We start from the raw sequence: 125,259 nt of genomic DNA on the forward strand, positions 1-125,259 counted from the left end.
TGGAAATCAGTATGGAGATACCTCAAAGAACTAGGGCTAGAGGTCCTATTTGACCCAGCTATTCTGCTGCTGGGTATCTTCCTCAAAGAATGAAAAGAATCATACCACAGTGATATATGTGCACCCATGTTCATAGCAGCACAGTTTGTAATAGCTAAAACTTGGAAACAGCCCAAATGCCCATCAACTGGAGACTGGATAAAGAAAATGTGGTTTTTTAAAAAAATAGAGTACTACTCAGCCATAAAGAACGAGAAACTAGAGACATTTATAGCTAAATGGATGCACATTGAAGACATACTCTTCAGTGAAATAAATAGGACACATGTGTAAATACCGAATAGTTTCTCTAGTGTGAGAAACTGAAAGTGTAAATAAGGACTAAAAGGTATAATAGATAATGTGAAACAGGAAGAAAAGGGGCAAAGGGGAAGTGGAAGGGGTAGGGGAAAGGAAAGAAGGGAATGGAATTAATATGAGAAAATGAAAAAATGGAAACAAAGTCTTTGTAAATAGGGAGGGATGGAGGGGGTGAAGGGAGGGCAGGGGAAGGGGAAAAATAAGAACCAAGAGAGATTATGTAAAGGTGCTAATTTCCAATGATGAATGTCATTATATTGTATACCTGAAATGTACCAATAAAATAAAATTTTAAAAAATATATTGATTGAAGTCCTACTGTAAACCAAATACTGGGGACATAAGAATGATCAAGATAGATGGAGTTTTCTTCTCCTTCTCCTCGTCCTTCTTCTTCCTGAGATAGGGTCTCACTATGTACTCCCAGCTGGCCTCAATCTCTCAGTGATCTTACTGCCTCAGCCTCCTGAATGCTGGGATTACAGGAATGCACCACCATGCCTGGCTGAAAAAATGAGGGTTTTGCCTTTATGATACCTATATTTGATCTCAAGACAGTAAATATGCAAACAAACAGATAAGGAAACGTCACACTGAGACAAATGTTTTGAAGAAAATAAGCAAGAGTAATGAGCAACTAAAAGAGGTGACTTTAAAAAAAAAAAAAAAAGAGGTGACTTTAGGTAAGCTGATTGATTTACATCCATAACTTAATTTTTTTTTTTTTGAGACAGGGTCTCGCTGAGTAATTCAGGCTGGTATTGAACTAATTATGTAGCCCAGGCTGGTCTCAAACTCTCAGTGATCCTCCTGTCTCAGCCTCCCAAGTGCTGGGATTACAAGCGTGCACCACCACACCGGGCTATTCACATCTTAATGTATTCAGGTGACTGAGTGACAACATGGAGAGAGGTTAAAACCACCGAAAAAGGTATCTGTTACATGAGAGAAGGGGATGTGCCACACCATGTAGCACCACATGGGGAATCATCACGTTTAGTCAGGAGGCAGTACCAGCAGCAAGGGGGAAGCCTATTCCAGAGCCTTTCACTGTGTTTTCTGTGTGTGCGAGAATAATGTTGGCAAGGCCCTGGGCTGTAGGGGCATCTCTAGTTGTGAGTACCTGACCCTGGGCTGGTTTAAGGCATGAAAATATTGGCCTGGTATATGAAAGTTAGATAAAGGAAGTGGTTGGGGTATGGGTTTGAGATTAGTTGGAGGGTTTGAAACATGATTTTTTTGTGCATCTTTGAAAATGGACTACAAAAGAGCTATAAATAATTTTGGCCATTCATTTGGCCCTGTGGTGAATGGATGCCAAAATGATAAATAAACAATATAAGAAATACAGTCGGAAAAAAAAAAGAAGAAGAAAATCAGTTGGAAAAATGTTCAGGGAAGGCCTTTTTGAGAAGCAACATTTAAGCTGAGACCTAGAAGCTTTGATGAACCAGCCGTGCAAAGAGGCTGGGGAAAGAGTTCAGCAATTGCAGAAACCCTGGGTAGAAAAAACTAGGAAGAAGTTAGAATGGAGCCAGGGAGGTAGGCAGAGCCAGATTACTCAAGGCCTTATGGGCTCCCCACTGCAGTGATGGTGACTTTTACCAAGGGAGACACATATATATAGAGAGAGATATCTAGATCTAGATCTAGATCTAGATCTAGATGTGTACCGGGAATTGAACTCAGGACCTTGTGCTTGCCAGGCAGGTTTGGTGCCACTGAGCTAAATCTCCAGCCTCAGGGTTTTTGATATATGTATATTTTGTGGGGGAGGGTACTGGGCATCCAACTCGGGACCTTGAGCTTATGAGGCAGGCAGCGGAACCACTGAGCTAAATCCCCAGCCCTCCAAGGGTTATATTTTTGAAGTATCATAGCCTACTTAGGCTGATGTGAGAAATGAATGGAGGAGGGGTTGGTAGATAAGACAGGGACGCTAAGACAGGGAAGCTGGATATCAATCAAGAGTGCTGCAGTTCATAAGGGGCTGATTCTCTCATGTCACATCAAAATGTATGGTTTGAAAGGTTTTTACAGGCAGTGGTCACAGATGTGCATTGATAATTCACATCTATCATATCATGTTTGGCATCAGCAAATGTGTGTTCACTTAACATCTTTGGTTCTGTCTCTCACTAGGTGAATCCTTCCCTTCAAGCTTAAAAATGCAATAAAGGCATCTATTCAATATAACAAATATTTTTGAGCACCTAATATGTATAAGGCACTTTGTTAACATTTGGATACTTCAGGCTGGTTATATAGCTCAATGGTAGAGCACTTGCCAACCATGTGCAAAGCCCTGCCTTTGATCCACAGTGCAGGCACACACACACACACACACACACACACACACACACACACGCGAGCGCGCGCGCTTGATTAAATTACATGTGATGGGGTAAGGGGAAAGTTGAGGAGAAAATGATTAATAAAGTAGATAAGAGAAGGGAAAAGGCAATTGTATCACTACAGAAAGATTTAATATTATATGTATATACGGACTTAGAGGTAGGCTTACAGTGGCCGCCTACAGAGTCAGGTGTGGAAGAGCACAGAAGGCCTGGCCACACAGTAGAAATCTGAAAGCCTGGAGCTTACTGCAGAGTCCTGTGGGAGTCCGTATCAGGAGGCCAAAGGGTCTGTGCTGGAAGCCAGGAGATGAAGGAAATAGACATTCAATAAAAAGGCGAAGACTGGAGCGCCTCTGAAGAAACAAAAGCAAGACTTCCTTCTTGTGTCCCTTTTTATTCTATTCAGGCTACACGACTATTGGTTGGTACCACTCATATCCAGCGTGGGTCTTCTGTTTTCAGTAAATCTGTTCAATCACACCCAGAACTATGCTAAACCAGTCAGTTGGATGTTTCTTCCTCAAGCTGACAGGCAGTCAACTATCACAGCAATGAGCTCAGTGGTAGAGCATTTCCTTGCACATGCAAGGCCCTGGGTTCAATCCTATGAAAGAAGGCAGGGAAGGAGGGAAGGGGAAGGTGGGGAGCAGATGAAAGGGGAGAAGGGTTTGGAGAAAGGGGAGAGGAAGGAGAGAAAGAAAAGGAAGGGAAGGGAAGAAGAGAAAGACAAATCTGAAAGTGTGATGGCACAGTCTTTCTCAATCATCCTGCAAGTGATGCAGCATTGGTACCTTCCAGCTGGGAGCTATGGACATTTCCTACCACTGCTGAGGGCTTCAGCTCTCTGGCTACAAACCCTGGAAAGTGACGGCAGAAAGGAGGCACCTGCCAGGATTCACAGAGTGTTCCCACACTCCTAGCTGCCCTCTCTGGTGGCAATTTTATTTTATTTTATTTATTTTTATTTATTTATTTATTTTTGTATATCCTTTTATTGATACATTTTAGGTGTACAATGTAATGACATTCATCATTGGAGATATGCACCTTTACATATTCTCTTGGTTATTTTATTTTATTTTTTTATTTTGTTGTTGTTATTGTTTTTTTGGTATCAGGGATCGAACCCAGGACCTCGAGTTTGTGAGGCAGGCATGGTGCCACTGAGCTAAATCCCTGGCCCTGGTGGCAATTTTAAAAATGAAAGATGATCAACCAGAAGAATAATTTAAAGACATACAGGACAATTGTAAAAATAAGAAGATGAAGGATATAGGATTCACTTGTCAAATGAGGGTGGGACAACCTTAAATGATCTAGGACATTTATAAAAATATAGCATAGTGCTTAAAACTCTAGGACTAAAAAAGAAGAAAAAAACTCTAGGACTAAGCCAGGCATGGTGGAGTGCACCTATCATTCCAGCACTTAAGAGGCTGAGGCAGGAGTATCTTCATGAGTTCAAAGCCAGCCTGTGCTACAGAGCGAGTTCAAGGCCAGCCTGAACTACATAGCAAGAACCTGTCTTCAAAAAAATTTAAAAAACAAAAACAAAAACAAAAAAACAACAAGCAAACAAAAAACCCTCTAGGGAGCCTGGGATATAGCTCAGCGGTGCTGTGCCTACCAGGTAAGCACAAGGTCCTCAGTTCAATACCTGGTACAAAAAAAACCCCTCTAGGACTAGGACTAGTCTTTATAAACTCAAAGAGGGCATCAGCATATTGTAAATTAAATTTCCTGAAAGACCATCTGGAATTCAACTACTACCCAGCATGTGTGAACTCCATGCAGAGGCCATGGCCTTCATTATAGAACAATAACATGAATCCAAAAGTTTTTTCTATAATCAAGACATAGTTCTTGGGAGTAGGGCTCCAAATTGTATCAACCCTGAACTCCCTCCAATCCACACTAATCTTTAAAAAAACTGTTACAAATACTACTTAACAGTGTATAAGAAAATGACCATCACTCAGGGGAAAATGTATAAAGAAAATACGCATTTTACCAAAGAAATACAGAAGGCCAAAAAAGATGTACTTTAAAAAACATTCCTAGGGCTGGGGATTTAGCTCAGTGGCACCACACCTGCGTCACAAGTGCAAGGTCCTGAGTTCAATACCTGGTACCAAATGCAGCCAAACTTGGTGGCTCAGGCCTATAATCCCAGCACTCAGAAGTCTGAGGCAGGAGCATTGCTACAAATTCAAGGCCAGCCTGGGCTACATAGTGAGACCTTGTCTCAAAAAAACAAATTAAAAGCAAAACCAAAAACAAACAAATAGTAATATCCAGTGTTAGTATAAGTGTGACAAATGAATGTATATACTTGATATGTCAAGAAAGAACATAAATTAATGGGATAAAATAAAATTTATTTTAAGAAGACCATAAATTGATTCCCTTTTTTTTTTTTTTTCTGGTACCGGGGATCAAACTCTGTGATTCCATTTTCTAAAGTGTAATTTAGCAATTCACATTGAAAAAGACTTTAAAGTTATGCATACTCTTTGAGAAATTCTAGGGCATTTATGATTAAACTTAGGTCCTCACACATGTCAGACAAATGCTCTACCACTAAGCCACATCCTCAGCCCCACCAGGCATTTATCTTTTTTTTTTTTATGGTGACAAAGTTTGTTTGAAAAAGCAAAAGTGAAGAATGAGGAAGAAACTGGCTCTGCAGAATGAGATTGGGCCGAGTAAAAGAGGAAAAAGCAAGATAAAAGTACACCCTGGAGGAAGCAGGGCACACTTTCGGAGGAAAGCCACGATAGCAAAGGTATTTAGCTTAAGAAAATAATTATTGATATCTCAAAAGATTTTGCCACAAAGATTATTTATAAAATGGAAAAATTAGAAACAGCCTATAAATTTCCACAACTGGCTAGTTAAACCAAGGTATATCCAATACATAGAGTACTGTGCAACCATTAGAAATGATATAAAGGAAGAAAAATTTTAGGACAAGAAAAAATATTTTCATTATATTAAGAAAAAGTAAGTTGTAAAAAGAGTAACATCATATTTTTTTAAAAAAGCTTACTTGTAAACCAAGCATGGTAGCATTCACCTGTAATCACTTGGGAGGCTGAGGCAGGAGGATCACCATGAGTTCAAGGCCAGCCTGAACTACATAGAGAGACCTTGTCTCAAAAAGCAAAACAAAAATTCCATTCATACTAAACTGTAATCAGAAACCAAAAGTCATTTGTACATCTGAGGAAAGATATTCTTTGGATTTTCCAGAGAAATGATTGAAGGACTCAATTCCTCAAAACTGAAATTGTTAACCTCCAGTCTAGAAAGTTTTGTTTCACGTATATTATGGGCATTGTTTTGTTTTGCAGGGCACACATAGCTCTAATTATAGGGAAACAGTTCACCAAGGAACCACATGGCAATCATCATGCAATCGGAGAGTAATTACCAGCTTCATTCTGTTGTTTAAACCACAGCCGTGCAATAAAATATTTAAATTGTAAATAATATACTAATAAATTTTGTTAACTCTTCTAGCAGTGTTTTACTAGATGTGTATGCCTTGGGAGAAGAAAACGTGTAATCATATAATTTTTAATTTCTCCAAACAAAAGGACTTCAAAATAAAAGAAAAAATTCTAAAAAACCTTACATAGCATCTACCTAAAACAGCTGAATTGCTTAGTTTTGTCTTTGGGAAACCTGTAAAGTATTAGAAACCCAGCTTTGGGGACAATGGAGCCAGAATGTTAGTAAACTTTTTTTTTTTTTGAGACAAGGTCTTGCTTTTTGTTCAGGCTGGCCCTGGATTCACTTTGTAGCCCAGGCTGGCCTCAAACTCCTGGCAATCCTCCTGCCTCTGCCTTCTGAGTGCTAGGATTACAGGCATACACCACCATGCCCGGCTAAACCTTATTAATTTTGTTAATTCATCCAAAATAAGAAGGACCCCAACCTGTGAAATCCAATGAGTCAAAACTGATTTGAGGGGGAAAAAAATTGATTTGAGAATTGATTACTGCTTAAGCCTACCTCAGGAGCTTTCTCTCTAAACTACTCTCACATTTTTCCCAGCTAGGTATTTGTTATTCAACAAATATTCGTATATTAAGGGCCTACAAAGTGTCGGGTAGAGATTCCTAGAGAATTTCTTTGTTCCTTCCAACCGTCTGGTCACAGTCCTGAGTGGAGTCCAACAGAGCCTGAAATGGGTCTAAGTGTTCTAAGGTCAGAGTATTCTAAGGTTGCTGCATAAGTTTCCTGCCAGCTCTCTCAGCCAATGGTTATATTAAGCAGTTTGTACTCTCAGAGTGCCTACCCTGGCCAAGTGCTGTGGATCGATGGAGCCAATCAAGCTGGCAGGAAGCTGCTTCGGATGTGGAGGTAGAACCCAGACTTCTCTGTCAAAGCCAGCCCTGAGTTTGGCGTACATGCATTTACAGGACACCAAACAACAGAAAGACTGGCTCCATGCATTCTCATGAGAGTCAAGGACTAAACAATACAATTCCAATGTCATGAGAGTTTACAGGCAAGCTAGGGATGAGGAATTTTGGTGGAGAAGGATTTTGTGGATAAAGAGATCAAAGCTCTAGAGGATTTTAAAGTCTCACACTCTCAGGGCAGGCAATTACTATGCACCTCCCCCACCTGCCCCTGCCAACCAGAGAGGCCTTGCTTATACCACCAAGGCTGCAGAAATGTTTGTTAGGGTTTTAAATAAATAATTCCACATTATTACTTATGCTAATTTCTTTGTTTTTTGAGACAAGGTCTCACTGTGTATTCCAGGCTGGTCTCAAACTCACCACGATACTTCCGAGGGCTGGGATTACAGCCACAGGCGTGTGCCACCACACCTAGCTCAATTTATGCAAATTTCAAATGACATAAAAAGGCATAAAATAAAATGTCCCCACTTGTCCGTGATCCCCAGGCAGCCAATTCCTCACTCCAGAAGCAACCCAGTGTTACAACTTTCTTACATATAATTGTAGAGATGTGTGTGGAGAGAAAGAGACATACAGAGGATCGTTGACTTACGAACTCGATCAGTTCCCAAGGGCTGGTTGTAATCAAGTTGGTTGTAAGTCAGTACAGCTGAGATCTAGATGTTTACCTGGGTACACACTATAGATAACAAGAGGCAGATGAATCTTCATTAGCCTAATTAACCCAAGCTGTGCCTATATCAGGCCGGTCATAACTGGAGGGTCCACTGTATATAAAATCTGCTCCTTGATTTCTTTCAATTCTATTTTTTGTATATTCTAATTTATATTTGGTGGGGGTTTGGGGCTGAGAATGAATTGTTTCTCATTCATGTCCCCAGTAACCAGTTCCTAACACACCCCAAGAACTAAACTTTATTTTTTCTTATGTAAACTGCCAAAGTTTATAGAAATTGCTATGCTTATAATCAATCTTTTTTTTTTTTGGTACCAGGGATCGAACTCCAGTCCTTGAGCTTGCGAGGCAGACAGCAGAACCACTGAGCTAAATCCCGGCTCTATAAGCAATTTTTTTAAGGTACTGGGGAGTGAACCCAGGGTCTTCCCATTGAGCACATTCCCAGTCTTTTTTTCAAATTGGTTGTTTTTTTGGTTTTGTTTTGCTTTGTTTTGTTTTATTTGAGAGCGTCTCACTATGTAGTCTGGTCTGGTCTTGAATTCACTACGTAGCTTAGGCTGGCCTCAAACTTGTGTCAATCCTCCTGCCTCAGCCTGAGTGCTGGGATTACTGGTGTGTGCCACCACTCCCAGCTCAAAATAAAAAATAAAGAAGGCTGGGGATGTAGCTCAGTGTGAAGACCCTGGGTTCAATCCTTAGTACCAAAAATAGGGGAGAAAAAAAGGGCAGAATATTACATGTGCTCTTCTACTCTTTTCTCTTTCATTTAACAAAATACTTTGTAGAAACTTTGTATTTCAGGTTGTATCTAGACAATGGCTTTATTCTTTTATAACTGTGCAGTAGTATTCTGTTGCATGCTGTACTACAATTTATTTGCTCTTACAAGTAATGATGCAGTAAGTAACTTATAATTACCTACATGTGCTAGTATTTGGAGACTAAATTCCCAGAAGGAAGGCTGATATATTCATAGATACTTGTGTTCGTAATTTTGATTGATAGTGTCAAACTGCATACCAATTTTTGCTACCACCAGCAATGTATAAGGCCTTGTTTCCCTACCCTATAGAAATACATACAAGGTTTTTCTTGATGGTTTTGTTTGTTTTGGTTTTTTGCGTTACTAGGGATAGAACCCAGGGGAAATCTACCACTGAGCTACATCCCCAACCATTTTTATATTTTATTTTGAGACAAGATCTCACTATGTTGCCTGGGCCAACTATGAACTTGTGATCTTCCTGCCTCAGGCTCCCAACTAGCTGGGATTACAGCCGTGTGTACCACTCCACCTGGCTAGGTTTTTGGTGTTTGGATGTTGTTGTTGTTGGGGTTTTTATTTTGTTTTGTTTACTTTTATAGCACAACATTTATTGGTACATTTTAGGCATACATAATGATAGCACTCATCATAGGGAATTTGAACCTGTATATGGATGATGGATTTTTGAAAGTTTTACATATTAGAGAAACTAGCCTCCATAAAATGCATTACACTCCCAGTGCTAGTCACTGGCTCTCCTTACAGTTAAATTTTATGCAGCATATTTCTTGTGTTCACATTGCCATGTGTTATGTTTTTTAGAGATTCTGTTTTATGCTAAATACCTCATATATTCTCTTCTGCTACTTTTTTTGTGTGTGTGAACTGAGCCCAGGGCCTTCATACTGAACTATATCTCCAGCCCACTCCCCCTGCCCCACCTTTTTTTTATTCTGAGACAGGTCAGATGCATTCTCTACCACTGAACTACATCCTCTGTTTCCCTACATGTAGGTATTAAAAGCAGATCCTAAACGTATTCTTTTATTTTTTTCTAAATATATTCTTGTAGGAGGATTTATTGTTTATTCTTTTTTGGGTTTTTGAGACAGGGTCTTGCTTTGTAGTTCCGGCTGGCCTCGAACTTATGATGATTCTCTTGCCTCAGCTTCCCCAGTGCTGGGATTATAGGTGTGTCCCACCACACCTGACATGAAGATTTTTCAAAAATCAAAATAAACTTTGTAAATCAGGCAGGGTGCTACACATCAGTAATCCTAGCCCAGACAGGCAGATCTCAAATTCAAGGCTGCCTGAGCTACAAGTAAGACCTTCCCACAAAAATAAAGGAAGAGGGCCAGGGATTTAGTTCAGTGGTTCTCCCACCTGCCTCGTAAGCACAAGGTCCCCAGTTCGATCTCTGGTACCAAAAAGCAAAACAAAACAAACAAAATGCTGGAAGGAAAAAGAAAAAACACACACTTATTTCTTTGCAATTTTCATAATACTTTTTAGGATTAGACATCCTGGATGAGACATCCTCGAATACTTTGGCAATGATGTCACATTACTCCAGAGGTATAATATAGTAGAAATTAGAGATTATTGACCCACATGTCCTGTTGTCCTAAATACTTAGACATCATTTATAATTGCACCACAAAAAAGATAAAATTCCTAGGAATAAACTGAGCAAGAACTGTAAGAGGCCCTTTGCATAAAACCTAAAGGCACTATTGAGGGAATCAAAGACTTTACAGAAAGGCCTGCCATGTTCTCCAAAAGAAAAACTCAACATCATAGAGGTAACAATTCTCACTATGTGATTCTAAAAATGGTTAACATAATCCTAGTAAAAATACTAAGAAAATTATTTTTCTAGGAATTGGGCAAGCTGGTTCTAAAGTACATGCAGAAATAAGCAAGAACAGTCAGGGAAATTCGGAAGGAAAAATATCAAGGGGAGCTTCTTCCTCCTAGATATAACACCAAACTAGAAAAATGCAGAAATTTAAAACTATGGCACTGATGCCTCTACAAACATGGATAATAAATAGAAAATAGATGCTAAGCATGATGGCACATGCCTGTAATCCCAGTACTTGGGAGGCTGAGGCAGGAGGATTGCAGTTTGAGGCCAGCCTGGGCTACATAGTGAGTTTAAGGCCAATCTGAACTACATAGAAAGACCCTGTCTCAAAAAAAGAAAAGAGAATGGATAAAAATAGAAAATATAAGCCCAGGCATAGTGGCACACACCTGTAATGCTAGCACTCTGGGAGGCTGAGGCAGGAGGAGTGAAAATTTAAGCCCAGCCTGGGTAATGTAGCAAGACCCTGGCTCAAAATTTTAAAAATGAAGAAAGGGCTGGGGATGTATCTCAATGCAAAGCCACTGGGCTAAATCCCCAAGCTATTATATCATAAAAGTAACATCTTTACATTGGAGAAAATATGGATTATTTAATAATGGCTTTGGGATCACTGGTTAATTATAGGGGAAAAAGTAAAGCCTGATTCCAATTTAGCTTTTGTATATCACAGTAAGATCCAGTTGGATCAATTTTGTTTGTTTTGTTTTTGTTGGTTGGTTGGTTAATTGGTACTGGAAATTGAATCTAGGGCCTTCAGCCTACATCCCAACCCCCCCCCCTTTAAAAAATTTTTTTAATTTGATACAGGTCTCTACCAAATCACTAAATTGCCCAGGCTGGGCCTGAATTTTTGATCCTCCTTCCTCCTGGGATTACAGGCATGCAGCTCATCGCCAGCTCATGATTTTCTTTCCCTCTTTTTCTTTCTTTCTTTCTCTTTTTTTTTTGCGGTGCAGGGTATTGGACCCCAGCCTTGTGCCTGCTAGACAGGTATCTACTAGCACGGAGCTACATTTCCAAACCCATGGTTTTATTTTTCATATTTAAATCTTTGATCCAGAGGGGTGTGGTGGCGTGTGTCTCTAATCCTTGCATTCTGGGAGACTGAGGTAGAAGAATCACCAAATTCTAGTTCAGCCAGGGCAATTTAGTGACTTAGTGAGACTTTATCTCAAAACAAAAAGTAAAGAAGATTTGGAGATGTAGCTCAGCATGAAGTCCCTTGGTTCAGTCCCCAGTACTGGAAAAAAAATTTATCCACCTTTTTTCTTCCTACAATACAATGGAGTCGAAAAAAAAAGAGCCACGTTTCACATCAGGAAACAGGACACTTGAATCTTACCTCCACCATTTATCAGCTGAGTGGCTTTTCACTCATATATTCATTCATTCCTTCAACAAATATTTGTCGAATCTACTCTGAGCCAGGCACTGTGCTATACACAGGATACAGTGAGCAAAACAGACGGAAGTCTACTGTCGTAGAATGTAGATCCTGTTGGGAAGAGACTGCCAAGTAACAAAATGAATAAGTAAAATATAGATCCTCTTAAATGGTGATAAGTGCTATGGAGAAAAACAGAAACACCAGGATAGAAAGTGTGCAGGCAGGGGTTACAACTTTCAGTGGAATCAACAACATCTTTTCTAACAAGGCCATACTGAGAAGGTGATGACTGAGTCAAAATCCTAAGGGTGCAAGGCCATGAATCCTGTGGGTTTCTGGAGTGGAGAGAACAACTCGAAGCTCAAAGGCCTGAAGAGGTGAGCAAGCTTGAAAGGAAACAGCTGGGAGCTGGTGTGGCTGAAGGGCAGGGACTGGGACAGAGGAGCAGAAGGGTCCAGAAAGGCCAGGGGTTCTGCCAAGGCTGAGGCTGTGAGGGGCTGGCAGTGACCTCTTACTGGATTAATTCATTTTTTTTATTAATTCATTTCTTCCATTGTAACAATACCCCCTTTTCAGGGTTGCTATGAGGTTGAATTAAAGTAATGAACATGAGAAATGCCTGGCAAAGATTAGAACCTCAGCAGACAGAAATGAGTTTAATTCTTGGCAAGTCTCTGAAATTGTATTTCATGTAAGGGAATTGTTTTTTCCTAATGATATTCTCTGAGTAATTAGAGATATCTCTCTCTTCCAAACCATCTTCACAGAAACACAGTAACATGTGGCTGATGTCAATTAAGGTGTCAGCCCAAACACCAGAATTGATTTTTTTCCTGGTACTGATCCCCAGCCCCTTTTATTTATCTATTTTATTTTTATTTTATTTCTATTTTTATTTTTTTGAGACAAGGTCTCACTTAAGTTGTCCAGGCCATGTTCAATCCTTCTGCCTCAGTCCCCTAGAGTGCTGGGATTGCAGGAATGTGCCACCACATCCTGATTGATTTTTTATTGAAAAGAGATCCTTGAGCTAGGCACTGTGGCACACCTATACTCCCAGATGCTAAAACAGAAGGATTGTGAATTCAAGCCCATCCTGTGCAATTGAGCAAGATCCTATCTCAAGATAAGAAGGGATAGGGATGTAGCTCAGTGTTCCCTGGGCTCAATCCAGTACTACAAAACAAGAAAGGAGAAAGGAGAGAAAAGAAGGAGAAGGGGATAGGAGGGGAGGGGTAGGGGAAGGGGAAGCGGGGGAGGAGAAGAAGGAAGAAAGAGAAGAAGGAGACGGAGGAGAAAATGAAGAAGGATGAGAAGAAGGGGAAGGAAAGAAAAAGGGGAAAAGGGAGAAAGTAAACAAAGAAATCCGTGGATTACAAACTGGCCCATCTGTAGTTCAGAGAATGCTGCCAGGAGCTCTTCCTTTAGCAGAAACCAAAGGCAAAAAGGTGAGAGAGGATCAGTAGCCCCAGGTCACTGGGCAATGGTACAGACCAATGTAGTCAGTTCTGCAAAAATTCAGTCAGTACATAAATCTGATAGACTGATTATTTTGTGATGTATACTCAACATCATGTCTAAGACCAACATTTTCAAATGACAGTATTGCCTAGCCAAAATGTTTTTTGTTTGTTTGGTGAAGACCCTTTCTCTCTCTCTCTCTCTCTCTCTCTCTCTCTCTCTCTCTCTCTCTCTCTCGGTACCGGAGATGGAACTCGGGTCCTCGCCCTTGCGCAGCAGGCAACAAAACCACTGAGCTAAATCCTCAGCCCTTGGCCAAAATGTTTTTTTCTTCCTATTTATTTTCTGGGAGCTCAAGATTTTAAAGATAAGGGATAGAGGCAACCTGACCCATCAGCAGCCAATTGAGAGACATTTAGGTGACAGAAAACCAATGGAGCCAACTCCATTTCTAGATCTAGAAAATCACTTTCATTTGTTTCTTCCCAGAAGCCCTTCCTTCCTGGCCTGTAGGACAGTTTCACTGTTCTATCAACAGACAGACACCTAGGCAGAGTAAATTAATGTTGCTATCTTCGATCCATCAATCACAGGCCTGTTAAATATTAATGTATCAGGCCAAGATGACCTCAGGTTCTCTAAGAGGTATCTAGGTAACACAGTTCAACTACACTGGCAACTGGAACTAGGCTAAACACACAAACACACCCACAGCTACATGGACAGAGGATTAGTTTATTAGGGCAATAAGATTATTCTATCTTATTTTTCAAATACTGCTTATCAAATTTTTAAAAATACAGATTACCTATAAATTTTTTGTGATTGATTTATGTATTAAAACTCCATGAAGAAGAAACAACCTATTCTACCATGGGGAGCAGGGAGGGATCGGAGGGGAAGGGGACAAAAAAGAGAATTAAGATGTGTTGTTCACATGTACAAACTCCCCATGATATGCAATCATTATGTACTAATAAAAAATTTTAAAAAGAAATTATAGGTGGTTCTAATTTTCTTTATTGTGTTCATCTATATTTTCAGAATTTTCCACAATAAAGCTGGGCATGCTGGCACCCACCTGTAATCCCAGCACTCAGGAGGCTAGCCTTAACTTCACAGTGAGACCCTGTGTCAAAAAAAAAATCCACAATAGATATGTATTACTTTTGCTATGAGAAAAATTGTTCAATTTTGTGTTAAATAAAATTCAGCTGATATTTCTAAAAATCAAATTAACTTTCTAACTGGAAACACAAAGCAATTCAGCTATCTACTTTCTCCCCTCCAGAAAATAGCTTAAGAAAAGCACATAGACATGAAGGGTTTTATCTCTAAAACTTAATAATGTTGAATACTTTATTTTATTTTATTTTTTGGTTTTTGAGACAGGACCTCTCTGTGTAGTTCAGGCTGGCCTTGAACTGGCAGCAATCCTCCTGCCTCAGCCTCCTGAGTGCTGGGATTACAGTTGCATGCCACCACAACTGGCCTGAACACTTTTAGAGATGAGGAAACTGAGGAGCAGATGGGGTAAGTAAATCACCCAACATCTACAGGGTTGGTAGGACACACAGACCCAGGTGGTTCTAAAGCCAGTGCCCTCAGCTCCATCAGGTGCTCAGAAGCTATCAGAGAGGCCATAGCTGAAGGCAGCCCTGGTTACCTCCTCAGCTACTGCTTCCAACAGCTGGGGTGAGCTCAGCCCTCTCCTCAAAACCCCTGCTTGTTCCCACTTTTCCTTGTACTCTTTTCAGCTGACCAGATTTCAAAGCAAAAGAGAATTTTTTCAGTCTCCTCATCCTTCCCTACTTTCATCTCTTCTCCCTTAAAGTACTCCCATTTGTCATTAATTCCTCAGAGAACAGAGTCGTGTCCTCATTAGCCCCCCCACTACACTACCCGCACTATCCTTTTTTATTAGTGCATGTTAGTCATAAAGACTATTGGAAGGCCAGGAGTGGTAGCCTTGAGCTCACTATGTAGTCCAGGCTGGCCTCAGATTCATGGCATCCTCCTGCCTCAGCCTCCTCCTCACTTACAGGCACGTGCAACCACACCTAGCTACCAAAATAATTTTAATTCCTCATCCCCCTCCAGCTACCAATCACCCAGGCAGGAGATACCCATCATGCCTACCATGCCACCCCTCCTCCCAAGGAAAACTGGATGATGACAAAACCGAATCCACTGCTGCCCTGACAGCCCTGTTTGGTCCAGCATGATCCAGCCTCTTTCTCTCCCCACCCCCAGACAGCAGACTGGAGGCTGGCCTAGGGGTCACTGCAGCCCCACCCTGCACCCTGAGCCTGCCTACTGGCCTGCCAAAGTCCAGCTGCCCCCTCAGCTAGAGCAGCATCAGTGGACTAGGAGACCCCGGCTCTCAGGACATTCAGCACCCAGCATCCTTGGTTACCTTGGGAAGTAAATGCAGACTGGGCCTGACTGTGTCAGCACTTCGCCTGCCATTCACAGCCCCAGGGCAAAGGAGACTTCTTGGGGCTGGGGGCACAGCTCAATGGCTCAGCTGGTAGAGCTCTTAAAGGAAGCTAGTCCTGCCATTGTCAGTGAAGTAGGGAATGTAACCCCTCCAGAAGAGAAGGGCATGGTAGATACTCCCAGAATTCTGGGGTTTGTCCCAATCATATACCTGGATTATACTGTGTTTCCACATCTGTCTCTCCTAGATTACATATCCCTTGAAAGCGAGAGCTATAATTTTTATGTCCACATGCTGTGAATGAACATATGACCTGAATGGTTTTATCATGAATGAATCAATGAATGAACCAACTGAAAAAATGGCTGCAATAAGGGAAAATTAAACTATGGCATTGCCGGACACTGCAATCCCAGCACTCTGAGATACTGAGCCAGTAGGATTGTGAGTTCAAGCCCACCCTGAGCAATTTAGTGACTTAGAGAGACCCTGACTCAAAATAAAAATTAAAAAAATTTAAAAAGACTGGGGATGTAGCTCAGTGCGAAGGCTTTGGGTTCAATCCCCAATACCAAGCAAAACAAAACAAAAACAAAAAGTAAACTGTGGCATCTTTGCCATATGAGATACTACATACTTAAAATTTTTAAAACAGTGATACATGAAAATGTGTACGTGAAATCAATTAAATTCAGAAGATAGACTATCAAATCACTTGTATCCTGACTATAACTGTAGTAAAATCTAAGCACAGATCAATCGAGAATGGCAGAGAATTTGGAGTCATAAATGATTTAGATACTAGTACTCAGTAGAATATTTTTCTGTAAATTTGCTCAATTTTTAAATAAATATCTCCACACAGCTGGAAATCCAAAATCCATATGGCTTCTAAAGCACTGGGAGGTGGGGGGAGGGGGGACCATGAACCTCAGAATTTGAGCTCCTATTAAAATTGGCTCAAGTTATGAGACCATAATGTTAAGTGAAATAAATCAGACACAGAAGCTTAAGTTATCGCATGGTTTCTCTTATATGATAAACCATATAAATAAAGACTAAAATAAAAGATAGATAACAGGAAGTAGGGAGATAGATCTTTCTCAAGGGGAAGGGGATCGAGAGATGGAGAGAAGGGGAGGGGAGGGGATGAAAAAGGAGTCACATGTATTATGTACATGTACAGCTCCACACAAATATTATGCACTACAAACATGTACTAATAAATCAGATTGACTCAAACAAAAATTATCTTTTGCAGAGAGCACTATGTACTCCCATGCTCCTCATACTCTATGGCAGAAGCAATATTGGTTCAACACGAATTGTAAGGAACATCTAGCTATGATATTTTCATTCCACCAGATAATTCCTATTGTCTTTTTCTTGGTTTCAGCACTGAGGCTCCAAACCAGGGCCTCATGCATATTAGGCACACTTTCTACTGTTGACCTCCATGCCTAGCCCTATTTTCTTGTATTTTATGTCTGAATTCAAACTGTATTTAAGTGCAGGCCTAGCCTATAGAACTATAAACCCACAGATCTATGTGACTCTCTCCCAAAACTATGTTTTCATCATGACCCTTCCTTAAAACCTTTGGTGGCTCCTACTTACTTAATGCAAATTCCTCAGCCCCACAGATTCCCATAGCAGCTGATCCCAGTCTGCCTTTATAATTTCATCTTTCACTAATCTCTTCTTTAACTGAAATTGTCTCTGCTCTTCTACTCATACCAGTGCCTGAAACAAGCCCTAATTTTCTTGAAAACTCCTCAGGACAGAGAAGAGAAGAAGAGTTTGGGGTCAGAGAAGAGTTTGGGGTCTCCTCCACATTTCTCTGACTAGCATTTATTTTTTCCATGTTTCTTTGGCCTTAACTATTTTTTTTAGCTTGTACTGTTTATATCCCTTATGTGTGTTCATTGAGTCTTTCCAAGTAGAAAATACCATCACTGAAGGTGGAATGAACCAGCAAGCTGATTTTTGAAAGAAGGGACAATATAAACTGGGCATGGAGGTGCAGGCCTGTCATCCTAGCACTTGGGAGGCAGCAAGTTCGAGGCCAGCCTGGGTTACACAGTGAGTTCAAGGCCACTCTAAACTACATAAAAAAACCCTGTCTTGGAAAAAAAACAGAGAGAGAGAATGGAGGAAGGCTGTGCATGTTTGGGGTCTGGAGTATATGGGGAACTCTATTTTCTGCTCAATTTTGTTGAGAGCCTAAAATTGTTTATTTAAAAGTTTATTTAAAAACAAAGAATGGGGGACATTGCTAAGAGCCATCTCATACAAGATAATGCTAGGTAGCCAGGCATAGTGGCACATACCTGTAATCCCAGCACTAGGCAGGCTGAGGCAGGAGGATTGCTGCAAGTTCAAGGTCAGCCTAGGGTACAAGTTCAAGGCCAGCCTGAACTACATAATGAGACCCTGTCTCAAAAGAAAAAAAAAAAAGATAGTGTTAGGTAAATAAAGAAAGTTCACATAATGCTTTCTTTAGGATATGACTTTCTAGTGCTTTTTTGGGAGAAGAAGAAAGGTGAGGAGAGGCAAGAGAAAGAGAAATAAATGGATATTCTTCTTTGTGTGTGTGTTGGGATTCAAGGTGTGGCCACCATGCAAAGCCTAAATAGGTATTCTTAAATATGCCTAGAACATCAATGGAAGTGACATAGGCTATTAGGGCATGACAAGGCTGGCTGGAAAAGTAAGTCTGACCTATTAATTACAAGATCCTGGAATACATGCTCAGAAATGTTCCCAAACCCCTGTAGGTGGACTTCGGTCCAGAACTGGAGCAGGTTTGCAATAGGATGTCCTAGACCTGATGTCAGGCTCAGGCGTGGGGTCCCAGCACTGCCTCTCAGGACCCGGATGTAGAAGTTCTCACAGGTTTCCTCAAGATTTGGACAGCATAAAAGGACACAGAAGCCAAGAAGAGCTTGCTATCCTGGCTTTCCTCATGCTAGCCTGCCCTGCATCCTCAAGGGTGTTTTTGGTTTTGTTTTTTTTTCCCTTAAATTCTTTTATTGGTACATTTTAGGTATATAATACATTTACATTTATCATTGGGTGCTTGTACCTGTACATGATGTATCTTGGTTCTTATATTTTCCCCATTCCCCTGCTCTCCCTTCACCCCCTCCACCCTTCCCTATTTAAATAGACTTTGTTTCCATTTTTTTTCTATTCTCATAATTTTTCCTTTCCCTTCTTTCATTTCCCCTTCCCCTCCCACCAACCCTACACCTTTGGATCTTTTCCTATCTCAAATTATCAATTATTAGTTTTAATCATTTTCATCCTTATTTACACTTTCAGTTTCTCACACTAGAGAAACTATTTGGTATTTACACATGTGTCTTACTTATTTCACTTAAGAGTATGGCCTCAATATGCATCTATTTAGCTATAAATGTCTCTAGTTTCTTGTTCTTTATGGCTGAGTAGTACTCTATTTTATAAAAAAAAAACCCACATCTTCTTTATGCAGTTTCTACTTGATGGGCACTTGGGCTGTTTCCAAGTTTTAGCTATTACAAACCATGCCACTATAAACATGGATGCACATATATCGCTGTGGTATGATTCTTGTAATTCTTTGGGGAAGATACCCAGCAGCAGAATAGCTGGGTCAAATAGGACCTCTAGCCCTAGTTCTTTGAGGTATCTCCATACTGATTTCCACAGTGGTTGCACCAGTCTGCACTCCCACCAACAATGGAGAAGGGTTCCTTTCTCCCCACAATTCCACCAGCATTTGTTATTGGTTGATTTCTTGATAGCAGCCATTCTTTCTGGGGTGAGGTGGAATCTCATTGTTGTCTTCATCTGCATCTCTCGAATGACCAGTGATGTTGAACATGTTTTCATATATTTATTTGCTGCTTTTACTTCTTTGTCTGAGAAATGTCTGTTCATTTCAAATGCCCATTTTTGAATTGGGTCTTTAAATTTGGGGGATCTGATTTTTTTCAGTTCTTTATATATTCTAGATAATAGTCCTTTGTCTAAAGTACAGCTGCCAAAATTTTTTTCCCACATTGTAGGTTGTCTCTTAGCTCTTTTGGTGGTTTCTCTTGCAGTGGAGAAGCTTTTTAATAAGATGAGATCCCAGTTGTTGATACTTTGTGCTAGTTCCCATGCTACTGAGGTTTTGTTCATAAAGTCTTTTCCTATGCCAATGTCTTCAAGAGTTCTATCTATCTATCAAGTTTAGTGTTTCTGTCTTAATATTTATATCTTTAATCCACTTCGATCTTAGTGCATGGTGATAGGTATGAGTCTGGTTTTAATCTTTGGGAGGTTGAAATCCAGTTTTTCCAACACTATTTATTAAATAGGCTAGCTTTCTTCCAATGAGGGTGGTTGGCTCCTTTGTCAAAGATGAGGTCGCTGAGTATGTCTGAAGTTGTTTCTGCATCTTCTAATCTATTCCACTGATCCTCGGGTCTGTTTCTCTGCCAGTACCATGCAGTTTTTATCACAGTAGCTTTGTAGTATCGTTTCAAGTTGGGGATTGTGGTACCCCCTGCCACGTCTCTGTTGCCTAGAATTGCTTTTGCTGTTCTAGATCTCTTCTGGTTCCAAATGAATTTTTGGATTGTTTTCTCTAGTTCTGTGAAATATATTGTTGGAATTTCAATTGGCATTGCATTAAATCTATATAGTAGTTTGGGAAGTATGGCCATTTTCACTATACGGTTCTTCCTACCCAGGAACAAGGGATGTATTTCCATTTTCTTATATCCTCCTTGATCTCCTTTTTCAGAGCACTGTAGTTTTCAGTGTAGAGGTCTTTTGCTTCTTTTGTTAGATTGATTCCTAGATATTCCATTTTTTTGGATACTATTGTAAAAGGAATTGTTTCCCTAATTTCTCTCTCAGTGAACCTGTTATTTTTGTATATGAAGGCTATTGTTTTTTGAGTGTTGACCTTATATCCAGCTACTCTACTGAATCTGTTAATTAAGTCTAGAACTCTTTTGGCCAAGTTTTTTGGGGCTTCTATGTAAAGTACCATATCATCAGCCAATAAGGACAGTTTAACTTCTTCCTTTCCTATCTTTATTCCTTTTATTTCTTTCTCTTTTCTAATTGCTGTGGCTAATATTTCCAGAACTATATTGAACAGGAGTGGTGATAGTGGGCATAGTTGTCTTGTTCCTGATTTTAGTGTGAAAGTTTTCAGTTTTTGACCATTTAGTATGATGTTGGCTGTTGGTTTTTCATAGATAGCCTTAATCAGGTTGAGATAAAGACCTTCTATTCCAAACTTCTGTAGGGTTTTTATCCTGAATGGGTGTTGGATTTTGTGGAATGCCTTTTCTGCATCTATTGAGATGATTATATGGGTTTTGTCCTTGGCTCTGTTAATATAGTGTATTACAGTTATTGATTTATGTATGTCAAACCATCCTTGCATCCCTGGGATAAATCCAACTTCATCAGGGTGTATCATCTTCTTGATGACTCTCTGTATTCTGTTTTCCAGTATCTTATTGAGGATTTTTGCATCTATGTTCATTAGGGAGATTGGCCTGTAATTCTCTTTTTTGGTTGGGTCTTTCCCTGGTTTTGGAATCAAAGTAACACTTGCTTCCAGGAATGAATTTGGAAGCCTTGCCTCCCTTTCAATTTCATTGATGAGTTTAAAGAGTAATGGCTATAGTTCTTTAAATGTTTTGTAGAATTCAGCAGTGAAGCCATCAGGACCTGGGCTTTTCTTTGTTGGTAAATTTTTTATTACATTTTCAATTTCACTCATTGTAATTGGAGTGTTTAGAATTTCTATATCTTCTTCATTTAACTTTGGCAATTCATATGTATCTAGGAATCTGTCCATTTCTTCTGTGCTTTCCAATTTATTAGTGTACAGGTTCTTGAAGTAGATATTGATGATCCTCTGGATTTCTGCTGGGTCTGTTGTGACTTCACATTTTTGTTCTTAATTGCATTGATTTGAGCCTTTTCTTTCCTTTTTTTGATAAAGTTGGCTAAAAGTTTATCAATTTTATTTATTCTTTTGAAAAACCAACTCTTCGATTCATTGATTTATTTTTGTATCATTCTCTTCGTCTCCATTGCATTGATTTCTGCACTGGTCTTTATAATTTCCTTCCTTGTATGTGCTTTGGGTTTGTTATGCTCTTCTTTTTCTAGGAGCTTGAGGTTCAGCATTAGGTTTTTTATTTGAGCTCCGTCTGTTTTCCTAATATGGGCAGTCACTGCTATGAATTTCCCTTGTAGAACTGCTTTCATTATCTCCCTTAGATTTCTGTATGTTGTACTGGCATTATCATTTACTTGTAGAAACTGTCTAATTTCTTCTTTAATTTCCTCTGTGACCCATTGCTTGTTCAGGAGGGTGTTATTCAATTCCCATGTGTTTGTGGGGGGTTTGCAGTTTCTTATGTTATTGATCTCCAATTTTATTGCACTATGGTCTGATAATATACAGAAAGTAACTTCACTTCTTTTACATTTACTTAGACATGTCCTATGAGCTAGCATGTGGTCTATTTTGGAGAATGACCCATGTGCAGCCGAAAAGAATGTGTTGATTTTGTGGGGTGGAACACTCTGTAAACATCTATTAAGTCTGTTTGTTCAATAGTTTGGTTCAGTTCTAGAATTTTGTTAATTTTTTGTCTAGATGATCTGTCTATTTGCGATAGAGGGGTGTTGAGGTGCCCACTACAATTATGTTATTGTTCATTTGGTTTGTCATGTCCATTAATATTTGTTTTGTATAGTTGGGGGCATTCATATTTGGTACATATATATTTAGGATTGTCATCTCTTCCTCTTGGATTGTTCCCTTCACAAGGATGTAGTGACCATTTGGTTTGAAAACTACTTTGTCTGCAAATAAGATTGCTACCCCTGCTTTCTTCTGGGTTCCTGTCGCATGGAGAACTGTTTTCCATCCTTTTACTTTCAGTCTATAAATTTCTTTTTGAGTTAGGTTGTAGGGAACAGGGAAAGGGGATGTTACTAGAACCTCTGCAGTAAGTCCTAGTCTCCTGCGAGCCACGGCAGCACAAGGCGAATTACAGGAAAGGTAGAAAAATGAGACTTTGAGAAGAAGCTGAGCTTTGGGTCTGATCAGTGCTGCTCTGGGCGGCAAAGACAAAAGTCCTCAGCTTACCACACCTTTTATTCAGTACATCGGGAGAAACAAATATAATAAATGACTTGCAGAGAGTTCAGTACATCCTGCATAAATAAGATGTAACGATCCAAGAACGAGAAACTGAGTAGATGTTTGTTCCTCCCAGGATGTTTTCAGCTCCCAGGATGTTTCTCGTCCTGGAGAATCACAGCATCACCGGATCATTGAGGTCTCAGTTGTGACCAGGGGCCAAAATGGAATTATGTCTCGGAATTCCATAGCTGGGCTGTAGGCAGGAGAACTAGGCTAACCAAATGATTTTTCCCTAAAATTATGTACAATTGCTCCTGACATTAGGTGTGTTTCTTGTATACAGCATATTGCTGGATTTTGCTTCTTAATACATTCTGCCAGTCTATTTCTTTTGATTGGTGAATTGAGGCCATTAACATTGATGGTTATAATTGATAGATATTGAGTCATCCTTGTTTTACGGCTTTTAGCTCTTTTGTTTCTTATTTTTCGCCCTTTCCCTTTAGTTTCTTACCTTGCCTGGTGGCTTCCCTCTGTTGGGCCTCATGGAGTTGTGACCTTCATTGTCTTTTTCTAGGATATTGCTTAGAATTGTTTGAAGTGCTGGTTTGGTGGTAATGAAATTTCTCAGGTGTTCTTTGTCATGGAAGTATCTAATTTCCCCATCAATTTTGAAAGATAATTTTGCAGGATACAACAGTCTAGGTTGGAAGTTATTTTCTTTTAGGGCTTGAAATACTTCACTCCAGGCTCTCCTTGATTTGAGGGTTTGTGCTGAGAAGTCTGCTGTGATTCTGATGGGCTTTCCTTTGTAGATGATTTGTTTCTTTTCTCTAACTGCTTGTAGGATTTTCTTCTTCTATTGGGTTTCTGGGATCTTGACTATTGTATGTCTAGGTATAGATGTTGTTTTTCTTTTATCATGGCTAGTTGGAGCTCTATATGCCTCACTTATCTGTATGTCCAATTCTCTACCTCTGTCTGGGAAGTTTCCTACTACTTACTTTGTGAACAATTTTTTTTACGTCAATTGTACTTTCTCCTGTTTTTTCATGGACTTTTATCAGTCTTATGTTATTCTTCTTTGCATCATCTAGCAGCTGCTGGATTGATTTCTCACGGTCCCTTACTATTTTTAAGAATTCTCCGTTTTCATGGTCCTTAACTGCAATCCTGTCTTATGTATCTGATATTCTATCTTCAGATTCCCTTAATCTGCTCTGCATGCTTCCAATGGAGTTTTTAATCTCCTGAATATCTGTTTGAATCTGTTTCATGGTTCCCATTTCTTTCTTATGCTGGGCATTCATAGCTTCCAGCATGTTTCTGAGCTCATCTATTTTTTTATCTGTTTCTGTTCTAGAGCCTCTAATCATGTCTTTCACTCTGCTCACCATCTCTGTAGTTATCTGGGAGATTATTTCTGCTTTGAATTTTTCTAGACCCTCATTGATCTGTTTTGTTATTTCCTGTGCTATCAGTTCAGGGTATCCAGGTGGTTGATTATCAGACTTTTCCACTTCGTTTCTCCCATAATTTGCCTTTTGTGGGGTGGAAGTCTGTGTTTGTACCTTCCTTAAATGTCTTCTCAATTTTGTTTTTGGTACTGTCCTTGGTTTAGTTCCTGGGTTGATACTTTGAAATTGCTTATTGTAAGTATCTTTGTTGATGTATTTAGAACCCTTATGGAATGATTGCTTCTCAGAGGTGTCTTCCAGATACAGCTGGTCTTTAGGTTTTGAGTCTCTAATGACTCTGAGGCTGTCTCATTTTCATTATACCAGGAAGGACAACTGATTAGATCAATCACAACACTGTAGCCCAAGTGATACAATCAGCAACACAATAGCATCAAGTATCTCTTAGAAAATGACAATTTGTGGTAGATATTAATCTATCACTTTTAACTGTATGAATTAAACCAAAATCAGAGACCAAACCAACATATGTTTATAGTGAATAAACTCTTCAATATAGCAACTTTAGCCTTAGGGATGGGGAGTTAGAAGCAGTTGGGGAAGGAGGAATAGGTAGGTAGAAGGATAGGGGAAGGTTAGCAGTGAGGCCAGAGGGCACAGGCAAGAGAAGGAAAGAGAAGAAAAGAAAAATAAAGAAGAAATACGAATTAGGGTCAGAACAGGAACACAAAGGGAGATGAAGAACAATGTGGGACACCAAGGGAGTGAGGCAACGAGAGAGAGACAGAAAAAAAAAGAGAAAGAAAAAAGAGAAAAATAAAAATTTTAAAAGAGTAGAAAAGAAGAAAAAAATTAAAAATAAGAGTAAAGAAAATAGTGGTAATTTTTCAAATAACAAATATAAGTTAAAAATGAAGGGCCTCCTTCAGGGTATGTCTCTGTCACAATAGACAAAAAGAGCAGCAGTGGGCAGTTATAAGTCAACGAGTCTCAATAAGTCATTCACAGACCCGTGAGATTCAGGCAGATTTCTGGCTGCAAGTCCCAAGTTGAGCTCCCTGTCCTCCTGCAGGGTTGAACTCTGCAAGGTTCTATTGCAGGTTCCAGGTGTCTTTCCCCTGAAAATAGTCCAGGTTCCAATGGGAGGTGATGATCCCTCCAACTTACCAGATAAGTGGTCTGATGTGCCTTTATTGCAGAGATTCTCTTCACTATTCCAGTGGTCAGTTTTCATCAGGGAGCCTGAGAGAGGGCCTCTCTCTGTTGTTCACTTCTGCAGCTCAGGACAATGGCTTTTATGTCCCCCTGTGCCTCTGTAGTGTGAAACCGAGTAGCATCTCCTGCTCGCAAGTGGGTGGAGTGAGCCGGACGGAGCAGGGCAGAGTCAGCCCGCAACCGCTCTGCCTGCTTGGCTAAACTGGCCTCAAGGGTGTTTTTTTATCTTGCTTTTTTCTCTTTTATTCAGCTAAGATTGATCTGTCCAGCCAGTTTCTCCCTCACTCTTCACTTTTACTTTTTCAAATAAACTTTGCCACTTTTTCCTCGTTTTGTTCAATTCTTTGTTCGCAATGAGAAGAACCTGGAATTCAACTCCTGAAGGAGAGCCGAGCAAACCAGAACCCAGTAATGTTTATTTCTCGAGCCACTTTTAGAAGGAGCTACCCCGTAACAGAATGATCTAAAGAATTTGCTAACAGACACTTCTGGGGAGTGGGCTAGGGAATTGGGAATGGGGAATTGGGAGTGGGGAATTTTTACTTCCTTTGGTATATAGGTTAAAATTTTGATATGCAGTTTTTCTGGTTTTTCCAAGATTACTTGACTTTAATTAATTTATTCTACCTCCCTTCCCACACCCCTTCCTCACTTGACTCTAATTATTTAATAAATTAATATTTTTTTACAAATTATTCTTAAAAAACAGACAAACAAACCAACCAAAATATCCTAACAATTCAGATAAAATAAAGGTGCCCTCTACCTCCCTCAACCAACCCAACCCTGTTCAAGGACAAAACCAGTGCAGGCAGTTTGTATCATTCTTTTAACCTTTTTTTGTCTTCAGTGCTGATGATTGAACTCAGGACCTTCCCACTGAGCTATATCCCTAGCACTTTTTTTTTTTTTTTGGTACGGGGGATCAAACTCAGGACCTTGTGCTTGTGTGGCAAGCAGCGGCACCACTGAGCTACATCCCCGGCCCCCAACTTTTTAATTTTTTTATTTTAACTGGGTTTTGCTAGGTTCCCATTGCCCAGGTTGGATTTGAACTTGCATCCTCCTGCCTCAGCCTCCCAGAGTGCTGGGATTACAGGCATGCACCATCACACCTGGCTTCATTCTCCAAAACTGTGTAAATACCTTTGAGCCACTTGCATCACTGTGTTTATTATTAGTTGTAAGAGTCCCCAGTGACCACAAAAATGTTGCTTTTGGGGAAAGGGAAGTTTTAAAATAGAGGAACAACGATATCTATCATAAACTGGGCAGACAGCAGGGAAAACCCCAGGCCTTTTTTAGCTAAGACCAGGAGGAGGATAGTTAAGGTATTGGCCCAGAAGCTGGGAGTGGACAAAGATAGGAAGCCCAGAACAATAGGGTTGCTCTGCTCTTTAGGAGGTGGGGCAGAATTGGCTTACATCAATGTAATTTAGGAATTAAGACGTCACCAGAGTGAAACTTTCAAATCTTCGCATTGTAGAAAAGGCTGTGTGGAGAAGAACAGCGCAGCCGTAAACATCAGAAACTCCTTTAAGCCTAGATTTTCTAACCACTGGAGTGAAGAATGGGCACTGAAGTTATTTCAGCACCTTACAATTTCTATAGGGATTAACATAGGTGGATGTCATTGAATCTTTTCATTAAGAAAGTGGCTTTCGCTGGGGTGCAGTGGTGGATGCCTAAAATCCCACTTTACTCAGGAGGCTGAGGCAGGAGGATTTCAAATTCAAGGCCAACCTGGCAACTTAGTGAGACCATGTCTCAAAATAAAAAACAGGTGGGGGTGCTGGGGATTTAGCTCAGTGGTTCTGGTGCCTGCCTTGAAAAGCTTAAGGACCAGAGTTCGATCCCCAGTACAAAAAAAAAAAAAAACAGCTGGGGATATAGCTCAGTGGTAAAGCTTGAATACCAGGCCTAAAACCCAGGGTTCAACCCCAGTACTGCCTCCCGAAAAAAAGAAAAGAAAGAAAGTTGTTCTCTGTGTGATTTTTGGGTTACCAAGCTATTTTCACAAAATATTAATTGATTCCTTTGATCATCATCATCATCACAAGAAAAAGAAGTCTGCATTTTTACCCAGTTCAGGCCAGAAAATGTATCTAAGAAGTCAAGAAATTCCTAATCTGGGCTTCTGATTTACTAGGAAAATCCTGAGAGTAAGAGTCTCATCCTGCCCCTAACCATTGTGTTACTTAATTGCGTGATGCTTCTTTTGTCTCATTTGTAAAAGGACAGTGTTGGTACAAATGATTTCTCTGGTCCTAGGGCTCAAAAATCTATTAGTTGAGCCAGGGATTTAGCTCAGTGGTTCAGCCACCTGTCTCCTGCCTCAAAAGCACAAGGTCCCAAGTTGGATCTCTGTTACCAAAAAAAAAAAAAAAATCTTATTAGTTGAACCTACAAGTTAATGTAAGACTGTTAGACTGAATCATGTACTCAAAATAAAGTGGAGAGGGCTGGGATTTAGCTTAGTGGTGCTGCCGCCTGCCTTGAAAGCTCAAGGTCCCAAGTTCAATCCCCGGTACCAAGAAAACCCCCACACATTCAAAAAACCAAAAACCAAAAACCAAACAACAACCAAAAACCACCTATGGTTTATCTGGGGACAACCCCACCCCCACCCCAGTACCAGGGATTGGCCCTGTCTGAGGATCCCTTTTGGGGCTCTGAGCTGGGTATAGTGACGCACACCTGTGATCCCAGAACTGAGGCAGGAGGATTGTAGTGAGTTGGAGTCTGGAGTGAGTCTCAAGATTTTTTTTTTTATCAGTGCTGTGGATTGAACTTGGGGTCTCATACATACTGTACAAATGCTTATGCTCTATCACTGAGATACATCCTGAGCCCCAGATAATGCAGGGGCAGGGGTTGTTTTTGGTTTTTTGTTTGTTGATCCTCCTGCCTCAGCCTCTCAGGTGCTAAGATTACAAGTGTGCACCACCACACCTGGTGTTTTTTTAATTAATATAATTTTTTATCAGTACATGTTTTCAGTACATAATGATTACATTCATTGTGGGGGGTTGGTGCACATACATAACACATATCCTCCTTTTTTTTCCCCCTATTAAGTTTATTGGTACATTTTAGGTTTAAAATACAGTTACATTCATCATTGGGATCTTGTACCATTACATGAGTATCTTGGTTCTTATTTTTTTCCCCTTCCCCTGCCCTCCCTTCACCCTCTCCATCCTTCCCTATTTACAAAGACTTTGTCTCCATTTTTTTCCTTTTCTCATATTTTTCTTTTCCCTTCTTTCCTTTCCCCTACCCCTCCCATTTCCCCTACTCCTTTAGACCTTTCCTTCCTATTACACAATATCAATTATATATTTTTAAAATTACAATATGAATATCTAGAAGAAATTACCACAGATTTTACAGAATTTAAAAGGATATAGAAAGCATATTACAAAAATCTTTTTTGAAATAAATTTAACAACTTCTAAGAAGTACCTTGGAAGACAAATAATGAAACTGAATTTGCAGGAAATATAAAGTTTGAATAGCACCTATTCAAGAAAGTATATTCCTAGCTTGAAAACCTACCTATATGACAACAACAGGCTCATATACATTTTAACTGATGAACTATATCAAATGTTTAAAGCAGAAAGAAAAAGCCATATGATCCTGTCAGTAGTTGGAGAAAAAGTATTGGACTAAATTCTACAGCTGTTCATGGTAAAAGCTATCAGGAGACAAGAAGTAGAATAGAACCTTCTCAACAGATCAAAGACATGTACTCCATACTTCCAGGAAAAATGCCTTATATGAATGGAGAAGATACAATGCTTTCTCCCTAAGGTGGGGAACAAGGGCAGATATGCCTACTCTTCATCTGTCTATTAAACTTTGAAACATAGGCCCAAACCAAAATAGCCTGGCAATAATTAGGATAACACAATTAGGATAAGATTGGCAAGGTAGAAGTAAAATCTTTATATGTAGTTGAAATGATCACCTACAGAGAAAATACTAAGAAATCTCTAGGAGCCCCTAGAACTTGTATTTGAATTTAGCAGGATTAGAAAACACAAGGTATATTTACAAATTCAGGTCTATGTGTACTTGCTATAAATGAAGAATTGGATATTGAAATTTAAAAGTTATGTAGGCGTACAAAGGACCTACAAAAGTAAAAAGAAAAAGAAAACAGTGTTGGAAGACATTTAGTACCTAATTTTAAGACTTCTTCTAAAGCTACAGTAATCAAGGCAGTGTTGGTGTAAGGAAAGACATATATATCATTGGAATAAAACAGAGAATCAAGAAATAGAGCCACACATACATGGTCCACTGAGTTTTGAAAGATTATTTAACATTAACATTTTATAGAACATAAACTCAATTTAAGAGCAGAGGAAAAGATAGTGTTTTCAGCAAATGGAACTAGAACACCTGGTATCCGTATATAAAAAATGAACCTCAACTCTTTATTTCCGTACATAAAAATAACTTGAAAGGATCTATGAACCTAAATATGAAAGACTAAAACTATAAAACTTTAAGAAGAAATTATAAGGGAAAATGTTTATGAATTTAGGGTAGGCAAGAATTTCCTAGGATATGAAAAACATGATGTATAAAAGAAAAAAATTGATAAATGAGATTCCATCAAAATTTAGAACTTTAAAAGACATCATTAAGAAAATGAAGGGCCAGGGATTTAGCTCAGTGGTTTCACCGCCTGCTGCGCAAGCCCAAGGACCTGAGTTCGATCCCTGGTACCTAAAAAAAAAAAAAAAAAATACTTTTAAGGGGCCTGGGATTTAGCTCAGTGGCACTGTGCCTGCCTTGTAAGCACAAGGTCCTGAGTTCAATGCCTGGTACCAAAAAAACACAAAAACAAAAAACCAAAAAAAAAGGGTAGGGCTGGGGATTTAGCTCAGTGGTTTCGCTGCCTGCTGCACAAGCACAAGGACCCGAGTTCGATCCCCAGTACCAGAAAAAAAAAAAAAGAAAATGAAAAGTAGTCCTTAAACAGACCATATTTATAATGCATATAACCTATGATCAGAATATATAAAGAACTCTTACAGCTCATTAATAAACAACCCAATTAAAAAGTAGACACAAGAAGAGGATAAATAGCCAGTACAGCACAAGGAAAGGCGTGCAACACTAGAATCAGAAAAATATTAATCAGTACAATAACAAGATTGAATTATACACTCATCAGGGAGATGAAGTTCATGACTTTTTCTTTTTGTTGGATTCTCCCCCTTTACATTTAATTTCTTGTCGCATCCAATGGATTCATTCTGCTGTGCTTCATAGGGCTGTGATCCTCATTGTCTGTTCCTAGGATATTATCTTTTTTTTTCCCCCTAGGATATTATCTAAAATTTTTTAAAGTGTTGATTTGGTATTCATGAAGTTCCTGAGGTGCTCTTTATCATCAAAGTATCTTATTTCTCCATCCATTTTGAAAGGTAGTTTTGCAGGATACATCAATCTGGGTTGGAGGCTGTTTTCCCTTAGGGCTTGGAATACATCACTCCAAGGTCTTCTTACCTTAAGGGTTTGTGTTGAGAAGTCTGTGGTGATTCTGATGGGCTTTCCTTTGTATGTGATTTGTTTCTTTTCTCTAACTGCTTGTAGAACTTTGTTCTTCTGTTGGGTTTCTGAAATTTTAACAATTATATGCCTATGTGTAGATTTTTTTTGATCAAGGCTAGCTGGAGTCCTATATGCCTCACTGATCTGTATGTCAAGTTCTTTTCCCCTGCTTGGGAAGTTTTCTGCCATCACTTCTGTGAACAGTTGTTTTTATGTCATCTGTACTCTCTCCTGTTTCTTCATTGACTCCAGTCTTATGTTATTTTTCTTTGCATTGTCTAGCAGCTGCTGGATTGATTTCTCGTGGTCCCTTACTATTTTAAAGCAATTTTTCTTTTCCTGGTCACTAATTGCAATCTTATCTTCTATATCTGAAATTCTGTCCTCACATTGGCTCATTCTCCTGTGTAGACTTTCAGTGGAGTTTTTCATCTCCTGGAAATCTGTTTGTATCTGTTTTATGGATTCCATTTGTTTCCTATGTTGGGATTCCATCGTGTTCCTCAGTTCCTCTATTTTTTTTATCTGTGTCCTCTCTAGATTTATTAATCATGTCTTGTACTATGGGCACAATCTCTGCTGTTATCAGAGAAATTATTTCTGATTTCATTTTTTCCAGATCCTCTTTTGTTGCCAGTTCAGGGAGTCCAGGTGGTTGAGTATCAGAGTGTTCCATCACATTTCCCTTTGGAGTTGCTGTAGGTGTTCTGGAAGTCTGGTTTTGAGGCTTGTTTACGTGTCTCCTCATTTCAACTCGAGGGGGGGGGGGTTGCTGTTGGCGCCCACGCAGCTCACCTCCTCTGGGCTGGAAGTGGTGGAACGGCAGCCCGGAAGCCCCTTCCTCTGGGCTGGGAGCAGTGGAACAGCAGCCCGGAAGCCCCCCACATATTCTCCTTCTGATGTCCTCCTTTCTCCTTCCCTCCATTTTTTTTTTTTTTGTACCAGGGATCGAACTTCGGTCTTTGTGCTTTCAAGGCAGGCAGTGAAATCACTGAGCTAAATCCCTGGCCCTATCCTCCCTCCTTTTTTTTTTTTTTTTTTTGGTACCAGGGGTTGAACTCGGGTCCTTGCGCTTGCACAGCAGGCGGCGGAACAACTGAGCTAAATCCCCGTATGTATTTCATGCTGTCCACAAACTCACTATGTAGCCCAGGCTGGCCTGGAACTCACTGGGATCCTCCTGCCTCAGCCTCCTGAGTGCTGGGATTACAGGCATGCACCACCACACTCGGCTCTCTCCATTTTTAACAAGCTCCTAGTTGCTGGTGGTCTGTGTTCTATACCTAAAGTAACAAGGGGCTAAACTATTAGCCCCTGACAGGTATGGTGGCACACACCTGTAATCATTCTGCCTCCAGGCTAAGGCAGAATGATTGCTACAAATTTAAGACCAGCCTGGGCTACATAGTGAGACTCTGTCTCAACAGCAGAAAATTTAAAAATAAACCATTAGCCCCTTATTGCCTTTTGTAATGCTCATCTTCAAATACATGTATTTGAAAAAGAAAGTTATCTTTCTTTATGAAAGGTAACTGACTCTAACTGCTTTCAGATAGTTTTTATGAAATAAAGCCAGAATTAAGGTTATTCCTAAAATAAATGTGTTGGCTGTGGATGCATAACACTTTGCTAATAGTGTTAGGAAATTTAGAAGTATTTTTTTTTCTTTAAATCTATAGATAGGTGCTTTATACACTAGCAAATGTTAATTAACATATATAAATCCTTTGTTCCAAAAAAGGATTCAAAGAAGTAAATAGTGAAGAGTAATGAAATAACCTAGACAAAAACCCCTAACCCTTACAAAATGCTTAATGAAAAGACATATGTAACCAAGTAAGACAAAATATATAAAGAAATGTTTCATAGAAAGGAAATCTTTAATGGTTAATAAACAAAGAAAGAGAGAGAGAAAAAAGAAAGAAAGAAAGAAAGAAAAAGAAAGAAAGAGAGAAAGAAAAAAAGAAAGAGAGAGAGAAAGAAAGAAAGAAAGAATCACTATTTTTGGAATATTTTCATCAATTCTTTATCCAAAATCATGGTGGGGGCTTTTCTTTCAATTCCTTTGAGCTTGTATTTTAAAATAATTATAATCATAGCCTGTGTACTTTTCAGTATCTTCCTTTTTTTTCTCTTATTATCCATGTTGCTATGGTCTTCATAATCATAGTTTAATAGTTACATAATAATCTATTATATCATACCAAGTACATAATTTACTTAGCTGTTTTTATATTATTAGACAATTAGATTGCTTTCTTTTTTATTTTTCTGCTTCTCAGTTTTCCCCCTCGGATAATTTCCATATGAAAAACTTGTGGTAGAAGAATTATAAAATCAAAGGTTTTGAGCATTTGTGTAACTCTTCAAGCATGAATAAGAAAATTCCTTCAGCCAGAAGTGTATCACCATTCAGATATACTCCCATCACTTCAAAGTCAGACTTTCTAAAATGGAACTTATTGTCTCCCCACCCCCCAGTACTGGGGATCAAACTCAGGACCTTGTGCTTGTGAGGGAGACAGCAGAACCACTGAGCTAAATCCCTGGCTGGAACTTATTGTCATCCTTTCTAAAGTGTCCTCCTTCTCCCATTTCCGATATTATAAGCAATTGACACACCATGATACCATTCAATTTGTTCCAAATACATGTTTAAACACGGAAAGTTTGAGAACTGAACATATTTTTCCCATAAGAAATAATGGAAAACCAAATAATTGGTTCTGGGGCCAAAAATTATATTTATAAATTCATTTTTCCAAGACTTTAACAAATTTCATAATGATTTCTTTCTCAAACTCTATCAAGGTTCTCAGAGTTTTCCCTAGCTTTGGTGCTGGTATCACCAAATTTCTTTGGCCATGGTTATGATATTTCCCTGGCCCCCCAAAAAAGCCCACTGCTGATTTACGCATAAAAAAAAAAGCTCACTGCTGAATGTCTGAATGCACTGACACAAGCACTGCAGCTGTCTGGGCGAGAGCGGAGCTTGAACAGAAGGTCCCCCTGATGGACACGTGGCTTACTCTGGGACTGTACAGGTTTTTTAAAATCAGATTTTCAGTTCCACTAAGCAGAGTTACAAAAACCAAGCAGATTTTTTTTGACTTTGCTGTTTGAGTAGTGGAAAGTTTGAGCTTGGAGCCATTCAACAACCAAGGTATCACTGTTAGGAACAAGGCCTGGCCAAACTCCTGCTCCTAGTTCCTAAAAATGCACTCCCAGAAGAGAGGCTGCCCCAAGAGGAGACAAGGAGACAGGATCTCCCCCACGGCCTAGCTGCTCTGTGAAATACTTTACAGACCACTAATACAGTATTTTTAAGAATTTGTAGGGCTTTGGTGATTGTATTAGGGGAAAAGTATATATATAGTATATGGAGAGATCTGTATATACTTTTTTTTTTTTGGTGCCGGGTATCTAACTCGGGTCCTTGTGCTTCCGCAGCAGGTGGCGAAACCACTGAGCTAAATCCCTGGTCCCTCTATATACTATCTATAGATCTCTCTATATCTATAGATCTCTATCTCTATATCTATCTACACACACACACACACACACACACACACATCATACATATCTCATACTGGCCCCTACAAAAAAAACACTATAATCCCATGCCCAAAGAAAACTATTGTATGGCCAGGGATTTAGCTCAGTGACACCTCACCTGCCTTGCAACTGCAAGGTCCTGAGTTCGATTTCTGGTACTAAAAATATAAAAGAAAGAAAACGATTGTAAACACTATAATATATATATGGGTTCTTTTCTTTCTTTCTTTTTTTTGGGGGGGGGTTCTTTTCTTTTACTTAAATGGGACCATACTTTAAAGACTCTCACTTGAAGTCAACTACATCAGTTAATTCTTTTTTTTTTTTTTTTTGGTACCAGGGATCGAACTTGGGACCTTGCGCTTGCAAGAGCATGCTCTGCACTCCAGGCTCCATTCTATGCATGTGCATTAGCTCATGCAATCCTTCTCACAGATGCCTCGACAGGTGGGTAGGAAGGTGGGATTATCGTCATCTCCATCTTGTAGATGAGAAGATGAAGCAAACACTGAGCAACAACCTCCCCAAGGCCATGTGGCGGTAAAGAGAAGAGCTGGAGCTGACCCAGGCAGTTTGCCTCCCATGGCCAGGGTTCTGATGCCCCACGGAACCTGACCTAACCCAGAGAAAAATTGTTGGATTTGTTTTTTAAGTAAGAAATATTTATTGAGAGAAAGATACCTTCCATCTAAGAGAGACAGAAGGGGTCCTGAGTGGGTGGCCTAGGAGCCTGCTTCTCAAGGGAGTCTTACAGAGGAGCAAAACCATCCAGCAAAGTGGGAATAAGGTGGGACAAAGTTATAGTCAACCAATAAAATTACAAGTATAGTCGCTTAGGTAATGTTGATTAAATGAGGAAGCAAGTCATATAGCAAGTTTATATGGATCAAACAAGGATTTTTCCTGGCAGGAATGGGCTAGGGAGGTTTTGGTCCCCCATCCAAAGTGATGGATGCCTATTTAGAATATCAGTCACTGCTGTTCATCCCTACTTTTTGAGAAGTATGTAGGTGTAATCGTTTCTCTTTGTCTTGAAGCCTAACCTTCAACAAATACGACTCCATGGGCCAGGGATTTGCCTCAGTGGTTCTGCCACCTGCCTCACAAGTGCAAGGTCCTGAGTTTGATTCCCGGTACCAAAAAAACCAAATACGCCTCCAGCCACAGTTGTCTTCTGCACTGACTTTCTCCTAGGGCCTAGCCCTGTCTGACTCCCTATATTTCTAAATAATTTAGCTGTCTGTAATATCTCCCCCAATTGTTGAATTGTTGATTTTTCTCTAATACTAGGGACTGAACACAGGGTCTTTGCTCTGAACTACACCCTCAACTCTTTTTATTATTTTTATTTTCAGACAGAGTCTCCCTAAATTGCTCACTGTGTTAGTTACTTTTCTCATTGCTGAGACAAAATACCTGACACCCAAAGTTAAAGGGGAAAGGCTTTATTTAGCTCACAGTTTGTAGAGGTTTCAGTCCATAATCAGCTGGCTCCAAGACAGAGTGGCACATGGCAGAGGGATGTCGCAGAGGAGAAACAGTTCATGGCACCTATATGGTACCAAAAGCAATAGGGCCAGGGATTTAGCTCAGTGGTGCTGGCATCTGCTTTGCAAGCACAAGGTCCTGAGTTCCATCCCCGGTATCAAAAACAAAAAAAACAAACAAACAAACAAACCCTCAAAACAACAAGGGATCCTAACAGTGTCTTTTTGACCCTTTTATATTATCTAGATTATGGGATTAGGATGGTGCCAAACCAACCCAATGTACAGATTTAGTAATCACATGCCCTTAATCCCAGCATCACACACTCTAGATTCAGCCACCTCTGAAAAAGCCCTATCTAAAACTATGAACTGAGGCATGAGGAGAGCCATGAGTTCAAGGCCACCCTGGGCTCCATAGTGAGTTCAATGCTGGCCTGAATTACACAGCCAGACCCTGTCTCAAAAAAAAGCCTGGTGTGGTGGCGCTGGTTTACAATCCCTGCTACTCCAGAGGCTGAGGCAGGAAGATCAGAAATTCAAAGCCAGGGCTGGGGATTTAGCTCAGTGGTTTCACTGCCTGCTGCACAAGCACAAGGACCCAAGTTCAATCCCCGGTACCAACGAAAAAAAAGAAATTCAAAGCCAGCCTGAACAATTTAGTAACTTAGTGGGACCCCCCCCCTCCCATCTCAAAATTAAAAAAAAAAAATGCTAGGCTTGGTGGTACATTCTGTAATCCCAGCACTCAGAAGGCTGAGGCAGGAGGATCACTGTGTGTTTGAGGCCAGCCTAAGCTACATAGAGTTCAAGACCAGTCTAAACTACATATCAAGACACTGTCTCAAGAAAAAAAAGAAAAATATATATTAAAAATTTTAAAATAATGAAAAAGAAAAAGAAAAAGAAATGGGGATGTTCCTCAATGCCATAGCACTTACCTAGTAGCAAGTACAGCACACACACACAGCACATACACAAGAAAAAAAATCTATGCATATTCAATAGAGATTCCATTTTTCAAAGAGGACATTTCAAAGGAGTCCCTTATTAGAGTCTAGGGTTATGATTTTTTTATAATGTGTTTAATGTACATCAGTGCAAACTTCTTGTGTAGAAAGGACGGGACAGGGCAGAGGTATAATGAAATCAGATTGTCTGGGAAATTGGTCCAATGCACTTATCTTTCTGTGACTTATGCCTGTTCTAAAAAGAAAATGATTGTTTTGTCACGAGCTGCTGTAAGTTTGTTAATGTTTGCGTTGCTGGATTTGTGGTTAAATGTAACAGCTGGAATGTGAACTTTTTGAATTTTCACATTGTTCTGAATTTCTCTTTGAAAACTTTAGGCCCCGGTTCATTGTGTTAAATCCATTGTGATACTGTTATTTAAAGTTGTATTATAATTGCAGCCTCCACTAATTATTCAGTCCTGTAGCAGCAAAGTATTATTTATAAGAAATCGGTTATTTTTGCTCTTAATATTCACTTGAAATCTGGAGTTCCAGTCAGTAAAATTATGTAATAAATTTTTTTTAAATAGAAAAAAAATAAGACTGCATGAGGCTTTAGGGGGACATCTAGACACAAGCATAACGCTCACACAGAACTCAAACTTTCCATCCTCCTGACTCACCCTCCCGAGAGCTGGGATTACAGGCAAGTGTCCCCAGGCCTGGCTCACATCTGTCATTTATTTTGGGGGTTTGTTTTGATTGTTTGTTTTTACTTCTTATTTATCTGCATATTGAAGACAACAAATACCATGTTAAAGTTATTATCCTTATCTACCTGTCTGTATCTCTCTGGATCATTCTACTGGACACTTTCCATCATTTTTACTCCAACTCCACCCATATCCTATCAGTTTCTTGAACTATCTGTCTCAGTTAATGGCACCATTAGTCTTTGTCACCCTAACCTGACCATGAATCACAGGTCACCTTTGATTCCTCATCCCCACTTCCACTACCATGTATTTTATCAAGTTCTTTCGTCCAAATATTTCTCAGACCTCTACCTCCATCATCAGCCTCATTGCTGCAAATACATTGGGTACCTGATCTGAATACTGGACTCACCTGCTAATTATTCTCTCATCTCTTATCTCTCTCCATTCTTGTACTCAATTCTCCTCTGCAGCCAATCATCTTTCTCCAAAGAAATACAGTCATGGGGTCGGGGATTTAGCTTAGTGGTTCAAGTGCCTGCCTCACAAGCGCAAGGTCCCGAGTTCGATCCCTGATAGCAAAAAAAAAAAAAAATACAGTCATGTTCTTTCCCTTGAAATCTGGGCTGCCTGTCAGGATAAAAAAAGGACAACTTTTTTTTCCATTTTTTGCTTTTGTGTGTGTGTGTGTGTGTGTGTGTGTGCATGTGCATGCTAAGGATTTGAATGCAAGCCCTCAAGTATGTTAAGCAAGAGCTGTACTACTGAGCTACATTCCTAGCCCTAAAGCACACCTTTTTTTCCATAGAAGAAGGCATTTTAATGTCTGAAGAATCATTATTAATAACATTGAGTTGGTACTCACCACACCATTCAAGATGTTTTACATTTATTAATTTGTCCTCACAACAAAGCTATAAAGCTACATTATTTCGATTATCCACTTGGCCTATAGTAAGTGCTCAAAGAATTATCATTGAAATAGTGCCTCCATCTTTTACAGATGGGGAAACAAGTTTTAGGATATTAAATTACCTGAGATTTCAGAGCTAGTAAGTGGTAAAGAAGTTACACAGGACAGTGTGAATACAGGGACAGTGAACGTTACACATTATGTCCCAAGGCTCCTTAAGGCCTCAACTGAGTCCTTCTTAGTGTTTATGTTCTTTCTCAGTGACACTTCTCCAAATTTACCAAGCTACTTCATATTTGCCTCTTTTTTTTTTGGTAGTGTCAGTGGTTGAACCCAGGGTCTCTCCCTGGTCAGGGTCTTACCACTGAGCTCTACCCCTAGTACATATTTGCCCATCTTTATCCAGTGTCTGGGTCCTGGGGTGACCTTTTCTTTTGCCCTCTTGGTCAAGTGAGCTCTTTTCACTTATCAGTACCCACAGTTCTCAAGCCCACCTGTGGGAAATCCTCCTTCACCTTGGGACAGAATTACTGACTCTACTTTTTGTTCCCATAGCACTGTTTTCATGCTATAATTACAAACACTCTAACACTATATTATGATTTATTTACATGCCTCTATCTCATCAGGTTGTGTTCTCCTTCAGAGCAGGGACTGGATTTCATTCATGTTTGTATCCATAAATTGGCATGTAATCAAGATCCAATAAATATTTGTTAAATCAATGAATAAAAGAATTGATTTGACTGTGAAAAATACAGGAAATATTTCTTTGAAAGGACATTTCTTATAATCACCTTTGTATAGAAGATAAAGACATAAGACTAAATCTTAACAAAGGCCTTTGTCAGAAAATTGTTTCAATATCAACAAGTTATCTTGCTTTCTGACGTTACTTAATACAAGGGTGTCAAGGAATAGCTACAAAGACACATATTAAGCGCTCTTAAATGAAAGAGGCTGAACAAATAAATATAAATGGTTTGTTGATAATAGCAACCTAGAGAATGACTCCTAGTGGACTTAAAGGTCAAAAAAGCCTCAAATATTTTCATTTATCTTTTAAATTTTAGACAAAGAAATTGAGAATAGAGGGGGGAAATTACCAGGCACTTGTTCTATTTCAATTTCTAGTTTAAATATCTCCTCAAAGACATTAAAGAATATACATGTAATCATTCCCCAACATGACTGTAAACTACATGAACTGAAAACATGTACAAAAAGGTTTTTTTAAAGAAACATTAAAGACATCCAGGCTCTTAACATAGATGATGTGCCATTTTTCCTTTGTCTATGAGATGTTGATATCAGCAAGTGCAGTCCTTGAGACCAGTCCTTTGGTAGGTTATTTGGATCCATGAATCTTTGGAAATTGTTAATTTCTGCCAACCTGTCTTACTAACTACTAGCTTCAAGAGAGATGCATCTGACTCATCGTTGAATCCAGAAGTTAGGCCCTCCTCTTCATTGTTAGCCCGGTGTAATCCTTGACACATATTCCAATATTATTTTCAGTAACTTGCTTAAGCCTACCTTTTCCCAACCCATCTTTCTGTACATGACCAAAAATAGTTGAAAAACTCTCAACAAATTTCTCTGAATTCCATTCCACAAATATGACCCAAAGTCCAACTCCATGGTGATAAAACTTGAACAAACTCTATGTGTAGGGGCTGGTAGTGATTTGTCATTGTTGAGTTACAACTGTTTAAGACTAGTGAGCACAAGAGATTCCAAATTGAGAGAGAAGATGATTAATAGCACAAAACTCAAGAAAACAAGAGAGGGGTGTGTGATCCACAGCATAGATGGAAATGAATAGCCTTAACAGGTGAAAGGAAGGGTGCTATTTTGGAGACAGGAAGTTGTGGGGGTTCCTATTAAAGGTTTCTGTTTTCTCTGAAGTTGGAGGTGAGGTCATTCTTGGAGGAAGAAGCAAGAGGGTCAGAGGTCTGTGAAAGTTTGAAATGGCTCTTGTGGATAATGGGAAGCGAAGCCTGGCAGCCAGAGCCTCCTGAATGGTGGCACTATGGAAAGGCAAAGGGAGAGCACTCAGAATGAAGGGCTGAGAGCCATAGCTAGAGGAGGAAGGACTGAAGGCAGAAGGAACATGACCCAAAGGGAAAAGGGGTCACAGAATCCTAGCCCCAGGAACAACTGAGGAAAGCGAAACAGCAGCGTGGGAGAAAAGTTTGGTCAGAGTGGGGGGTCTAAACCATTATCATTTTAAGTTTAATAAATAGTATTATCTTAAAACAAATTAAATATACTGCAATTAATTCAACTCTGAATTTGAGCAGTGGTTTTATTTACAGACTCTATTTTTCAAACTTTTAATATTTTTATCTATTTATTTTGTTAAAAAGAAGCATGGGGAAAAAATTTAAAAAAAAAAAAAAGAAGCATGGGTCTGGGGATGTTGATATACACTTGTAATCCCATTTTCCCAAGTTTAAACTATTAAAAAAATTTTTGAGACAGGGTTTCAAAAAAAAAAAAATATATATATATATATATATTTTTTTTTTTAATTTCAGGGTGAATTTGAACTCACTATGTAGCCCAGGCTAGCCTCGAACTATCAGGGATCCTCCTGCCTCAGCCTCCCAAGTGTTGGGACTACAGGTGTGTACCACCATGCCATGCAAAAATGAAATTTTATAAAGATCTACCTAGTTGGATCCAGGATAGGTGATCTGGAGCCCCATTCACCTTCTACCTGCTCCAAACCCCCAATTCAGTAAACCACTGGGTCCTTCCACTGTACACCAGTATTCCTCAGAACATAGTTTAAATATCATTGCTATTCAAGTTTTTATTAAATTTTTATTGGTATATGTTTGAGATACATAATGAATACATTCCTCATGGGGCGTTGGTATGTGTATATATCGCATCTTTTTTTTTTTTTGGTACCAGGGATCGAACTTGGGTCCTTGCACTTGTGCAGCAGGCAGCAGAACAACAGAGCTAAATGCCTGGCCAAATAAGCAAGACCTTTTTTTTTTTTTTTTTGATACCGGAGATCAAACTTGGGTCCTTGAGCTTGCGCAGCAGGTGGCGAAACCACTGAGCTAAATCCCCGGCCCTAAGTGTATATATCGCATCTTAATGCCATCCAAGTTTCAAGACTCAAAAAAAATTGATAAGATGCTGGGTCGTATTTACTGTGAATTCCTGATACCATTTTTTTTAACTCCTGATATCATTTTAAGAGCATATTTCTATATTTTTCACAGCATTACATTCGTAATGAATTCTAGCTGGAGTTAAAAATATATAGTCAGGTTAGGAATGTAGCTCCAAGGTACAGTGCTCTTCTAGCATGCCCAGGGACCTGGGTTCAATACCCAGCATGAAAGAGAGAGAGACAGAGACAGACAGAGACAGAGACACATAGAGAGATAATATTTGATTCTGGGTCAGTTTAATAATGCATAAAGCCAACAAAAGAGCAGCACTTGGGAAATTCCCAAAACAGTCTCTACAACTGTAGGAAAGAAGCAGGTAGAGTTAAATTTTGGTGTCATTAGAGCTAAAATATGCTTTCTGACACAGAAAATAAAACTAAACCTAGCTCAGTATCATAGCACACACCTGTACTCCCAGCTACATGGGAGTCTGAGGCAGGAGGTCAGCTTGGGCAACTTAGTGAGACTTGTCTCAAATGAAAAATAAAAGGTCTGGGGATGTAGCTCAGGGGTACAGTGCTTCCCATGCATGTTTGACGATCTGGCTCAATCCCCAGGACTGCAAATAATAGTAATAATAATTTTAACACATTCCATTGGATTTAACGTGACTAGAGGGTATCATGGACACACAGAAGAGGAGAAATAAAGCCAGCCTGGTCAGTCAGGAAAGTAAAGTCTTATTAAAGTTTGAGGCAAACCTTTATACAAGTGCCTCTCAGTACAGGTTGGCTTGACACCACCGTGCAGATCTTTGAGGACACATGAGGTTCTGCTGGCTGCTTGAGGTTCCAAAACTCCAAGGCCAGCAAGGTGTCCCATGCTGTGGACAGAGCTCTGGGTGAGCAAGGCGGCTGACAGCGTGCAGCCTGTCACAGCACATGCTGCGGGTGTGTGGAGGAGCACCCACTAGCACGTAGCCTTGCTGGCTGAGCTCTCAAAGTGTCAGGCAAACTCTGGAGTTTCTGCATATTTTGAAATCCAGTATCTGAGTTCAGTTACTAAAATATGGGAGCTCTTAAAAGATTTCAAGTAGGCCAGGAGTGGTGGTACATGCCTGTAATCCCAGCATTCGGGAGGCTGAGGTAGGAGTATTGTGAGTTTGAGGCCAGCCTGGACTACATAGTGAATTCAAGTTCAGCCTGAATAGCTGACCCTGTCTCAAAAAAAAAAAAAAAAAAAAGATTTGAAGTAACAGTTCTGAGGGAAGGAGGCATGCCCTAGAAGTTCTCATATGGGGTCTGATAAGCTATCCACTTGCAAAGAAAGGAGGGGTTCTAAGTTTTCATAGATGGGGTCAGATGAGATGTTTACTCTTAAAACATCAAGACAAAAAAAAAATCAAGGCAAAACAATAACACAGACAGGCATGATGGTGCACCTGAAATCCCAGCATTTGGGAGGCTGAGACAGGAGGATGGCCACAAGTTTGAGACCAACCTGGGCTACATAGTGAGTTCAAGGTCAGCCTGAACTAAAAAAAAACCCCACAAATTCAAAAGAAAAAAAAAATCATGTAGCCAACTATGTAAGTGTTTGGAATCATTCCAAAGCTACCTAACTGATTTTAACCAATGTCCAGACCCACATCTGAGGTTCTTAACAAAAGTATAAGTAAACTAGTGATGGACTAGAGTTACTGCTTAACCCTTGTAAATGGATTGCTACACATTCTTGTGAAAGGAAGGGGTAGCAGGAGTGTGTGAGAAATATGTGTAGAAATTAAAACTATTTTTTGTGGTACTGGGAATTGAACCCAGGACTTTTTTTTTTTGGTACAGGGAATCAAACTCAGGACCTTGAGGTTTCAAGGCAGGCACGGTGCCACTGAGCTAAATGCCCAGCCCCAAACCCAGAACCTTCACACTGAACTACATCCCAGCCTTTTAAAACTTTATTTTGAGACAGGATCTCAATAAGTAGTTAAATTGCCTAGGCTGGACTCAAACTAGAAATCCTGTCATCTCAGCCTTGCAGAGTGGCAGGGAGAGGCTACTACACCTGGCTAAATTTATTAGAAGCTAGACTGATCTATTTTTTCTTTTTCCTCAGTGTCCTAGTTACTTTCTCATCTCTGAGACGCAATACCTGAGACCTACAATTCTAAGGGGGAAATGTTTATTGTAGCTCACAGTTTGTAGAGGTTTCACTCCCATAGTCAGCTGGCTCCAAGGCAGGGCAGCCTGGCAGAGGGGCATAGCAAAGAGGCCTGCTTATCTAATGCAGGGTGACAAGAAGCAGAGAGGGATCAAGGGAGGAAGAGAGATATACTGTGTAGGCCCTTGCAGGCCACGCCCACAGCGACCCGCCTCTTCCCACCAGACTTCACTTCCCAACATCACACCTGTCTGTAAACCCATCAGTGAACTAATCCAGTATCACACACCCATGATCCAATATCGCACCCGTTTTCAGTCATCTCCCAAAAGCCCTACCTATGAGCGCATGAAGCTTTGAGGGGACATCTAGATAAAAGCCATAACACTCAGCCTCCCAAGTACTGGGATTATAAGCATGCACTACTGTTGGGCCTGTGGGTGAGGTTGCCAAAGAAAAGAACACACATGGAGCAGACATCACAAGAAAGCAGGAACCAAACTTCAATTTCCAACACAGAACTTATAGTAGCTCTTTATCAGCTTAGCTGAGACACAGACAAAACATTTTGCGTGACCTTGCAGAGCTGTGGTTTGTGTGTGGTCGTCCATGCTGATTTATTATTATTATAACAACTCCATCATGCGCCTGCGCTAAAGGACAGACTTGTGTCCTCAGGTGCCCTCAAGTGCCCTCAGACACCTGGGCTTTGACACTTCTCCCAGCGGCCTCCTACAACTACCATGTCCAGGTCATTTTTCCTTTATTAACAATCTTTATTCAGTTTGATTGGTTGAATAACCTGATGTTTTTAATAACTTTCATATGCCTGGGGCTCTACATGTATACCATTTGAAATTACCCTAATTTATAGAAATTATCCTGCCCAGTTTCACTTAAGGTGAAAGGTAAAAAATTAATAAATGTATTTTAAAGGAAAATAGAATGTCAATGCTTGAAATAGTGGTGAAAGAATAGATTCTGGGCTGGGGATTTAGCTCAGTGGCACCGCATCTGCCTTGCAAATGTAAGGTCCTGAGTTTGATCCTTGCACAAAAACAAACAAAAAACCCCAATAGATTATATATTATATGAAGTGGATAAACAAAGTGAGAATTTATATATAGTGACAGATTGTTGTTGTTTTGAGATAGGGTCTCATTACGAAGTTCAGGTGGGCCTTGAAATCACTATGTAGCCAAGACTGCCCTTGAACTCACTGCGCTCCTCCTGCCTCAGCCTCCCAAGATAGATGTTTTTCAAATTCAAAATTTCCAGGCCGGGAATTTAGCTCAGTGGCACCGTGCCTGCCTTGCAAATGCAAGGATCTGAATTCGATCCCTGGTACCAAAAAAACAAAAACAAATTCAAAATTTCCCATCTATTTTGTTCTTTAAAATACAAAAGGAGTATCTAATTGTGAGTGAAAGACTTCAAAAAATTGCAGAAAGCAAAGAGATTATATGAGAAAAACTTTGTTTTTCCATAGTGGACTTTCAAATGCACATTTTTAGTGTACTCTTACTTTTTTCCTTTTTAGGAATTAGTTTAAGTTTTTTTTTTTTTCTTTCATTTTTTTGAGACAGGTTCTCCCTATGCAGCTCAGGCTGGCCTTGAACTCAGTGGTGCTCCTGCCTCAGCCTCCCAAGTACTGAGATCACAGATGTGCGGCACCACCTCTGAGTCCTTTTTAGAAACTAGTAACTAAACTAATTATCTTAATTAAAAAGGATTAAAACTACAGGTTCCATAGCCAGATGTCCTGGGTTTAACCCATGCCGTGTCACTTCCTAGATATATAGGACCTTAAACAAGTCAATCTCCTCCTGCCCCAGTTTCCCATCAGCAAAGTAGAATCTACCTCATGGGATGGATATGAAGATTATTTGAATTGATATATATAAAGAATTTAGAAGAGTGCCAGGCAAAAAGTATATACTACATAAGTTTTAGATCTTATTAAAATTATAATTTTTCTTTCCCAGTTACGTTGTGTGCCTTATTATATATCATGTTATATATATGCTGTTACATATCTTCTTCCTATTTAGAGTTGGGTGTATTTCTATATCTTATTCACTTATTTAATATTGCCCTTATACACACTGTTTTAATTATTATTACTGGCCAGGCATGGTGGTGCACACCTGTAATCCAAGAACTTGGGAGGCTGAGCCAGGAGGATCACCGTGAATTTGAGGTCAGCCTAGGCTACATAGTGAGTTCAAAGCCAGCCTGAACTACATAGTGAAACTCTGTCTCAAAAAATATATTATTATTGTACTTTAAGTCTTTAACATATGGGGCCAGGGATTTAGCTCAGTGGTGCTGCACCTGCCTTGCAAGCACAAGGTCCCGAGTTTGATCCCTGGCACCAAAAAAAAAAATCTCTTAAAGATATATGTTAGAAAGAAATCTACCCACATAACTCCTTTTAAAGAATTAAAACATATGCACAGTTATTTTTATATGTATAGTTATGTTCATGATTTATACATGAGTTTAGTATTTGTGTGGGGGTTTTTTGAGACAGGGTCTCACTATGCAATTCAGGCTGGCCTCGAACTTGAGGTAGTCCTCCTGCCTCAGCCTCCTGAGTGCTGGGATACAGGCAAGTACCACCATGCCTGAGTTCAGTATTTTTCTCAAATTTAAAATGATATGATTTTGGGCTGGGGATTTGGCTCAGTGGCAACACACCTGCCTCACAAGCACAAGGTCCTGAGTTAGATCCCCAGTACTGAAAAAAAAAACAAAAAAAAAAAAGGGAGAGAGAGAAAAGAAAAAAAAGAAAATGATATGATTTTATAAACTTATAAAATAATTTGATAAGTAAGCTCTTTCAAAATGCTACTTCCTTATACATGTATTCAAGTTCTCCTTTACTAAATACAAATAAAAAACCCAACTAAATACAAATAAAATACTATGTTTTGCTTTGTATAGGTCATACTCTCCTTACCAAAATTATTTGTATAGTCTACTTTGGTGTTGTTGTATTGAGACAAGGTCTTGCTATGTAGTTCAGGCTAGCCCTGAACTCACTATATAGCTCAGGCTGGCCTCAAACTTGTGGCAATTTCTGCCTCAGCCTCCCGAGTGCTAGGATTACAGACATGCACTACCACTCCTGGCTCTATTTTTCAGTTATTGTGAAAAAAGTATCTTTTTCATCATATTCTTATTGCTAATATATAGAAATGGTCTTAAAGTGTATTATTATCTTACATCTTCTTATTGGATCTTGCACTACTTTTCATTCTTTTATTCAATTAATTTTATTAATTTGGATCACTATAAAATTATCTAGCTATAGAATTATATTCAGGTAATTTTTTTTTGGTTTTTTGAGACAGAGTCTCGCTACGTAGTTCAGGCTGGTCCTGAACACACTATGTAACCCAGGCTGGCCTCAAACTCATAGCATCCTCTAACCTCAGCCTCCTGAGTGCTGGGATTACAGGCATGTGCCACCACACCCAGCTGAAATAATATTTTATTGCCTTCTCCTTTGAATATTTTTACACTATATCCATTATATGTTTTTCTTTTTTTTGGTACTGGGGATCGAACTCGGGACCTTGTGCTTGCAAGGCAGGCACCGGAACCACTGAGCTAAATCCCCAGTTATCCATTATATGTTTTGTTGGTCAAAATTTCTAAAATAATAATATGGGAAAATAGCTGCACCTTATATCAAGGCAAAAGCTAATCTCCCTTATATAGAAAAATTTCCTACAAAACCCAGAGAAAAAGACCAACGGGAGAAAAATGGACAAAGGCTATGAACAGACTGTTCAGAAAAAAAAAGAAATATTAACTCTTAAACAGAAGGAAAATATGGTCAACATCACTTATAACAAGAAAAATTCTGTGGGGCCATTTTTTTACCCAGTAGATTGGCAAATCACCAGAAGTTTCTTAACACTCTGTGCTGTGAGGCTGTGGGAAAACAGGTGCTCTCATCCTCTGCTGATGGGAGTGTAAATTGATTTAATCCCTGTAGGGGCAATTTGGCAATATCTGTCAAAACTACAAATGCAAATACCCTTTGACCCAGAAATACCACTCCTTGGAATTTATCCTGTGGATGTATTTGCACATGTGTTCATTGATCTATGTACAAGGTTATTCGTGACAGCATTGTTTGTAACAGCAAAACCTGGAAACAATTCAAGTGTTCCCCAATAGGGAACTGGCTAAAAAAAAAATGTAATATATCCATTAAATGGAATACTATCTCACCAAGAAAGGATGATGTGCCAATAAAGATCTTCAAGATACATCACTAACTTTGGAGGCAGGTGGCGGAACCACTGCGCTAAATCCGTGGCCCTTTTTTTATTCATTTTTCTTTTTTTTTTAAGATACATCACTAACTGAAACAAATGAGATATAGAATAGTGCTGTTTTTCTGAGGAGAACTGGGGTAAAATAATAATACATACTTTCATTCGGAGATTCATAAAGAAATTTTGGAATAATACATCAGGTACTTAAAGCAGGGATTATTTTTGGTAATGTGGGTCTAGGACAAAAAGAGACAGAAGTAGGGTATGTTTACTGAACCTATTTAATTTTACTTATTTATATTTTTGTGTAACTTTTTTATTTGGTACTGGGGGATTGAACTCGGGTCCTTGTGCTTGCACAACAGGCAGCGAAACCACTGAGCTAAATCCCCAGCCCCCACTTATTTATATTTTTGACACAGGGTCTAGCTATGTTGACTAGGGAGTCCTTGATCTTGCAATTCCCCCTGCCTCATCCATCCCAGTGATTGGAATTACAAGCATGTTCCATCATGCCCAGCTTCATTTGTGCCAAGAGAAAGCCTTGCACATTAAAAAAAAAAAAAAATTGGGGAAAAATATGTTTAAATCAGCTACTATGGGATCATTTTGGATTTTTTTTTTTTTTTTTGGAGACAGGGTCTCACTGTGTAGCCCAGGCTGGCCTCAAAATTTTGGCACTCCTCCTGCCTCAGCTATCTGAGTGCTGGGACTGCACTATGATATGTGCTACCATACCTAGCCCCTTTGAAATTGTTAACAGAGCATGGTGAAGTGGCTGGACACATCTGCAAGGGCTTGGTCCATCAGCTGGTGTGTATATGTGTAACTTTCTGTTTTGGAGCCAGAAGACCTGGATATGCTAGATTCAAATATTGGCTGTGGCCTTGAAAAGATTCCTCAGGGCCAGGGATTTAGCTCAGTGGTGCCACCACCTCCCTCACAAGCACAAGGACCAGAGTTCGATCCCTGGCACCAAAAAAGAAAAAAAAAAAAGAAAAGATTCCTTAGCCACCCCTAAAAAGAATACCAGCCACAAGGGGTTGTCCCAGGACTAAGGAAGACAACATTATGCAGGTCTTAGATCAGTCTGGCACAAGGTAAGTGGGAATGTTTGTTTTACATTTTCTGAGAGTTGGCACTTGCTCCTCCTTTTCCCCAAGGTACCTGGTATGCACTTCTCTTCCAAACCCCTGTGCCCCAAGCAGTCATTTTCTCGAAAGTCTCCCCCTGTGAAGACAAACTGTCTGCTTATCTCTGCGCCACCCCATGCCTAGCACACAGTAAGCTGTCCTAGGCACATAGTAAATGTGTGCTCCTTCACCCAACAGAGACCCATCGGACCAGGTTCCCTGCCTGCTGTTGAACATCAAAGAGGCCATGGCCTTGTTGACAGCCAGGCAGAAGAGACAGGCATGAAATGGATACTTACTTGGTTCCAGAGGGATGAAAGAAGGAGAGTAAATAAAGTACAATGTCACTCTCTGAAGAGAACCTGGGAGAGCCTTCCTTAGGAAGGCTTAGGCTTTAAAAGTGACAACTGAGCTGCATGTGGTAGTGCTGCCTGAAATCCCAGCAACTCAGAGGCTGAGGCAGGAGGATATAGAGTTCCAGACCAGCCTGAACTACATAGGACGACCCTGTCTAAAAAACTCAAAATAATAATAATAATCTTTTTTTTTGAGACAGGGTCTCACTATGTAGTTCAGACTGGCTTGGAACTCACTATGTAGCCCAAGCTGGTCTCGAACTCACAGTGATCCTCCTGCCTCAGCCTCCTGAGTGATGCGATCACAGGCATGCGGCACCACGCCTGGCAATAATAATAATAATTTTTAAAACCTGAGAATAAAACATAAATCAAATTGCTTTAGCCAAGATTCTGAAGGAAGTATTATAGACAGGTAACTTCCTCCCTAAAGAAAAGGATCTATGACTTTGGGAAGAAAAAATCAGTGTAGCTGAACTTCAGGGAATGAGGAGGGGAGAAATATTTGCAGTGGCTCTGGATTAACACCAGTGAGCTTGGTGACAACAATGAGTTTCTATGAAAGGTTTAAGGTTTAAGAAAAAATTGATGAAATGTGGACTTTTTTTTTTTTTTTTTGAGACAAGGAATCTTGCTATGTAGTTCAGTTCAGGCTGGCCTCGAACTCATGGTGATCCTCTTGCCTCAGTCTCCTGAGCAATGGGATCACAGGAGTGCACCACCACACCCAGCTCTGTTCTTCATCCTGTAAAAAATTTGACATTATTGTTGATAGGTGTTGAGTATTAAGGTTTTGAATCTGCTTACAAAGTTATGACTTTAGGGATGAAATATCTTTTTTTTCTCCCTGTGACAGTCTAAAAAAATGAAAGAAACCATTGTTGTATAATATATTTGTTTTAATTTTGGTTTTCAGAGACAGGGTTGTTATAGTTAAGTGGGCCAAAATAGCCTAGGTTCTTTTGTATGACAAGGAAAGAACTGCCAAGTGTACACCCCATAGTATGTAGTAAGTTTATTTTAGTTTGTTTCTTTGTCTTTTGGTACTGGAGATTGAACTTGGGACCTTGCGCTTGCAGGGCAGGCACTGGAACCCCTGAGCTAAATCCCCAGCCCTGTAGTAAGTTTATTGAAGATGGAGGGGCAGTAGCAGAACAGGCAGAAGGGCAAAGGTGGGGGGCACTTTTGTAACTCAGGTTTCTAGTATTTATGGAATCAGACACCCACTGGTCCTAGGTGCCTCCCACTGTCTCTCTTCACTGACATCAGCAATCTGTGCAACCTCCTAAGCTTGAGCCCAATTATTAGGGTGGTCCTAAATTTAAGCCCACCCCCACTGAGGACTCACATTAAGGTGGTCTTAAATTTAAGCTCAAGCAACCATTAGGGTGGTGTGGACTTTACAGTTGAATGAAGGGAAGGGAGTGGCTCAGTTCCTTTGTTTCTTTTTGGAAAATGCTTTTAATCCATCTCTAAGAGTTGCCAAAGTTCCAGTGTTTTCAGCCTTGCTGAAAAAGTCCAAATCCAAAGTCTCCTCTGAGATTTAAGGCAAACTCTTAGCTGTGAGCCGCTGGAGAAATTTGTGGCACGAAGTGCGCTCTAAAGGACATTGGGTGGCCCTGCCCCAATGACACTGCAGGTGGTTGTACTTTCAGGGCTTCTCTGCTGGGCCAACTTTGCTCCCTCCTTGCAGTTTTCCTCAGATGATCCATGCTCTTGGCTTCTCCAATCTTCTGGGGTCTCCACTGCACCTTCGGTTTCACACTCACAGCTTCACACACTGCCCTCTCAGGAGCACACTGCCTGGCCTCCCAGGCCTTCTTCTGAAGCCCAGGTGGAAGCTTCCTGGCTCCACAACTCTTGTATTCTGCATACGCCTAAAACCAGCACCATGTGGATGATGCCAAGTTCTGCCACCCTCTGGAGTAGGAGCTAAGCCTTTTTACATCTTGGTAGTGGCTGCAGAGGCTTCTGAGTGTAGTAGAGGCTGTCCTTGAACTCACTATCTAGTCCAGGATGGCTAGCAATCCTCCTGCCTCAGCCTCCTGAGTACTGGGATTACAGGCATGCATTACTATAGCCAGCTTTGTATAATTAGTGCTCTGGATATCAATGTGGTCCTGTGAGCCATATAAATATAACTGAATAAAAATTCCCAAGACAATTCTCAAGACTGTAAATGTCTATCAAGAATATTTCCTTACCAGAGGGAGAGACTATAATGAAAAGTCTAACATGCTAGAATCTGTCAGAGTAACTTGACAAAGTTGATAAGCACCACCTGTGACAAAATTACTCTTTGACACTGAGGAGTAGCTATTGGATAATTACAGTATTTGGTACTTTTTTTTTTCCTTTTGTGGTACTGGTGATTGAACTCAGGGCCTTATGCATGCTGGACTAGCACTCTACCACTGAGCTACGTCTCCAGACCATTTTATTTTGAAACAGGATCTTGCTAAATTACCCAGGCTGGCCTTAAACTTGCAATCCTCTTCCCTCAGCCTCCTGAGTAGCTGGGATTACCAAGCATGCACCACCATGTCCAGCTGATTTTTTTAGTTTTTAAACTAAAGAAACCACTGAGACAGGCAGCCACCTGATTCCACACTACAAAGACGCAGAGGACAGCAGACCACCAGACCAAGGTACTGAGTCCCACTGTTCCCGGCCCAGAGGTAGGGGCTTCTGAACCGTCGTTCCACTGCTCCTGGTCCAGAGGAAGGGGCTTCCCGGTCACCATCCTTCCTGCTGCTCCCAGCCAAAGGAAAGGGCTTTTGGGCCACCTTCTGTCTCACTGCTCCTGGCCCAGAGGATGGGGCTTCCGGGCCACCATCCCTCCCACCACTCCCGGCCCAGAGGGAGGGGCTTCTGAGGCACCTTTCCACTGCTCCTGGTACAGAGGAAGGGGTTTCCCAGACACCATCCCTCCAGCTGCTCCCAGCCCACAGGAAAGGGCTTTTGGGCCACCATCCCTACGGCTGCTCCCGGACCCTGTCCCACTTCACCCAGCTCAGAGGAGGTAATCCGTGCAGGCGCTAACAGCCCCCCGCCCCAATCGAAATGAGAAAACATGTAAATAAGTCTCAAAACCAGACTTCCAGATCACCTACAGCAACCACAAAGGGAAATGAGATGGAACACTCTGATACTCAACCACCTAGACCCACTGAACTGGCAACAAAAGGGGATCTGGAAAAAATGAAATCAGAAATAATTTCTCAGATAACAGGAGAAATTGTGCCCCTAGTGCAAGACATGATTAATAAATCTAGAGAGGAGCTCAGGAACATGATGGAATCCCAACATAAGAAACAAATGGAATCCATAAAACAGATGCAAATAGACTTCCAGGACATAAAAAACTCCATTGAAAGTCTACACAGCAGAATGAGCCAATGTGAGGACAGAATTTCAGATATAGAAGATAAGATTGCAATTAGTGACCAGGAAAAGAAAAATTGCTTCAAAATTATAAGGGAACATGAGAAATCAATCCAGCAGCTGCTAGATGATGCAAAAAAGAATAACATAAGACTGATTGGGCTCAATGAAGAAACAGGAGAGAGTGGAGGTGACATAAAAAAATCTCTTCACAGAAATAATGGCAGAAAACTTCCCAAGCAGGGGAAAAGAACTTGACATACAGATAAGTGAGGCATATAGGACTCCAAATAGCCTTGATCAAAAAAAATCTACACATAGGCATATAATTGTTACGATTCCAGAAACACAACAGAAGAACAAAGTTCTCCAAGCAGTTAGAGAAAAGAAACAAATCACATACAAAGGAAAGCCCATCAGAATCACAGCAGACTTCTCAACACAAACCATCAAGGCAAGAAGAGCTTGGAGTGACGTATTCCAAGCCCTAAAAGAAAACAGCCTCCAACCCAGATTGATGTACCCTGCAAAACTATCTTTCAAAATGGATGGAGAAATAAGATACTTTCATGACAAAGAACACCTTAGGAACTTCGAATACCAAACCAGCACTCCAAAGAATTTGACACAATATCCTAGGAACAGACATTGAGGATCACAACCCCAGGAAGCAAAGCAGAATGAACCCATCTGGCATGACAAGAAATTAAATGTAAAGGGGGAGAACCCAACAAAAAGAAAAAGTCATGACAATGACAAGTCAATATGTTTCAGTTATAACCATCAATGTTAATGGTCTCAATTCACCAATCAAAAGAAATAGACTGGCAGAATGGGTCAAGAAGCAAAATCCAACAATATGCTGCATACAAGAAAAACACTTAATTCAAAAGGAAACTCATAGACTGAAAGTTAAAGGGTGGAAAACAATACTGCATGCGACAGGAACCTGAAAAAAAGCAGGAGTAGCTATCCTCTTTGCAGATCAAGTAGATTTCAAACCAACACTGATTAAGAGGGACGAAGAAGGACACTACATCCTTGGAAAGGGAAGAATCCAAGAGGAAGAGATGACAATCATAAATATCTATGCACCAAACACTAGTGCACCCAACTATATAAAACAAATACTAACGGACATGAAAAGTCAGATATGCACTAATACAATTGTAGTGGGGGACCTCAACACCCCACTGTCACAAATAGATAGATCAACTAGACTAAAAATAAGGAATGAAATACTAGAACTCAATTGAACTCTTGAACAAATGAACTTAACAGATGTTTACAGAGTCTTCCACCCCACAAAAGCAGAATACACATTCTTCTCAGCTGCACATGGGTCATTCTCCAAAATAGACCACATACTCCCACATAGAACATGTTTAAGTAAGTGCAAAGGAACTGAAGTTATCCCCTGTATATTATCAGACCATAGTGTGATGAAATTGGAGATCCATAGCAAAAAAAACTCAAAAATTTCATAAACATGTGGAAATTGAACAACACACTTCTGAATAACCAATGGGTCACAGAGGACATTAAAGAAGAAATCAGACAGTTCCTTCAATTAAATGACAATGACAATACAACATATCGGAATCTATGGGACACAATGAAAGCAGTCTTATGAGGGAAATTCATAGCAGTGAATACGCATATTAGGAAAACAGAACGAGCCCAATTAAACAACCTGATGCTGAACCTCAAGCTTCTAGAAAAAGAAGAGCAGGACAACCCCAAAGCTCATACAAGGGAGGGAATTATAAAGATCAGAGGAGAAATCAATGCAATGGAGACTAAGAGAACGATACAAAAAAATCAATGAAGCCAAGAGTTGGTTCTTTGAAAGAATCAACAAAATTGACAAACCTTTAGCCAACCTTGTCAGAAAAAGGAAAGAAAAGGCCCAAATCCATGCAATTAGGAATGAAAAGGGCGAAATTACAATAGACCCAGCAGAAATCCAGAGGATCATCAATACCTACTTCCAGAACCTATACACCAATAAGATGGACAACACAGAAGAAATGGACAGATTCCTAGATACATATGAATTACCAAAGTTGAATGAAGAAGACCTAAAAATTCTGAACAACCCAATATCAACCAATGAAATTGAAAATGTAATTAAAAACTTATCAACTAAGAAAAGCCTGGGCCCTGATGGCTTCACTGCTGAATTCTACAAGACATTTAGAGAGGAACTGCTGCCACTACTGTTTAAACTCTTCAATGAAATTGAAAGGGAAGCAATACTCCCAAATTCATTCCTGGAAGCAAGCATCACCTTGATCCCCAAAGCAGAGAAAGACCCAACTGAAAAAGAGAACTATAGGCCAATCTCACTAATGAACATAGATGCAAAAATCCTTAATAAAATAATGGCAAACAGAATGCAGAAGATCATCAAGAAGATCATACACCCTGATCAAGTGGGATTCATCCCAGGGATGCAGGGATGGTTCAATATACGAAAATCAATGAATGTAATACACTATATCAATAGAGCCAAGGACAAAAATCATATGATTATCTCCATAGATGCAGAAAAAGCATTTGACAAAATCCACATGCATTTATGATAAAAACCCTACAAACAATTGGAATAGATGGTCTCTACCTCAAACTGATAGAAGCCATCTATGAAAAACCAACAGCCAATATCATACTAAATGGTCAAATACTGAAATCCTTCACACTAAAATCAGGAACAAGACAAGGATGTCCACTATCACCACTCTTGTTAATATAGTTCTGGAAACATTAGCCACGGCAATTAGACAAGAGAAAGAAATAAAAGGAATAAAGATAGGAAATGAAGAAGTCAAATTGTCATTATTTGCAGATGACATGATACTCTATACAGAAGACCCCAAGAACTCCACCAAAAGTCTTCTAGACTTAATAGCCAAATTCAGTCAAGTAGCTGGTTACAAGGTCAACACACAAAAATCAATAGCTTTCCTCTACCCAATGACACACTCACTGTGAGAGAAATAGGGCAAATAATTCCTTTCACAATAGCATCCAAAAAACTGAAATACCTAGGAATCATCCTAACAAAAGAAATCAAAGACCTCTTCTCTGAAAACTATGGCACTCTGAAAAGAGAGATTGAAGATGATATCAGAAAATGGACAGACATCCCCTGCTCCTGGGTAGGAAGGATTAATAGAGTGAAAATGGCCATACTTCCAAAACTGCTATATAGATTTAATGCAATTCCAATTGAGATCCCAGCAGCATACTTCACAGACCTCGACAAAACAATCCAAAAATTCATTTGGAGCAAGAAGAGACCCAGAATAGCAAAAGCAATTCTAGGTAACAGAGACATGGCAGGGGGTATCACAATCCCCAACCTGCAACTATACTACAAAGCTACTGTCATAAAAACAGCATGGTACTGGCAAAGAAACAGACCTGAGGACCAGTGGAATAGATTAGAAGATGCAGAAACAACGCCAGACACACTCAGCCATCTGATCTTCGATAAAGGAGCCAAACACCCTCACCAGAGGAAAGATAGCCTCTTTAATAAATGGTGCTGGAGAAATTGGGCTTCAACTTGCCAAAGATTCAAACTAGACCTATATCTCTCACCATGTACTAAACTAAAATCAAAATGGATTAAAGATCTAAATATTAAAATAGAAACTCTGAACCAGTTGGAACAGAGGTTAGGTAGAACCCTTGAAGACATCGGTGTAGGAAAAGATTTTATGCACAAAACCTCAGTTGCCCGTGAACTAGCACAAACAATCAACAAGTGGGATCTCTTCTTATTAAAAAGCTTCTGCACAGCAAGAGAAACCACCAGCAGTGTGAAGAGACAACCCACAATGTGGGAAAAAATCTTCACCTGCTCTTCCTCAGACAAAGGTCTACTATCTCGAATCTATAAAGAACTTAAAAAGATCAGACCTCCCAAATTTAAAGACCCAATCCAAAAATGGGCATCTGAAATGAACAGACATTTCTCAGATAAAGAAGTAGAAATAGCGAATAAATACATGAAAAAATGTTCAACATCACTGGTCATTCGAGAGATGCAAATGAAAACAACACTGAGATTCCACTTCACTCCAGAAAGAATGGCTGCTATCATGAAATCAACCAATAACAAATGCTGGTGGGGCTGTGGGGAAAGAGGAACCCTGCTCCACTGCTGGTGGGAGTGTAGACTGGTGCAACCACTGTGGAAATCAGTATGGAGATACCTCAAAGAACTAGGACTGGAAGTCCCATTTGACCCTGCTATTCCACTGCTGGGGATCTTCCCCACAGAATTAAAAGAATCATACCACAGTGATATATGTGCACCCATGTTCATAGCAGCACAGTTTGTGATAGGTAAAACTTGGAAACAGCCCAAATGCCCATCAACTGGAGACTGGATAAAGAAAATGTGGTTTTTTTACAAAATGGAGTACTACTCAGCCATAAAAAACGAGAAATTAGAGACATTTATAGCTAAGTGGATACACATTGAGGCAATACTCTTAAGTGAAATAAGTAGGACACACATGTGTAAATACCGAATAGTTTCTCTAATGTGAGAAACTGAAAGTGTAAATAAGGACTAAATGTATAATAGGTAATGTGAAATAGGAAGAAAAGGGGCAAAGGGGAAGGAAGTGGGAGGGCTAGGGGAAAGGATAGAAGGGAATGGGATTAATATGAGAAAATGGAAAAATAGGAACAAAATCTTTGTAAATAGGGAGGACTGGAGGGGTTGAAGGGAGGGCTGGGCAAGGGTGAAAAATAAGAACCAAGAGAGACTATGTAAAGGCGCAAATTTCCAATGATGAATGTCATTATATTGTATACTTAAAATGTACCAATGATTAGAATGAATAATTGATAATGTAAAATAGGAAGAAAAGGTCCAAAGGGGTAGGGGTAGTGGGAGGGGCAGGGGAAAGGAAAGAAGGGAAAGGAAAAAATGCTGAGAAATGGAAAAAATGGAAAGTCTTTGTAAATAGGGAAGGGTGGAGGGTGTGAAGGGAGGGCTAGGAATGGGGAAAAAATAAGAACCAAGATGCATTATATAAAGGTACAATTCCTAATGAGAAATGTAATTGTGTTGTATACCTACAATGTACTAATAAAAGAATTTAACACAAAAAAAAAAAGTAAAGAAACCACTGTATACTGGTGAAGTAACAAACATAATATCTTACCATTATCTGAAACCAATTGGTCATGGTTACTATTTGATGTCAAACAAAAGATGAATCCAGAGAACAACATGGATGACTGAAAGTGCCTGGTACCATGAACTGTACATGATGTGATTAGAAATGTGGTGAAACTTTACATTTTAAAAAATTAGTACTGTGAAAGTCACAGTACCATTAGTCCCCTTCAAAATATTCCTGCTCACTTTAAACACATTTACCTCATCATTCTTGTTACTCTCTGAAGCAGTTCTGAAAGTCCTCTCTCATGAGTGTTTTAAGTTGAGATATCATGGGTGCCTCCATATTCTGAATCATTTCAAAATATTTACCTTTCATGGCCATTTTGACCTTGGGGAAGAGGCAGAAGTCACACAGTGCCAGATCTGGTAGATGACACACAGTAAAGTTTTTGTTGTTGTTGTTGTTATTGATGTTTTTTATTGTTGTTATTGTTTTTTTTTAGATAGGGTCCCACTATGTAGCCCAGGCTAGCCTTGAAATCCTCCTGCCTCATCCTCCCAAGTAGATGGGATTACAAGCATGCACCACTATGCCTGGCTTCATTGGATCTTTGAAAAGAATAGCCAGTTGTCATGGTGCACACCTGTAATCACAGCTACTTGGGAAGCTGAGGCAGGATTGGAAGCTCAAGGCCAGTCTGGGCAATTTAGCAAGACCCTGTTTCAAAAAGTAAAATAAAAAAGGGCTTGGATATAGCTGAGTGGGTAGAGTGTCCTTGGGTTTGATCCCCAGGACTGGAGGGGGGGGGTATGCAAAAATTTAAAACAACAAAATTAACTTGAGATCTCGTATGGTAAAGTAAAATAAAATTTTCAGCAACATAGTTCAAAGTACCTTCATCTTTGATCCCATTTGGTCTTTTCAATATTTTCAAAAAAGTACAATTGGGTTGATGTATTTTTATGCTTAATTTTGTATGCAAAGTAAAATATCTATGATACTTTTCTCTTTTCGAGAAACTAATTCTGTTGAGTTCATATCTATGACAGTCAGGTTTTGTAACATACTTTTCTATTTGTTACTGTATAGTAGACAGTTTTCATGTTTAAAAAAATAATTTATGTTCCTTTCTCAGTTTACCACCAAGAGTTGTGCAAATGAAAGTTGAATTAGGCTTCAGGACCTTGTTATTTGTATGTATGATTATGGTCCTGTTTGAAAATTTTTTGATAGGATATTGAGCTTGAAAATTTAAGCTTTATCATTACTTCTTTGATTCTGGAAATAAGAAAAGCTTTCAAAATGATTCCAAGCACTCATTATGTAGGCTAAATGAGTTTATTGTGTTAACTGTTAAGATTATTGCTGATTTCCACTAATGGGTTATTGATCAACTATAAATGACATCTTCTACCAAGCCTAACACATCTTTTTGTGGGTTGGCCTGCCCTCTAACTTCAGGAATCATAGTTCCATATTTTGAGTTACAAGATTTCGAGAGGGAATCTAAAAAGTGTACTGGATTTTTCTGTAAAGAAAGCACAGAACCATGTTTCTGACATTATTTTCCCCCAGTACCAGGAATTGTACTCAGGACCATTTCTGACATTTTTGACATTTCTAAGTGATAAGATTACTCAAAACAGATGTACCATATAATAGCATACAATATACTTTTACATTATACTGGACAGTGATCTCCATGTAATGTGATTCTAAGTGGCTGGTTGCAGAATTTTCTCTTTGTACAAACTGTTTAAAATGAGATCCTTTAAGCATTTCTTGGAAGAAGAATCTATAAGTCTCTTTTCTTCCAAAGAGTAATAGGAAATCTTATAAATCAATTTTATTTTCCTTTTTTGACAATAAAAATACCCCACCAGCTAGCCTTTTCAAGCCTAAGGTGACTACCTTAATATATACTGCTTTGAGTCTTCTAGAAGTCTAAACTGTAAGATTTTTGTTTGTTTTGTTTGTTAGAGTAAGGATTTATCAGCTGTATCTTATATACAGATATAAATTTTCATTCATTCATTAATCCAACAGATACTTATTGACCATAACACCTATAGAATACGGATCACATAAGAGAATATGAATCCACATGATGCAGAAGTTTACCACTTACATGAAGAGGAAAGATCTTGTCTTTTATTCTATTTTATTTATTTATTTATTTTTGGGGGGTATCGGGGATTGAACTCGGATCCTTGCACTTGCACAGCAGGTGGTGAAACCACTGAGCTAAATCCCTGGCTCCTTGTTTTGTTTTTTTGAGACAGGGTTTTACTATGTATTTCAGGCTGTCTTTGAACTAACCACGTAGCCCACACTGGCCTGAACCCATGGCGATCCTCCTGCCTCAGCCTCGCAAATGCACGGTTTATAGGCATGGGCCACCATGCCTGCCTTAGAAAGACCCTGTTTAGAGGCCCAAGATTTAGCTCAGTGGTGCTGCTGCCTGCCTTGCAAGGGCAAAGTCCCGAGTTCAATCCCTGGTACAAAAAAAAAAAAAAAAAAAGAGAAAGACCCTGTTTTTTGTTTTTGTTTTCGTTTTTGAAAAAGATAATGTTGGGCCAGGAATTTAGCTCAGTGGTGTCAAGCTGCCTGCCTTGCAAGTGCAAGGACCCAAGTTTGATCCCTGGTACCAAAAAAAAAAAAAAAGATAGTGTTCTAGCTTCCTGAGTTAACCTTGTGTATTTGCTGTATGCCAGTTATTCCCACAGTATAAATTCTTTGGCCACAGCCTTCAACAACCAAGGAAGTGATGTTGTGCACAAGACCTTAGGGATGAAGAACATGAGTTCTTTTGGGCCAATAAAAGCAAATTCTCTCATGCCCTCCTACCAAGAACTTCCTGAGAGTCTTCCCATTGTCCTCTTAGATCTGCATGTGATTCTTTATCTAGATTCTAGGACAGGCAGAATTTATATTTGAAGCCCCATTTACTTCACCCTCTCTCACTAGTTCTTTCTCTCTCTGTCTCTGTCTCTCTGTCTCTCTCCAGTTTTGGGGGTTCAAACCTAGAGCCCCACACATGCTAGGTAGGGGCTTCTCCACTGAGCTACAACCCCATTTTCCTTAGGTCCCTTTATTGGTCCTGTTTTCCTCCTTAAGCCACCCTTTCCCCCAACCCTTCCCTTCACCTCTCAAGAAATATGCACTCACTAAGCTTCAATGTCTGAAAGCACTTGTCTCACCATTCATTTTGAAGAAAAACTGGAAGGGAGAAGTAACTACTCCATCCTCACTTTTGCTCCTCTAAAGGCAGATCAGAAGGTGATTCTTCTAAGACTGGCCCCTACTGGCCTTGGGCTGCCTAGGGTCCTTTGGGGCCTCTCTGGAGAGAACTGCACTTGAGGGACAGAGGAAACCCTGTTCTTCTCTTCTCAGTCCCAGCCTACAGAAAAGACACTCACATCTCCTACCTTTAGGAATCAGCTGGAGTTCAGGTATCCCTGCTAGGCTCCTTAACAGAAATAACAGTAGGCTTGGAGCCCAAACAGGCTGCAGCCTACATTCTCCTGAGGTAACAGGTATAAGTGAACTCTTTTGATGGAAAGATGCTGAAGACCTATTTGAACATCTAACTGCCCCAGGCTGTTCTATCAAGCTTACAGGGATTAGGTTTGTATCTTTGTATTTTTAAATTTTAATATAATGTAATTAGATATTAATAAAGAAAATATAAAAAGCACTCTTTTTACTTCTATGAAAAATAAAGCAAAGTTTCATAACAAAATAATTAGAAAATAACAATAGTTAATATCTCTGTGTTGTGATCTTAAAAGAATGGCCAAAATGTTACTTAGAGTACAAGTCATAGACAAAAAAGCCTCTCTTACAAAGAAGAAGAAACAAGCAAAAGGACAAAACTTTCTTTTCAATGAACATTGAGAAACTAGTATTAGGCCTGGGATGTAGCTCAGTGGTACCACATCTGCCTGGCAAATGCAAGGTCCTGAATTTGACCTTTGATACAGGAAAAAAAAGAGAAACTAGTATAAATGAAATAAATTGGCATGTATCTTAAATTTTTTTTTTTTTTTGGTACTGGGGATGGAACTCGGGACCTTGGGCTTGCGAGGCAGGCGCCGGAACCACTGAGCTAAATCCCTGGCCCTTAAAATATTTTTGAAACAACAGAAAGATAATTTTCTAGCTATTCCTCAGACAAAGTATTAACATCTAGACTATATAAAGAACTAAAAAAAATTAGACATCCTCAAATAAAAGACCCAATCAAAAACTGGGCAACCAAAATGAAAAGACACTTTTCAGAACAAGTATAAATAGTCAATAAGTAAAATGTTCAACATTGCTGACCATTAGAGAAATGCAAATTAGAACTACATCTTACCATCTAAGAGATACCATTGCACCCCAGAAAGAATGGTTATCATCAAAAAAATCAAATAATAACAAATGCTGGCATGGGGAAAAAGGAATTCTTCTACATTATTGGTGGGAATATAAACTAGTACAACCACTATGGAAATCAATATGAAGATTCCTCAAAAAAACTAAAAATAGAAATTCCATTTGACCCAGCTCTCCCCTTTATAGGTATCTTCCTCCTCCCCCTGTACCAGGCATTGAACTCAGGAACTTGCACTTGCCAGAAGGTACGGCACCACTAAGCTACACCCTCGGCCCCTTCTAGTTTTCTTCCCAAAGAGTTAAAGTCATCATTTTACAGGGATACATTCTTAGCTATGTTTATAGATGCACAATTTATAACAGTTAGATTGTGGAAACATTATATGTCCATCAACAAATGAATGGATAAAGGAAATGTGGTATTTACATACAATGGAGTATTACTCTGCCATAAAGAAAGATAAACTTGAGGCATTCATAGACAAATGCATGCAATTTAAGAACATAATGTTAAGTAAAATAAGTGACACACAAGCTTAAATATCTCATGGTGTCTCTTATATGAAAATCCGCCCCCTCTGCAGCATCAGAGCTGATACCTGACAAATCCTACTGAGATGGTTAAAGGAAAGGTTTCATTCACTTGCCTCTAGGTTTTTCTAGCCATAAGCACAAATTCACTAGAAAATCAAAGTCCACTGTGGACTATACTGGATTTTGCAAATGCTAGAAAAGGCAGAGCACCTTGAGAGTTCTCTGAATCCCTGAACTAATCTGTATAGTGGCCTCTGACCCACACTCCTTCCAACCTGTAAACTGAAACCTTTGTATATGACAGGGAAATTTGCATCCTGGTGACTTAGAAATAAGCCAGAACTACATTGAGGTCATTCATGACTCCCCTTTTGCTTTGCTGTAACTTCCTTGAATTGAGCCTATTGATCTATCCACAAAGATGATGCTTCTGCCTGGCAGAATACAAATGCACATGGGAAATGAAGTTTGTGATATTCACTGTCTCCTGCACTGTTTCCGGTCTCCTCAGTCTGGCATGCCTGTAGGCTTGTTTAGTCTCAGCCTCCTGGACATGGTGCCCTGATACTCCTGCCTCCCGACCTGGGACTGCACACTCCTCCAGCCGAGGTGGCCCTACTGCTTCAGTGTCTCTACTCTGCCTCAGCCCCAGCTTCACGCACCCTTGCCTACTTTACTTAGTCACTCTGTACACTCCTTCTCTTCCCAGATTCACTGTGAAACCCTTGTTGGGGAATTCTGTTGTTACCCAGTAGAGAAAGAAATATTGCTTGTCATAGTACAGACAATCTGGAAAGAAAAGGCTTCGTGGTGTGTTCCGATGAGAACAGAAATTATACTTAGGTTTTACACAAACCTATGGTTAAATTATTAAACTACTTTCACTATGTCCTTTGGTTTAATTTGACCTACATAAGAAAGATTTAAATATTTTCAAATGCTTCAGCTTTTACTGTCAGAATAGGTTAAAAAATAATTAAAATGCTTTTTATATAGTGTCCAACAGGCTAGATAGATATCAGCATGCAAAGAAAAGTATCATGGAAACTTTATTGCAATAAATCAGGAAAATATCATTTTAGTTTGAATTTATGAAGTTATACATTCTCTGTATTCATGATGTTTTAATACAGGTAAAATTTCTATGTATGTAAGGATGTTTAAAATCCTTTTTACTTTATTAGCTATTGAAACATTAAAAAAAATTTATGTGCTTTGGCCTTATTTTTTTTTTTAACTTCTGATTGTCTCTCTACATAAAGTATCTGGCAAATAGTAGAGTTATAGCTGGGGATTTAGCTCAGTGGTTCCATTGGCTGCCTTGAAAGCAGAAGGACCCACGTTCAATCCCCGGTACCAAAAAAAAAAAAAAAAATAGTAGTTATAAATGGTAAATTCAGAATATTTTCTTATAAACTATGACTACTTGATTTCCTACAGGTTATTTTTTTTTTTTCCTACAGGTTATTTTATCCCGGTTGAAAAAAATGTGTCTAAGATGCAGAGCCTTGTAAAGAAACCCCTTTGATGGCCTCTAAAATGTTTTCTTCTTTGCAGTGTAGAGTGAGAATTTTCAGTGACATGTTCAATTTTAAGAGTCTCTCTTCTGCCTTTCCAATTTTCCCAAACTGAGAAGGAAGAGGAATTGGAAGAATGAACACGTCTATACAAATAAAAACATTTACATACCTGAAATTGAACAATTACTATAAAAGGAGCTTGTAGAGAAGAATATTATAATTTTATACACACACATTTCATAGATAGATGGCATATAGCCACATCTATAGAGGATTAGAGTTACTGACATATGGGGCTGGGGATTTAGCTCAGTGGTTCTGCCGCCTCCCTCGAAAGTGGAAGAACACAAGTTCAATCCCTGGTACCAAAAAAAAAAAGAAAGTTAAGAATTACTGACATAGTGACTGTAAGGGTTCATATACTTGCATTTTTAACTTCATTTTTAATGTTAAAAGTGGTTTAAACTAGGTGTGGTGATGCACACCTGTAATCCCAGCACTTGGGAGGCTGAGGCTGAGGCAGCAGGATCACTCAGAGTTGGAGGCCAGCCTGGGCTCCATAGTGAATTCAAGGCCAGCCTGAACTACATAGTGAGACCCTGTGTCAAAAAAAAGAAAGAAAGAAAAAGAAAAAAGTGGTTTGAAGCTAGGTGTGGTGGCATATGCCTATCTCTGGGAGGCTGAGGCAGCATGATCACAAGTTGGCAATTTAGGGAGACCTTATCTCAAAATTTAAAAAAAACTCAGAAGGTGCTAGGGGTCTAGCTCAGTGAAGGCTCTACTTTAACTCCCAGTCCCCACGCCCACAAAAAAAGTGGCTTGAATAATTATTCATTTGAAAATCTTCAGATACTAGTTACATTTAAATTTTGTTTGTTGTTGGTAGTGGTGTTGGTTTGGTGGTGCAGAGAATCAAATCTAGGATTTTCACACATGCAAAGCAGGCATTCTATCACTGAGCTACATCGTCAGCCCAAATTCTAGTTACATAACAAATAAAGAGTTGCATTGGCAAACCACGGAAGACCCTCCTCCTCCTTTTTTTTTTTTTTTTTTTTTTGAGATAGGGTCTCACTATGTAATCCTAGCACTTGGGAGGCTGAGGCAAGAGGATCGCCAGGATTTCAAGGCCACTTGGGCTATATAGTGAGATCAAGGCCAGCATGGACTACATACTGAGACCCTGTGTCAAACAAACAAACAAAAAGACCTCATTAAAAAAAAAAAAGAAGACCCCAGTATAGCTACATGTTGCAGTCCTTCAAGACACGGTATTTCTTTCTTTTCTTCCTCCAATATTCTAGAATTTATTTTCAAATGGAAAAGAATATGAACTAAGAAGTTTTATTCTTTTTAGGGAACTTCCTTACACTTCATGCATTTTATCAATCTATTTTTATGAGGATATCTTTGTATTCTTTTCACTTTATTTTCAAATACTTAAACTTTGTGTATCTATTTCCTCCCTTTTTTTTCCCCTTAGTTTTTTGAGACAAGGTCTTGCCATGCAGTTCAGGCTGGGTTTAAACTATGTAGCCAAGGCTGGCCTCGATGACAATTGTTTTGCCTCAGTCTCCCAAGTGCTGGGATTACAAGCATGAAGTATCACGCCCAGCCAATTCCCCCATTTTAAACTCACTGGATTGCTGTGAAATTCAATGATTTTTTTTTTTTTTAAGAGGAATTCAGTGGTGCTGCAGCTACCTGGCAAGTGCAAGGTTCTGAGTTCGATTCCCAGTACTGAGGTGGGGGGGGGAGACAGTTTATTTGAAGGTGGGGAAAGGAGAGAGAGAGAGCAGACTTGGCAGACAGCTACCCCGGAGGACTTGGGAGTATCTGAAAGTGAATAACTCAATGGTTTATTGCCACAAAGTGCTCAGAAAAAGTTCCTGGCACATTGTAACAAATGTTGGCCACTATTATACTTGTTTTTATTATTACCTCCACCTTCTAATGTGCCTGGGTTTATACCATAAAACTATCTGCTGTTTGATCCAACGGTCTCCATAACCATGCAGAAATTCACTTAAAAGTGTTTAAATATAATAGCACCTGAAGGCAAAGTGAAATACTTAATTTTTCTATTAATGCATTTACAAAGCTAATTTGATCTCTTCAGAGAGGAATTTTTTTATGCTCTAGAAATATATTTAAAAACTCCTCCCAGGAGAAAAGAATCACAAATTACAAAGTATGCCAAAATAAATTTTTTCACAAGCCCAGAAAGAAACTTGTACATAGCACACACCCAAAACTTAATTTTTGTGTCTTCTCAACTTCTTAAAGAATCTGTCCTCATCTCACCTAACACACACCACAGAAGCACTTTAGTAGCAGGGATGGCAAACCTTTTAGAGTTTTCAGTGATAACAAATAGTCGGCTGCGGCACAAGTGCCATAGGTGTGGCACCAATGGTAGTGCCTTACTTAAAGTATGATCTTCAGACTATCTGTATTAACAGGGCCTGCAAGCTTATTAGAGATGTAGAATTTCAGATCCTGCCCAGACCTGCTGAATCAGAATGTGCATTTCCATAGGCTTCTTGGGTGATTCCTATTTATAGTTAAGTTTGAAAAACACTAATCTTATTGAGCTCCAGCTTTCTCGTTTTCCTCTTTTGGGCCAGGATAACTTGAAACATTTTATTTCTCAATCCCTACACTATTGATGTGTTGAGCTGAATAATTCTTTGTTGTAAGGGCTTGTCCTATGCACTGAAAGATGTTCTGCAGTCTCTCTGGCCTCTACCCATTAGATGTCAGTAGGACCTTCCCCTCAACCAATTGTGACAATAAAAAATGTGTCCATGTTAGTCATTATTATACTTGTTTCTTATTACCTTCACCTCCTAAACTACCTGCAATGGACTTTGTTTGATTCTGGCATTGGCTGACAATGTTGTTTTGTCAGACAGTGCTTGGTTACTAAACTTCAATGGGGGCAAAATGCTATCTGTTGAGAACCACTGAAATAGGTTCACTAACTTTACCAGGGTCATCCTTTCTTCTAAAGTCAGAACACCTGCCAAGCATGGTGGTACATACCTGCAACCCCAGCACTCCAGTGGCCAAGGCAAGAGGATCACTGTGATTTTGAGGCCACTACTTAGTGAGGCTAAAAACAAACAAACAAACAAAAATCAGAGTACCTAATAGAACAGTTTTTAAAGGAGGTGAAAGAATGTTCCCACAAGGATTTGAGAAGAGTTTTCCATGAAGATGGAAAACCAAAACCCTTGGGTCAGGGGCAGATTTGATACAGTATTACTTACAGTGAAGGGCTAGGACTAGCTCATCCTTGATCCTGGGGGTTAAATATTCAAGAATTTTGCAAGCTGGTCCTCAAACAGTAATTATTTTATTTATTTATTTTATTTTCGGTACTGGGGATGGAACTCAGGACCTTTCACTTGCCAGGCAGGTGCTGTGCCATTGAGCTACATGTTTAGGCCCCAGACATTATTTTTAAAATTAACATATATAAATTCACTATCAAATCATTTAAAAGAAAGGTAATACTCAAAATTCATAACTTCTTAATTATATTATCCTTATTATCTGTGCCCTTGAGGTTTTTTATATCAATGGTACGTACATGAAGTAGTATATAATGGTGGGCTACTATAAATCTCTACAACTCTACAATCTGTGACATCAGTTGCTTGAAATTTTCCATGGTAGTACATATAACATGGAAGTCAACTAAAATTCAGGACTTTTACTCTGGAGTGCTCATTGAAAACATTTATCATCACACCACTGTGTTTAAGACCATCAGGTAGTTTAGTTGTGGTCAGAGTTGAGTGAACTGGAGGCAATGGAGTTAAAGGAGTAAATGGAATACGATGGGGCACATCTAAGGCTTTATGTCATTTCAAATGCTTTGGCTTAATCTTTTTTTCAGTGCTAGGGCTTGAACCCAAAGTCTTGAGCATGGTTAGCCAGTGCTGTGCTGAGTTCTAGCTCCAACCCCGTGTTTTGGCTCTTAGGTCCGCAGATTTACTTAGATTTCCCTATCCATATCTTGTTCTAGGGTTTGAAATGTTTGATTCTAACCAATGAAGGTAAAGAAAAAGTATTAGACACATAATACATCAGACCTGTATTCTGAATTTTATCTTGAAAATATAGTGATCAAACATAATTATCTGCTCTTGTCACTTCTTTTTTTGGTACCAGGGATCAAACTTGGGACCCTGCGCTTGTGAGACAGGTGGCGGAACCACTGAGCTAAATCCTCAGCCCTCTTGTCACTTCTGAATAAATTTACACAGAATTCTTCTGCACTAACTCTAGACAAAATGAATGGGCCAGATATTTGCAATTGTTTCACCAAGATCAGACAGACAGGACCACTGTAGGATATGATTTAAAGATGAGCTAAAAGAAAAAGCCAAAGGGAGTGGCAAAATGAGACTGGATTTTACAATCCACACAGTGCCTCATGGGTTACAGTTTCCTAACATCCATCTGATCTTTAACTCCAATTTGTGAGCCAACCATGGAGAATATCAGACTCATTATAAACAGGTAAGAAGGAAAGTGATGCTCAAATAGGTGAACACATTCTGAGCAAAGCCAAGTCTTAACTGCCAGTTGGTTTTTATTCTTACTCTTCTGCCATCCAAAAAAAAAATTAGCATGGCCTGATCCAAGAGCTAAAAAATGGGGGAAGAGGCTTTTAAAAAATAGGACATCTCTAAGTAGGCGCAGTGGCTCATTCCTGAAATCTCAGCTACTTAGGAGGCTTTGGCAGAAGGATCATAAATTCCAGGCCGAGCCACTTAAGGAGAGGAGACTCCTTCTCAAGACAAAAAGTAAAAAGGTCTGGGGATACAACTCAGTCATACAGCACCCTAGGGTTTAATCCCAAGGGGGTCAAAATAGTAAGCTCCTACTCTGGTAATTGAATGTAAATATTACAAATGATGAGTATATACCATGTCTCATATACATTATGTAATGGCTAATAGTATTCAGTTAAGCGATGAATAAACATCTTAGGTCTGAAAAGTCATCCAACATCATTTTGGTATATCTAAGCATTGTTATTGGGCTTTTCTTCGTTGGAGGCAGAGGTTACCCTTAAGTGGTGGTTTGGTGCTAACCACTGTCCAATATGAGTGAAGATTTGCTGAAAAAACCTGTGATTTCGTAAACTGTTTATCCGCCTCTTGGTGGCACAATATGCCTAGCAAATTTTGGTGGGCTGTTTGCTCTCATCGAAGCAAGAACACTCTGCAAAGCCGATTGGGAGGACACTTTGGGACAAACGAGACAACCTTGTGAAAGGCCATGCGCGTGACTTTCATGGCAAATACTACTTGGTGGTGGTGAAGCACGTGAAGAGCAGCTAAATTGAAAAGCAAAACTGAGACCGTGGCAGATGAAGGGCACCAGGTGGGAAGCAGCTGGGATTCGAGCTTACAAAAGTAAAGAACACACGAGTTGTTAAACCACTAACAGGGATTATAAGTGCTTTAGTTTTTAAGAAGGGTTGGTTGTTGAAGCAAACTCTAGCCCGGGAAGACAGAGTTAAAATGTTAAGGAGACTTGACGAGTAGCTATTTGGATACCTTTTCGAGAACTCTGAGATCACGAGGTGCCAGGACAGCACGCCCCGCATGCTGTTCTCTTCCCCGGATATCCTCCTCCCCTACTCCCGGGCCCCAATCCCAGGCCGCGAAAAAGGATCGGAGGTCCGGGGCCTACAATTCACCTCCAATGTGTTCTTCTCCTTCAGGTACCCACTCCACCCCCCAATTTACAAACAACTGAGTGTGCCTTCCCTTTCCCACGCGCAGCCTCCCTTCGAGGGGCGGATCCTGGTCCCGGCGGGCTCAGCCCTCTGCAGGTTGGCGGGAGCCGGCAGAGGCGGGCGAGCGCGGGTCGAGAGAAGCCGAGAGCCAGCCGCCGCGCGCCGCGCTCAAACTCGCGCCGCCAGTCGCTCACGAGCTGCGCCTCACCCTCTCGTCACCAAAGGCGCCTAGCCAATGAGCGAGCCGGAAAGGCCCGGCCTGAGAGCTAAGCGATGGGAGGGGGAGAGGGGAAGGGAAGTCGGGGGCGGGCTGCGTTTGATTGACAGCTCATTTGAGCCAATCCTCCTTGCGGCTTCTCTTCGCTCTCTGGTCAGCTCTGTTCGCGGTCCCACCTCCTCTTTCACCCCCCCTCCCCATTCTTTTTCGACCCGCCCCATCTCCCCTCCCCCACTCTGCGGGCAAATCGCTGCTGGAAAGAGGCGGGGGCCGAAGCGGCAGGCTCCTGTGGAGACTTGAGGTAGGATTGACAGATGTTCGAGCCAATAAAATATAGGCTGATGGCACGGCTATGGCTGGAACCGGCCAATAGGCTGACGGGCTGGGGGCGGAGGCCCAGGTTCCAAACGCTCCGCGGCGCCATGGGCTGAAAACTCAACCGAGATGGAATCTCCCAGTCTGAACCGGTTTCAACCGGTTCCGAGTTTGAGGCACTAGGAGGAGGGGGAGAAGCGGCTGCGGCGTCCGCGGCAGGAGCAGCGGGAGCTACAGCATCAGCAAGAGCAACAGTAGCTACAGCCCCGGCGGTGGTGCCTGTTCCAGTCTTTGCTGCTGCAGTCCGTGCATCCACCCAGAGGGGGAGGGGGGAACCACCAGTCGCTGAGGAGAGAGAGAAGGGGGGAAAGTTTAGGCGAGCCTGGGTGGGGGGGCCCGGCACCGGAGCCGCGTGAGAGAGGGAGCCGTGTTTTGGTAGGGGGGAGTCGGACTGCAACTGGTAGCAGAGCGTCCCCCCGACGTGTGGACTCTACACCTCTACTCTTGCCGCTCCTGCTGCCGCCTGTGGCTTAGGGTCCCCCTGGGGCTGAATCTTTGGGACTTGACCCCGTTCCCCTCCCCCTTTCCTCCCCAGCCGGGCGGGAGGATTTACTCCTCAGATTATTATTCCTCTTCCTTTTTTGGGGGGGGGCGGTGGGTGTGTGTGTTGGGGGGGAGGTGTCCTTGGAATAGTAAATATTGAGCTTTTATTTTTTTGCCCTTCTCCGTTTTTAAATTTTTTTTAAGGTGGGAAAACTGTGAAACCCACCTTGATTTCCTCCCCTTTCTCCCTTCCCCACCTTCCCTCGCCCTAATCCCCGACAAGGAAGGAAGAAGCAGTTGGTCCGATTTCTGGGTAAGTCGGCTGTCTGTTCGGGGCCGAGGATCGGGCGGCGGCGCGGCCGGGCGGGAGAGGCCGGCGTGGGGCGCGGCGGCCTGGGAGACGACGGCGGCGGGCGCGCAGGGCCCACGGCCGAGCCTGCGATTGAATGGAGCCGGGTCTGCTGCCCGGGGGATGGAGGCGGCCGCGGGAAGAGAGCACTTGCTGGGTCATTGGCGTGTGCGGGTGGTGGTGGTGGAAGGCAAGGAGCGTGGTAGTGAATTGGGGCCCCCTCCGTGGGAGTGAAAGGGCTTCCCCACCCCATTGGGCTGGGGAGAAGTTGAGGTGCTTTCAGCAACATATCTAAATTATTGGGAGTGGAAGTTTCCAGAAATGTTTAGTGCAGCAGCATTGAAACGTCCGCCTGCATCACGTGGCCCCCACGGTGGAGAGCTTGGGATGGGGGAGGGAGGGGCTGCCGAGTCCCTGTTCTTGCTGCAAGGAAACTCGGGTTGCTTTTTTTTTTTTTTTTTTTTTTTTAAAGCAGAGCAGCATGAGAAATAGGAAAGATGAGTTAATTTTTCAGGGATCTGCAAATGGGGCGCCGTATTGTAGTTTCTTTTCAGGGATTTGAGTGTGTTAAGTTGGTCCAGTCATTTATTGCTGGCAGTGTACCGGAGATGATGCCAGAATCCTGCCTTCATTCTGGTGTCTCTGGAGTTTGGGGTGGAGGGAAGGAAGTGGTGTAGTAGAGGAAACATTAAGTACTTGGCCGCCTGTGATCTCGCAGGGGCCATGCTGCATTGAGAATGGGGCGGTGAACTTAAGGCTCCTGGTCTAAATGCCTCCTCCAAGTATGGGCGGGGTAAAGGCGTGCTCCTGTGTGCTATAGTTAGAAGAGCTGCAAATCGGTTCTGGTGGGAAGCGAGAGGAGGGCGGGCTCTAGTGAGGTGTGTTTCTACTGAATGAAGCGGGCGTTTGCCCACACAACTAAGTAGCAGTCTTTTGCCTTGAAAAGAGACCTGCTATTTCATTTAATATGAAGCTAACATTAAAAGCAACGGTTGTGATTTTTTGGTTTTTGGATAGGCACTGGTAGTGGTTAGGTGCTTGCCCCTTTAGTTTCAGGTGGCAGTTTTGGTAATCACTTGTAGCGTCACCACACTAATAGGTAGTTCCTAATATATGAGCAGTCTAGCGCGTGGATTTTAGCATTGAGACGGCCTAGTGAGAAAAATGGTTCGTAGTTACACCTCTCCTGCTGTGGCTCTTTGCCTGTTGGCTATCTTGAGCGTATGGGACACTGCTGATACTGGAAACAATGTTTTGGAAGCTGTTTGATTTGGGGGACTAAATGTGCTTGGCATTGACCACAAATCCGCCATTTTTGTAGTACATACAATTCAAGAATAGGTAGGTCATATCTAAGGTAACTTAATTCTGAGGATGGTACACTACTGTGTTTAAACCCTTCTGTTCTAAATCTGATTTTTCACATGAATCTAGCACGGAGAACTCTTAGGGATAGCGTGGCTTGAAAGAAACTTTGCAATTTATTAATCCTTTTTTCTTTGAGGTATAAATTACAGCAGGAGAAAGATTCACTTAATTTTTAACCAAATATATCGAAAACTAGATACTGTACATAGATCTTGGTGCTTATTGGGGATTGCTTTTTAAGATTTACAATCTTTATGGCACTTGAAGGTAGAGGAAAATTTGCATCTTTATTTGTGGAATATAGTAGTATTTAGATCTAAGGTTTTTGTTTTGTGTGACATGTTCTGTTTTTAAAACCATGTTTAATACCTGATAAAATTTGTTGGAGTCTTTGTAAGTAATGGACTGAAAGTCTTTAGAGAAGTTTAAAAAAACTTCTATTCATAATTTTAAAAATCTTTATTTATTTATTTATATTTTGAGACAGGTTCTCCCTTTGTAGTTTAGGCTGCCTCTAAAGTCACGGTGTAGCCCAGGCTGTCCTCGAAGTCACAGTGATCCTCCTGCCTCAGCCTCCTGAGTGCTGGGATTACAGGCGTGCCAATCCACGGCCCTTCAAATTTTGTTTCTTGAGACATCCTCAAGTTCAGTAGTTCATCCTGAGTGCTGGGATTATAGGTGTGCCCATGCCTCCTAGGACTTTTTTTAGACTGCTGTAGAACAGCTAAGAAATAGACTTTTTTCCTATCAAGCTGCTTTGTCCAAAGAATGTAATCAAAATAACCATTAATTTCCTGATCCTGAGAGGGTTTTTTTTTAAGGGGGAGAAGTGGAGATGACCATCTGACCTTGATGTAATAACACTTTTTTGTAGGGGATTTCATGGGTGAGTTTCACGGTGTTCTGAATCTCTTCAGTTATACACAGAATTGTAAGTTTTTAAAATTGGGCTACAGTCTGTGGTGTCCCTCTGAATCTATGGCATCTTGACCCGGGAAAGTTCAAGAACTACTGATTCAACCAGTCAGAATTGAGTGGAATTGGCTTTGGAGAAATAGCAGAGAGAAGATCTTGGCGATTGTGGGCAACTAAAAGTGTGTTTGTGTACTAGCATCTATCTTAGGGTTGGAATCTTCTTGGAAGGAGACATTACATATAACCGATAGGTCTTGACAAGTGTGTTTATTTGAGGTGAAGTAGCTTTTCTTTTTGTGTGTTGGTGTTTGTTATGTTATTATAGAATTTGTTTTTATTTAGAGGTTGGCTAGCTTTTACCTTGCTAGCAAATAACCTGAAAAGTTTTTAAAATCTTGTTTGGGAGCCCAGAGACACTTGTAATCCCAGCATTTAGGAGGCTGAAAGGAGAACTCCAAATTCAAGACCAGGCTGGAATACAGAACAAACTTTGTCTCACAAACAAAAACAGAAATTCAAGTAATATGTATGCTTGTAAAGTAATTTTAATTCTGAAAATTCATTGGGGTGGAAAGAAACATTTGATGGTTTGAGTGCAAGAACTGAATTCTGTAGAGGTTAAAAACACTAAGGAAAGTCAAATGGGTCCTACTAATGCAGTTGTGGAGTAGCTAAATAACTTTTGTTCTTTTTTTTTTTTTAAACTTTTGTTCTTATTACCAGTTGTTTGTAGTAATTAGGTAAAAGTCTGTAGAGTCCTCTAATTTAAAAATATGTAAGAACATGGTTGAAGTAAAATAAAGTTGAAAGTTTTTAAGTGATAATATCAAAATTTCACAGGCAGCTTCAGTTTTTTTTTCCCTTGCCTTTCAGTAATCTATGCCAGCAATTATGACAATGTTAGCAGACCATGCAGCTCGTCAGCTGCTTGATTTCAGCCAGAAGTTGGATATCAACCTTTTAGACAATGTGGTGAATTGCTTATACCATGGAGAAGGAGCCCAGGTAAAGTAGCTGACCAAAATTGTATAACATTATTGAAATGTAACATAGTTCTTGGGTAAATTATCACCTTTTAAAAAGCTATGCCATAGTTTATATGATTTACTGTAATGAGAATTGGTCTTGAAAAAGAAATTGCATTGTGTTTGATGTGGTTAAGAGTGAGATCCTTTGGGATATTGTGCTTGCTCTTTAATGAAAGAACCCAATGTATAAAATGTTTTGATAGGTAGTAGAGGTTATATGTACTTTGTATATTTAATGTTTTGAGTTAATACAATTCTATTTTTAGACACTTCAATTGCATAAGTGCTTCATGGATATGCCTGTTTAAATAAAACTCCAGTAGGGCTAGGGATGTAGCTCAGTGGCACCACACCTGCCTTGCCAGGCACAAGGTTCTGAGTTCCATCCCCGGTACCACAAAAAAAAAAAAAACAACTCTAGTAAGACCCAATATATATATTTTTGTGGGAGGGGTACCAGGAATCGAACTCGGGGCCTCATACTTGCCAGGCACTGTGTCACTGCGCTACATTCCTGGCCCAGTACCCAGTGTTTTTTACATTACTTGAATTTTGCACCCTTGGTGGTATTGCCTTGTTTTGATCATTAGGTTTTTGTTTTGTTTTGTTTTTTTACTCAAAAGTGAGACAGGAATTTGTGTAAATTGTATATGATAAAGTAGGCACGTTTGACTCTTTACCTTGTGGAACTAAACGGTTTTGATGAGTACAGTTTGGTCAAAAAAATTTTTTTAATGTGACGTGACAGACATTTAATGGTAGGTTTTGTTAGATAGGAAGTTATTTATATTGCCAAGGTACTTACATTTGCATAGTTAAAAGACCTTGGGTACTGTTGTACTTTAGAAATTTGAAAGATGATAATACTTTTTTATATGTAGTCCAGAAAGAATGATGTATAAATGTTTTTGATCCTACAGTAATGATTTTATTGCAATAAAGAGAAATTTTATAAGGAGAAAGGATCATGGATGTTGTAAGAGTAAAGTTATTTTGGCCTGACATGGTGGTACATGCCTGTAATGTGGCTACCCTGGAGGTTGACACAGTAGGATCATAAGTTCAAGGCCAGCTGGGCAACTTAGTGAGCCCCCCTGTCTCATAGTAAAAAGAGCTGGGGATATGGTTCAGTGGTACAACACCCCTGAGTTTGGTCCACAATGCAGCAAAAACTGAAACAAAAAGCTGCAGTGATTCTGTTAGTCCAAGTTTATACTCTAGGGGCTTTTGATCAGTATGTTCTGATTTCCAGAAGCATTTCTGAAAAGAATATTCCTTCAGCATGTATATACTTTTCCTCTTTTGCTATGTATTCAGGATGGAGCTTTAAGCTTCATTTCTGCCAGTGTGGATGAATTTTAAGCAGCTGCTTTTGAAAAGAAATAATGAAAGTAATACTGAAAAGCATGAAGTAAGGTTTGGGTCAGCTTTGAATATACTAATGGAAACACAGGTCTGTAGCAATTAAGAACATGATCATTTAATTGATTCAACTGCTAATACTGTTGAATCTTCCCTTTTCTTAATCAAGTTAAAAATATCTAAAAGTATGAGTGAATCAACATAGACCAGTGTTGTTCCAAACTTGTAACAGAATTAAGTCATGCTTTTCATCAAAAATAAATTGTGCCAGGGATTTAGCTCAGTGGTGCCGCCGCCTGCCTCACAGGAGCAAGGACCTGAGTTCAATCCCTGGCACCAAAAAAAAAATATTGAAGTTCAGGTTGGTGGTACACCATATCTGTAATCTCTGCACTTTTGGAGGCTAAGGCAGGGGGATCAAAAGTTTTGAGTAATTTACTTAGGATGAAGGATCTTTAGCAAGACCACCGTCTCAAAAAACAAAAGTTTGGGGATATCCAGCATGAAGGCCTGGATTCAATCCTGGTACTACCAAAAAAAAAAACATAGGTATATGTGTATGTGTGTATGTATATTGTGTGTGTATGTGTGTATATAGTATGTATGTATATATAGTGTGTGTATATATATAACACAGTAATACTGTTTTGTTTTGTTTTTTTAGTAATACTGCTTTTAATAGTGTTTCAAAGTATTAAGAGCTTTCAGTAGTTTACTTTAAAGTTGACTTAATGAAAAGTAGATTTAGAAAAATGCTTCCACATTGCAATTTTTTTATCATAGCAATAAGTTGGCTTTCCCAAAAATAGATGGATTTTACGTCTAATTCTATTATGTGACAAAAATCAGTTGCATAAATAATCAGTAAACTATTACATAACAAATGAGGAAAGTGAGGTTTAGAGTTTTAAGACAGTGAAGAATTCCTTTTAGCTACTAAGAGTCCCGTCTTTAAAGTTGTAGTTCATCTCTTTAGGGGCCTTTTTTCAAAGAACAAAAGAATAGAGAACTGTAGTGGAAAATATGTTTTTAGGGTTAAATATCTTAATTTGCTTCCTGGAATTTCTCTAGTCATTACTCTAGAGTCTTATGTTCAAGTGTTACCTTGCAAGAGACTGGAAGGTTAGTAATGAGTTTGGAAAACACGTAATACCTTCCATCGTATATAAAAAACCTCTAGAAAGGTACATTTAGAAGTATAATGAAAAAGATTTAGCGTGGTATGGTTTCTTAAAATTTGTTTTTTGCTGTTTTGCTTTTTTTGGCTAATCTCAAAATAAGTGATAGTAACTGCAACTTAAATTTATTACGTTAATTAAAGTCAGCTATAGGAAGCCTGCTGTTTTTTTTAATCCCATTCCCCTCAAGCCCCTTCCCCTCCCCATGTACAAAAGCTTTGAGGAAGCCTAATGTTTTTAAACGATGAAATAACTTTAGAAATTGTATCTTTTTTTATAATTGTAGACAGCTTTTGTCTAGATGTATAATATAGTAGGATATTTAGCACTGTAATGTTAGGACTACCTTATGTTACAAGCACTTTTCTATTTTTAGCCAAGTGTAGTACCAAAAAGTGAAAAAGAAGATAAGAGAAAGAGTTGGATATTTGCCCTAATACTGTGTTAGTGTCCTGAACTCTATTGCTTAGCAACTAAAAGGCTTTTACCGTTCAGTTAGTAGCACAGGGAGATGTTAGATTTTTTTTCTCCCTCTTTTTAGTTTCTTTTTGAGTCTTTTATTTTGAATCCCCTACTGGGATTTTAGGATAATAAAAGAATATTATAAAGATGGTGGGAGTAAGCAAAGAAAATACTAGAAATAACGAGAGAATAAAGTTACAGCTAGGGAAGGACATACTGTATACAGAGTCTGAAATGAATGGTATAGGAAATACTTTTATGTGCAAGTTCACATCTCTAGTTAGATATGAATAACTAGATGTTGTCAGTATTAAAATTCTGAAGTGTGCTTTGGCTCTGGGTAACTTTCATATTATTACTGCTTACGTCTTTTATGAGGTGGGAGGGTTTCCTGAGGATGAAACCCAGAGGGCTCTACCATTGAGCTACATTCCCAGCTCTTTTATTTTATGAGACAGGGTCTCACCAAGTTGCCCAGATGGAACACAAACTTGCAGTCCCCTTGCTTCAGCCTTCCTCAGTGATGGAATTGCAGCTGGGCACCACTGTGCTCAGCTCCTCTCATTTCACATGACATAACAACTTCTTATGGCTGCCAGTCTGTTAATGAACCAAATTTTAAAATGTGTATAATTGGATTTTTAAAGCTTACACTTTAATGACAAACTTCCGACCCCAGTTCCTTCCAGTGGAATGCAAGCAACTGATTTCCTTCTTTCTGGAGGGGGTTTGGTTTGGTTCGGTTTGGTAGGGTTTTAAAAAATTTTTTTTGGTACCAGGGATCAAACTCAGGACCTTGCGCTTGCAACGCAGGCATTGGCACCACTGAGCTAAATCCCTGGCCCCAGTTCGGTAGTTTTTGAGACAGACTTTGTTTTTTGAGACAGGGTCTCACTATGTAGTTCAGGTTGGCCTTGAACTCATTAGGTATCCCAAAATGGCCTTGGAGCAGTCCTTGTGCCTCAGCCTACCCAGTGCTGGGATTACAGGTGTGTGCCACCAACCTGGTTTGAGACAGGTCTTGGTATGCAGTGCAGGCTGCCCTTGAATTCATTTTGTGGTCCAGGCTGGCCTTGAACTTGAGGCAGTCCACGTGCCTTAGCCTCTTAAGTGCCTGTGCTACAGGCCACCATGCCGAGCTCTCTAAAAGTTTGTAAGCAACCAATGCTTGAATAATAGGATAATCATGAATGTGATTGTATTTGCTATTTGAGGAAAAGATCATTGTTAACATCAAAGCCAACATAAGCATAGTGTTTTTTTTGAAGATTGAATAAAAGCCAAGCTCATGATTATGAGGAGTCTATCAAAGATAAAGAGAATGCGTCCTGTAACTTTTTTGATGCTTTCTTGTTTATAACCCTCAGAATTAAACTTTGATCAAGTAAAGAGACTGGCAATTGGTAATTGAAAACTCACTAGAGATTGAACCTAAGGCTTTGTACATGAGTAACATTTTAAAACCATCGAACTTTAAATTTTGTTTGCAAGTTTTGATAGAAATAGGAAGGATCTAGTTGAGCTACAAAAAGCTCTTTTAAAGGTGAAAATATTGAGCTGTTGCTGATTTAAATAAGAAAGGAGTTGACGCGGTGACACACACCCAAATCCCAGCACTCAGGAGGTTGAGTCAGAATCAACAAGAGTTCAAAGCTAGCCTGAAGTACAGGCTACCCCCCCAAAAATTTGGAAGAATTTAAAAAGCTTTAGGTATGAGTTCAACCCCTGGTACCCAAGGGGCGGGGGGAAGCTTTAGGTAAAATGTGTTTATATGAAAAGGTTATAATTAAAGTGAAGAAGCTGGCTGAATCTTAGAAATGATGGAAATGAAATTGTAGAGAAATTCTATACACTTAATATATACTTTGGTAATCAGGTAACAATTGTTTATGAAATTCATATACATGCCTTGGAAATACAGACCCTTCTTGAAAGTGAATACCTCTTAAGGGAAGAAAATGGCATTAGGGAAAAGTAGATGAGTTTCATTAGTGTCTTACTTAGTTGCTTTTCTTGTTGATGAGACAAAATGCCCCTCACTCAAAGTTAAAGGAGTTTGTAGAGGTTTCTGTTCATAGTTGGCTGGCTTCAAGAGTGGCAGAAGGGCATCTTAGGAGAAACAGTTCATGGCAGGCAGAAGGCAGCAAGGTAGCAAGCAGCATGTGACCAGCAACAACCCTCTTTCTGTCCCTTATATTTTATCCAGACTACATGCCCTTATGGCAGGTAGCACTCAGACCCATTGAGAGCCTTTCCATTATGCACTCCTAGAACTGTGCCAAACCAATTAGTGGACTAATTTAGTAATCACACACCCTTGATCCCAGCATTACACACATTAGATCCTGCCACCTCTGAAAGGCCCCACCTATGACTGCATGAAACTGGGGGAACACCTAAATACAGGCCATAACAGTTATACTGGGGATCGAACTCAGGACCTTGCGCTTGCAAGGCAGGCAGCAGAACCACTGAGCTAAATCCCTGGCCCCAACAATTAGTTTTAACACTGGAGAGGAAAAAAAAAAAAAAAACCACTGGACATGATGGGGATGTATAAGTTATAACTGAGTGATTGTGTACTTATTAGTATGCAGAGGTCCATAGGTTCAATCTCCACTAAAGGAGATTAAAATGCGAGCAGAAGTACAACAAAAAGTTGATATCTGTTAATTTTATTTATTTTCTTGAGGCAGGGTCTCACTGTGTAGTTCAAGTTGGCCTTGAATTCACTGTGTAGCCCAGGTTGGCCTAGAACTCATGGTGATCCTCCTGCCTCAGCCTCCAGAGTGCTGGGATTACAGGTGTACACCACCACCACACCTAGCTTGTTAATTTTAGATGATGGATACATAGACTTAATACTACCTCCAGGGATCCATCTTAAAAATTAAAAAAAAAAAATTGTTTCCAAAACAAGCTAGAATTTAATACATGAAATAAGAGAAATTTCAGAATGGAGAAAGTGTTTTTGCAACAGAGACCTTTTGTTTTTGGTTTTGTTGTTTTTTTTTGTACCGGGGATCGAACTTGGGACCTTGTGCTTCCGAGGCAGGCGCCTGAACCACTGAGCTAAGTCCCCAAGAGACCTTTTAAGAAATTGTCATCGTAAGGATCTTAAGGTTTTATTTGTATATACAGGTATTTGGGATTTGTAGTCTTATTCCTGATTTTCATCAGTCTTTCCATGAAATGTAATTTTAAAGATAAAGTTGGTTAGTAATATCTTGGTAAATTAGCATAACAGTACATAACTTGAGTGACTTTTAATGTATTTTTGGTCAGCTGAGAACTCATTTCCATCAGTTTGAACCTAGGGCCTTGCGTATCCTAAGTTCGTATGTATTGCCACTAGGTTATACTTCCAGCCCCATAGTGGTAGAAGATATCAAATGGAGGGAGGGTTCTATTTCAATGAAATAAAATTAAAAATTAAGGTTTAAGAGTAATGATACTTAATTTCTGTAAGGGCTTATTTCCCAAGTGTTTCCAAAAGTTGGTATAATCACTATCCTATTCAGATTTGTGTCTTGCTCAATACTGTACATTTTAATGAATGATTCAGAGCAAAGTAGATTGAAATTCTTTTTGTATAATTTTAATTTTTTTAGCAAAGAATGGCTCAAGAAGTACTGACACATTTAAAGGAGCATCCTGATGCATGGACAAGAGTTGACACAATTTTGGAATTTTCACAGAATATGAACACCAAAGTAAGCAAGTGGTGGTTTCTAAATCCATTATTTCTTCTTTTCTTCCAGTCATAAACTTTGAGGAAGGTATCTCATTTTTAGTATTAGCATTTGTTATCTCAAATCATTTTATATTGTTAACTTAATTCAAAATTTATAGTCGTTTAAACATAGAAATAATTCTTGCAAATAGTCCTAAGAATTATGAATGAAGTTCTGTAATTGGGACTAGTATGCAAGGTGGGCTTTCTTTTTTCTTTTCTTTTCTTTTCTTTTTAGAACTTGTATATAGGTCTAAGTAGCATGAATTCTGAATGTTACTCAGAGATGAAACATAACATCATTAATTATTTTGGGCAAGTAATCAATATAATACAGGCTAGGCACTTCAAACACCAAGTTGTGTGGACAGTTTAAAACCCTGCTCCATGGTACCAATGCTTTTAATGGGACAGCACTCAGTTTTTATTTGCAATTTAAAAATGTTATAATTCGGGTCCTTTTTTCCTTGAGTTTGAACAGAAGGGTTGATCCAAATGTGTTTTGACTGTTACAGGCTTGATGATTCACGCTTCTCTAAAGTGCTTTAAAGTAATAAAATACCACGGCATTCTGTTTAATACACAAAATTTTCTACTTGATATACATTGTGTTAAAACAGAAAATAGCCATGTTCACATCTGTTTCTGAAATCAGACTGTGTTAATTAACAGCTTTAAAATATTAATTAGTTTTGACATCTTGTAAATTTTAGGGCAAAAATACAGTCCAGAACTTCCTCAAAGTGCTAACCTTAAGTAACATAACAGTGTTTGCCTGTTTGCTTGCCTGGTAAATTTTGCTTTTTATACTGACAGACATTACTAATGTTTAAGTTGATTTATCAACAGTATTTTTAAAAACTCAAATTTGTCTTGTGAAAAATGAGATGATTAGAGGAACAGAAAGAAAGCAACAGGTAAAGAATTCTTCAATTTACATAAATTACAAATGATTTGGTGCTAAATTTATGCACTATGACATTTGGCTTTTATGCAATCATTTTTTTCTTTAAAGATGTTAACACTACCTGATATTAATCATAATGTTCCATTATGTTGATTGCTTGTAATAGGAAGAAAAGGGGTGTCTTCCTGTGCAACTGACACAGCTAGGCTTTGACGGCAGGCCTCCACAAGGTCTACCCTTTTGATTCCCTTTAACTGAATTCTGTTCATCAATTGTTTTTGTTTCATGGGGGGGGGGAGGGGAAAGGGGAATTCAATGCGTACAATAAGTATTTCTAAGGGCTCAGTAGAAATTTCTACCATAGGGATCATTTCATGCATTTATTTTTTTTTTTTCATGTAGTCTTTGCTGTTATCTGTCCCTCATCTTCATAACTCAGCAGTGGATTTCTCAAAAATTCTTGAGATACAGAACAAGTGTAGATTTTTTAGAATATATGGATTATGTATGGATATTTCCAAAATAGTCATTTATTATTGGCTTTCAGATTTGGCTATCACTTCAGATTTTTGAACCAAAAAACTTTTTTTCAAAGGAATATAAATTCTTGTCTCAGTTTGGTGTGTAATCTTTATGTCTAGGAAGATTGTTATATTAAGATGGATATATGCTAAAAAAAATTTTTTCTTAATTCCTTCAACCTGAGCTCTGCAAAGCCTTTCTTGAGCTCTGCAAAGCCTCCTTGGCGGAAAGACGAAATAGAATTGTATGTTCAGCAAGCTTTATTTTACCTTTTTATAGTTGGAGAAAGGACTAGAAGTTGGTAAATAGGTAATTTAGGTTAATATCAGTAAAGAAGAAGAAATGTAGCAAAGGGAAGGGGAAATTATCTTTCATTTGAAAAGTGTAAATAAAATATTTGGTCAAATAAGATGAAAATATCTTAAGATTTTTATTCTGGTACATTTATGGTGGGTTTGTTTCTGAAGGTCTTTTAAATTGGTTGATTCTAGCAAGAGGAAATACTCTGTGTAGTAAGCAGTGCTTTACTTTGACTTTCTAAATCTTTTGACAATCTGCCTGAAAATTTTTAGGATACTATATTTTTAAAGACTTAGTCAATCAAGAACTTTTTGCCCTTTTTTGCTTATTTATGTTTTTCTGAGACTGAGATCTAGATGTGTTCTTAAAAATAAAAAGGATAGCCGGGAGTGGTGGCACATGCCTATAATCCTAGCAGTTGGGAGGCTGAGGCTGGAGGATCACCACAAGTTCGAGGCCAGCCTGGGCTACATAGTGAGTTCAAGGACAGCCTGAACTACATAGTGAGACCCTGTCTCAAATAAAAATATATAAAAAGATAGAAAGCTTCACTATTTGCTGCTGATTATGAAACATTTTAATGGCATCAAATTTGTAATTTCAGAATTTTGCTTTGGCCTTGTTTTTATTTTGCAAGTCTTTAAGGAATGTTCTGCAAATGTAGGATTTGAGTTGAGATGGCAAAATTTTCCTGGAAAGTATGAACTGTTAAAATTTAAGAAAACAGCAAAAACATTCTCTGAGCACAATGTAGTTTGGGACAGTCTATATTGTGCTTTGGATGAAATGAGCATTCACATGATCCCTTTGGTTGAAATACTAATGCTCCTATTTTATTGTGTAATGACTAACAATTTTAAAGATGAACTCTTGTTCTCAGCCAAAACTTGCAATCTGAGATTATATATCAATATATGAAGGAACTTACCTTTCAGGTATTATAGCTGAATCTTCCCTCATTCTTCCAGTTGAAACCACAACATTTTTGTCCCTTTTCTTCCTTCTGTCTATCCACACTAATTGGTCATAGTAATTTTAGGTAGTAGCTCATGGAACATTATAAATTCTTATAGGCACTGTTGACTATTTAGAGTGAGTAATCAGCAGGAGGGACAAAATGGCTTGAAAGTGGTATCTCTATTTTTTAAAAAAATCTTAATGTGTTTCGTTATAACTTTGGTATTTAGGAAGGAATACCTGAAAGGTAGATACAGATTGCAACATGCATTTGTATATTTTGACTGTGCACAAAAGTTTACCTTTAAATTAGTAGAAATAGCAACTATAAGGGTGGGGTTAAAATTTAAAATAAACCCATGGGTTGTCTTGCTGCTCCTTAAATAACACACCAGTGATGCTTATAAGCACTTTCTGTATAAAGTATGTGACAATACTTTAATATTTGGCCAAAAGCTTACAACTCTTAGAGGATGGTAGGAAGCTTGATAGCATCCATGCTGCTAAATTCTTAGGGGCCTGGTCCTGAATTATGAGCAGTCACTTATGCTGTGAATTCATATCTGGCTGCTACTTTTCCTTCTACTGATAAGCCCATTTGGCTGCTAAAGGGCTTTTTATTTGGTTTTTCCTCCTGGTGTGAGCATGTATAAACAGCAGGACGTTACATAGAGTAGTAAACAGTAAAACAAGGAAAATGCATGAAATCTCAGTATATGGGTGAATAGATCTTGTTTAATATATGTAATTAAACTTGGTAGCATAATGTTTTTGAAACTTTATAGATGTAAATGTGTAAATGTGTGTCCATTTGTGAATCCTGAGAGTTGCCAGCCCTATGGCAATATATTCACATGCTTCTGTTCTCCAATTTTCAGTATTATGGACTACAAATTTTGGAAAATGTGATAAAAACAAGGTGGAAGATTCTTCCAAGGAACCAGTGTGAAGGTAGGAAAATATTTTAAAGAATTACAAATACAGAATTTTATTGTTCCTGGCTTTTTTTTTTTTTTTTTTTTTGGTACTGGGGATCAAACGCGGGTCCTTGCGCTTGTGCAGCAGGCGATGAAACCACTGAGCTAAATCCCCAGCCCTATTCCTGCCATTTTCATCACAGTTGAGTGTTAGGGGGAATACGTATTCTAGTTTATTTCATTCTAATGGCAAATCTGGAACATGTCTAGAAGGAATGAAATTGGAATGTGTGCTCATACACATTGTTTTACGTTCAGAAGACTCTGATGGTAAGTATTACAAGATTAACTGTACTAAAGAAAAACCGAGTATTAAAAAATCTCAACTTTTTTACCTGTTGCATTTCTGAGACTGCCTTGTGAGAGAATGACTTCCAAAATAAAGATTTTTTTCTTAAAGGTATGGTACTTCGTAATTAATATTTAACTTCTCTCTGCAACATATTGGTAAAAGTCATTTTAAGAAACCCAAGGAGGCTGGCCATGGTGGTACAAGCCTAAAACCCCAGCACTCGGGAAGCTGAGGCAGGAGGATTGCTGCAAGTTCAAGGCCAGCCTGGGCTACATAGTGATTTCAAGGCTAGCCTGGACTATACAGCAAGAAAAAAAAGAGAAGAAAAATTTAGAAACCCAGGGAAAGGTTAGTCTCTTGGAATTTTATGCTGTTTATGTCAGGTGTCACTATTTTGACATCTACCCCTCCCTCTGCACACTTTTATCACTTTACAATGGGAAGTATGTTGCATCTGGAGCCTTTTTAAAAAATATGTCTGCCTTTTTTGATTATTGATCTTTATGGTGCTGTGCTTCACTTTGTGTTTCATGTCGTTGTGGTTACAGGGGACAGTGACCTGGAATGCACTCAGCCAGTCTGACTTAAACTGTCACATCTTTTGTAGCTCATTTATAGAATGACAGCACAGGTGGATATAGTACCACCCAAAAGGACCTCCTGTTTCTGGAGTGTTTATCATGGTTTTAAAAAATTTTTTATCATGTTCTGTGACTGTGTGGCTCAAATGGATCCTTCATATTTTATCTTTCCTAGGAATATTGTGGTGTACTTATTTCTTGTTTCTTTGCTACTTCTCGTATGTTTGTTTATTTGTTTGTTTTTGGTACCGGGGATCGAACTCTGCTCATTGCGGTTGCGCAGCAGGCGGCAAAACTACTGAGCTAAATCCCCAGCGCTCTGCTTCTTGTATGTATGTGTGTGTTTTTGTATGTGGTATTGGTGAGTGAACCCACACAGCCCTTATACTGAGCTATAATATTCATTCCTTTTTGTAGAGGAGGTTGTAGAGACTAAGTTCCCCAGGCTGGACTTGAATTTACCATCCTGCCTTACTCTCCCAGAGTACTGGGATTGCAAGCGTGGGCCACTGGGCCCAGCCTACTGCTTTTGATTTATATATGTAGTTTGAGCTCCAGGTTTAATTGGCCATGGCAAGACCATACCAAAGTGTCATATCTGTACCATTTTAGTATACCGTAATTTTTATTTTTTTGTTTTTTTGGTGTTCGGGTTTGGACCCAGGGCCTTGAGCATGCTGAACACATGGTCTGCCACTCAGCTACACACTTAGAACCCTGACTTGTTTTTAAACATGTAGGTCTTTGCTTATCACATAGAATTGTACTAGATCTTTTTCAGCTCTTAAGTCTTACAGTGTCATAGTTGTATTTATTAGTGAAAAAGTGAGAGGTTCAAAGTGTCTTTAAAGATTTGGCACTTTTTGCTTCCATTGTGAGATGTTTTGATATTTATCAGATTCGTAGTAGCTCCCATTTATTTCTAAGTATCAAATATGCACTTTTTTAGGACATATAAGATTCTTACTTTTAAAAATCAACTTTGCTTGTGGAAGGCCTATGTCTGTAATCCCAGCACTCAGGAGGCTGAGACAAGAGGATTGTCATGAATTCAAGGCCAGCCTGGACGACATAGTGAGTTAAAGCCCAGTCTAAACTACATAGCAAGACCCCATCTCAGTGGTAGTGAACCTAAGGCATGTGAGCTGCAGCAGGCTGTTAATATCACTGAAAGCTCTAAAAGGTTCACCATTACTGCCATCTCAAAAAACCAAACCAGGGGCTGGGGATTTAGCTCAGTGGCACCATGCCTACCTCCCAAGGGTGAGGTCCTGAGTTCGATCCCTGGTACCCAAAAAACAAACAAACCAGACCAGACCAAAAAAACCTTGAGAATGAGAGACTACTTCAAAATTAGTGCTGGAGGGTAGCTAGCTCACTAGTACTTTTCTTTCACACTGAGCTACAACCCTAGCCCAGCAGCTGTCCTGTCTCACACACCCCCCCCCCGCACCCCTTTTTTGGTACTAGGGATTGAACTCATGACCTTGCACTTGCAAGGCAGGCCGCGGCACCACTGAGCTAAAAGCCCCAGCCCACTCTAGCCCTTTTTATTTTTAAATTGTTCAAGCTGGGCTTGAACTTGTGATCCTCTTGCCTCAGCTTCCTGAGTACCTGGGATTACAGGTGTGTGCTTTTGGGCAGTTATAGCCATTATTAGATAACAGGTATGTTATTTTATTCTTGGCATACCAATTAGCTCGGGGTTTAAATATAAGCTCAGGAAATTGCAGTTTCATTTTTAAATTGTTTGGATTTTTTTGTTGTAGTTTTATTTATTTATTTAATTTATTTTTTGGTTCCAGGGATCAAACTCAGGACCTTGCGCTTGTGAGGCAGGCGGCGGTACCACTGAGCTAAATCCCCGGCCCAGGTTTTTGGTTTTTTTTTTTTTTTTGAGATAGGATCTCACTATGTTGTTCAGGATGGCCTTGAACTCACTATGGAATGCAACTCATGGTGATCCTCCTGCCTCAGCCTCCCAAGTGCTGGGATCACAGGCATGTGCCACCATGCCAGAATGATTATTTTTAAACAAATTGCTTTATATCACTTCCCTATTTAAAACCTTTCAATAATTTTCTCTGTTTAGAATAAACTCTTTCATTAGGTCTTCTTCAACTTATCTTTCACCTTTTTTTTTTTTAGTAGTACATGTTTGTAGTACATAATTATTGATTTTACTGTGGGGAATTGGTAAATGTACATAACACATCTTAATTCTCTTTTATTTCACCTTTTATTTTTAGAGATGGTGCCTTGCTATTGTTGTCTAGACTGGCCTGAAGCAGTCCTCCTGCTTTTAGCCTCTTAGCTGGGACTACACGTATTCACCACTATATCCGACCTCTACTTTTTTTTTTTTTTTGGTACCGGGGATTGAACTTGGGTCCTTGCACTTGCACAGCAGGTGGTGAAACCACTGAGCAAAATCCCCGGCCCCCAACCTCTACTTTTAATGTCACTCAGTGCATTCCAGCCACACTGGCCTGCTTTCTAACATAAAGAAACCAAAACAAAACACTTTCCTTTCTCCGGGCTTTTGTATATGTTGATTTTTCCTAGAATATGCCCTCTAACTGTGTATGTGTGGTGCTGGGTGTTGAACCCAGGGCCCCTCCCATGCCAAGAAAGCACATAGGCTACCACCCCCAGCTTCATTCTCAAGGTTGGAATGTGTGCTTATACACATTGTTTTAAGTTCAGAAGACACTGATTGTAAGTATTATAAGCATTACAAGATTAACTGGTCTAAAGAGACCCAGTATTAAAAATCTCAACTTTTTTACCTGTTGCATTTCTGATACTGTTTCAGGTTCGTATCCATAGCATAGTGTAATGTTTACATGTTTTAGGGCTGATGGCATTTTCAGTTCTCAGGGGTATTTTGTCAGAAAAATCTTAACGGTTCTTGACTGATTTATAAAGTCAGATTAGCTGTCTCTTCTTACTCCATGAAGTTGTACCTTACTGCCGTGATGGTGAACCTTATAGATCTTTGAGTGATACAAACAGCCCAGAGTGGCACACATGCCACAGGTTTGCCCCCACTGCACTGCCTTAGTGTATCCTGTATACCTATGAGTCACAGAAGAATAAAATTTCAAAGAGCAAAAAGAGACAGGAAATTAGCAAGGTGGACTGTAACTCAGTGTTAAGACTGCTAAGGAACTAGTTCTTTCAAAAAAGAACATTTAAAATATTTGGCTTTTTTTTTTTTTTTTTTTTGAGATATCTATGATTGAACTCGGGGCCTTGCGCTTTCCAGGCCGTGAGTTCAATCCCCGGTATCCAAATAAAAACAAAAAAACAAGGGCCGGAGATTTAGCTCAGTAGTTCCACAGCCTGCCTTGCCAAGCACAAGGTCCCGAGTTCGATCCCTGGTACCAAAAACAAAAAAAACAACCGAAGGAGATAGAATATAATAAAACAATAGCTGGGCGTGGTGGTGCATGGCTGTAATCCCAGCACTTGGAGGCTGAGGCAGGAGGATAGCCATGAGTTCCAGGCCAGCCTGGGCTACATAATGAGTTCAGGGCCAGCCTGAACTACAAAGGGAGATCCTGCCTCAAAAAACAAAACAGAACAATAAATTTTGTATGAAATGTACTGCATGTCTGTGATTCTCCTTTAGATCTATGCCTGGAAAATGTCTTACTTGGTTTTTTTATTATTTTTTTGGCACCTCCTACTTCCCTTCTATAACATGTACCACTGTATTTGGCTGTCATTGTTTCTTTTTGTTTTGTTGCTTTTTCACTTTGCTCCCTGCCCCTAAACTGTGAGCTCTGAAGTAGGGATCAGTAAATGTCTTTGTTTCTCATTGCATGGTAAAAAGAGGTGTTTGATATAGAATTATTCAGTTAATGAATTGCATTTAATACTGAGGTTGTGTTCCCTGGTTCAATTCAGTGTTCTATTTTCAGGGCCTTACGCATTTCCAGAAATTTTTGGTAATTGTGTGTGCGCGCGCGCGCGTGTGTGTGTATTAAAATCTTGGATATGCGGGGGATTTAGCTCAGTGGTTTCACCCTTAGTGGTTCCACTGTCTGCTTCACAAGCGCAAGGTCATGAGTTCAATCCCAGGTACCAAAAAAAATTCTTGGATATTAAGGGTTTTTTTGTTTTGTTTTGTCTTTCCTTGTGGTACTGAGCATCCAGCCCAGGTCCTGTTGCACACTAGACAAATGCTTTACCACTGAATTATCCCTAGTTTTTTTTAATTTTGAGGCTGGATCTTGTTAACTTGTTTGAGCTGGTGTCAGACTTATCCTCCTGCCTCAGCCTTCAGAGTTGCTGGGGTTACAGGTTTGCACCACCATCCCCAGCTAAGACTCTTAAGTGTTTTTGACCTAAAGAAGATGAGGGGAAATTTTAGTAATGTGAAGTGGAAGAATTTCCAAATAAGTAGTTGCTATTCACTGAAGTCTTACAGTTACTTTAGGACTGCCAGTGATGTTAATTCTGTCTTAGCTGTACATGAGAGGCATGATCCTGGATAACCCTCTTTTTTTGGAGACAGGGTCTTGCCATGTAGTTCAGACCAGCCTTGAACTCGTTGTGTAGCCCAGGGTGGCCTCAAACTTGTGATTGTACTGCCTCAGCCTCCCAAGTGCTGGGACTACAGGCATGAGGCACCATGCTGGGCTAAGAATGGTGAATTAAAAAGAGTGGTGAATTTATTTAAAATGTCTAAAGGGAAAGAGTCACAAGTGGAAGTTTGGAGCATTTTGGAAGTTTGGGTGTTAAAAAAGTCATTAGGCAATTAAATTTTCACAGTTTTACAATTGTGTCTTAACATAGAAAATTGAGAAACTAGAACTAATATCTCCTTTGGAGTGAGATGGTGTGTTACATTTATTAGTGTGATCTTGGGTAAATTGTTTTGGTCCCTCCCCCTTTTGGGTTTTTTCGAGACTCATTATGCAGTCTCACCATGCAGTTCAGGCTGGCAGTCCTCCTGCCTCTGCCTCCCGCATGTACCACCATGCCCATTTTATTTTACTTTGAATTTTGGCTGTGTTGTAGAGTTTTGAGAGTTAGAATTAAGATACATATATAGAAAGCTCTGTGTTTTAGATGGCTGACAGGAATATAGGTAACAGCATTTGTATTGTCAGTTTTTTTCTTTTTTTCGTACCGGGGATCGAACTCGTGTCCTTGTGCTTGCGCAACAGGCAGCGAATGTCAGTCTTTTTCTCTAAAATACCTGTATTTTACTAAGTAACTATATTACTGATCTCAGAATATTCTGGAGTTTCTGCCATAGCTTCCTGATTGGGTCCTCTAACACACTTGTGTGCATACTTTACAGTTTGTACCGTAGGGTATTTAATGTCATTTTATTTATATATACATACATATTGGGTTTTTTTTTAATACAGAGCTAATAACCTGATCACTCCTACTTAAGATCTGTCATACTGAATAGTGGGTACTTAATATGTTGCTTTTTTTTTGGTACCGGGGATCGAACTCTGGTCCTTTCACATGCACAGTAGGTGGCAAAACCACTGAGCTAAATCCCTGGCCCATAATATGTTGCTTTTTTAGTCAGTATAGGCCTTCTAATTAAAAAAAATTTTTTTGAGGGTGTGGGATTTAGCTCAGTGGCACAGCACCTGCTGTGTAAGCACAAGGTCCTGAGTTTTATCCCTGGTACCAAAAAAAAAAAAATTTGAGATGGGAGCTTGCTGTGTTTTCCTGGTTGGCCGTAAACATCAAAGATCAAATGGTCCTCTTGCCTCAGCTTCCTCTGTAGCTGGGAGTGCAGACATGTGCTAGTATGGTAGGCTTCCATTGAAAATTTGAGGGCCAGGGATTTATCTCAGTGGTTCTGCTGCCTGCCTCACAAGTGCAAGATCCCAAGTTCAATCTCCAGTACCAAAAAAAATAGTAATAATAAAATTTGATTTTGGTGGGGGGTACCAGGGATCGAACTAGGGTCCTTGCGCTTTCGCAGCAAGCAGCGAAACTACTGAGCTAAATCCCCGGCCCTAAAATTTGATTTTTTACCTGTGCAAAACCCACAAAACCATCGCTGTAATTGAAATCTGCCTTTGCTTATCTTCACTATGTTGGCCGTCCTCCATGTGCTTACTGTCTATTAAGGGTGGAATCATGGTAGATGTAAGATGAATCCTTTTGAATCATCCCTGTAGGGATGGCTATGTGTTCTTTTAAATGTCTGTTAAAAAATACATCCCTCATCCTCCTTTTTTGGAGTCTTACTGTGTAGTTCAGGCTGGCCTTGATGTTGCAGTTAGCTCCCTGCCTCAGCCTCCCAAGTGCTTAGATTATAAGCATGAGTCACCATGACAACCACCTATTTTTATTTTTTATTTTTTTTGTACCAGGGATCAAACTCGGGTCCTTGCGCTTGTGAGGCAAGTGACAGAACCACTGAGCTAAATCCCAGACCCAACAATCGCATATTTTTAGTTAGGCTATTTCCTTATTGATTGGTTTCTTTGTTGTCTAGATAGGAGTTTGTGTTGGGTTTGTTTGGTTTGGTTTTGGTTTTTTTTAAGTGTCTTACTGTGTAGTCCAGGCTTGCCTTGAACTCACTGGAGCCCTGTCTGGCCTTGGAACTTGTGGCAGTCGTCCTGAGTGCTAGGATTGCAAGTATGCACCACTATACCCAGTAATATGAGTATTTTGTCATACCTTTTTTTGTTGTTTTTTTTTTGGTTTTTTGAGACAAGGTCTCGCTTTGTAGTTCAGGCTGGCCCTGAACTCACTGTGTAGCCCAGGCTGGCCTCGAACTTGCTGCAATCCTCCTGCCTCACCCTCCCGAGTATTGTCATACATGTTTTGACAAGTATTTTTTGTGACTTTTTGATTTTTTTTTGTAATGGGATCTTCTGAAGAGCAAGTTCATCAAACTTGCTTGATTATTGATTTTCCTTTCATTGTATAATTCATACTTTTGTGTCATATTCAAAAAATCTTTCCAATCAAAGGTCATTAAGATTTTCTCGATTCTTTGGTGTTTTTGAGACAAGGTCTCACTGTAGTTCAGACTGGTCTTGAACTCTGTGTATCCCATACTGGCCTCTGCCTCAGCCTCCCAAGTGTTGGGATTACAAATGTGGGCCATCACACCCAGCTAGATTTTTTTCTTTTCTTTCTCCTTCCTTCCTTTCCTTTTTTTTTCCTTAATTTTATTTTGAGACAGTGTGTTGCTGAGGTCTTGCTTGGAATATTGGCCCAAACTCGTGATCTGCCTGTCTAGACCTTCGTGTATGATGGGGTTACAGAGGGTAACACTATTCCCAGCTTACTTTGAAATATTGTTTTAGTTCTTGCATTGAGAACTTTGAGATAAATTTTACTTAATTTTTATATATGATGGGATTAGGGTGAAGGTTAATCTTTTTACATGTGGTATCCAGTTTCAGCATCATTTATTGGAAAGATTTTCTAAAATTGAATTGTCTCACTTTTTAAAAAAAATCAGTTGACTGTGTGGGCCTATTTCTATACTCAGTTACCATTAATGGACTTTTCTATATTTATGCCAGTTTGCAATGTCTTCATTAGTGTGGTACCTCTTGAAATCAGTATTCTTTAACTTTGTTTTTAAAATTTGGCTATTGGAGCCAGGCATAAAGGCACACACCTGTAATCCCAGCATCCAGGAGGCTGAGGCAGGAGGATTGCTTTGAGTTTGACAGCCTGAACTACGTAGCATGACCCTGTCTCAAATCAAATAATAACATAAAATAAAAGTTTGAAAAAAAAATAAATAAAAGTTTGGCTATTGGTCCTTTGATTTCTGTTAAAATTTTAGAATCACCCGGCAAATTTTGACAAAAATTTTGCTGAAATTTGAGAATGTATTAGAGGATCGATTTGGAGAGAATTGACGACACCATAACAATAGCTAATCAGTGGACACAATTTGTATCTTTGTATAGTTTTAAGATTTTTGTATAGCCCTAAGAAATCCTACAGAATGTGATGTGGTTTTGGGGAGGGTAGTTTTTCTGTTCTGTGGTGCTAGGGCATAATAGGCAAGCTTACTACCACTGAGCTACATCCCATCCCCAGGATGTAATGTTTGAAAACATTACCTTAGTTCATTGGTGTAATCTCAGAATTGATAGCCATCCCTATTTGTATTTCTTGCCAATAATATACCATGGAGAGATAATAAAGTATAATTAGTATTGATTAAATATATTTTTATATTTAAAATAAACAGGTCAGTAATTTCTAGGTGTTCTGTTACAATTCACATATTATTGACAGATTTTTTTTTTTTTTTTAATCAGTTCTGGTTAACACTGGTCTCTCCCATACCTTGAGTTTGTGAACTTTGAGGCAGGCACAGCACTGAGTGATATCCCCGGCGATTTTGTGAACTTTGAAAAAAAGCATATACTTGCATATTTAATTCTCAGTTTGTATCCATGTAGCAATTCAAGAAGGAAGTACCTATAGACAGGCTTTTAAACAGGAGGGAATTTTGTTCAGTAGTCTATAAAATTGATTTGTTAGTTATTAGAAAAATCATCTTTAATAAAATTTTTTCTTGTCAAATATATGTACCGTTTCTTTGGTGTCATACTGAGTACTGAATCCAGGGCCTTGGTTATGCTAGGCAAGTGCTCTACCACTGAATTACATTCAGCTTTTTGGAGGGAATTGGGTTGTTTTGTTTTGTTTCGTTGCAGCAGGGTATCACTCAGTTGCCTGGGCTGTGTTTGAATTTGAGATCTTTCTACCTTGACCTTCCAAAGTAGGATTACAGGCATGTACCATGACATCCAGCTCCCTTTAACCCTTTTCCTTTAAAGTGTATAATATACTATACAGTGGTGGCAAGCCTATGGCACATATGCCGTTTGTATTATTGAAAGCCCTAAAAGGTTCGCCATCACTGGTGTAATGTAATAGTATAAATACACTCGCTGCATTGTGCACCCATTAAACAAGAACTCCCTGTGACCCTCCTTCCTCAGCCACAGGTAACTATATTCTTCCTGTCTCTCTGAATTTTCATATTCTTGATAACTCATATAAGTGGTATGATAATGGCATTTGTCTTTGTGCCTGGCTTTTTCCACTTAGTAAATGTTTTCAATGTTTAGACATGTCATAGTATGTATCAGAGCTGGTTTTGTTTTTTTTGTACTGGGGATTGAACTTGGGACTTTGTGCTTTCAAGGCAGGTGGCAGGACCACTGAGCTAAATCCCTGGCCCAGAGTTGTCATTTTTTAAAAGCCATTGTATGTATATGCTATTCATCCATTCATAGATGTTGGGGTTGTTTTCATCATTTTACTAAAGTGAATAGAGTGCTGTATGCTTTAATTTTATATATATAAGTATTGGTGTTCTTGTATCATATCTGTTTGAGGCCATAGACCTGTGTTAAGAATGATAAAAGTTGCCAAATGTGGTGGTGCATACCTGTAATCCTAGCACTTGAAAGGGAGAAGGAGGAGGAATCGCCTTGTTTGAGGCCCACCTGAACTACACAGTGAGACCTTGTCTCAAAACAAAACCTAGGTATGGAGGTGCATGCGTGTAAACATGGCATTCAGAAGGCTGAGGAAGGGGCATAAATTCATCTATATATGGGAGCCTTAGTTTAAGAACCCCTGCTTTAGAATTATTTGGCTGTTTTTTTCTTATTACTATTGTTGAGTGAAGAGTAGAAACAATATTCTGCATTTCCTTGGACGTACAAGTAAAGAAAAAAACTAACATTTTGGTGAACAACAGTCTTAGTTGGTGGTTTAAATGGATGATATATTTGTAATAAACATTTTAGATGTAGATGGCATTAGTGGAGAAATACACCAAATTTACATTTTGCAGCTTATATAATAAAAAGGTATTTAAAGGCAAAGTGGTTATACTGTATATATCTCACAGTGGTTGGGACTGAGTTGGACTTAGTCATCCCCCCCTACTTTGTAGATTGTTAATAGTGTATTAGAGCTTTACCATTTTCTAAAGGGAGAATTGTAGTGTACAACTTTTGTACTCAAACATTTTTAGCAATTCACCTGTGAATCCTTTTTTTATCTTTTAATAAATGGAGTCCTGTATTTGAAAATGTCATAACAAGATCCTGTTTCCAAAAATTTGCTGGGCATGGTGGTGTACCCTGTAACCCCAGTGGTCTGGGAGGTTCAGCCCAGCTTTGGCAGTTTAGCAAGACCCTATCTCAAAAATAAAGGGCTTGGGATGTAGCTGGGTGCAAAGGGCCTAGGTTCAATTACCACTAACATTAAATTAGGTTAATTAGGGCTGGGATGTGGCTCAGTGGTGGAACCCTTTCCTAGCATGCATGAGAATGTAGGTTCAATCCCTACCACCACCACTTGTAAAAAATAATTTAGGTTCAGCAATTTATAACTTTTACCCCATCAAGTATGCAGCCTTTGTAAGGCATTTCCAAGGGATGATTACGGATTGAGTAACTTGCACGATCACATGCCAAGTAGGTGGGATTATAGGCATGTGCTACTATACCAGGCTTGGAAAAGTTACCAGCTTTAGATATTTTTTTTCCCCGTATGTGAAATCGATGTTGGGCCTATGTGTGCTAAGCATGGTTACTACCATGAGGTCTACCCACAGCTTGCTAGCTAGCATGTATGTATGTATTTATGTATGTATGTATTTATTTTTTAATATTGAGAATAGGCACTTTGGACATAGGCTGTCATGGATAGGATGAGTGCCCTCATAAAAGGTATTGAGAGAGTTTGACCCTTTCCTCCATCTGGCATGTAAGGGTGCAGCAATAAGAAGCATTTTTTGTTTGTTTGTTTTTGGGACCTTGTGCTTGCGAGGCAGGCCTCTGAGCTAAATCCCTGGCCCTATAAGAAGCATTTTTAAAAGCAAAGACTAGCTGGGTGTGGCGGCACATGCCTGTAATCCCACCACTCAGGCTGAGGCAGGAGGATCTCTGTGAGTTCAAGGCAAGCCTGAATTACAGAGTGAGACTTTTTCACAAACCATGAATGAATGAATGAATGAATGAATACGACTAAGCCCTTTCCAGACACCTAATGGGCTTGTCTGTTGGCCTTCCACCTCCCAGCCTCTAGTACCACAAGGGAAATGAATTTCTGTCTATTTAAAAGAAAAAGAGAGTAGGGGCTTTGAAGACACTTGGGTTATTAGAATGCAAAGTCAGCATAGGACTCTTGAAAATTCTGATTACATAATCATGAAAAAGGTAATTGTATGGGAATTTAGCTCTGGTTTCGCCACCTGCCTCGAAAAAGGTAATTGTACTTGTCAAAGACACAACTTTATTGAAAACTCATTGTTGAAATGTTCTTGCTTTCTCCAAGTTTTATATCAAACTTTTCTAAGAGTTAGAAAGCTACTGGACATCCTAGCTTCAGATATATTTTGAGTAGTTGGAGAAAATACTTTCAGTTTAAAGTTCATTTTGTAACTGATAGTCACTAGTTCATTTGTCAGAGAATTAGAGACCAGGACTATGTCATCTGTGGCCATTTTCTGTTGAATCTCTTATGCTGAATGAACTCCTTCTCCTATGTAGAAGTATTTAGATTCTGTACTTTTATATGGCATCAGTTGAGTGAGTGAGTGTGTATGTGTAAATTCAGTCTATAAAGCACTTTTTTTTTGAGGTACTGGGTAATGAACCCCCAGTCTTTGGACTGAGCTGGACTCAAAACTTGTGACCTTCCTGCCTCTCACAGTGTTAGAATTGCAGGTGTTTGTGACCATGCTTGGCTGATTATTCTCAAGGTGCTTTTACCTTTGAAAATTTGGGCAAACCATGAGGAAAGGATTTAAGGAATAATTTATGGTACTTAGTCAAGTAAGCCTTGTACCTACTGCTAATCAGTAGAAGATTCTAGGTACATGATCAAAAAGTAGTAAGTTTTACGTATGGCTTAAGAGTTGTTTGGTTGATGTTTGTTTGTTTGTGACAGGGTCTTGCTGTACAGTTCTGGCTTGGCTTGAACTCATCTGTGTAGTCCAGGCTGGCCTTAAACTTGAGGCAGTCCTGCCCCAGTGATGGGATTATAGGTGTGTACCATCATGCCTGGCTGGCTTCAGGGTTTTAAGGACTAGAAGTAATGATGATTATACAGTGACATGACACTGTTTTTGTACTGTGTACTTGTCTGTGTGCATTGTACTGGGGATTGAACTCAGGGTCTTACACAGAACCAAGTTCTCTAGCACTGAGCTATAATCCCAGTGCCCTTTTTTTCTTTTTTTTAATGGTGCGGGGGATTGAACTCAGGGCCTTGCCCTTACAAGGCAGGAGTGGTGCCACTGAGCTAAATCCCTGGCCCCAATTTTTTAGCTATATTCTTAAGTTCTGCATTGTGGTTTAGTTAAGCCACAGATAAAAAGTAATTGGGGAAGCCGGGTATGGTGGCACAGGCCTGTAATCCCAGCGCTCAGGAGGCTGAGGCAGGAGGATCTCTTGCGAGTTTGAAGGCAGCCTGAACTACAGCTAAACCCTGTCTCCAAAAAAGGGAGAAAAATAGTATATTGGGGTGATTTAAGATCGGATGTGGGTAGATTGTATGCACATACTGAACCATTTTATATAGGATTTAAGCATCTGAGGATTTTAATAACTGTGGACATCCTAGAACCAATCCCCTTTGGATACTAAGGGATAGCTTTCATATGTTTTTCCAATTTTCATCCCCCCCCCCATTCTGGTGATTCGTGGAAGCTTCTGAAAAGGTGGGGAAATTATTTTTAGTTAAATTGGTAAAAGAGTTGAAGGATCTGTTTGATCCTGTTTTCTCTTTCTCTAATTTCCCAAGGCTGTAGTAGTGCTTTTAAGACATTTTCTGTTCCATAGGGCAGATTTACACTTAATAAAAGTACTGAATTTCTTTTTTTTTTTGAATTTCTTTTATAATATATTATCAGTTATTTAATCTGAATAAGAATAGACTATTTTTTTCCTTTTAAAAGGCTCGATGCTTATTAAAAGGTTTCAAGATTATGGTTTGTTTATTTTGGTAAGGTCTGATCTGTAAAGAACAGTAGGGCCAAATCTACCAAAATTATTTTGATTATTAAGAACACAGGGAAAATAACCTATTTGTGGTACTGAAGATTGAAATCAAGGTCTGTGTCCTCAGCCCCTTATTTTTTTTGTTTGTGACAGGGTCTGTTGTGCAGTTCTGGCTGGCCTTGAATTTACTATGCAACCCAGGCTGGCCTAAAACTGACAGCGATCCTTGTGCCACCGTGCCCAGCAGCCCCTTTATATTTTGAGATAAGATCTCACTTAAGTTGCCTAGTCTCTGCTCAAATTTGTGGTCTTTGTGCCTTAGCCTCCCAGGTGCCTTTTTTTTTTAAGACAAGGTCTGACTATGTAGTTCCGGCATGAGCCACCATGCCTGGCTAATAACTATGATTTTGAATAAAGGGACCTATAGTAAGTAGATAGTCCTCCGAATTCTGAATTATGCAAATTAAGATCAAAGGCATGATGTCTTGTTTGTTTAAAGAATGTGTTGTACTAGATTAAAGTATGCTTAGGTAAAGAGCATTAGAAACAAAAACTTACATAGTGAAGAGATAAAAAGTTAAAAATAAAATTTCTATTATTTAATGTTTTAATTAAAATAAGTGGAAAAAGTAATAACCTGATCCTGATGTATAAATATTTTACAAAAAATTTAAGCCCATAAAAACTAATTGATGGAGGTTGGGGATGTAGTATGTAGTAGAGAGAGCACTTGCCTAGCATACTTGAGGCCTGACTCCCAAATTTTAATTGACATATGCATATAATATACTTATTACATACCCATATCATACATACGTATTTTTGGTCCCTTGAAGCATGAAAGACCACAAAGCCAGGTGTGATGGTTCAAGCCTATAATTTCAGCATTTTGGGAGTCTGTTGCAGGAGGATTGAAAGGTTTTACCTAGGCAATTTAATTTAGCTAGTCTCTGTCTCAGACTAAAAAGGGTTGGGAATATAACTTGGTGGTAGAGCACCCCTGGGGGTGGGGGTGTTGCAATTTGATGTGTTTAACTGCTGTAGAATTAAGTATCTTATAAAATAACAATTTTAAAACTTGTATTGTTACAAGTTGATTTTTTTTTTTTAAATGCTAGGTTTAGTGTCATACATCTATAATCCTAGCACTCTGGGAGGCTTACTAGGCAGAAGGGTGCAAGTTGGAGCCCAGCACACAAAACTTAGAAACTTAAACAACACCCTGTTTCAAAATTTTAAAAACTGCTGGAAGTGCAGCTCTGTGAAGGCCCTGAGTTCCATCTCCAGCCTCCTGCAAAAAAACCCTATTATTTAAATGTGAATAGTACAGTAAATCTATTGGTTTGCCCCAGTTCATTTTTTTAAAAGGACAACATTGGCAATGAGATTAGAGTATTTATCTGATTTTATTCTGCCCTCTCCCGAGTTTTGAAAAATTTCTTAACATGGCTATTGTAGGATTCATTTTTATCAATTGTGTGCATTTTTTATTAGGAATAAAAAAATACGTTGTTGGACTCATTATCAAGACTTCATCTGACCCAACTTGTGTAGAGGTAAGAGTGCTTTTTCTAGATTTTTTTAATTTGCAGATTATTTTTGAGAATGCAAAATTATTTAAATTCATCTTGACTAGAATGTACTTTACCGTATATGTAAACATACACATTTACATTGGAGTTAAAAACAATCACTGCATCTATTTTAGGACTTCTTAATCTGATCCCCCCCCCCTTTTTTTTCTTCAGAAGGAAAAGGTATACATTGGGAAGCTAAATATGATTCTTGTTCAGGTAAGCTTCAACCTTTTTCCTTGGAAGAATAGGAAGTTTCAGTCATACTTATTGAGTATAGTGTCCAAACCTCCTTTATAAAATAAAATAGATTAACATAATTGCAGAAGTAGTGGTGTTTTAATAACAACTATAATATTTACAACTGGCTATCTTAATATTTGAAATGATTAATTTGCTCTGGTGTAGGAATCATCAGATACTGTAAAACTGTCAATTATATTGCTCTAGTGTGAATTGGATTTCATACTAATATGTCACCGTGGCTATTAGTCTCTCACATTTCCTCATTTTGTTTTTCTTTTTTCTTTTGGTACCGGGGATCGAACTTGGGAACTTGCGCTTGTGCAGCAGGCGTCGGAACCACTGAGCTAAATCCCCGGCCCTCTCATTTTCTGATATTATGTATTTTTACTTTAGATGTGACCTATATGAATCTTTAAAAATACCTGAGAAATCTCTGGCTTAACACATACATGGTAAAAAGTTTCAAATCTAGTACATTCCATTAGGCTTTTAGTAAAAGAGTCAATCCTTAGTTGTAGTGCTTCCTTTCTTTGAAATTTCTGTGTCCACATCTTACTATAATTCAGGACCTGGAGAACTGAGTTTAGCTTGTTGATAGAGCACTTGCTTACTATGCACAAGGCTCCAGGTTTGATTCTTAGCACTGTAATAAATGAAAAATTAAAAATCCAAGGCCTAGGTTTTTTTTCCAGTTGAAATCTGCTATTATCTTTTTTGGTACAGGGCATCAAACTCAGGACCTTGCCGCTTGCAAGGCAGGCGTGGTGCCACTGAGCTAAATCCCTGGCCCTATTACCTTTTTATTGTTATTAGTATACTAGAGATTGAACCCTGGGACTCATAAATGTTGTGCAATCACTCTTAATCAATGAACCACACCCAAAATCTATCTTCTTAAGCTATTCCATTTATCACTTAGTTAGATCTTAATCTCCTAGGATAATTTACACATACCTCTTAGATAAATACTGATATTTTAGACAAAAATGAGATCATTAATTAGGATAAATGAATGGGTTCTTAAGGTGTTTATGACAGAGGACTTGATCTGTTTCATTTTCTACCTTGTGTATTCTATATTTCCAGCCTTAATAGAAGGAAAAATAGTGAGTGGTTAACTTCTTTTAGTAACAGTTTCTTTCAAAATTGTTTTGCCTTTGACAAATGAAATGAGTATTCATATTTTATTTTAGATACTCAAACAAGAATGGCCCAAGCATTGGCCAACTTTTATCAGTGACATTGTTGGAGCAAGTAGAACCAGTGAAAGTCTTTGTCAAAATAATATGGTGATTCTCAAACTCTTGAGTGAAGAAGTATTTGATTTCTCTAGTGGACAGATAACTCAAGTAAAAGCAAAGCATTTAAAAGACAGGCAAGTAATTATTTTGTTTCAGAATTTTTGAATCAATTTTGCAAACTATTTCAAGTGACTTTAAAGTAAATTGTAAATATTTAATAAACTGATCAATAATGTATAAATTACTTATAGTGGCTTTCAACTACAAATTAAGTCTTATAAATGGGCTTATGCCAATCTGTTGGGATGAAAAGTACACAAAGTGTTAAGAGATGTTCATACTTCTATGAGATCTGTTATTTCCATTTACTATGGTGGTTATGAATACAAATTTTTTAATTTTGGGGGGTGGGGACAGGAACTCTTTATATAGTTCAGCCTGGCCTTGAACTCAACAGTGGTCCTTCTGCCTCAGCCTCCCAAGTGCTGGGATTATAGGCGTGCACTAGCACACCCCGGCTGAACACAAAATTTTTACCTTTTATGTATTTAAGTAGCCAAAGAATATGCAATTCTTTGACTGGTATCGAGTAACAGTATTTTAAGACTTTAGATGCTTAGTCATCCCCATCCTCCTCCTTTGTGAGTTCACTCTCCAGTTTGTTATTTGAGATTAAACAAATCCCCCAAATACAGCACTGAATGAAAAAGTCTCAGGAATAAACTTTGACACCATTTTACATGGGGCATAATCATCTTTGTCCAGGACACTATATATACTTTTTAGCCATCTTGGTTATCAGCTCAGACTTTGCAGAATTATAGTTCTCATGCTTACCCCCTATTTACTGATGATGGCTCCGAGCACAGTAGATGTTGGCATTTTACATGCCAAAGAGAAGCTGTAACATTCTTGCTTTAAGTGGAAAGGTAAATATAATAAGATGTTGTGAGAGACCACGTTCACATAACAGTATATTCTTGAGATTTTATTAATAGTTGTTATTTTTATTCTTTCTTGGTGTACCTCATTTGATGTAAACTTTATCATAGATACGTATATATAGCAGAAAATATGAGATGTTTATAGGATTCAGTATTATCTATGGTTTTAGGGATCTACTTGGGTGTCCCGTCCCGTCCCCCCCCCCCCCCCCCAGTACCAGGGATCAAACTCAGGACCTTGCGCTTGTAAGGCAGGCACATTGCCTCTGAGCTAAATCCCCCACCCTACTTGGGGTTTTGAAATGATCTCCCACAGATTGGGTGGGCTGTCATTTCTTTTATTTTAGAGAATCTTTTTTTTTAGCATATCAATTATTAAAGACTACTTTGAAGTTACTTATGTATTAAAATTAAAGATAAATGGAAAAATCAGACTCTGAAGACATGAAATGTGCTCTTATAGCGGTCTTAAGTTAGGTGAGCTTTAAATGAGTGATTGTAGGTTTAATGGATTGCTAGCTTTTGTTGAAGTTACTGACGCTTAGATATGTTTAAAGAGAAGGCATTGCAATATTTGATGATCCAGTTATTGAAAGATTTTGTTTTAGTGTGTAAATAATTGTGATATTTATTTCTGTGTCTTCTAAATGTGAATTTTTTTCCCCAGCATGTGCAATGAGTTCTCACAAATATTTCAACTGTGCCAGTTTGTGATGGTAAGTGCTTTTAATATTTTTCTTTTCTTTTCTTTCTTTCGTCTTGCTATGTATCCCAGCTTGCCCTGGAACTCTCAGTCCTTCCTCAGGCTTCCAAATCCCAATTACAGGTGCATGCCACCACACCCAACTTTAAGGGGGGGATGTTGTTTTTGTTTTGGTACTAGGGATTCAACCCAAGGCCTTCCCACTGAGCTACATCTCTAATGTGGGGGAAAGGTATTTATCTTTTTGAGACAGAGTGTCTTCTAAGTTGCTGAATGCCCAGGCTGGGCTCAAACTTGTGGTCCTCCTACCCCAGCCTCCCAGAGTTATGGGATTGCAGGTGTCTGGCACCTTTTATAAACTTAACAATTACAGGAAAGTAAATATTTACAGACAGGTTTTGGTTGCAGGAAAATTCACAAAATGCTCCGCTTGTACATGCAACATTAGAAACACTGCTGAGGTTTCTGAACTGGATTCCACTGGGATATATTTTTGAGACCAAGTTAATCAGCACATTAATTTATAAGGTAAAGCACATTTCTGTGATATTTATCATATTTATTATCATATTTGTCACATTTATTCTTTGTTCTTGGAAAAGTTTTTTTCTTCAGAACTATAACCAACAACCTTGTATGTGAAATGAAACTGTTTGAAAAACCTTACATAGTTATAAGTAGTATTTTACCTGAGTCTTAAAATCCTATGATTTTGTCATATATACCATGGAATTTCATGAGTATAATTACTGACATTTGATTTTGTCACCTTTATTTAGTTGATTAGATAATATAAATCACAATGAAGTAGTTCAAGTGGTATTTCTACAAAGTTAAGTGTATATTTTGCCTGACAAAAAGGTTTTCTGAGACAGGATCTCCAAAACTCACAAATTTGCTTAGGCTGCGCTTGAACTTGCAGTCCTTACCTTGGCCTCCCAGAGTGCTGGGATTACAAGTGTGGACCACCATGCCCAGCTAAAATTTTTAATCAGTTACATGTAGTTTCTTCATACATTTCCATAATCATTCCCTCCATAGATACTGTCTTAACATGTGAATAAATTTTGTATTTAATTGGATCTTATAAAAGCCCAGGCCATTGTAATTTCTTTAATATTTGTAATTCAAAGTATGTCCATTGTCAAAACTTTTATTGCTTACCAGATTACCATCCTTAGTTATACTTTCTCAATAGAATATGGAAGAATCAATTTTTTCACACCCTTACTAATCCTAGTTATGTTGAACATCACTTAATATCCTAAGAAATAAAGTGTTGGGTCCTGTTTCATTAACCGGAAAATATGGTGTCCCTAAAAGTAATATATATATTATCTGGAAAAGTTACTAAACAGTTTGGTTTTTCAGATGTTTGAGAACACATCAAGAAAGGTGCATTGTGCTCCAAAAGCACTTATTATACATTGACTAGATAATGAAACCACAGTAAAACACATCATCCACTCACATTGTTGTGTTATATTGTTTTAAAGTAAAGTATGTTTCATGCTGTTTAATTTTATGCCTTCCTTTTTTTAAAAAACCAAAACATATATAGTTCCTGAATGTTCCAATGTTTCGGAATGTCTCTCTGAAGTGCCTCACTGAGATTGCTGGTGTGAGCGTAAGCCAATATGAGGAACAATTTGTAACGCTATTTACATTGACAATGATGCAGCTAAAGCAGGTAATACACCATGTTTTTTAAAGTTGGACAATTTTTAGTGTTTCAGAAAATGTTGAGGGCCGTGGATTTAGCTCAGTGGCACCGTGCCTGCCTTGTAAGCACAAGGCCTGAGTTTGATTCCCAGTACCGAAAAAAAAGAAAATGTTGAATTTTTATCAGATCTGCCATTGATACTGTGAAGAAAAATGTTTTTTATTGTTTTACAGAATGTAGATTGATAGTTTGTTTTTCACCTTGCAGATGCTTCCCTTAAATACTAATATTCGATTTGCTTACTCGAATGGAAAAGATGATGAACAGAACTTTATTCAGAATCTCAGTTTATTTCTCTGCACCTTTCTTAAGGAACATGGACAACTTATAGAAAAAAGATTAAATCTCAGGGAAACACTCATGGAGGTAGGCTTTGTGAACCTTGGTTCCTGAAGGTCTCTGCATAATAAAAACATAACATGCCTTGTAAAATGTATGTACCTTTTGAGATTATTTACCTGTGCATAAGATTATATGTTGTCTATTGGGAATTACAGTTACAAGGTTTTGTCTGATTCTGTGCTCTATATAAAAGTAGAAGTAAAAATTTATAATCAAATTCAGATTTTAAAGGCTCTTAAGACAGGATCTTGCTGTGTAGTTTAGGCTAGGTTTGAATTCACTATGCAGCCCAGGCATGCCTTGAACTCAAATCAAAGGTCCTCCTGTTTCAGCCTCTGGGGTACTGAGGTTACAGGTGTGCACCACCTCACCCAGCCACATACTACTTTTCTTTCCTCTTGCTAATGGGGATTGACCAGGGCCTTCGTATTGAGCCACATCCCTAGGTCCTTTTTTATTTTGAAACAAGGTCTCACTAAGAAGCTACCCCGGTGGGACTCAAATTTGCCTTACCTTCCAGAGTGTTGAGATTACAGTCATGTGCCACCATGCCCAGCTTCCACATGTTATTTCTAAGATCTTTAAGCAGTTGAGGTATGATTCATATAACATCCATAAGTGTGCGATTCAGTGGAATTTTAGTGAATTCAGAATATTGTACAGGCTTCCATATCTGGTTCCAAAATATTTCCCTGATTTGCAAAGGAAACTTAATTGTTTTTGTTTTCTGTACAGGGATTTAATATAGGGTTGCTAAGGTATATCCCCACCACTTTTTATTTCTATTTTCAGATAAGGTCTTGCTAAGTTTTCTGGGCTGACCTTGCAGTTGGAATCCTGCTTCCCTCAGCCCCCGGTATAGCTAAGATTACGTGCATGCAGCACTATACCTGGTTTTACTTTCTTTTTTATTCCATTGCATTAAGTACCTAATTGTGTTTATCCATCAATTTGTGATGAACATACGGAATTTTTTTCTGTCTTTTGGTTGTTGATACCATATACCTTCTTGTTTGTTTGTCTGAAACAGGGTCTTGCTATGTAGTCCAGGCTGGGCTCAAACTCACTGAGATCCTCTTGCTTCAGCCTCCTGAGTGCTAGGATTACATACCTGGCACTTTACACCTTTTTTTAAAGATCTGATCATTGATGAACTGTAAAAGAGTTACAGTTTAATGAAATCTCAGTTGTACAATGAATTTTTACTTTCCATTATAGTATCGAGGGAAAGGCAATTTGGAAATTACTTAATAATATGTAAGAGTTACTCTAATAGTGTTGGTCCTGTCTGTAGGCACTTCATTATATGTTGTTGGTATCTGAAGTGGAAGAAACTGAAATCTTTAAGATTTGTCTCGAGTACTGGAATCATTTGGCATCTGAACTCTATAGAGAGAGCCCATTTTCTACGTCTGCTTCTCCATTGCTATCTGGAAGTCAACATTTTGATATTCCCCCCAGGAGACAGCTGTATTTGCCTGTGTTATCAAAGGTAACACTAAAGTGGTTGGCTGAGTGCTCTTCCTGTTTCTTATTGTAATTGTGAGACATGCAAATACTTAGGCTAATATACATAAGTTAACAAGCTACAGTCCGGCTTTTTTTGGTTTTTTGTTTTTTGAATCAGGGTCTCACTATGTATTTCAGGCTCACCTTGAACTCACTGTGTAGTCTAGGCTGGCCTCAGACTCTCAGTGATCCTCCCACTTCAAACTCTTCCCCCCTCAGCCTCCTGAGTGCTGGGATGACAGGTGTATACTACCATACCTGGCTCTTTGAACTTCTTAATGAATGTTTAAAACTAGAACATAAAAGGAGTGGTTTATGAGCTTTTCATAACTGGTCTTTTTCTGAGCAGCACTGACCTCTCCTGTGAATGTGTTTAGAAATGCAGATTCATTGGCTTCTGGATAGTCTGCTGAATCAGTCTGGGAAAGAGACATGGGAAACTGTTAAACAAATTTTTATTCCACATAAAAATATGGATAAAGTGTTTTGAAAACCAGACATAGTTAAAACACTTTTAAGTATTAATGCTTTATTCTTATTGGAATAATTTTGGTATTTAGTATAAATTCAATTTAAGTACAGCGGTGCCTTGGTTCACTACAGCTTTTATTTGCGAACAACTGGGTTTGCAAATAAAAGTGTTTGGCAAAATTTTGCTTTTGTTTGCAAACTACATGAGGCAACAAACATGAGTGTGGCCATCTTTCCCACACAAACACAAACATGGCCTTCTTTTCCAAAATCATGGAACAAGAGTTCATGAACCAAAGACCACTGTATACATGCCTCACTTCCCCCTCCTCTCAGTTCTACATTTGATATGATTGATTTTAAATGTCTAACTTTTTCATTGGCTTATTGTTGAATAGGTCCGTTTATTGATGGTTAGTCGTATGGCTAAACCAGAGGAAGTATTGGTTGTAGAAAATGATCAAGGAGAAGTTGTGAGAGAATTCATGAAGGATACAGATTCTATAAATTTGTATAAGAATATGAGAGAAACATTAGGTACGTTAATATGTTAAATTTATCTTTTGAATGCATTCTTAGGTAGAAATACTTTTTAGGAAAAGCATTATTACTTTTTGAATCTTTCAGTAACCATCTTAAAATGTTACTTACTAATAAAGGACTTCTGTTAAGTTTTCTACTTGAAACATCTGGAACTTTTTCTTTTACAGTTTATCTTACTCATCTGGATTATGTAGATACAGAAAGAATAATGACTGAGAAACTTCACAATCAAGTGAATGGTTCAGAGTGGTCATGGAAAAATTTGAATACATTGTGTTGGGCCATAGGCTCCATTAGTGGAGCCATGCATGAAGAAGATGAAAAACGATTTCTTGTTACTGTTATAAAGGTATGCAACAGATATGTATGAAGTAAAGCACTTAGGTAAATGTATTTTTATGATAAATGACCTAAATTTATCTTACTTTACAGGATCTATTAGGATTATGTGAACAGAAAAGGGGCAAAGATAATAAAGCTATTATTGCATCGAATATCATGTACATAGTAGGTCAATATCCAAGATTTTTAAGGGCTCACTGGAAATTTTTGAAGACAGTAGTTAATAAGCTGTTTGAATTCATGCATGGTAAGTGTTTTCATCTGATATATTTTCTTTTCTCTTACCTTTTGTTGAACAAAATCGATGAATGTTTTTGTCTTGTTAAAGAGACCCATGATGGAGTTCAGGACATGGCTTGTGACACTTTCATTAAAATAGCTCAAAAATGCCGGAGGCATTTCGTTCAGGTTCAGGTTGGAGAAGTAATGCCATTTATTGATGAAATCTTGAACAACATAAACACTATAATATGTGATCTTCAACCTCAGCAGGTATGTAAAGAACCAAACATACTATTTTTTAGGAAGTAACTACTGTATATTAATCACAACTTATTAATGGGAATAGGAGTGCCACTATTGAATTCCATTCCAGTCTCTTTAATTTTCATAATGCAGAAACTTAATCACAGGTTTATTGGGCTTTTGGCCTACATGATATAATCCATTTCAGTGCATTTTTAAATTGCTTGTGTATAGTTTTCTTTGTTAGGCTGTATACAAGTATAAAAGCTAAAAACACCTGCTTTTTAAAATAGGTTCATACATTTTATGAAGCTGTGGGGTACATGATTGGTGCACAAACAGATCAAACAGTCCAAGAGCATTTGATAGAAAAGTACATGCTGCTCCCTAATCAAGTATGGGATAGTATAATCCAGCAGGCAACCAAAGTAAGTTTTACTACTTTTTATTAAAGTTCTAATGTGATTGAAGATGACTTTAAAGTATTAACATATATACCTTATCCATCAGAGTTATGTGTATTTTTATTGTTTTGATCTTGAAAAAGAGAGTATCTCACTCCACTCTTGGGGCAGGTGGCAGTTGTTTTGTTTTTTTGGTTTTTTTTTTGGTTCTGGGGATTGAACTCAAGTCCTTGTGCTTGCGAGTCAGGCAGCGGAACCACTGAGCTAAATCCCCAGTCCTCACTCCACTCTGGGGAAGGTATTGATAATACTTTTTTTTGGAATGCTGGTGATTGGACTCCCAGAGCATTGTGTGTATGAAGCACATGTCCTACCACTGAGCTAAAGGCTTCTTTGTGTGTTTTATCATTTAGGATCACAGATAGGGTAATGGTTTGGGATAAGGATGATAGTATTTTTATCTTAGCAATTATATAGATAGTTTTCATGTTGTTTTTTCCCTCTAGAATGTGGATATACTGAAAGATCCTGAAACTGTCAAGCAGCTTGGTAGCATATTGAAAACAAATGTGAGAGCCTGCAAAGCTGTTGGACATCCCTTTGTAATTCAGCTGGGAAGAATTTATTTAGATATGCTTAATGTATACAAGTGCCTCAGTGAAAATATTTCTGCAGCTATCCAAGCTAATGGTATGTGATTCTGTACAATAGAATGTTAGAATTCAAGTCCCAGATGACCCCAGACATTTTCTAAGCAATCACTTGCTGGTTTTCTTTTTTGAATTACTCTTGGAGCCAGGTGTTGTGGCAAATGCCTTGGGTGTGCACTAAGGCCTTGGTTTGAGAACTCTTCCTCTCAAATAATTTGAAAACTTATATTCACAATAAATTCTGTATAACTTAGGTTTAATGTTTTTTATGGTAAATGGCAACTAATTGTATCTGAAATACACCTAATTACTTTTTAGGTGAAATGGTTACAAAGCAACCATTGATTAGAAGTATGCGAACAGTAAAAAGGGAAACATTAAAGTTAATATCTGGTTGGGTGAGCCGGTCCAATGATCCACAGATGGTAAGTGAACAGTTGTTTTATTTTTTATTTTGATATTGCATTTTCTAGAATATGCTGTATGTATATGAATTTTGCTAACCTGAAGATAATTTAGATGTCTACATTAAGATTTTATAACATTTTTGTTACCGGAGTTCTGTGTTATAAAATACTAATAGTAGATATATTACAATATCCCATCTTTCAAAGAAATTTCATTTATCATTGGGAAAAGGTATGTGCAAGATGGTGATATTATTGAGGTTGCTAAGAATGGGTCGTTTGTAGTTATAAAGCTACAAAGTTATTAAGGTATGAGTACTTTACAGATTGAAGATTTTGGAAATCTCTTATGCTGGTACTGGGGATTGAACCCAAGGCCTTTACACTAAGGTATAACTCCAGGTTTTTTTTAGTCTTTACTTTGAGGGCAGGGTCTTACTAAGTTGGTATACTACACAGGCTGGGCTCAAACTCAGTCCTCCTTCCTCAGGCTCCCGGAGTGCTAGATTATAGGTGTGTACCAGTGTCTGGCTGATCTTTCTCATTTTAAATAACTTCCAGAAAGAGAAATTGTTTTCAGAAACTAATACCCACCCAGCCAGGCATGGTGCTCCTGCATGCCTAAAATCCTAGCAGTTGGGAGGCTGAGGCAGGAGGATCACCACAAATTTGACTGCATAGTTCAACAAAATAATACTGGCCTGATAAGCTTCAAATTGGAAAGATAGTGATTAGTTTAGATAGTCTATGTCTTTTCATTCACTGTGAGCCTTGGGGAATTTCCAAAACATGCTATCCTATTATCATTCCTTTTGGAATGCTGGTTAACAAGAATGCTCTTTGCTTTCATGATTTTATTTATTTATTTTTGGTACCGGGATCGGGGATCGTGATCTAACTCGGTCCTTGCGTAGCAGGCAGGGAAACCACTGAGCTAAATCCCCAGCCCTGCTTTCATGATTTTGATATTTTATATTGTTCATTGATAAGGAATTTCTCTGTAGAAAATTTGTTTAGAATTTTTTTTTTTTTTTAATGGTACCAGGGATCGAACTCGGGTCCTTGCGCTTTCAAAGAAGGCAGTGGAACCACTGAGCTAAATCTCTGGCCTCCTTTTATGGCATTCTTAAGTAAGATGGCTAACTTAGAAAGGTTTTGAACATCGGTTGTATATTATGTGATCAGAACTGTGTTGAGGCTTGGGTGTGTAGTTCAGTGGTAGAACACTTGCCTTTTATATCTAGGGCCCTATGTTCAATTACCAGCACCTCTGAAGAAAAATTTCAAAGTAGAAGGTAGGATGAATTGCAGGATTTATGGAGTGTGACATAAATTTTAATGGAAATAATAAAGATGTGGTTTTTTGTTTTTTCGGTACTGGGTATCGAACTCGGGTCCTTGCACTTGTGCAGCAGGCAGTGAAACCACTGAGCTAAATCCCTGGCCCGATAAGGATGTGTTTTTACAGGAGAGATAGATGTTGAAGTTGGGGGGCTCCTAAGTGGTGGGATTACAGGCATGTGCCACCATGCCCAGCTATTTAATTTTTTCAAATTCAATATCCAGTTTGTAGGAGAATTATTTCAGTTAGTATTATTGTGCAAATGATAATTTGCTGTTAAAGTTTCAGAGGATCACATGGCAAATAATTAGAAAAATAATTTTATACTTAACCCTTTGAATCTAAATAGACAGCTAGGCCTGTAATCCCAGCACTCGAGGCAGGAAGATTGCAAACTTGATCCCAGTCTGAGTAGTTCAGCAATTAGCAAGATAGTAGCTCAGAATTTAAAGAAAAACAAAGAGGGCTGGGCATGTAATCTCAGTGCAGAGGCCCTGAGTTTAATCCCCAGGACCTAGAAACATAGATTGTATTTATTTAACACATCTTCATAGAGAACCTTAAGAATAAGTTACACCTTTTTATGACTGTTATTTAGAATCATGGTTAGCCACAAAGTCTTTCTGGCAGTAGTAGTACTTTTAAGACTGAATGATTGTTATTACTGTTTATGTAAAATACCTATCGATTACTATTTGATATTACTAAATTATATTTTATATTATTAATTGAGACTAGAGCCAGGCATAGTGGCGCATGCCTATAATCCCAGCACTTGGGAAGCTGAGGCAGGGGGATTACCAGGTTCAAGGCCAACCTTGTCTATATAGCGAAACCCTGTCTCCAAAAAAACAAACAAACAAAAAAGTAATGAGACTAAGTCTACTGGTCCAACCAGTCACTTAATTTTAGGATTCATTGCCCATTACAAAATACATGTAATCCGGGGATGTAGTTCAGTGGTACCATGCCTGCCTGGCAAGTGCAACATCCTGAGTTTGATTCCCAGTATGAAAAAACAAAAATAAAACAGATTTGAACTATATTATTCTCTTATGGCCTTTTCCACTATTTTAGTTTTTCTGATTTCTTCTGCTAAAATCATTTTAGAACCTGGATCTATAGCTTAATGCAGTAGAGGAGCTGCCTAGCATGCACGAGGCTCTAGGTTCTAACCCCAGTACTGCAATAAACAAAAACAATAGCTGGATGTGGTATGGTGCATGCCTGTAATTCCAGCACTTGTGATCCCGAGGCAGGAGGAGATAGCTATAAGTTGGAGGCCAGCCTGATCTACTTAGTGAGACCCTGTCTGAAAAACAATAAAAGCTAATTACAATGTTGGAAAATTTGAAAGAGCCTAGAGTTTCACTGCTTTTAGCAGATAATTAACCCAAAGGGAGTGTCTTAATTGTCTATAATATTAAGTATCTAGATTAAAATGTAAAAGTTTTTTTCCAACAGGTAGCTGAAAATTTTGTTCCTCCTCTGTTGGATGCAGTTCTCATTGACTACCAGAGAAATGTCCCAGCTGCTAGAGAACCAGAAGTGCTTAGTACTATGGCCATTATTGTGAACAAGTTAGGGGGACATATAACAGCTGAAATACCTCAGATATTTGATGCTGTTTTTGAATGCACCTTGAATATGATAAATAAGGTAGGTGATTTATATTTCAGTTATATAATGGAAAATTTAAAGATTTAATATACAACATTTTGACATCAGAACTGGAGTAGGACTGTTAATTCAGCTCCAGTGGTAAAGGACTTGTCTAATATGCAGAAGGAAGGACTGGTGTGTATACAAGTGGGGAATGAAAAGAGATTTTTAACATTTACATTAACACTTGGCCTTTATCAAAGTTAAGACTGTCAGACATTCTTGTAAGAAATTAGTTTTAAGTGAATGAAAAGGCAGGTCTATAGTTTTAATATATAAAAGTGCATATGCTTTTTTTTTTTTTTTTTTTTTGGTACCAGGGATGGAACTTAGACCTTGTGCTTGCACGGCAGGTGCCGGAACCACTGAGCTAAATCCCCGGCCCCTATATATATGCTTGTAAGAAATTGGAACATATATTTACTCAGAAGAAGGTTAGATATAAGTAGATGAATTTACACAGTTGCTAACTTTTTCTCTAACCTGTGTTAATGGTTTCAATGTATAACAAAACAGCCATGAAAAGTGAATTATATTTTGGAAGGATTTACCTTTTGGGGATGATATCTTTTGGGGTCCATTGACAATTCCAAACATATATACTTGCTGCTTCCATTCCATATCATAAATATGGCATTGAAATGTTCTGTCCCCAACGCTTTTTCTTTTTTTTTTCCAAGGACTTTGAAGAATATCCTGAACACAGAACAAACTTTTTCTTACTACTTCAGGCTGTCAATTCTCATTGTTTCCCAGCATTCCTAGCTATCCCACCTGCACAATTTAAACTTGTTTTGGATTCTATTATTTGGGCTTTCAAACATACTATGAGAAATGTTGCAGATACAGGTAAATATTTTTATCTGTTATTTCAGTGTGCTCACTTTGGAGGCATATAAATTAAAATTCTGTCCATCATTTCACTCTCTGAGATTTTAGTTGGCCCTCAATCAATTAGGTTCCTAAAATAATTAAGTGCAAAAGTTGTTTTTAAATTGTGCACTGTTCTGCATAACGTCATGAAATTCTATTCTGTCCTCCCAGGGACATCATATTGCAATGGTTCTGCTCTAGTAACCTTTATTTTACTTAATGGCCTCCAGTGAGAGAATAGTAATTATGTCAAATTTGTTATTGATATTGTTAATAATCTCTTACTGTGTCTAGATTATAAGTAAATTTATGTATGTATATGTAGAATACACTGAAGACTTCAGTATTATCCTTAGTTTCAGGTTTCTCCTGGGGGATTGGAAGATACACCCCTCTAGTAAGAATGGATTACTACACATACACATATAAATAGTTGTATAGTTGTAAATATGTTGTTATCACTCCCTTGTCATAGTTCTATTTGTATGAATTGCATATTCAGATGTCTAATTAACCCACCTGTTCTAAAAAAAAGTCCCTAGGCTAAACGATTTATGCCAGGAAGCTCCTAAAATTCAAAGTAAGGAGAAGCATCACTCATAAGACTTAAATTCAGGCCAGGCATAGTAGCACACACCTATAATCCCAACACTTGAGAGGTTGAGACAGGAGGATCTCAAGTTTGAGTCCATCCTGGATAGATAGTACAGCAATTTAACAAGAGACTGTTTCAAAAGGTGTAGCCTAGGCCACTGCAAAAAGAGATTTTCGTTCTGTACCCTTACCAATTATTTTTTTCCTTTTCCCCCCATAGTATGGGTCAGTTAGAGATAAGAATAAAAATACACTTTGCCAGGATGAGTTTTACTTCACATATAACTGTGGAATACAAAACTACCTAGACGTGCTGTTTTAGAAGTAGGAAGGTCTTAATGGCCATGGTGTAGTTAGTAAACTAGCATTCATTGTAGTTGTACTTCATTACTGATTCAAGATTAAGTTAGGCAAGTAATTAATCATCAAAAAATAGCTAAAATATTAGAAAAATGATCAGTCTTATTGATTTTGTATTGGTGTTCAACATCTTTTTAGGCTTACAGATCCTTTTTACACTCTTACAAAATGTTGCACAAGAAGAAGCTGCGGCTCAGAGTTTCTATCAAACTTACTTTTGTGATATTCTTCAGCATATCTTTTCTGTTGTGACAGACACCTCACATACAGCTGGTAAGAATTTAAAAGTATTCAAATATTAGAAATGTTTGAGTTGTTAGATTCCATTTTAGAGTTAATAATTTTCTTTTATCAACAGGTTTAACAATGCATGCATCAATTCTTGCATATATGTTTAACTTGGTTGAAGAAGGAAAAATAAGTACACCACTAAATCCTGGAAATCCAGTTAACAACCAAATGTTTATTCAGGAATATGTGGCTAATCTCCTTAAGTCTGCATTCCCTCATCTACAAGAGTAAATGACTTTTAAATACATTATTTAAATTTGACAAGGGTGCTGGGGATTAAAAATTGTCTTTAAAAATTCTGAAATTAATGTTCAGTTTTAAAAATTATTAATTGTTGTGTTTTGATTTGCAGTGCTCAAGTAAAGCTCTTTGTGACAGGGCTTTTCAGCTTAAATCAGGATATTCCTGCATTCAAAGAACATCTAAGGGATTTCTTAGTACAAATAAAGGTATTTTAGGGGGGTGGTAATAAAAACACTGAGGCTTGGTGTAAGCACTTAATTTTTATTATAGAACCATTTGATGTACAGTGTAAAAATGAGTGTAGTTTTAAAATAATGGATACTCTTACTAATCAGAATTTGAAACTCATTATAGAATGAAAAACTAAATCCAGGAAAAAGAAGAAGATAGTTTTGGAATGTTTTGGTTTTTGCCTGGGTTTTTTGGTGGTTGGTTGTTTCCTTGTTTCCTTGTTATTGTTGTTTTTGAGACAAGGTCTCACTATGTGGCGTGGAACTCAGCAATCCTTCTGCCTCAGCCTCGGAGTGCTTGGATTTTAGAGATTCACCACGTCCAACTGGAAACTCTATAAATGGAATTTATTGCACTTGGGGAGGGGTACTGGGGCTCCAACTCAGGACCTTGTGCTGCAAGGCAGATGCAGTACCACTGAGCTAAATCTCCAGCCCTATTCTACATTATTTAAATGCACATTGTAATACGATTAAATTTTATAGACATTTTAAAAGGTGTAGATTAGAGATTAGAAATACATTGGTAGTCTCTGTTAAGAATATTATACTCAGTTTGATAATGAATCATGAAAGTTGCAGATGTCTATTTGTAGTGCTGTTACACAGTATTCCAAGTCACTTCAGAAGAATTTTTTTTTGAGACAATTTCTGTTGCCTCAAGTGGGTTTAAAGTTCCTGGGTTCAAGATATCAAGCTGTCTCATCCTCAAGTGCTAGGAGTACAAAAATGCCATCTGCCACCAATGAGGTTACCACCACTCCCCCCATTATGTAATTCAAATATTATATACTGGGATTTAGCTCAGTGGTTCCGGTGCCTGCCTCGAAACTGCAAGGCCCCGAGTTCAATTTCTGGTACCAAAAAAAAAATACTATAACACTTCTTTTCCTCTGTGGGTGATCAAACCAGGGCCTTCTGCTTGCTAGTCAAGCACTGAACCACTGAACTACATTCCAGGCCCTTTGAAATTGTAATTTTTTAGACAGGATCTCACTACGTTACTTAGGCTGCCCTCAAATTTGTAATCCTCCTGTCTCAGTCTCCTGCTGGGATTATAAGTGTCTGCCACCATGCTCACTCACTTTATATCATCTTGGGTTTTTTTGGTGCTGGGGATTGAAATTGGGTCCTTGCGCTTGCACAGCAGGGGGTGAAGGGGCAAAACCACTGAGCTAAATCCCCGGCCCCTATATCATCTTGTTTTAAATTCAGAAGTATTGTAAAAGCTCTATAAACAGTTATTTTATCCATGACTGTATAAAAATTGAAACCATATGATCTTCAGATTTTCTCTAAAACGTCTATGTTGCCCAGGCTGGCTTTGAACTCCTGGGATCAAGGGATCTTCCCGCTATAATCTCCCAAGTATCTGAGACTACAGGTTCTTCCATGCTGGGTCAGTTAGTTTTAGTAGTATAAAAACAAGGGTTTTTTGTTTTTCTATAAATAAAATGCAAAGGAGAATGTGAAAGTGACCTTAAAGTCTAGCTATGAAGATAATGACAGTTAAAGTAGTAAACTTGATTTAATAAGTACTATTAGTGAAAGCTCTTTCTTTGAACTCTTGTGTAGGTATATTAGTATGTGTACCTCTTTTGAAACTATAAAGGTTTTGTTTGTTTCTTTTTAGACAGGGTCTCACCATATAGTTCAGGCTGGTCTTGAAGACACTGTAGCCCAGGCGACCTTGAATTTGCAGTAATCCTTATCCTTCCAAGTTCTGAGAATTATAGGCATGCAACCACCACATCTGACACACCTTTTAAAATTTAGCTACATAGTATTGTATCAATGTAGGATAATTTTTGTTTTTGTTTTGTACTGGGGATTGAACTCTGGACCTTTTGCTTTGACACAGGCGGCAGCACCCCTGAGCTAAATCCCTGGCCCTAGGATAATTTTTTGTAGCATAATTGAAAACTAAATTGATGGATAATTTATATTTCTTCTGTAAATGGCAAAATGCTTATCTACAGTTTCTACTTTAAAGTCAGATTGAAGTTTTTATATTGACATTTAAACTCTCTTTCACAGGAGTTTGCAGGTGAAGACACATCTGATTTGTTTTTGGAAGAAAGAGAAACAGCCCTTCGACAGGCTCAAGAAGAGAAACATAAACTTCAAATGTCTGTCCCTGGCATCCTTAATCCACATGAAATTCCAGAAGAAATGTGTGATTAAAATCCGAAGTCAAACTGGGTGTTTTTTCTCCGCAACTCTTGTTGACAGCGGAAAACAGCATCTGAAGATTTGTCGACCAAAATGATGCCAATTTGTAAATTAAAATGTCACCTAGTGGCCCTTTTTCTTACGTGTTTTTTGTATAAGAAATTTTCTGTGAAATATCCTTCCCTTGTTTAAGCTTTTGTTTTGGTCATCTTTATTTAGTTTGCATGAAGTTGAAAATTAAGGCATTTTTAAAAATTTTACTTCATGCCCATTTTGTGGCAGGGCTGGGGGGAGTTGGCAAATTTAATTTGAACATATAATTGTAAATTCTAATGCAAAATTACACAAATTTTCTTGTAAACAATACCAATTTTAATTAGGGAGCATTTTCTTTCTAGTCTGTATTTCAGTCTAGAAGAAAAAGTAATGAATGAGTAAAACAAATTGCGTTGTTAAAAGGATTATAGTGCTGCATTGTCTGAAGTTAGCACCTCTTGGACTGAATCGTCTGTCTAGACTATATGTATTATTACAAGTCTGTATGGCAAGTTTGCAGCAAGATCATGTGCATATCATCCCATTGTAAAGCGACTTCAAAAATATGGGAACACAGTTATTTTTACACAGTTCTTTTGTTTTTGTGTGTGTGTGCTGTCGCTTGTCGACAACAGCTTTTTGTTTTCCTCAATGAGGAGTGTTGCTCATATGTGAGCCTTCATTAACTCAAAGTGAAATGGTTAAAAATATTTATCCTGTTAGAATAGGTTGCATCTTTTTAACAACTCATTAAAAAAACAAAACTGGCTTTTGAGATGACTTATACTAATTTACATTGTTTACCAAGCTGTAGTGCTTTAAGAACACTACTTAAAAAGCAAAATAAACTTGGTTTACATTATTTTCCTTGTATTGGTTCGAAATTATTCCTCTTAAGTTGTAAGGTAGGACATGCATGTCCTAAAGTGGACATGCTCTTAAAATACCTTCTGTTCCCTAGAAACATCTTTGATGTTTCAATTCATTTCACCTTTATTTGGGATTAGGGAACACCTCTTGTGTAAACTGTGATTTAAGATCTCAGTGTAACAAAGATGACAGATTAGTTTTAGAATGGTAACAGATGAGAGAAACTACTGCAGACATTCCTAATTGGTTGTATTGTGTAAAAATGTAGCCCCTAGCCAGGTGAGCATGGTGATGCCTACCAGAAATGCCAGCACTCACTCAGGAGGCTTAAAGCAGTAAGATCACTGAGTTCCTGAATTACATAGGAGATCTTGTCTAAAAGTAGAAATGTAACCCTTGTGTTCTGGAGGTGGAGATCAAGACCAGCCTAGCTACATAGTAAGACTGCATCAACAAAGTTAACCTTTTGAGACAGTTTCACTTTTGCCAAGGCTGATTTCAAACCCTTGGGCTCAAGAATTCAGCCTCAACCTCCAGTGCTTGGCAAAGGAAGGGCATTTTGTTTTGTTCTGGGGATTGAACTCAAGGCCTTCACATCCAGGCCCCTTTTAAAAATTTGTTATTCTGTGACACAGACTCATTATGTCAGTTGCTTGGGCTGGGCTCAAACTTTTGATCTTGTTGCCTTAGCCTTCTGGACTGCTAGAATTACAGGCCTGTGCACCATTGTCAATTTGTTAACCAAAAATAGCTGTTTTATCCTACAACCTTTACTTCCTACCTCCTGGACTCTGGGAATTGTTGCATATTATAAGAAACCAACCTTTAGTTTTAATGCAAGAATAGTACTCTGTATTAGAAATGATTGGCAACTGGGGACTCATCCAGCACCAAAAGCAAGTTTATACTTGTTTTTTGTAGTGTTGGAAAGCCAACTTGGTGCCTTGTGTATATTTAAGCAAGTACTCTATTAATAGAGAGCTACATCCCCAACCCCAAGAAGGATAATTGCAATTACAGCCAACAATCCTTTTTGAAAAAGCATTTAAGGGGCTGGGGAATTAGCTCAGTGGTTCCACCGCCTTCCTTGCAAGCACAAGATCCCAAGTTAGATCTGGCACCCCCTCCCAAATTTAAAACAGTACATTCAAGGAAACCAGGTGATAAATAGACCATCATGGGAGGCATATTACATGATTTCATCTCCTTGCATGAAGGTTGGTGGGACCAAGAAAGCAGTTGTGGCTGAGGATTTAGCTCAGTGGTTCTAGCGCCTGCCTCGAAAACACAAGGTCCTAAATTAAATCCCCGGTACCAAAAAAGAAAAGTTGTGGCCATAACAAAAGTGATTGCAAATGGGAATTTCTTAGTTGAAAGCTAACCATATTTGGGTGAAGGTCATTTTGCTGGAAAGCACATGCAGTAATTGGCTGCGTAACATTAGCTTAGAGGGCCAGGGATTTAGCTCTGGTTTTGCTGCCTGCTGCGCAAGCACAAGGTCCCGAGTTTGATTCCCAGTACCAAAAAAAAATTAGCTTAAGTTACTTTACTCTCAAAGTAAGGCCCCAGTTGTTAGGGATCGTGCAGAACTGAAATGGGCCTAAATCTTGGTCTAGGTACTCATTAGATGGGAAATCTTAGGCAAGTCGTTTAAACAGTAAAGTGGGATCACATATCTGTGTCCTAGGTTGGTAGTAGGAATTGATACATAAAGCCTTTACACATAACTAACCAACTAGACTATTTCCATTTCCTACACATTTTTTTTCTCTGAAATTGGGATTTTTTTTTTTATTTTTTTTTTTGAGACAGGGTCTTGCTATGTAGTTTTGAGACAGGGCCTTGAACTCACAGCAGTCCTCTCAACCTCCCAAGTGTTTGGACGACAGGCATGTACCAGCATGCCAGCTCATCTTACATCTTTAAATTGCTGGTGACCCATGACTGCTGATATGGTCTGTCTAGGTATGAACTTGGTCAGTGCTTCTTGTGTGGAGTGATTTAATTTAAAGTGTTGTCTTGGACAAGGTCTCACTGTGTACTGCAGGTTGGCCTCAAACTAGAGATCCTCCTGCCCCAATTCTTGGTTTTTTTACTGTCAACCAAGTTGTTGATCATACAAGGCTATCTTCATTTACATGCAAGTCAGTTGTTTACCAAATGCTAAGCAATGAAATTAGGGGGGAAGTAAATAGGAGCAAGTCTGAAGTTTCCAAAAAGAAGTTGCCAGGTGTGAATGTATCTCCATTCTTACCTTTAAAGGTTGAGGCAGGAGAATTGCTTACACCCAGGCAGTGTAATAAGACCCTGTCTCAAAAAAGGTGGTTCTAGCAAATTAACTCATTTTGAGGGATTGCTGATGCTGTCAGTTGGTAGTCTTTTTCTGTGTGGTTCATGAAATAATAGTACATCAAAACCATTTTAGGGTGTAAGCAGTGAGTAAATCAAGTGGTTCAGTCCTCTTCGGCTTCCTTTCCCTCATTTTGAAACTAATGTACTTTCATAGGCCGACCTACACTGCAGTTTGAGACCAATGTCAAGGCAAGAATGAAGTTTGAAAAAATACAAAATTGGGGCTGGCAGTATAGCTCCGCGGTAGAATGGTTGCCTAGTAGGAGTGAGACTGGTTCCTGTCCCCACCACCACACAAAGAAGTTTGAATACTAAGGAATAACTGGTTTAATTTGGAGGGTGTGTGTGGGTGCATAGTGGTTATTCCAAAAACATTATCTGCTGCATTCATTGGGTAGCAATGTGAAGGCATGTTATGATAAAGTTTGTAAAAAAAAAAAAAATCACAAATTAATGACTGGATTTGGTATGTTAAAATCCTATGAACAGGCTGGGTGTGATAGTGCACATCTACAAGCCCAGCACTCGGGGGCTGAGGCAAGGAATCACTGCAAGGTCAAGGCCAACCTGAAGTACACAGCAAATCAAACCAAAAAAAGAACCCAAAGAAACAAAAGACCCTGTCTCAAAATAAAAGGGTAGGGAAGACAGCTCAGAGGGAACTGTCCTGGGTCCAATGCCTAGTATAGGTCTAAAAAGAAAAAAAAACCCACAAGGCTATATAATGTTAAAAAATTGACCCAGCAGGTGTGCACACCTGTAATCCCAAAACGCAGGAGGCTGAGGCAGGATTGCTTCAAGAGCTACACAGTGAGTTCAAGGTCAGCCTGAACCACATGGTAAGACCCTATTTAAAACAATAGCTAATTAGGTCATCCATGTATATCTACAAATCTGATAGTTTTTGTTTTGTGACAGAGTATGTAGTCCAGACTACCCTTGAACTCACTAGCCCAGGCTATCCTCGAACTCAAGGCGGTCCTCCTGCCTCAGCCTCTAGAGTCCTGGGGTTACAGGCCTCCACCACCATGCCCAGCGGTTTTTGTTTTGAGACAAGGTCTTTCTATGTAGTTCAGGCTGGCCTTGAACTTGCTGTAATCCTCCTGCCTCATGCTCCAAGTGCTGAGATTTTAGTAGCTACATTGTTTCTCTGGAATACTCCTTTATGTTCTGGAGTTGCTGGAATTTTGGATCTAAACCCTCACTCCTTGGTGCTAGGGAGAGAACACCCTTGTGCATGGGAGGCAAGCAGTCTACCACTGAGCTACATCCTTAACCCTAGTTTAGATTGTGAATGTCCCCTGAAGACCCATGTAATGAAGACTAGGCTCATAGTTTGTGGAGATGCTGAACCATTTACTGACTGACTGTGAGACTGGGCTTGCTATGCAATTCAGGCTGGCCTTGAACTCACTATGTAGTCCAGGTTGACCTGGAACTCACAGTGAGTTCATCTTGCCTCAGCCTCCTGAGTGCTGGGATTACAGGAATGCACTACCATGCCCAGCTGCTGAACTTTTATACAGATTACTTCAAGTATTTTGTCACATTAACTAAAATCTGAGAAACACAATAGTGTGTTCATCCAGGTTCTGTAATAAACTGCCCTTCTCCATAATATTTACACATTTTGTGCCCCATAGAGCCTTATCTGAGTATTTACATTGTCTGTGCTGAACTGAGCTGTGCTTTGTTAAAGATTTCTGTACTTTGACAGCTAGGGTAAAGATGAAAAGAGCTGTTTCAGAAGTCAAGTTGTTTTACTACAGAGTTCATTTTTAACTCTGAAATAAAAGCTCTAACACCAAAGCTTATATAAGTCTAAAACAAATTTTGTTTACATAAGAAGTCATAGTGCATTGTGGTGTAGTAAATAGTATTCATAAATTGTATTTGTATTACCTAAACTGAATTCATTTGTGTTTAATTCTTTGTGTGTGTGAGGGCCTTGGTGGGGGGTGTAACCCAGAGCCTCCTGCATGCTTTTTTCTTAGTTCTTCAACAGTCAGATTAACCTTTGATGATTTTCATCTTGTTTCCACCATGAAACAGCTATGTGAGACATAAATGAGCTTCCAGAAGTTTTCCAAATTTAGTCATCACAAAGTTGATAATTAGCTCAGTGGTAGCTTGTCTAGCATTCATGAGATCCTGGGTTCCATTGCTAGTACTGCCAAAAGAATTTCTCTAATGCACTATAAGTACTGTCATTCCCTGTAACCCAAAAGATGATAAGATGATTGAGAGTCTCACTTGTTTGTAGGCTGACCACCAGAGGTGGTACTCAAGAGTCCTTGGGATTCCTGAAGAGGGCAAGTTGAAGCAAATGTTGGGTGGATAAATGCTTAGGGTCTTTCTAATTATGTATCGGGTCCTATTAGTTGATGCAGTTCTAACAATGAGTATTGGTGGGGGCTGGAGATTTAGCTCAGTGGCACTGTGCCTGCCTGGCAAGTGCAAAGTCCTGAGTTCAATCCCTGGTACCAAAAACAACAACAACAACAACAAAACCAGAGTATCCCTAGGCATAGTCATGCTTGTAATCCCAGGACCCAAGGCTGTGGCAGGAGAAATGCCACCAAGTTCAAGGCAAGCCTGGGCTAGTGAGTTCAAGGCCAGCCTGAACTGCACAGTGAGACCCTGTCTCAAAAAAACAAAATAAAAAGTTAAAGTAAGGGGGTCGGGGATTTAGCTCAGTGGTTCCACCACCTGCCTCGAAAGCCCAAGGTCCTGAGTTCTATCCCCAGTATAAAAAAAAAAAAAAAAAATTAAAGTAAGGTCCTATCTTCCACTGGAGACACAGAAAAATATTAAAGCACCAAGTGCTATAATAGGAGTTACGTACAAATTGTGGTTGAGTGTGAAAAGGTATCACCTATGCCAGAATTGATAGCAGAAGTTGAGCAAAGCAGGGAACACTATTTTGAATAGACTTTTAAGGAACACAGGAGTCATCCTTATGAAGGCAGAAGCTAGACATGGTGGCACATGTCTGTAATTCCAGCATTCTGAGACACTGAGACAGGAGAATTGCAAATTTGAGCCCAGCCTGGGCAACTTGGTGGTTTAGTGAGACCCTACCTCAAAAATAAATACGTAATGGGTCAGGGATTTAGCTCAGTGGTTCTGCTGCCTGCCCCGCTAGC

General features: G+C 39.1%; 1 protein-coding gene and 1 long non-coding RNA gene across 4 annotated transcripts; one reads left to right on the forward strand and one right to left on the reverse strand.

Moving 5' to 3' along the window:
• Positions 1-35,518: 35,518 nt before the first annotated feature.
• Positions 35,519-70,975, reverse strand: LOC147826939 (uncharacterized). The gene is made up of 3 exons (XR_015452965.1): positions 70,351-70,975; positions 38,237-38,396; positions 35,519-36,219 (listed from the first exon to the last, which is right to left on the reverse strand). It is a non-coding gene; the product is annotated as an uncharacterized LOC147826939 (long non-coding RNA).
• A 158-nt stretch (positions 70,976-71,133) lies between these two features.
• Xpo1 (exportin 1) lies at positions 71,134-119,753 on the forward strand. Of its 3 annotated transcripts, XM_004867232.3 has the most exons (25): positions 71,134-71,920; positions 75,113-75,244; positions 81,881-81,982; positions 85,567-85,639; positions 101,019-101,080; positions 101,273-101,317; positions 102,538-102,719; positions 104,197-104,245; positions 104,641-104,760; positions 105,794-105,922; positions 106,163-106,321; positions 107,592-107,789; positions 108,676-108,814; positions 108,988-109,169; positions 109,253-109,409; positions 109,491-109,654; positions 109,921-110,055; positions 110,538-110,721; positions 111,000-111,106; positions 113,895-114,089; positions 114,773-114,941; positions 116,058-116,192; positions 116,278-116,437; positions 116,563-116,659; positions 118,721-119,753. In XM_004867232.3, exons 2-25 carry the CDS (start codon positions 75,119-75,121, stop codon positions 118,865-118,867), a joined length of 3,216 nt encoding a protein of 1,071 aa, XP_004867289.1. In that variant the 5' UTR covers positions 71,134-71,920; positions 75,113-75,118; the 3' UTR covers positions 118,868-119,753. The 3 variants fall into 3 exon arrangements, with proteins under 3 accessions (XP_004867289.1, XP_087072147.1, XP_021101936.1); XM_087216021.1 differs by lacking the exons at positions 71,134-71,920; positions 75,113-75,244 and adding an exon at positions 82,852-82,919; XM_021246277.1 differs by lacking the exons at positions 71,134-71,920; positions 75,113-75,244 and adding an exon at positions 83,076-83,139.
• Positions 119,754-125,259: the final 5,506 nt, after the last annotated feature.

This window comes from Heterocephalus glaber, unplaced genomic scaffold (assembly GCF_053883595.1).
Source record: "Heterocephalus glaber isolate CG9 unplaced genomic scaffold, H.glaber_assembly_v1.0 deba00001457, whole genome shotgun sequence".
Lineage (NCBI taxonomy): Eukaryota > Metazoa > Chordata > Mammalia > Rodentia > Bathyergidae > Heterocephalus > Heterocephalus glaber.

What these genes read in the sequence shown, in the direction of transcription:
- Xpo1 (XM_004867232.3), top strand. Translation starts at nt 75,119, where the DNA reads ATGCCAGCAATTATGACAATGTTAGCAGACCATGCAGCTCGTCAGCTG. An exon ending in GCAAAGCATTTAAAAGACAG is followed by an intron (nt 102,720 to 104,196) that starts GCAAGTAATTAT and finishes TTTTTTCCCCAG; the next exon opens with CATGTGCAATGAGTTCTCAC. An exon ending in AGACACCTCACATACAGCTG is followed by an intron (nt 116,193 to 116,277) that starts GTAAGAATTTAA and finishes TTTTATCAACAG; the next exon opens with GTTTAACAATGCATGCATCA.